Consider the following 123,792-nt stretch of genomic DNA (forward strand, 5'->3'; position numbering starts at 1 on the left):
GGCCCGATTCTAACGCATTGGGTATTCTAGAATATGGCCATCGCCATCAGGGGCTTATCTACAGCATTCTGTAATGCTGTAGATAAGCCCCCGATGAAAACTGAAAGATAAGAAAAACATGTTATATTATACTTACCGGGGAGCGGGGGTGCTGAGTGTCACGTCCGGTCCGGCGCCCCCTATCTTCATACGATGACATCCTCCTCCTTACTTCTCCTTTGGCTCCTGCGCAGGCGTACTTTATCTGCCCTGTTGAGGGCAGAGCAGAGTACTGCAGTGTCCAGGCGCCGGGAAAGGTCAGAGAGGTCCGGCACCTGCGCACTGCAGTACTTTACTGTGCTCTCAATAGGGCAGAGCAGTGCGCCTGCGCAGGAGCCGAGGGAGAAGAAAGGAGGAGGACATCATCGTATGAAGATGGGAAGTGCCGGACCGGACGGAGACACCCACCGGACCGCCCCCCAGATTAGTATAATCCAACTTGTTTTTCTTCTCTTTCAGGTTTCATCGGGGCTTATCTACAGCATTACAGAATGCTGTAGATAAGACCCTGATGGCGGTGACTGCGATGACCCGCAGCAACCGTTGGGAGATCAGCAGCTAGTGCCACAGATCTCCCGACGGTAGCGGTGGCATGCGTCATTCGAATTCCTCGCCAATTCGCGGCCAGACTGTGCCGGTCACTGATTGGTCGCGCCCGGCCGACCGCAACCAATCGGCGACACGGGATTTCCGTTACAGACAGAATTAGACGATTATATAGTAGATGTGTGCAATGGTCCCCGATTCCTAACCTGCTATTACTATGAAAATAAAAGGTCTTTGTCAAAGGTAATAATTCAGTTCAGATATCCTTATTTTACTGATTCTTTTTGGTTCAGTCGAAGGAGTGTGGAGGCAGGAGACTATAACTTGGGGGTTGGAAGCAGCTCCGGTGATAAGGACGTGGCAGCAGGGTTCTGTAGGCATCGGGTGACGCGGTTGTGGTCACATGGTGGCTGGGCCCTCCTGATCGCCACCGTCAGTGCCATCTTGGGCTCCTGTGAACTGTGGGTTCCCATATACTGTATATTTGTGAAACAACAGTGATCTCGTCCAGCACTCAATCTCCAAATTTCCTTAATGCCGTCACTAAGAACCGTACATATTTCTAGGTTCGAAATGGGTAGGATTTTATACCGAGGACGCTTATAAACCTGCGATTTTTGTATCTTTTTAATGGATCAATAAAGCTCTTACTGTACTAGGAAAACTGGAGATGGAGAGCTGGACAAGACTTCTGGTTTTTTCTTCTTCACGTGTTCTATTATCCCTCCAACTGGGATGAAGTTTCTGTGAAGTCAAAGCGTTTCTCATCAGATGATTATGTTTTGTGATTAGTGCGATATTGTATTTTACAGTATAAGACATTAAATAAATATATAGATGTCTCCTGCACATAAGGAATGATTAAAAAAAATTCCCTGGTCACTAAGAGGTTAATGAATCGTGACATTACCCCAGCACTGCCGGGCCACAGGCGTCTACTTCCGCCCCTGCCGCTGCACTACACTCCGGCCTCCGTACACACTGCCTCGCTAGAGCCGCCAATCACACAGCTCCTTCCTCTCTGCCTTCTCCATATACTACGTCAGACTTCCAACCACGCCCATTGGTGCCTTAGCAACGCGTCGCTGATTGGCCGCCTGTCAGGACAACGCGTCCTGTTGCCGCGCGCGCCGTCAGTACAATGTGTGAGCGCGGGAAATTCCACCCGGTCCGGACAGTGTGAAGATTATTACCGTACTGCTGTGTGTAGCAGCACAGGTACCGGACACCTGTTGTCAGAGTCGTGTAGGGAGCGCAGTGACCAGCCTTGTCTCCGGATCTCCCCGCAGAGGCCCAGATGCTATGCTGTGCTGGCTTGGGGCTACGACTGCTGTGTGGGGGGTGTACGTGGGGCTGCGGCCGCTGTCTGGGGGGGGGGGTGTACGTGGGGCTGCGGCCGCTGTGTGTGGGGGGGTGTACGTGGGGCTGCGGCCGCTGTGTGTGTGGGGGGGGTGTACGTGGGGCTGCGGCCGCTGTGTGTGTGGGGGGGTGTACGTGGGGCTGCGGCCGCTGTCTGGGGGGGGGGGTGTACGTGGGGCTGCGGCCGCTGTGTGTGGGGGGGTGTACGTGGGGCTGCGGCCGCTGTGTGTGTGGGGGGGTGTACGTGGGGCTGCGGCCGCTGTCTGGGGGGGGGGTGTACGTGGGGCTGCGGTCGCTGTGTGTGTGGGGGGGTGTACGTGGGGCTGCGGCCGCTGTCTGGGGGGTGTGTACGTGGGGCTGCGGCCGCTGTGTGTGGGGGGGTGTACGTGGGGCTGCGGCCGCTGTGTGTGTGGGGGGGTGTACGTGGGGCTGCGGCCGCTGTGTGTGTGGGGGGGTGTACGTGGGGCTGCGGCCGCTGTGTGTGTGGGGGGGTGTACGTGGGGCTGCGGCCGCTGTGTGTGTGGGGGGGTGTACGTGGGGCTGCGGCCGCTGTGTGTGTGGGGGGGTGTACGTGGGGCTGCGGCCGCTGTGTGTGTGGGGGGGTGTACGTGGGGCTGCGGCCGCTGTGTGTGTGGGGGGGTGTACGTGGGGCTGCGGCCGCTGTGTGTGTGGGGGGGTGTACGTGGGGCTGCGGCCGCTGTGTGTGTGGGGGGGTGTACGTGGGGCTGCGGCCGCTGTGTGTGTGGGGGGGTGTACGTGGGGCTGCGGCCGCTGTGTGTGTGGGGGGGTGTACGTGGGGCTGCGGCCGCTGTGTGTGTGGGGGGGTGTACGTGGGGCTGCGGCCGCTGTGTGTGTGGGGGGGTGTACGTGGGGCTGCGGCCGCTGTGTGTGTGGGGGGTGTACCTGGGGCTGCGGCCGCCGTGTGTGTGGGGGGTGTACCTGGGGCTGCGGCCGCCGTGTGTGTGGGGGGTGTACGTGGGGCTGCGGCCGCCGTGTGTGTGTGTGGGGGGTGTACGTGGGGCTGCGGCCGCCGTGTGTGTGGGGGGTGTACCTGGGGCTGCGGCCGCCGTGTGTGTGGGGGGGTGTACCTGGGGCTGCGGCCGCCGTGTGTGGGGGGGGTGTACCTGGGGCTGCGGCCGCCGTGTGTGGGGGGGTGTACCTGGGGCTGCGGCCGCTGTGTGTGTGTGTGTGTACCTGGGGCCGCGGCCGCCGTGTGTGTGTGGGGGGTGTACCTGGGGCTGCCGCCGTGTGTGTGTGGGGGGTGTACCTGGGGCTGCCGCCGTGTGTGTGTGTGGGGGGTGTACGTGGGGCTGCGGCCGCCGTGTGTGTGGGGGGTGTACCTGGGGCTGCGGCCGCCGTGTGTGTGGGGGGGTGTACCTGGGGCTGCGGCCGCCGTGTGTGGGGGGGGTGTACCTGGGGCTGCGGCCGCCGTGTGTGGGGGGGTGTACCTGGGGCTGCGGCCGCTGTGTGTGTGTGTGTGTACCTGGGGCCGCGGCCGCCGTGTGTGTGTGGGGGGTGTACCTGGGGCTGCCGCCGTGTGTGTGTGGGGGGTGTACCTGGGGCTGCCGCCGTGTGTGTGTGGGGGGTGTACCTGGGGCTGCGGCCGCCGTGTGTGTGTGGGGGGTGTACCTGGGGCTGCCGCCGTGTGTGTGTGGGGGGTGTACCTGGGGCCGCGGCCGCCGTGTGTGGGGGGGGGTGTACCTGGGGCTGCGGCCGCCGTGTGTGTGGGGGGTGTACCTGGGGCTGCGGCCGCCGTGTGTGTGTGTGGGGGTGTACCTGGGGCTGCGGCCGCCGTGTGTGTGTGTGTGTGTGTGTGTGTGTGTGTGTGTGTACCTGGGGCCGCGGCCGCCGTGTGTGGGGGGGGTGTACCTGGGGCCGCGGCCGCCGTGTGTGGGGGGGGTGTACCTGGGGCCGCGGCCGCCGTGTGTGTGTGGGGGGTGTACCTGGGGCTGCGGCCGCCGTGTGTGGGGGGGGTGTACCTGGGGCTGCGGCCGCCGTGTGTGGGGGGGGTGTACCTGGGGCTGCGGCCGCCGTGTGTGTGTGTGTGTGTACCTGGGGCCGCGGCCGCCGTGTGTGTGGGGGGTGTACCTGGGGCTGCGGCCGCCGTGTGTGTGTGTGTGTGGGGGGTGTACCTGGGGCTGCCGCCGTGTGTGTGTGTGGGGGGTGTACCTGGGGCTGCGGCCGCCGTGTGTGTGTGGGGGTGTACCTGGGGCTGCGGCCGCCGTGTGTGTGGGGGGGTGTACCTGGGGCTGCGGCCGCCGTGTGTGTGTGGGGGGTGTACCTGGGGCTGCTGCTGTGGGGAGAGTGTACGTGAGGCTGCGGCCACTGTGGGGTGTCCTTGGGGCTGTGTGGGGTGTACATGGGGCTGCAGCCGCTGTGTGTGTAGGGGTATATGGGGCTGTGGCCGCTGTGGTGAGGGGGAATAATCGTGTCCCTGTGTGTTTTCAGGCCTTTGGTTGCCCGCTGTGTCGGCGTCATGCCTGTGTCCTTGGAGAGACTCCGGGAAGAATTGTCCGTCTTCGATTTCAGTGTGAATCTTGAAGATGAAGATCTATCAGAGAAATGTAAGGATGATGGTGGTGGTGATACGTCCGAGCCACGGTGCAGCAGATCTTTGGATATATTTTTAATAGTTTCCTATAGGGGGTAATTTTAGTATCTGAATAGCCCCTGCCTTTGCCTGTGGGACCACCAGAGGGTGCCGTGCACGTCCAGGGGCGATAACTGGTTGGTACAGAGTCCCCGGCCGCTGGTAATGCTCCTGTCTCCTGACAAAACCAAAACTGTTCTTTACTTCCCCTCACCGGGACAAGTGTTGAGTGTCCACTGCTGCTCCCCGATGTCTGTTGTCTGCATTCACAATGGTATGGTGACATGATAGTTCTACCTTTTTAGGAAGCAATTATCTTGTCACCATACCATTATCTCTGTTTGCAAGTCCAAAAAGATCCACTTGTGATCTCCCTTCTTGATCTCCAGCATTCTGGACATTCCTAAGTTTTGCACAGTGAAGTTCCTTCTTGTCTGCTACCATTGTCTGTCCTATGAATCATGTATATGACATTTGTTTGTGTATAAAAATATTTAAAATCTATTCAATGTCTTCGGTACAGAATGTGTCCATTGATTAGGTATAAGCCGCATATATTTAAATATATATTTTTTTATTTATACTGTTTAGTTCTGATGAAGGCTGTATAATTGGCCGAAACGTCAAAAATCCTTTCTCTTTCGTCTCATTGGGGGACACATGAACTGTGGGTGCGTGCTGCTGCCACTAGGAGGTTGACACTATGCCATGAAAAAACTGTTAACTCTGCCTCCGCAGTATACACCCCTCCGACAGGCTGTAGGACAATCAGTTTTGCTTAGTGTCAGCAGGAGGTGGAGAGGGGTCTCTCGCAGACCCATGCCTATCCTAATGTGCGTCGTTCCTTTTCAGGTAACCATGGAGGGATACAGAGTAGATCTGCATCTGAACTCCCAGACTGGGATTATGAGTACGGTGTGTACTGCCACCCCGTATCCTCATAGATCCCATTAGCACGACCCTAAAAAGGACTCGTGTTCAGGTGACCGCTCCTGGTCCTGACCGTCGTCTCCCATCACTTGCCCTCCAGAGCCTGATGATCGAGAGAGACGCCCTGCAGAAAAGGTTTGGGACAGCAATCTTTTCATGCAGTCAACCGACCCCTGTTACTGGAGAAGCTGGAGGTGAGAGGCTGCAGCTTTTATATTTGGGTCATCAACAGCCTGCGCTAGAGAGCAGGTGTAAGGCCGGTTTCACATTTGCGTTTCAGGGCGCAGCGACGGCCTGCGCACGGCCGCCGCTAAGCCCCGCCCCTGCCGCGCTTCCGCCTGTAGCTCCGCCTATCGGCGCAAGACGCTGCATGCGTCCTGCGTCCCCTATCTTTATCACTGGGGACGCAGGCCGTGCGCAGTATGCGTTTGGTGTCGCATGTGTCCTTTTGACGGTGCGCCGACCAGCGCCAAACGCAATCTGTTGCAATTTGGTTGCGCTCGGTGCACTGTCAAAAGGACGCATGCGCCGCCAAACGCTGCGCACGGCCTGCGTCCCCAGTGATAAAGATAGGGGATGCATGCAGCGTCATGCGCCGATAGGCGGAGCTACTGGCGGAGGCGTGGCAAAGGGCGGGGCTTAGCGGCGGCCGTGCGCAGGCCGTCGCTGCGCCCTGAAACGCAAATGTGAAACTGGCCTAACCCCCTGTCTTTCCTGCCAGAGCTCCCTGGAGCAGGATGAGGCCGCTGTTGTAAATTTGCTTTTTAGCCTACCTCTGGTTACTAGTGAAGGTAGTGGAGCTGGTTATATTGACAGAGGGGTCACGAGTTCTCTTTCTGGGCTCCCTCTGGGGGTTACTGGAGGTAATAGAGCTGATCTAATTAATAAAGGCCTGCCACCTTATAATGAGGAGGACGATTGAAGATCTGGATTTAAGACAGCCGACTCCCTCTATCCCTGCTGGTGATTTTTTCCTGCCTCCTGAGGTCTTGGTTTCCAGCTCAGTCCCTGCATGCTCAGCTAAGTGTTCTTTTGCTATTGTTCACATTTGATCTGGTTTTGTCTATTTCAGTTTGTGGTCAGCCAGCTCCGTCTGGGGCTGTGCTGAATTTCCATCCTTATGTTACTGCTTGTGCCAGTTTGTTTTTGTCCCTTATTAGATTAGCCTCTTTTTGCTCTGCTTTCAGAAAAAAACAGAGTGCTGATATAGTGGGCGAAGTCGTGTGACTTCAGTATTTTTCTGTCAGACGTGTTGGACATTTTTTGCAGGGTTTTTTGCGTGATTGCAGACAGTGTCTTTCCTGTCCTGTCTAGTTAGTGTGGGCCCCATCGTTTGCTCAGTCTATTTTTTTTTCCTGCGTTTGTGTTTTCATCTTGTCTCACCGACAATATACAGTTGTGGCCAAAAGTATTCACACCCTTGCAATTTTGTCAGATAATACTCAGTTTCTTCCTGAAAATGATTGCAATCACAAATTCTTTGGTATTATTATCTTCATTTAATTTGTCTTAGCTGAAAAAAACACAAAAGAGAATGAAGCAAAACATTGATAATTTCACACAAAACTCCAAAAATGGGCCAGACAAAAGTATTGGCACCCTCAGCCTAATACTTGGTTGCACAACCTTTAGCCAAAATAACTGCGACCAACCGCTTCCGGTAACCATCAATGAGTTTCTTACAATGCTCTGCTGGAATTTTAGACCATTCTTCTTTGGCAAACTGCTCCAGGTCCCTGATATTTGAAGGGTGCCTTCTCCAAACTGCCATTTTTAGATCTCTCCACAGGTGTTCTATGGGATTCAGGTCTGGACTCATTGCTGGCCACCTAAGAAGTCTCCAGTGCATTCTCTCAAACCATTTTCTAGTGCTTTTTGAAGTGTGTTTTGGGTCATTGTCCTGCTGGAAGACCCATGACCTCTGAGGGAGACCCATCTTTCTCACACTGGGCTGTTGTGAACTCATTTTCTGGTTTACCTCTGGCTTCTGGTGAGGGTGGTGGAGCTGGATGTGTTGACAGGAGTCGTGAGTTCTCCATCCGGGCTCCCTCTAGTGGTAACAGTAGGTAATGAAGCTGATCTAAATGGCAGAGACCTGCCACCTGAGGAGGAGGACTCTGAGTGGACATCAGGAGTCTCACTGGATTTAAGACAGCCGACTCCCTAATTCAGGGCTGGTGATTTTCCTGCCCTGAGGTTCTGGTTTCCAGTTCTGTTCCTGCCTTCTCAAGCTAAGTGTGCTCTGCTATTTTTTCTCATGAGATTTGGTCTGGTTTTCTCAGTTTTTGTTGTCAGCCAGCCCCTGCTGGGGCTATGCTGAATTTCCATTCTTATGTCTCCGTTTATACCAGTTTGCTTTTTGTCCCTGATCAGATTGGTCTCTTTTTGCTCTGTCTTCAGAATATACCAGAGTGCTGGTATACTGTAGGGAATCGAAGTCGTGACTTCAGGGTTTTTGTTATCAGAAAGTGTTGGACTTTTTTTTGGCAGGGTTTTGTGCGTGATTGCAAACAGCATCTTTCCTTTCCTGTCCTTTCTAGTTAGTGTGGGCCCCGTCGTTTTCTCAGCCTATTTTTCTATCTGTGTTTGTGTTTCCATCTTGTCTCACCGACAATACATGTTTGCGGGCTGTCTATTGCTTTGAGGTCTGCTCTGGGGCAGTTTAGATTTCCCCTTTCTTGCTTTAGGCTTATTTAGTTCTCCGGCTTTGTCGAGGCATCTAGGATCATCGTAGGTACGCTCCACGGCTACTGCTAGTTGTGTGGATAGGATCAGGGGTCTGCAATCCGCTTAGTTACCAACCTCTCTTGTTTTCTGTGGCTTAGCTTTGTCTTGCTCTCCTCGGTGACCCAATCATAACAGAATCACCAGCCTACACCGCAGATTCTAGGGTACTCAAATGCAGGAAAGAATTGTAAAACAAAAAAAAAAGTGTCACAATTTTTATTTTTAATATTTTTTCCTCTTTTTCTCTGGAGCCTAGGAGGATTTTTTCTTTGATGGAGATTAAGCAATTGTTTGATCGTGTGGAGCAGCTCGCTGCTGAAGTGCTGGGAATTTCCGCCTATCTCGCTCAATCATCTGCTGTTGAACCAAAAATCCCTACTCCTGATGTGTTTTCTGGGGATCGGTCTAAATTTTTGAATTTTAAGAATTGTCAACTGTTTCTTGCCTTGAAGCCTAACTCATCGTGGAGCTCTGTGCAGCAGGTTAAAATTGTCATCTCCCTGCTGTGCGGCGATCCCCAGGATTGGGCTTTTTCTGACACCTGGAGATCCTATTCTGACTAATGTGGACTCATTTTTTCAAGCCTTGGGGTTGTTGTATGATGAACCTAATGCTATTGATCAAGCTGAGAAAACCCTATTGGCATTGAGCCAGGTTCAGGATTCTGCAGAGTTATACTGTCAAAAATTCCGAAAGTGGGCGGTCCTTACTACATGCAATGACGGTGCCTTAGCAGCGCTCTTTCGGAAGGGTTTGGCAGAAACTGTAAAAGATGTTATGGTGGGATTTCCTGTTCCCTCTGGTCTTGATGATTCTATGTCATTAGCCATTCAAGTTGATCGGCGTTTACGTGAACGTAAAATTACACGAGAGGCGTTGCCTCCTTTCGAACGAACTTCTGAACCCATGCAATGCGATAAGTTTTTGTCTAGGACGCAACGTCAGGAGTATAGAAGGCGTAATAAGCTGTGTTTTTTCTGTGGAGATGCCTCTCATACTATTTGTCTGCCCTAAACGAGAAAAACCTTTTGCTCACACATTTGCTGTGGGCAGTGTACAGCCTGAGTTCCTTTTGGTGATTACCCTGATCTGCTCCTTGTCTACATTTTCTGGTAAGGCTTTTGTGGATTAAGGAGAAGCTTTGAATCTGATGGATTTAGACTTTGCTAAACGTTGTGGTTTTCCCATGATACCCCTGCGGACTCCTATCCCTTTGAGGGGTATTGATGCTACTCCTTTGGTGGAGAATAAACCCCAGTTTTGGACCCAGGTGATAATGCGGGTCGCCCCAGACCACAAAGAAAATTGTACATTTTTGGTGTTGCACAATTTGCATGATACTATTTTTCTGGGTTTTCCCTGGTTGCAAACTCATAATCCTGTTTTGGATTGGAAATCTGTGTCTGGTGAGTTGGGGTTGTCAGTGTGTTCTTAATCACACAAATGTTTTCTCCACCTCTCCCCAGTCTCATGATATTCCTGATTATTTGGCTGATTTTTCTGAAGTATTTAGGGGAGTTATGACTGTGCAATTGAGTTAATACCCGGGTGTAAATTTCCCAAGGGTCGGCTTTTCAACTTATCAGTACCCGAACATGATGCTATGCGACCTTATATCAAGGAGTCGTTAGAGAAGGGTCATATTAGACCATCCTCTTCACCTTTAGGTGTTTTTTTTTTTTTCTGTGGCCAAGAAAGATGGTTCATTTAAGGCCTTGTATTGACTATTGTTCCCTTAACAAAATCACTGTTAAATTCCAGTACCCGTTACCCCTGATTTCTAATTTATTTTCCAGAGTTAAAAGTGCCTGCTGGTTTACCAAGCTTGACCTCAGGGGGGCGTATAATCTTAAATGCATCAAGCACGGGGATGAATGGAAGACGGCGTTTAATACTTCGGAGGGACATTTTGAGTACCTGGTGTGATGCCTTTTGGGCTCACTAATGCCCTTTCTGTCTTCCAGTCTTCTATGAGCGATATTTTCCAGAACTTTGTGGATAAGTTTTTGATCATTTATCTGGATGATATTTTGATTTTTTCCAGCGATTGGGATTCTCATGTGGAACATGTCCGGACTGTGTTCCGGATTTTGAGGGAAAATTCCCTGTATGTTAAGGGATCGAAGTGCCTCTTTGATGTACAGAGGATTTCATTTTTGGGATTTATTTTGTCCCCGTCAGCTATTGAAATGGACCCGGCCAAGATACAGGCCATTTATGATTGGGTTCAGCCCACTTCTTTGAAGGCACTCCAGAAGTTTTTGGGTTTTGCTAATTTCTATCGTAAATTTATAAGTAATTTTCCTCGTATTGTTAAACCACTGACTGATCTGAACAAGAAAGGAGCTGATGTGCTGAATTGGTCTCCAGAAGCTGTCTCGGCATTTCAGGAGCTTAAGTGGAGATTCACTTCTGCTCCGGTTCTACGGCAACCTGATGTCTCACTCCCATTTCAGGTGGAGGTAAATGCTTCTGAGATTGGTGCAGGAGCCGTTTTGTCCCAAAAAGATCCGGTGACTTCTAAAATGAATCCCTGTGCCTTCTTTTCTCGAAAATTCTCCCCATCTGAACGTAACTATGACGTGGGGAATCGGGAATTGTTGGCCATGAAATGGGCATTTGAAGAGTGGAGACATTGGTTGGAGGGAGCTAGACATCAAGTTGTGGTCCTTAGCGACCACAAGAATTTGATTTATCTTGAATCAGCCAAACGCTTGAATCCTAGACAGGCTAGGTGGGCCTTGTTTTTCACGCGTTTTAATTTTGTGGTCTCTTCTGGGCACTAAGAATGTTATGGCAGACGCCCTCTCTAGGAGTTTCTTTGCGGATTCTCTTATTGTGACCGAGCCTACTACCATTCTAAATGAGGGGGTAGTTCTTTCCGCCATCTCTCCCGGTTTGAGACGTACCCTGGAGGAATTTCAAGAGGACAAACCTGAATGTTGCCCTATGGGAAAATTATTTGTTCCTGACCAGTGGAGGAAGAGAGTAATGTCTGAAATTAATTGCTCCGTGTTGGCTGGTAATCCAGGTATTTTTGGTACCAGAGATTTGGTGAGTCGGTCTTTTTGGTGGCCTGCCTTATCTTGTGATGTTAGGAATTTTGTGCAGTCCTGTGGGACTTGTTCTTGGTCCAAGTCCTGTTCTCGTTCTAGTGGGTTGTTGATGCCAGGGCTGTGGAGTCGGTATAAAATGGACCGACTCCTAAAATATATAATAAATTGGGTACAGTAATTCAATGCATAATGTGCTGAATATTTTTTCATATATATTTGGGAAAGTTATGAAATGTCCTATAAATGACTGTTCTATTCCTGATCTAAGGCTACATTCACAGTGTTTTTCCTGCGTTTTTGGAGGATACGTTTTTCAGTTGCAAAAGCAGATCAGCTTTTTAAAAAACGGCATCACCTGAAAGGTTTTTGAGCTCGTAGCTAATGTTTTCAATAGCAAAAGCAGATTAGAAATCTGCTCTATCCATTTATCCATATCCGTCTATCCATATCATATCTGTACCAAAAAGAATGAAAGCCGGATAGCACACAGACTAACACTCCTTTTTTTTTTTTTTTTTTTTTTTTTTTAGCACCAGTCAGGTACACCTCATAGCTGCCCAAAAGGACGCCCAGGACAGGCATTGCTTGTCTTCAGTAACACATCAACATCAATTGATAGTTGGAATAAATAGACTGCATTCACCACCACATCTTCTTAAGGTGCGGGCTTTATTTTCAAGTGTAGGGGTGTGCAGTATGAGGTTCTGCAGCAGCTGAGGTGTGCAGCATGAAATTCTGCAGAACAGAATGAGGCTCTGCCTCCCCCCCCCAGGTTTGATCCTGGCTACGCCCATAGTGTGAATGTAGCCTGAGGATCTAGGCTTTATCTTAGCCGAGATAAGTCAGTGTGTGTACACACACGCACACACACACACACCAGACCAAAAGTTTCGACACACCTCAATCAAAGTGTTTTCTTTATTTTCGTGACTATGAAAATTGTAGATTCACTCTGAAAGCATCAAAACTATGAATTAACACATGTGGAATTATATAATTAACAAAGTGTGAAACAACTGAAAATACTGTATGTCTTATATTCTAGGTTCTTCAAAGTAGCCACCTTTTGCTTTGATTTCTGCTTTGATTTCTGGTTTGCACACTCTTGGTGTTCTCTTCATGAGCTTCAAGAGGTAATCACTGGAAATGGTTTTCACTTCACAGGTGTGCCCTGTCAGGTTTAAGTGGGATTCCTTGCCTTATAAATGAGGTTGGGACAATCAGTTGTGTTGTGCAGAAGTCTGATGGATACTGAATAGACTGTTAGAATTTGTATTATGGCAAGAAAAAAGCAGCTGAGTAAAGAAAAACGAGTGGCCATCATTACTTTAAGAAATGAAGGTCAGTGAGTCCAAAAAATTGGGAAAACTTTGAAAGTGTCCCCAAGTGCAGTGGCAAAAACCATCAAGCGCTACAAAGAAACTGGCTCACATGAGGACCGGCCCAGGAAAGGAAGACCAAGAGTCACCTCTGCTGCGGAGGATAAGTTCATCCGAGTCACCAGCCTCGGAAATCGCAGGTTAACAGCAGCTCAGATTAGAGACCAGGTCAATGCCACACAGAGTTCTAGCAGCAGACACATCTCTACAACAACTGTTAAGGGTGTGTGCACATGCTGCGGATTTTGCAGCGGTTTTGGCCGCTACGGAACCCGCAGCAGTTTTTGCTGCGGTGTACAGTACCATGATTCCCTATGGGAATCAAAAACCGCAGTGCAGATGGTGCGCAATTTTCCGCGCGGATTATCTGCGGTTTTCAATCCACAGAAAGAATTGACAAGAGGGAGAGTAATGGGGTGCTACGCCAGATAACCTGGCCTCCACAGACACCAGACCTGAACCCAATCGAGATGGTTTGGGGTGAGCTGGACCGCAGACTGAAGGCAAAAGGGCCAATAGGTGCTAAGCATCTCTGGGAACTCCTTCAAGACTGTTGGAAGACCATTTCCAGTGACTACCTCTTGAAGCTCATCAAGAGAATGCCAAGAGTGTGCAAAGCAGTAATAAAAGCAAAAGGTGGCTACTTTGAAGAACCTAGAATATAAGACATATTTTCAGTTGTTTCACACTTTTTTGTTAATTATATAATTCCACATGTGTTAATTCATTGTTTTGATGCCTTCAGAGTGAATCTACAATTTTCATAGTCATGAAAATAAAGAAAACTCTTTGAATGAGGTGTGTCCAAACTTGTCTGTACCGTATGTATGTAATCGATATTATACAGTGTATTACATATTTACAATTTATTAGTTTTTTTGTGTTCTAAAGTTGTATTCCAATAAATAGATATTATGTTCTATCTAAATATCTTGATTATTGGATCATAGAAATGATTAAATGTCTGATGTTCACATTGTACTACAATAAATTTTTCGCTTAAATATAAGCAATATATGTCGGAGTCGGTGTAAGGGAAATTGAGGAGTCGGAGTCGCAGGTTTGGCTTACCGACTCCACAGCCCTGGTTGATGCCCCTGCCGTTGCCCAAGAGGCCATGGACCCATATCTCAATGGATTTTATTTCTGATCTTCCTGTCTCTTAAGGGGGTTTTACACATAGCGATATCGCTATTTGTGATACTTACCTCCGACCAGTTCCCCCGCTGTCCATCGCTGATCGCGCAAGAATGTCCGGCTCCGTTTCTCGTCGTCCGCTTCCTGCTGGGCTTCCTGCTGGCGCCGACGAGCGACGCGTGGAGGCGGGCGGGAGGACGTCAGGATCGCTCTGTGTGAAAGGGGAGTATCGTGCGCTGCGTCGCTGCTGCATCGCTGTGAGATCTTCGGGTGTGAAAGCTCACTAGCGATCATTTAGCGATGCACCAGCGATCCTGACCGGGTCGGATCGCTGGTGCATCGCTAAATGTAAAGGGGCCTTTAGAGAATGACTGTTATCTGGGTGATTTGTGATAGATTTTCTAAGATGATCCATCTTCAGAGTTGGTGCCCTTGTTTTTACAACAGGTGGTTCGGTTGCATGGGATTCCTGAGAACATTGTGTCGGACAGAGGAGTCCAGTTTGTTCCCAGATTTTGGAGAGCTTTTTGTTCCAAACTGGGAATTCAGTTATCTTTCTCCTCTGCATTCCATCCTCAGACCAATGGGCAGACTGAGAGAACAAACCAGACTTTGGAGTCCTATTTGAGATGTTTTATATCTGCTGATCAGGATGACTGGGTCTCATTCTTGCCCTTGTCCGAATTCGCGCTAAACAATAGAGCTAGTTCTGTCACTTTGATTTTGCCCTTTTTCTGTAACTTTTGGTTTCATCCTCGATTTTCTTCAGGGCAAGTGGAATCTTCGACCTGCCCAAGTGTGGACAATGGTAGAGAGAATACAGCAAATTTGGGACCAAGTGGTGGACAAGTTGTCCCCCTCTCAGGAAAAAGCCCAACGGTTTTCCAACCGGCATAGGACCATTGGTGCCCGGTTTAAAGTGGATGATATGGTTTGGTTGTCGTCAAAGAATATTCCTATGAAGGTTGCGTCTCCAAAGTTCAAGCCAAGATTCATTGGACCTTATAAGATTTTGGAGATTCTTAATCCCGTTTCTTTTCGATTGGCTCTTCCATTTACGTTTAAGATCCATAACGTGTTTCATAAATCTCTGTTGAAGAGGTTTGTGGAGCCAGTAGTTCCTATGGCGGTGCCTCCTGACCATGTATTGGTTAAAGGCAATGTGGAATATGAGGTGGAGAAAATATTGGATTCTCGTTTGGCTAGAAGGAGACTCCAGTACTTGGTCAAAAGGAAGGGTTATGGCTAGGAGGATAATTCTTAGGCCTCTGCTTCTGACATTCATGCCGATAGATTGGTTTGTGCTTTTCACCAGGCCCATCCTGATCGGCCTGGTGGTGTGGATGAGGGTTCGGTGACCCCTCCTCAAAGGGGGGGTACTGTTGTGAATTTGCGTTCTGGCCTACCTCTGGTTACTACTGAAGGTAGTGGAGCTGGCTATATATTGAGAGGGATCGCGCGTTCTCTTTCCGGGCTCCCTCTGGTGGTTACTGGAGGTAATGGAGCTGATCTAATTAATAAAGGCCTGCCACCTGATAATGAGTAGGACGATTGGAGATCTGGAGTTTGACTGGATTTAAGACAGCCGACTCCTTCTATCCCTGCTGGTGATTTTTTTCCTGCCTCCTGAAGTCTTGGTTTCCAGCTCAGTCCCTGCATGCTCAGCTAAGTGTTCTTTTGCTATTGTTCACATTTGATCTGGTTTTGTCTATTTCAGTTTTGTGTGGTCAGCCAGCTCCGTCTGGGGCTGTGCTGAATTTCCATCCTTATGTTACTGCTTGTGCCAGTTTGTTTTTGTCCCTTATTAGATTAGCCTCTTTTTGCTCTGCTTTCAGAATATACCAGAGTGCTGATATAGTGGGCGAAGTCATGTGACTTCAGTATTTTTCCATCAGACGTGTTGGACATTTTTTGCAGGGTTTCTTTGCGTGATTGCAGACAGTGTCTTTCCTTTCCTGTCCTGTATAGTTAGTGTGGGCCCCCCATCGTTTGCTCAGTCTATTTTCCTACCTGCGTTTGTGTTTTTGTCTTGTCTCACCGACAATATGTTTGGGGGCTATCTATTCCTTTGGGGTCTGCTCTGGGGCAGTTTAGATTTCCCCTTTCTTGCTTATTTAGTTCTCTGGCTGTGTCGGGGCGTCTAGGATCATCGTAGGTATGCTCCACGGCTACTGCTAGTTGTGTGGATAGGATCAGGGGTCTGCAATCCGCTTGGTTACCAAGCTCTCTGGTTTTCTGTGGTTTAGCTTTGTCTTGCTCTCCTCCTCGTTGACCCAATCATAACAGGCCGCCCTGCCTGCCGCCCAGGGGCCATTCATTGCCACGGGAGACAGTGAGTGTCCAGGATGGGCCTCTTCCTTATCGAAGTCCATGGCTGACCTTACCAAGGTATCACAGACCTTGGTAACTGTGCTTGACAGATTGCCACTTCAGACTCCAGTGGTCACAGGTGCATCAAAGGAGCCCCTTTTTGGACCTTCTAGAGGCCATAAAAGGTTTAAACAGGACCACCAACCCAGGTCCACTTCTCACTCCATCTCACCGCCGGAATTCCTCTGGCCGTCGCCTCCTACCGGTCTTCCTCCCTGGAATCAGGCAAGGCATTATCAGAGACACACTTAGAGGAGGGTTCTGAGTACGGGCCAGAACAGTCCCAGGGCTGGAAGGATATGGTTCAGGGCCTCATTGCCGCAGTCAATGGGACCTTTAACATTGGGGGACACCACATCGAAACCTAATGATCAAGCATTTCGTTTAAACGTCATAAGTCCCCCTCCAGGGTCTTCGCCTCCCACAGGGATTTTGAGGAAGTGTTGGCCAGGGAAAGGGAAAACCTACCCAGGCGTTTTCAGAGGGGGAAGTCGTTTTGGGATTTTATATCCTTTCCCTCCAGATCTCACCGCCAACTGGACCTCCTTCCCTTCGGTGGATCCACCAGTGTCCAGACTCTCTACCAACACTGTCCTCTCACTCGCCAGTGGGGCAGCCCTAAAGGATCTCAATGATTCGGAGGGTAGAATCTCTGGCAAAATCCGCCTTTGAGGCAGCAGCCGCTACATTGTGTCCGGCATTCGCCTCAGCCTGGGTAACTAAGTCTGTTACGGAATGGGCCAAACAGCTTAGACAGGGCATACTGGCCAGGACCCCACCAGCAGAACTGGCGGAGATGGCAGAGCAAATCTCTCAGGCCAGGAAGTATATGGTATCAGCAGCCTTGGACACCACTACTTGCGCAGCTCAAGCATCCAGCAGCATGGTAGCCGTCCGGTGGACGGTCTGGCTAAACGCTTGACAGGCTGATTTGTCCTCAAAGAAATTCCTGACCAATCTGCCTTTTCAGGGTTCCCGACTCTTTGGGTCAATGTTAGATCAAATCATTAAGGATGCAACAGGGGGCACAAGCTCCCTTCTCCCTCAGGCCAAGCCTCGTCGATATGTTTTCAAAAGTAAGGCCCAATCCTTTCAGCCCTTTTGTTTTGCCCCAGCGACAGGCGCTTATGCTCAGGGCCCACAGAGGTCACAAGCACCCAGAGATAGGAGGAGGGTATCCTTTTGGGCCACCCCTTCATGGCACCCTCGCAGTTCCAACAGCAGAGTTTTCAGGTCAGGGCCAGGCAGAGTGTCTTCAGCCTGACGCCTGCAGGGAATCCAGCTCCCTTCCCAGTCCCTCTCCCAGACTAGAAGGCCGCCTTCTCTTCTTCAGAAATGTCTGGCGGAATTCAGTAGAGGATACCTGGGTAAAGGAGGTGTGCAAGATACACTTCAACACGCTTCCGCAAGATTGTTTTTTTTTTTTTCTATTTCTACCACCAAAGGACGCTGCCATGGCCTTAGGTTTTTTTTTTTCAGCAATCGACTCTCTCTTCAGCGCAGGAGTAATCATTCCAGTTCCCGAGCAGGAACATTTTACCAGCTTTTACTCAAACCTGTTTGTGATACCAAAAAAGGATGGCTCGGTTCGTCCCATACTAGACCTCAAGAGGTTAAACAAATGGGTCCGCCTACGCCACTTAAGAATGGAGTCGATTCAGTCGGTGATTACTTCTATGGAGGATCAGGAATAACTTTGTTCCATAGATATCCGGGACGCTTACCTGCACGTCCCCATTTTTCGGTGACATCAAAGGTTTTTGCATTTTGCTGTCCAACAGCAGCATTTCCAGTTTGTGGCCCTGCCATTTGGGCTGGTAACAGCCCCCAGAATTTTTACGAAAATTATGGCAGCGATGGTAGCTATATTAAAGGTCAGAGGCATAGTATTAGTCCCATATCTCGGCAATATTCTCGTCAAGGCACCCTCCTTCGCTCAGGCCCAGGAAAACCTAGCTGTGGTTCTAAACATTCTGTCCCAGTTTGGTTGGATCGTCAATAGGGAAAAATGCCGCCTTACGCCAACACAACGCCTAGAGTTCTTAGGTATGCTAATTGACACCCGTCACTCGAGGGTCTTTCTCCCCGAAAGTAGGTTACTTTCCACCAGTGAATTCACTCTGCTAAAATCCTGACTCCTATCTTTTCGCGCTTCCATGAGGGTCCTGGGGAGGATGGTGACAGCCTTAGAGGCAATACCCTTTGCCCTGTTCCGTTCCAAGATACTGCAGAGAAACATCCTTCTTCAGTGGGACAGGTCCATCTCTTCGCTGGATCGCCCCTTCCTCCCTTCCATTCAGACCAGGCAGTCCCTCAAGTGGTGGCTGACCTCCCCCCTCAATCATCTGGGACGGCCCTTTCCCCCTGTGCACTGGCAGGTGGTAACTACAGATGCCAGTCTCCTGGGCTGGGGTGCGGTATTCCTTCACCTGACGGTCCAGGGGCAATGGTTGAGGCGAGAATCCTCACTATCAATCAACATTCTAGAACTGAGGGTGGTCTTTCTAGTACTCATTTATTGGGAAAGATACCTCAAAGACCAGCCAGTCCGGATTCAAACGGACAACGCCACAGCGGTGGCATACATCAATCACCAAGGGGGAACCAGGAGTCCCCGGGCATTCGCAGAGGTATCCAGAATCTTCAACTGGACGGAAACCGCGATTCCTGCAATTTCGGCAGTTTACATCCCCGGCACAGACAACATGGCCGACGACTTCCTCAGTCGGGAGGGACTCGCAGCAAGAGAATGGTCCTTACATAAGGACGTGTTCCATCAGATCTGCCGGTTATGGGGGACTCCGGATTTGGACCTTCTGGCGTCAAGACAGAACAGAAGGGTCCAATAGTTTGTCTCAAAAGTGCTGCGATCCTCTAGCAATAGGGGTCGACGCGCTGGTCATTCCCTGGACACAGTTCAGACTCCCTTACCTGTTCCCTCCGCTTCCTCTCCTGCCCAGGTTGCTAAAGATCAATGCGGAAGGGGTGCTGGTCATATTGATTGCCCCGTACGGGCCCAGGAGGGCCTGGTTCGCAGAAATTATCAATCTTCTCGCAGGCACCCCCTGGAAACTCCCCGACAGACCAGGTCTCCTGGCTCAGGGGCTTTTTTACCACCCAAATTCTCGGTTGCTCAATTTGACGGCATGGCCGTTGAAACCACAGTACTGAGAGCAGTGTGATTATTGGACCGAGTCAATAATGCAATTATCCAGGCTAGGAAGCAATCTTCTTCCAGGGTCTATTATCGAGCCTGGAAGGCCTATTTTGGCTTGTGTGAAACTAATCACATCACACCTATGCCCTGTTCCCTGCCATCTTTGCTAGCCTTCCTCCAGGCAGGATTAGATGGCGGTCTCGCCCTAAGTTCCTTGAAAGGCCAAGTATCTGCTCTCTCTCTTCTTTTTCAAAGAAATTTGGGCTCCCACCTGCAGGTTAAAACCTTTCTTCAAGGGGTGACACATACAGTTCCTCCTTACAGATCCCCAGTGGCTCCATGGGATCTTTACCTGGTCTTGGAAGCCTTGACAGATTCACCCTTTGAACCCCTCCAGGAAGCTCCCATGTCCTTGTTGTCCTGGAAGGTGGTATTTCCCGTAGCCATCACCTCTATTAGGTGGATTTCAGAATTGACGGCCCTGTCCTGTCGCCCTCCATTTTTGATTATGCACCTAGACAAGGTTGTTTTGCGGCCTCCCCCTTCCTTTCTTCCTAAAGTGGTATCGGCCTTCCACCTGAACAAGGATATAATCCTTCCGTCATTTTGCCCCACCCCAGCTCATCCTCTGGAGCGTTCTTTGAATAAGTTAGACCTGGTCAGGGCGATAAGGATCTATCTGGCCAGGACCGCTCCCTTCAGGAAGGCAGACTCGCTATTTGTTATTCCTAATGGGGTGAGAAGGCATCAATCGCCCGCTGGATCAGAATGGCAATTCTGACACAGGAAGAGTTTTACCCTTTAAATAATATCTGCTCTCAATGTAATTTTTACTAGCTATATAAGATGTCATATTCTTTCTGTATTGATTCCTGAATGTTTAATAAAAAAGATCTGATTCAAAAAGAATGGCAATTCTGGAAGCCTACCGGGTGAAGAACAGGGTGTCCCCTGCTGGGGTCAAGGCTCACTCAACCCAGGCGGTGGGCACCTCCTGGACGGTACACAATAGAGCATCAGCCATGCAATTTGTGCAAGGCAGCTACCTGGCCGTCCGTGCATACCTTTTCAAGGTTCTATAAGGTTCATACCTAGGCTGGCGTCCGCTGAAGCATAGGCAGAAGAATTTTGCAGGCGGCAGTGATGAATTCTCCGACCTGAAGGAAGTTTGTCTTCTCCCACCCCAGGGACTGCTTTTGGACGTCCCACGGTTCCTGTGTCCCCCAATGGGACGAAAGAGAAAACAGGATTTTGGTTGCTTACTGTAAAATCTGTTTCTCAGTCTTCATTGGGGGACACAGCGCCCTCCCATGATTTTATTACTTGTAATGAATATATGATGACTTGCATGACAATGTCTCCTACTGCTTTTTCACTAACTGATTGTCCTACAGCCGGTCGGAGGGGTGTATACTGCGGAGGCGGAGCTAACATTTTTTTCATGGCATAGTGTCAACCTCCTAGTGACAGCAGCACACACCCATGGTTCCTGTGACCCCCAATGAAGACTCTGACAAACAGATTTTACGGTAAGCAACCAAAATCCTGTTTTTCACAGTGGACGCATCTGTTCAAATAAAATGCTCACTTTTTTTTTTTTTTTTTTTTGCATCTATTTTGGAGTGCCAAATTTGCATTTTCAGTTCTGCCACTGACTTTTGTTATTGTACTTGGCTGTTTGGCAAGGACAACACCTGCAAGGAGTTTGTATGTTCTCCCTGTGTTTGCGTGGGTTTCCTCCAAGTTCTCCGGTTTCCTCCCACATTCCAATGACATACTGTTAGGGAATGTAGAGTGTGAGCCTCAATGGGGGCAGTGATGATCATGTCTGTAAAGCGCTATGGAATTAATGGTGCTATAAAAGTGAGTAAAGTAAATAATATGCAGAAAATTAATGAGCTGCTGGCTCTCCTTTATACTCATGGATAGCTTTCTCATTGTATACATCAAGCAGTGTGCACCTAGACTGTGTCCACAGCACCCACAGATAAGCTGCCGTTGACTTCCAGGCGACCATGACTCTGCCACGTGCCCGCCAGATACATTCATTACAATGAGACTTGTGCCACGTGGTCTGTTGTTGCCTGATGGCCTTTTCTTCTTGCAAGTTGTGTCTTCCTTTGTCTGTTGCTATAACCATGTACTCTAAGGCTCCGTTCAGACGACTGTAGTCATTCTCGACCTGTTACATCCGTGGTTTCCTCTCATTGCACACTTGGCGGAAAGAAATCCAACTCTCTCCCATAAAAGTAACAGACGATTGTGTGGATGACTCTCCTTTTATTTTCTCTACAGTGGTGGAACTTTGCTCTGTTCATCGGCTAAGTGAGGAAGCGATGGTTGATGAATGGATGGCTTTCTCCACTACCAGGAATTTACCGCTCAATGTTGCCAATCTCTGTGCCTTGGAGCATGAAGTAAGTGGAGTCTTGCACTGGCTGTATTTTTTTTTTGTTTTTGTTTTTGTTTTTTTTGTTTGTTTTTTTTTTTGTTACATGTTGTATATGCATTATAGGTATTCTGCAAATGCCCAATATAGGACCAAGTAATTAATCAAATTACCTTGCATTTTACTTCAGACCACAATATTGATGTGATTTGCAAGTGACAGCAAAATGCAGAGGAGGCCAGGAAGCGGGATACTGTGCTGGTTTCAGCGAGAGGGAGATGACTGTTGAAACCAAGCACAAGTGCTCAGTGCACCCTCGGTGTGGCCAAACAGCTCAGTGCACCTTCCCACCTATATGGTTTCCCTCTATCTCCACCCCCTCCTTCTTTGATTGACAGCTCTGGCTTCATAAAGCCAGAGAAGGGTGTAGATAGATGAGAGGGTGCGCTTAAATGTTGGTCGAGACCATGATGCACCGAGAGTCTGTGCTTGTTTTGGACAGTCATTAAGTGCCCACAGACTCCCTTTAATTTTGCCAGTAGCAGGCTTGTCTGCCCAGAAGGATGTAGGTGTGAAGAGGTGCCAGGATGCCTTTCAGCGGTGCTGCTTTCAGCTAAAGAGTCCGGGAGGTGGCTCTCTCTATCATCATCACATGGCAGCTCAGGTGGCATCCAGGGCACGTACAGATGATGAAGCCATCACGCTTTGTTTCACTGCACACAAGGCAAAGCTAACATGGGATGACATATCCTGGCCAGAGGGGTCGGCCATTGTGACTATTTACGACAGAGGGACCACCTCCCTGACTCTCTAGCAGAAAGCTGCGTGCCTTGTGCACTACATGTAGACTTCTCCAAAAATAAAATGCAGGAACACAAAACTTTTATATAGGGAGATGTTTAGAAACTCTATCCCCTGTGCGGTGAACCAGTAATTGTGGACTGTAGGTGTCTCTCAAAAAGAAGTTAAAAGAAATCGATCAGTCGCTGCAGAAGTTCTCAGTGTAATCTTAGGGCCTTCATACGCTTTACATTTATGTTGACTAAACCTGCCAATTTCAGCAGGACCGTCTGATTATCTCATCTGTATGGGGGCTTCTTAATTCTGTCTGGGAAATGAATTTTGACTTGCGACCCTCTCATTTCCAAGGGAATAAGATGTTGCCATAAGAGACTGACGGACGACATTAGGGCTCGTGCAGGCTGCAGTGTTATCTGATTTTCCTCTTGTCTAATCTGTATCGGTTGGTGGCCTCTTATTGCTAAATTCATGTAGCTTTTTGACGAGCAATTTTTGTTTCCCTTGAAGCTGCAGGTCTACAGAGAGCAAAGCACACGTAGAACATGCTGGAACTTACGTTGCTTCTATACTTGTATCATTCTTTCATCCTATTTCCTTTTATTCCCCTAGAGATGAACGGATTGATTTCAGGGACTCTGGAACAGCGACCAGACAGGAGACCTATGAATTTCTTACCTTCCGGTACTAGGTTCGGCTTTTGATTAGGGGCGCAATGTCCTCTTAGACCCATTCCACAGTTGATGATGGCGTTGCGTCAACTCTGACAAACGCTGTGCCGGAAACGACAGAAGAGAAGAAATTGCGCAGGCCTCCTGTCTAGCCGCCGGGTGCTACTTACCTGGACGCTGGACAGGAGTCCCGTGAACCAAGCTCAGTTCTACATTCCCCCTTTGTGCTGATTTTATTGTGAGATGATGGAATCTGATTCATCCGTTCTGTCATTTTCAGTACCAAGAGTTCTTATGAACCTTTAACATACATGCAACCAAATGTACTTATTAATTTTGTCTTCTAGTGTTTATTCAGCCCTTATACCCACTTCACACACCACTTCCTTCATATCGTCCTCCTCATGTGTCGCCCCCTCATGTAAATCGTATAAAGGTTTTATTTGTGTTTCTATGTAACTATTACCATTTTGGAATGTTTTAGATTTTCAATTAACCAATCTATTCCTCGGTATGTTTTCTTTAGGTTACGGACGTTACTTTGCATGATGACTAGTTACTTTCTTACAAATGTGGCCTCAGATCATACGTCTGGGAGTTAAACCTTGTGATAAACCTTTTAAAACAAAATTATCCACATGATTTCCCCCCCAAAAAAAAAAAAAAAAAAAGTTTTGCTAGCGGGGTACAATCACACCCACTAAACAAGTCCATGGGTTTCCCACAGTAGACTTCTGTCGCCTTTTCTCTTTGGGGGGATCCAGAGGTGAGGGTCTTGGTGATCACAATATTTTTTTCCATTTGTGACATTCTGTATACTCCCTCCCCCCCCCTTGCATTTTTAAGACCCTATAGGAAGAAAATGCTATACGTAAGGCATGGTGCATACTTATACTTTTCAATTTTTGCTACAGATTTTAGAGTAACCTCATGCTGCATAACTTGTCACGTGGGCCATTTTTGTGGGCTGGGGGCAAATCCATCTGCAATGGCACATTGGTAAAATTATTTACTTTCGGGTACAAAATATTACAGTAAAAAATTATTTCTTTTTTTGTCTTTTAGGTTCTCAATAGAAAAAATTCAAAGCGTCCCAATATGAGAAAAGAAAAGCATTGTGGCAACAGGGACATTAACAGCATCCAAGAGCTGTATCCTTATTTCTTTTCTGGGTGGTCTTTATTAGAATCACAGTAGGCATCCCATTAGGGGCCTTTGTGGAACTACAACTCCCTGCATGCCCTCCCAGTTACAGGCCATCAGAGCATGATGGGAGTTTTGCTTTCACAGCAGCCGGTGTGCCCCATGTGGCAGACCCCTGAATTACATCGTGCTTAACCGTTTAATGGCTTTAACTTATCCAAGTATCGAGGTGGAGTCCGAAGAGGAAAACTTACTTGATTCCTATACCACTCCTGCAAAAGTGAGTATGAGTAGTCTGTGGCACACCATTTTATTATTTTTTTTTAAAAGTGTATTTGGATAAGCTTTATGGTTTGTACACGCGTCATCGTTTTCAGGTGGATTGTGCCTGGAACCTGTCTGAAAGAGTTTAAAAAAAAAAAAAAAAAAATGTGATAAAGACTGAAAATATGCACAGCAATGTAAAATTGACTCGCTGTGCACATAAGATTCTTTAGTCAAAAATGCGAGATCTCACGTTGGCCTTGGAGACCTCACAATCTGAGACTACAGACTGGATAGAGGGATGTCGGATGTAGATTTGCATGCTGAGGTTCCACAAATGGAAATTTTGGCCCGAATTTCTGCTGTTGGGCCGAGTCTTTTGGAGGCTGTATACTGACTTTCTTTTTTTTTTTTTTTTTTTTTTTTTTTTTAATATAACACACTTTTGAGCAAGAAAAATAAATTTGGTAATAGTTGAATGCATCGTATAGTCCACAGGCAGCTTCCTATGATCGAGGAAAGTGTTAATACAGCGTCCTTCCTGATCAATGAGAGAACTATATAGCAGCACAGATCTTTCCTCCAGCCTGACACTGATCCGTCTGATCAGTGCAGGGCAGGAGAGAAGGCTAATGTAAAGTCTGTACCAGTAACATTTGGTTACTGAGAGCTTTAATTTGACTGGATTCTGGGTCCGGGTTTTAGGGGCAACCAAAAAAAGTCTGGGTGGGAAAGGTCGTTCTCATAATCCAGTCCGGGCTTTACAGGCCTAATAACATCAGCTGGGTTAGCTCAGCAGCGTGGCGTTATGCCGGAACTGAATAGAGGTGTTTGGTGAACGGGTTTCTGCCTAGAATACTGAGATTGGTGAGGCTGCTACATTTACTTTGTTTCCTTGTGCCTGTAGAAAGGACTGTTTTGTTCACTTGTACTGCAGAAAGGCTGTTTTCGAACTGTAAAGTTTATGATGGACAATAAACCTTATACTGTTTTGATATACAATTCTTGTGGCGGTGTGTATCTAAGTGACTACCCGAGAGCTGAAACTCTACTATATTTATGTGTATAATACGCTGCAGAGAAACACTAACAGTAGATCGAATTCCTCCCGATTCTGTCTATGGTATAGCTTAGTGATACGGAAAATTAAGTATATATGCATTTTATTACATTTACCCTTATACCATAGTTCATCTTCTGTCGGTATGGTGGAGCCTTCTAAGCAGCTACAATTAGGTTTAACCACATACTATGTAATAATCAGTTTTCTTTGCATACATATTAGCATATTGCTTAATTTTAAGTGTATTGCTCACTGTTGTATGGATGGCTATGATGACACTGCAGCCTTAGTCCTTAATTTCCCATCATTGTTTCCTCCAGGGATCTCAGAAACGCATCTTATCAACCCCTGAGAATCCACAATCGAAGCGCGTTCCAACCCGGAGCCCCCATCTTCTCTTTTCTCCAGCTACATTCTCACCCAGGTAGATCCTTCTTTTATATTTTTTTGGGGAAATTCAGTCTTCGGGGATATAACAAATTATTCTAATGGTTATGCCTTCACCTTCTTCCATGCATTCGTAGAGGTGATCATGGACTGACAGATGTTATCACGGGGCTGGCTGCTGCTACTAGAAGCCATTCCCCCTTGTGTGCCGAAACGTCCCATAAGGGAAAGGCACTAAGGAGCAGCGCTAGCGTCACACTGAATTACATGTACTACGAGAATGGGAAACCACGCTATTCATGCTACCTAATAGCTTATGAAGGCATAACCATTTTAGAATATTTTTATTTTTTATCTCCCTGGAGTACCCCTTTAATATCAGGAAGTGCACTTCTCTCCTTCTTCTGTGGCCAAATACCAAACTGCCTTGAAGGGAAACTGCCGCCAGATTTTTGTCACCTAATCTGTAAGCAGATTAGGGGTGCTGTAATATGGTGGTGCGGAGGAAGGAGTCAGATGGACTCTGAAACGCGTTGGAAAATAAACGACTCTTCTTTTCCCCTGATATACTGGCTTGGATGTCATTGAAAAGCAGCAGTGCAGAGTAAATTCACCTTCCCTGGTAGTTCAGCACAATGCAGGGGCAGAGACCCTGATTCCAGAATGTGTCACTTACTGTGCTGTTTTCTATATTTTTGATGACATGTTTTATCAGTAGTGTGTTATCTGCAGAGGGCTAGTAATCCTGCTACAATGTAGTCCTCCATATTTATGATCTCTGTATAAACTCACCCCCACCATTGATTGGCAGCTTCCTGCCTATGCACACAGAAAGCAGCCAATCGGTGATGTGGATGAGGTTATACACAGCTCAGCATTCAGAGAACTGATACATCAGATAAAACAGAGATTTAGCCCAGTAAGTGGTCCTTCACTGGAATCAGGCTCTTACCCTATATGATGCTGCTCTCATATTACATAACAAAGCCTGCTGACATATTCACTGTTAAATCTAATAAAAATTCTCGGTTAAAAAAAAGTAGCAATGTCATTGTGACAAATATTGCAGGTTGTCATGATGCCTCCTTTATGGTGGTACATTGCTAATTGGTTTAACCATTTCTGGTTAAACTTTGATACATTTATCATAAGAGAACTTTCATTTTTTATTTCCTGATTGAAAAGCATCTGAATTCTGTCTAAATTTGATTTTTTTTTTTTTTTTTAAATATATATATTTTTCAAAACTTATGGCATGCTTCAATAGCCTCCATTGGAGACTAGAAGCTGCCATAACCTGATCTCCTCTGCTACATACAGACGATGCTCAGATCACCTGTATGTAGCAGAATTACTCAATTACTCACTTGCTATGAGCACCGACCACTGAGCGGCGCTCACAGCAAGCCGGCAGTGACGACCATAGAGGTGTCCAGGAGACCTCCGGTTGTCATGCCAACCCAACGGTGACCGGCGATCACATGATGGGGGTAACTGGTGTGCGGATTTCCTGCGTGATGGTCGGAAGTGCGCGTTTAAATCCACTGTCAGTTTGACAGCTGCATTTAATGGGTTAATAGCCGCGGGTGGATCACGATTCCACCCTCTGTTATTCCGGGTACATGTCAGCTGTTCAAAACATCTGACGTGTCCCGGGAAAGATGTGGGCTCACCGCCGGAGCCCACATCAAAGGGAGAGAAGCGACATGTGCAGTACTAGTACAGCGCATGTCGCAAAGGGGTTAATGGTTTGTCTTAGTGATAATTTATTAGGGATTGGTCTGTGGAACGTAACGTTTCATAATAACCTGCTAACGTGTATAAATGATAAGACCCAATTATTATTTTATGAACACTTTTCCATGTATTTCCAGGAGAGGAAAGAAAGGAAAGGCACAATGCGGAATTCTGATAGATATTCTAGAATTGGTATTTAATTGTTAAATGCAACAATTTATTAAATGGGAGGCTAAATGGCGTACAGCATGCAATAAAACTGGGATAGTGAAAGATGCATGAATTTAGAAGTTTGCATATTGCGACATATTTGTTAAATTTTGTGCAGCTTTCAAGACATCCTAAACTAAAAAGTAAAAAATGCAATTCTGGGTGTGACCGCCCTCTTTCTGAGCTGGGAAAACCATCCTGTCTGGCCTAAGCTTTTACTAGTGGTTCAGTCGCTCGATCCTTGTTCACATTCACGTCACTTGGCAAGTGAAAAGGTTTTAACTACTAGAGTAGGGACTGTCCCACAAGGGTTGCCGTGACGTGGCGGGATGGCTTGTACTTTATTTTGATCAAAATTATGTTTACTAAATACCCTTATTATTATTACCTTTATGCATTATTTGCAGTTTATTTTTTACTTGATAGTTTAGGATATTTGTGTTTTTTGTTTTCTCTTGTTAATGGTCATGTGTTAATATGCACTTACATTGTGCTTACACATTAATTTACTTTTTCAGTTCAGACTCCAGTTTTTTTTTAGCTTTCTAGACCTGTTGGACAGGTTCCTAATTACCCTTTTCTGCATTAGTGCCACCCCATCACAGAAGTATAGCTCTCGCTCCAACCGTGGTGAAGTGGTGACCTCTTTTGGAGACATACAAGGAACATCATGGAGTGGTGGAAACGGCAAGTGTACGAAAGTAGAGCCCATAACACTGCAAGAGGAGGAGGCGCTGACTAAATCCTACAAGTATATGTTTCAGAAGTTGACGGACATCCGAGAAGGTAAGTATTAATGTGTAAGATGTATTGATAATGAAGCCTTTATTATTGGTATAAGAGCAACAAAATGCTGTTATTTAGAGCAGGGATCCCCAATGCCGGTCTTCAAGTCCCACCAACAGGTCAGGTTTTCAGGATTTCCTTAGTATTGCCCAGGTGATAATTGCATCACCTGTACAATACAAGGGAAATCCTGAAAACATGACCTGTTGGTGGGACTTGAAGACCGGAATTGGGGAACGCTGATTTAGAGGGTTTTCTAGTTTCAGAATAACCCGTTGACCCATTTTCTGCAGTAAACTTTTTTACTCGCCCTCCCCAGGTCTAACTATGAGTTGCCCCCCTTTCTTCTGGTGTTATTATTTGCAGTGCTAACATAGTGTCGACAACACTACGGGCAGTAGGGGAGCTCAGTGGTTCATGCTGTCATATTGGGCTGAACTCTGTTCTTTTTCTGCACCACTGTTGACATGATGTAAGCACTGCAGACAATAGCAGACACTGGAAGCAGTGGTGTAGACTCTGCACTGGACCCGGGGAAGGGGAGTCTGATGCAAAGGTATGCCTGGATCTGTTCTTGGATTTCACAGGAAACTGATCTGGAAGTTTCGGAGGGCACAGACTCCACACTGCGTGAAGAATAATTCCAGAAATGTCATTATGAGGCAGCAGACAGGGTTTTGCGCCGCTCTGCGCTATGTAGCCGCAAGGGAATTGCACCGCTATGGAGCCGCAGGGGTTTTGTCTCACTCTTCAGCCTCCTGCATTTGGCTTTTCAGCTGTATCCTCCAAACAAGAACACCTCTGCCGCTCACTGTCTTCTACTTCTTCTCCCAAATAGCCGTGGGCAGTAAGATTGAAGAGCTCGGCGAGGCCCTGAAGAATCATTTTCATATTGAAGAATTTACATCCGTCTCTTTTCCAGCTCAGGTAAGTTTCTGCGGCTGCATTACCGACCGAATACAACCAAAAGCAAATTGCATTTTTACTGCGCCGAACAGTAACGTGTTACAATAAATAACGTCACTTGTTTGCACTGATAACATATCTTAGGTCAAGATCACATCTGGCTATTCTTCCATTCCCCCCACCACTTTATTGCTCTTGTACATGATTTTTTTTCCCTGTCTTTAGGAGACTGTGACTGTGCTTGGACAGATCGGTTGTGACAGCAATGGGAAGTTGAACTCCAAATCTGTTATTCTTGAGGGGGATCGGGAGCACTCGTCGGGAATGCAGGTTCCTGTGGACTTGTCAGAGTTAAAGGACTATTCACTGTTTCCTGGGCAGGTATTGATAATCATTTTTACAATAGAGCATTTCTTACAATATTACAATCCTTTTTTAGGCCGGCTGTGAAGATAAGTTCACATGTTGATTTTTGTGCATAAAATCCACAGCAAAACTGCGTACAAATATCATTTACATGTTGCTGTAATGTTTTGCAGTGTGGATTTTAACCCCTTCACCCCCAAGGGTGGTTTGCACGTTCATGACCGGGCCAATTTTTACAATTCTGACCACTGTACCTTTATGAGGTCATAACTCTGGAACGCTTCCATGGATCTCGGTGATTCTGACATTGTTTTCTCGTGACATATTGTACTTCATGTTAGTGGTAAAATTTCATTCAAATAACTTGCGTTTATTTGTGAGAAAAACGGAAATTTGGCAAAAATTTTGAAAATTTCGCAATTTTCCTACTTTGAATTTTTATGCCCTTAAATCACAGAGATACGGCACACAAAAAACTTGATAACTAACATTTCCCACATGTTTACTTTACATCAGCACAATTTTGGAACCAAAATTTTTTTTTGTTAGGAAGTTATAAGGGTTAAAAGTTGACCAGCGATTTCTCATTTTTACAACACCATTTTATTTTTAGGACCACATCACATTTGAAGCCACTTTGAGGGGTCTATATGAAAGAAAATACCCAAAAGTGACACCATTCTAAAAACTGCACCCCTTAAGGTGCTCAAAACCACATTCAAGAAGTTTATTAACCCTTTAGATGCGTCACAGGAATTTTTTTGAAAAAAATGAACATCTAACTTTTTTTTCACGAAAAAAATACTTCAGGTTCAATTTTTTTTATTTTACCAAGGGCAACAGGAGAAATTGGACTTCAAAAGTTATTGTGCAATTTGTCCTGAGTACGCTGATAACTGATATGTGGGGGGAACGACTGTTTCGGCGCATGGCAGAGCTCAGAATGGAAGGAGCGCCGTTTAACTTTTTCAACGCAAAATTGGCTGGAATTCAGATCGGACGCCATGTCACGTTTGGAGAGTCCCTGATGTACCTAAACAGTAGAAACCCCCTACAAGTGACCCCATTTTGGAAACTAGACCCTCCAAGGAACTTATCTAGATATGTGGTGAGAACTTTGAACCCACAAGGTCTTTACAGAAGTTTATAACGTACAGCGGTACAATTAAAAAATCATATTTTTTCCACAAAAATTATCTTTTCACCCCAATTTTTATTTTCCCAAGGGTAACAGGACCCTAAAAGTTATTGTGCAATTTGTCCTGAGTACGCTGATACCCCACATGTGGGGATAAACCACTATTTGGGCGCATGGCAGAGCTCGGAAGGGAAGCAGCGCCATTTGACGTTTTTGGCTGGAATTGAGATCGGACACCATGTCGCGATTGGAAAACCCCTGATGTACCAAAACAGTGGAAACCCCCCCACAAATGACCCCATTTTGAAAACTAGACCCCCTAAGGAACTTATCTAGATGTGAGGTGAGCACTTTGAACCCCCAAGGGCTTCACAGAAGTTTATAATGCCCGGGCATGAAAATAAAAAAATCGTATTTTTTCCACAAACATGATCAATTAGTCCCCAATTTTTTCATTTTCCCAAGGGTAACAGGAGAAATTGGACCCCAAAAGTTGTTGTCCAATTTGTCATGAGTACGCTGACATACCATATGTGGGAGAAAACTACTGTATGGACACACGTCGGGGCTCGGAAGGGAAGCAGTGACGTTTTGGAATGCAGACTTTGATGGAATGGTCTGCGGGTGTCATGTGCGTTTGGAGAGCCCCTGATGTACCTAAACTATTGAAACTCCCCACAAGTGACCCCATTTTGGACTCTAGACCCCCCACGGAACTTATCTAGATGTGTGGTGAGCACTTTGAACCCCCAAGTGCTTCACAGAAGTTTATAACGCTCGGACGTGAAAATAAAAAAATCATTTTTTTTTCCACAAAAATTATATTTTTGCCCCCAATTTTTTATTTTCCTAAGGGTAACAGGAGAAATTGGACCATTTGTCCTGAGTAGGCTGATACCCTACATGTGGGGGTAAAACACTGTTTGGGCGCATGGCAGAGCTTGGAAGGGAAGGAGCACCATTTGACTTTTTCAACTCAGAATTGGCTGGAATTGAGATCAGACGCCATGTTGCATTTGGAGACCCCCTGATGTGCCCAAACAGTGGAAACCCCCAATTCTAACTCCAACCCGAACCCCAACACACCCCTAACCCTAGCCCTAGCCCTAATGGAAAAATGGAAATAAATACATTTTTTTTTTTTTTTTTATTATTTTTCCCTAACTAAGGGGGTGATAACGGGGGGGTTTGATTTACTATTTATGGCGGTTTTTATATTTGGCAGCTGTCGCACGCTAAAAGATGCTTTTTATTGTAAAAATAGTTTTTGCATCACCACATATTGAGAGCTATAATTTTTCCGTATTTTGACCCACCGAGTCATGTGAGGTCTTATTTTTTGCGGGACGAGTTGACTTTTTTTATTGGTACCATTTTCGGGCACGTGACATTTTTTGATCGCTTTTTATTCCGATTTTTGGGACGCAGAATGAACAAAAACCAGCGTTTCATGAATTTCTTTTGGGGGGGTGCATTTACACCGTTCCGCGTACGATAAAATTGTAAAGCGGTTTTATTCTTCGGGTCAGTACGGTTACAGCGATACCTCATTTAGGTCGTTTTTTTATGTTTTGTCGGTTTTATGCAATGAAAACTATTTTATATAAAAAATAATTTTTGCATCGCTTTATTCTGCGAACTATAACTTTTTTTATTTTTTCGCTCATGATGCTGTGTGGCGGCTCGTTTTTTGTGGGACAAGATGACGTTTTCAGCGGTACCGTGGATATTTATATGCGTCATTTTGATCGCGCGTTATTACACTTTTTGTTTGGCGGTATGATAATAAATCATTATTTTTTGCTTCGTTTTTATTTTTTAAGGGGTTCGCTAAAGGGGTTAACTAATGGGACAGCTTTATAGGGCGGGTCGTTACGGACGCGGCGATACCTAATGTGTACTTTTATTGTTTTTTTTTGTTTTTTTATTTCCAAAAAATGGATTTATTTGGGGGAATATTTTTTTTATTTTTTTTTATTTTAACTCTTTTTTTTATTTTTTTTTAACTTTATTAAATAGTCCCAGGTGGGACATCACTGTCTTGTGACAGATCGCTTATCTGTCACATCGAAGATCACGATGACAGATCAGCGATCTGTCACAGGCAGTGCAGAAGGCTTCCTCATGCCTGCGCTTTGCCTGCGTACTATCCCGTCCATTAGCATAGGGGCCCGGGTCCCATGGACGGGATAGTACGTCGGATGTCAGTAAGGGGTTAAAATCTGCAGCATATTAATTTGAATGCACGCAGATTTCATCCTTTTGGAAAGGAAAGGGTGAAATCTGCAGTAAAAGCCCGTGACTGTTAACCTCTTAATTCTCTGACAGTGGGATTTACCATACGCCAGCGGGGTGCACGTCACTCCACGCTCCCATCGGCGCACCCATGACGTGATCGCAGGGCCCTGATAGGTTGTCATTACGATACTCCTGTGAATGCCGGCCATAGGAGATTGTAATTTCTACTGTACATAGCAATGCTGAAGCCCTGTTGTGTATAGCACATGCGATCAGATGATTGCAGCTTCAAGACTCTTAAAGGGACTATTAAATGAAGTGGAAAAAAAATCACCCCACTTTTACCCACTAGAAATAGAACAATTTAAAAAACAAACACTTTTGCTATCACTGCCTTCAGAAATGTCTGATCTATCAAAATATGAAATAAATTAATCCAGTCGGTAAATGTGTAAAGAGAAAAAAATCAAAACCCCAGAATTGTGTTTATTTATTTTTGGCCTCCGCAACATTGCAATAAAATGCATTAACAGGCGATCAAAACATCATATCTACCCCAAAATGGTATCAATAAAAATGTCCGCTCAAAAAATAAGTCCTCACCCGGTCCCAGATCCTGGAAAAAGAAACTTCTACAGGTCTCTGAAATTTGCAACAAAAGCAAGATTTTAGGTACTCACCGTAAAATCTTTTTCTCTGAGCCTTCACTAGGGGACACAAGAAACCTTGGGTGTATGCTGCTGCCGCTAGGAGGTTGACACTATGCATAAAAAAGGGTTAGCTCCTCCCCAGCAGTATATACCCACCAACTGGCACAAAGCTATTCAGTTAGTGAGAAAAGTAGTAGGAGAAGTAGAGAAAGTAACAGAAACAGTGTAACAGATAACAGAAACTGATAGGGCAGGTGCTGTGTCCCCCAGTGAAGGCTCCGAGAAAAAGATTTACGGTGAGTACCCAAAATCTTGCTTTTTCTTGCTTCATTGGGGTACACAGGAAACCGTGGGTCGTCCCAAAGCAGTCCCAAGGTTTGGAAGAAGAATAATACCCTCGAGTCAGAGCTCGGGCCACTGCTTCTTGCAGGACCTTTCTACCAAGGTTTGCGTATTATGAAGCATGAGTGTGAACCCTGTACAACTTAGTAAAAGTATGAATGGAAGCCCATGTAGCAGCCTTGCAGAGCTGCGAGGCCGATGCCTGATGGTGAACTGCCCAGGAGGCCCCCACAGAACGTGTGGAGTGCGTCGTGATCCTCAGTGGGCGTGCTCTACATCTTAGACTGTAAACTTCCAGAACAGTGGAACGGATCCATCGAGCAATGGTAGACCTGGACGCAGGGAGACCCTTTCTTGGACCATCTGGGATGATGAACAGAGAATCTGAGCACCAGAAAGGCTCAGTCCTGGACAGATAAACACGTAGAGCTCTCACTAGATCCAGTTTGTACAACGACCGCTCTCAGGGGTGAGAAGGAAACGGACTAAAAGATGGAAGCACAATGTCCTCATTCAGATGCAAACCGGAAACCACCTTGGGAAGAAAGGAAGGAACCGGAGGTAGTACCACCTTGTCCAGGTGAAAGATCAGGTAAGGAGACTGACGAGTGCTGCTAGCTCAGAGACCCGTCTGATTGAAATGATGGCGACCAGGAAAGGAATGTGGAAGAGATCTCACGCAGTGGTTCAAATGGAGACTCCTGTAAGACGTCGAGTACCAAATTAAGGTCCCAGGGATCCACTGGGGACTGGTAGGGAGAACAGAGTGAGCAACTCCCTGGATGAATGTGTTGAGCTGTTGGTGAACTGCCAAATTCCTTTGGAACAGGATTGACAGAGCCGAAACTTGTCCCTTAATAGAACTAAGGGACAGTCCGGAGTCCAGACCCGACTGCAGAAAAGACGACAGGATGGATGGGAGGTGAAAACCCATTGGAGCGATTTGGTGAGCTTCACACCAGCGGAAATATGCTTTCCATGTTCGTTGGTAAATTCGGGAAGACTAAGGCTTCATTGCTTTAATCATAGTCTGGATGACCTGATCGGAGAACCCAGCCGATTTCAAAACCATGGCTTCAACAGCCATGCCATTAAATTGAGCGACTGAGAACTCTGGTGGAAGAAGGGCCCCTGGAACAAAAGGTCCAGGCGATCCGGAAGTCTCCACGGCGTGTCTGCTAGGAGGTTGACCAACTCTGCGTACCAGGGTCTTCGTGGCCAATCCAGGGCGATGAGGATTACGGGAATTCCCTCCACTTTTCTTTTTGACTACCCTGGGGGTTAACGATAGAGGTGGAAATGGGTACGGAAGGGAGAACTTGTCCCAGGATATCGCTAGCACATCGGATCCGATTGCTAGCGGGTCGCGAGATCTGGACACAAACTGAGGAATTTTGTGTCTGGACGCCATTAGGTCGATGTCGGAAGTCCCCTATCTGAGGCAGATCCTGTGAAAGACTGACGGATTCAGAGACCATTTGCCTGCAGCGAGCCCCTCTCGGCTGAGAGAGGCTGCCGCCCAGTTTTCGACTCCTGGTATGTGCACCATGGAAATTGCTGGAACCTTCTGCTCGGCCCAAGACCAGAACCGAGCAACCTCTGACATCACGGCCCGACTTCAAGTTCCCCCCTGGTGGTTTACGTATGCCACCGCCGTGGTGTTGTTGGACTGGACTTGAATCGGACATCCATGAAGGAGCTCCTGCCAATGTAGCAGGGAAAGAAATATTGCTTGAAGTTCTCGAATGTTGATCAGGAGGGAAGATTCCTGAGCTGACCACCAACCCTGGACCGTCAAATTTTGGAACGCTGCTCCCCAGCCGAGAAGGCTGGCATCCATCATTACTATCTTTCAACGAATGGGAAGGAAGGACCTCCTGAGATGGATCGACTGGGAATGTTCCCACCATATCAGGGACTGTTTTAGCCGCAGTGAAATAGACGCCCCCCCCACTCCAGGGAACGGATCGACTTGTCCCATCTTGCCAGAAGGAAGAGTTGGAGAGGATGCTTGTGAAACTAAGCAAACGAAACTGCTTCCATTGAAGCAACAATCTTGCCTAGTACGCTCATGCAGAAGCAGGGAGAGTAACCTCTAAGAGACCGTACTCGAGGATGCCCCTGCTGCGTAGAATGGCCATCGCTGATGCCATTACTTTGTTAAAAACTCGGGGGGCGGTGGCTAAGCCAAATGGCAGTGCTATGAATTGGAAGTGAAGCCCCTGCATGGCGAAACGAAGGAATCTCTGGTGCGGGGGAAAGATGGGAATGTGCAGGTAGGCATCTTGAATGTCCACTGAGCAGAGGAATTCCTCTGGCTCCATGGAGGCTATCACGGATCGAAGGGACTCTTATCTTATCTTGAAGTGATGCAGACGTACATATCTGTTCAGGAGTTTGAGGTCCAGAATGAGACTAACTGAGCCGTCTTTCTTTAGAACCACAAACAGGTTGGAAAAAAAACCTGAGAAGCCCTCTCGTGTGGGGACGGAGACTATGACGCCGGTCTTGAGGAGAGAGTCTATATCCTTGAAAGCCTGGAACGAGAGAGGTATTTTTCGGTGGACGGGACTCGAAAAAATGAGATCAAGGGAGCGTAGAAGACTCTATCTTGTAACCGTACAAGACGACATCTCAGACCCAGGCATAGTTGACTACAGATTTCCACTTGTCCTGAAACTGAAGGAGACGACCGCCCACCCTGAGAGACTTCCCAGGTGGGGGCGACCCGTCATGCTGATGAAAATCTGTTGGTGCCTGACCTGGAAGACCGGCATTGGGTAGGTCTTGAGCGCGAGGTTGGGGCTGGCTTAAAGGAGGGTCCTTTCCTTTGTTGACGCAATGGGGACTTGTCCTGTTGGGGCTTACTCTGTGGTTGAAACCTCCGAAAGGAGCGAAAAAGAACTGTGCGACAGGGTGTACTCTTTACGCTTCTACCACAACAGAGGGTTCTTTTACCTCCCATGGCATTGGAAATTATCTTGTCCAGCTCTTCTTCAAATAGGCGAGAACCGTGGAAGGGAAGACCTGTGAGGGACTTCTTTGATACGGAGTCTGCATTCCAGGCTTTAAGCCACAAGATCCTGCGGATAGTGTTGATGTTGCCGGCTGCTGTGGCTGAGCAGGCAGCTGCATAAACAAGAGACGCGGACAAAAGGTGTTTTCTCGCGTGGCCGATCTGGTCTGCCAGCTCATCGGCCGGGGCCCTGGTGATGATACCTTGGCGAAGATGTTTTGCCCAGGCGGAGACTGCCTTGGAGACCCAGGTAGCGGCAAAGGACGGACAGAGGGAAGAGCCCACAGCCTCGAAGGAGGACTTGGCCAGAGACTCGATGGGTCTGAGGGTTCCTTTTAGAGAGGAATTGTCAGACAGAGGAAGTAAGGTCTTTGTGGCCAGCCGGGAGACCGGAGGGTCCACCGAAAGAGACGCTACCCACTTGTTAAGCAGGTCAGGCTGAAAAGGATACAGATGCTCGTGCGTGGTGTTCTCTGGAAATACTTGTCTGGGTGCTGCCTTTCCACCGCGATGGTCCTGTTGAACTCGTCGTGGTTGGCAAAGACCTGGGAAGGGCGCTTCGTTTTCCTGAAAGACAGTCTGTTTAGAAGGAGAGAACTCAGTCTTTAATATCAAGAGTCTAATTAACAGCGACAATCAAACTATCCACCATGTCACACAGTTTGGAGACCTGTGCTGAGTCCAGATCTGATTCAGAACGTGGGTCTGACTCTAGCACCTCTGGAGCATCAAATGGAGACAGGGAGGGAGCTCGCGTCCTGGAAGGCGGTGATGGAGATGAGTTAGACGGTGAGCTAATGCGGGCGGGCTTTTTGAAGTTCTGGACTTCCTGCGAGGGGAAGCCCTTTGGGTATGCGAGGGATTAATAGCCAACGCATCTGAGGGGGGGTAACTGTGTCCCGCTAGCAGGTGCAGCATTAGGAAGCCGCTCCAAAACCGAGACCAAAGTGTGAGACACCTCCGTTAGGTCAGCTACTCTCATTGCGAGCAGTGGGGGGACTCCTGGGAAGACATATTAGACAATCTGCATTTATGGCAGAGAGATGAGGTCTGACCAGAAGGTAACGTCGTGTTACAGGAGAGCATGCGAAGTTTACTACAATGGGAGGAGGGTGGGAGTGAGGCTCCCTATGTGTCGGGGGAGATCTGCCGGGGGTGAGAGCCGACCCAACCCCCCCCCCCAAGTGACAGTGTAGAGACCTGGATCCTGGTTAGAGCAGACCAATAGGCAAAGGTAGCAGGATAGAGTCCGAGAGCTGCTGTGTGACTGGCTGTAGAGCAGCATGGAGATGGTGCGGGATTGTGGGTGGAGCCTGCAGAGAATGCAGATTTCCCGCTCTATTATGGCAGGGAGGGATGGGGGGGGGGTCTTGGGAGGCACGTAGTGTAGCCAGGTGTGCAGGAAAAAGGCGCGCAGAGTTGGTGGGCCAGGGGAGAGAGGGTCGTGCTGATAGGCCAGAGGGGGTGGGCGTGCCTAAGCGGAGCATCGGCGCGATCGGCTGGCTGGCGGGAGGCATGACCTAGCCTTGTAGTAGGCCTAGAAAGGAGCTGGGAGCTAAATTTGTGCTGGGGAGCCGCAGGGAGAAGGGGGAGGGTGTGATAGACGCTGCGAATGGCCGTGGGAGCCAGAGATTTGTCCGTATGGCGGCTCTATTTGGTGCGGATGCTTATACCCCCTGGTCAGGACCCCTTGAGAATATGTACAGATATACATAAATATATATACTGTTATTAATTTTTTTTTTTTTTTTTTAATAAATTGAGCCTCCTGCTGCCTTATTGTGACTAACAGCTTGCCGCTGTTCGCCAATACGTGACGAACGGGGGTCCCGCTGCCACCAAAACGTGACGGACAGCGGACCCTGTGTCACCACTAAGTCATAATCAAACCACTGACACTGGTGTATCAGCGGACGGAGGGACGCGACACACTGCCGGCACACGGTTATCACAGGCACAGTGGGGGCTTATCTTAGTTATCCCACCACTGGCATCATGTGACAAAAATATCCAGCAAGCTAATCTCGCTCTAACAATTTGCCGCAGGGGGGTATTTTGGGTGCCCCACCACTGCTAACATTCTTCTACGAACTGCGGGGATTTATGTATATCCCACTTTCTCCGTTCCACTTTGGAACTCGCAAGCTCTCCGGCGCCCCCCCCTTACCCTCAGGTCAGTCAGGGAACTGCACCTAGGATAATTAGTCGCTGGACGGGCTACTTGTTGTGGACCGGCGGTTAGGCTACTGCAGTGAGGGAATTATCAATGCTGTGGCCGCAGCCCCTCATTCGGCAATACAAGACCCTTCTGGACTGCCAACAAGCCGCAACAACCGTACACAACGCGCTGCCACCAGCTCCTGGTTTCTCCGGTTAAGTTATAGACTCAAGGGAGGGGTTCGAAGCCAACCGGACCGGAAGCGGAATTATCTAACAAAGGTGCTTAGTTCGTTTCTTAGAGCATGGAGACAGACTAAATATTACATCATTTATTCCCCGAAAAAGTCGGGCAGTGGTTATACAGATAAAAGTTGCTATAAAGTTGAGACATTACATATGTACAGTTACAAATATGAAACCAAAGAATGGATGAAAACGGAAGTACACTCACGGTTGTTCATGACTCTTTAGGCAAAACCATGTGGCTGGGAGGAGGAGGCGGAGCCACACGTCTCCACTCATCTGCACGTCTCTCTAGCACGAGGACTTGATCTGTTCTGCCCTCCCTGTACGGGAGGGGTACCTTATAGCCCCGGGTTTGTGACATCACCGAAAGAGGCATTCTGGAGAGGGTCCACCTCTTCCTCTTCAAGTTATGATCTGGCTACAAACTTTAGAATAAGGCAAATTGGTATATCATGAACTATAAAACATAACCTTTAATGATTCCTTAAAAACCATACATCAAATCTAGACAAACATGTGCCAAAGTGCAATTGTGTAGTGCTCTATTTAAAAACAAACCGTTATGTACTTTATGAGGTACCATATGGCCCTAGACATTATCGTATTTCTTGTCCAAATATTTATAAACCTGGACTCTCCGACCATATGGGCCTTATACATATATATTCATATGCCAAAGGGCCTTTATGTCATCAGAATTATTACTTGTTAGACATATACTCAGCCCGTATACAAATAGCATAGCGTGTGTACAGCACCGGTCAAATGCATAAACATAAAATCACCTCATCAGCAATTTATATCTATTTATGATACCACTGTAGAAACTGAAACCGCTGTACTTATCTTTGGACGCTTCTATAAATAACGGATGATCAGGTAAGGTCCATCTGAAAACCCCAGAATCATGACCCGATCTCCAGAATTGTCACCCAACGCGTTTCATCAATGTCTGACTCATCAGGGGTATTGTGACATCTTTTTCTGGCGCATAGCTCGCCCATTGTGAGATAGCTGCCTTTTATAAATCGCGGCATACCGCGGCTTATTGCCGTTTCCGGTTGCCCCGTTCAGTACTTCCGGTTTGCGCATGACGCCGGCATCTGCTCAGGCAACTTGCCCCACTTCCTGGGTTTTCCTAAACAGGCGCCGCGCGTCATGTTGGGACAGGAACCGACCCTACCCTGCCCCACTTCCTGGGCGTAACCGGGCCTGTCGGTCTGCATATCAAAATATTGCGTGATTGGTCTAAGCAGTCACCTGACCATCACGTACCATTAGGAGCCGCTCACTTTGTTTTACTACATCAATCTAATAGTGCGGCTTCATTTACTCAATCATAAAATGTTGATTTCGTCCCCCTATCATTATTTATACGGGATCTGAATTATTAGGTCATTTTATGATTGCATAGGCGTTATGAATCAGTACAAAACGCCAACACCCATATTATGGACATTGTCAAGGATTATCTTGTGAATAAAAACAAATTCTTTACACCCCATCGTAGGGAAAGAAACAGAAAAAAGAAAAAGAAAAATAATCAGGGTACCATCTGCAAATTATGTATAATGTGGAATTTTGTTCAATTATTTTGTTGCATGCATAATAGGGGATACCACCAACCTCCATGTATCTGTAGGAATTATAGAAAGGGTGCCCACTAAATCTGGCCCTAAGTGTCCCTAACTGACTGTTCCCTACCTCACGCGGAGGTTGGCACCCTAAATTCCTGCGCAATGGCGCCCCCACTCCTCGTCGGCTCTCACCTCTATTCACCAAAGTAAAGAATTTCAGAGCAATGTCACAGGAAAGATCTATCGTATTGGTCAATTCATTAATTGCAGATCAATAGGAGTGGTATATAAAATCACCTGTAGCTGTGGCCTTGAATACATCGGCAAGACCAAGAGGGAGTTGAGGGTGAGGGTAGGTGAACACCATAGAGATATAATTCTTAAACGTGATACACCGGTAGCCACTCATGTCAATCAAAGACATAAGGGTGATGTGAAGGCGGTCAGTTTCATGGGCATAGAAAAGGTCCCCCAAAATCCAAGAGGAGGTGATTGGGATAAACGTATACTCCAAAGAGAAGCATATTGGATTTTCTCATTACAATCTGTATATCCCAAAGGACTTAATGAGACACTATCCTTTTCTTCCTTCTTGTAGGGAGTTTCAATAGGGCTTTTTAGCTCAGGGAGAGCCGACGAGGAGTGGGGGCGCCATTGCGCAGGAATTTAGGGTGCCAACCTCCGCGTGAGGTAGGGAACAGTCAGTTAGGGACACTTAGGGCCAGATTTAGTGGGCACCCTTTCTATAATTCCTACAGATACATGGAGGTTGGTGGTATCCCCTATTATGCATGCAACAAAATAATTGAACAAAATTCCACATTATACATAATTTGCAGATGGTACCCTGATTATTTTTCTTTTTCTTTTTTCTGTTTCTTTCCCTACGATGGGGTGTAAAGAATTTGTTTTTATTCACAAGATAATCCTTGACAATGTCCATAATATGGGTGTTGGCGTTTTGTACTGATTCATAACGCCTATGCAATCATAAAATGACCTAATAATTCAGATCCCGTATAAATAATGATAGGGGGACGAAATCAACATTTTATGATTGAGTAAATGAAGCCGCACTATTAGATTGATGTAGTAAAACAAAGTGAGCGGCTCCTAATGGTACGTGATGGTCAGGTGACTGCTTAGACCAATCACGCAATATTTTGATATGCAGACCGACAGGCCCGGTTACGCCCAGGAAGTGGGGCAGGGTAGGGTCGGTTCCTGTCCCAACATGACGCGCGGCGCCTGTTTAGGAAAACCCAGGAAGTGGGGCAAGTTGCCTGAGCAGATGCCGGCGTCATGCGCAAACCGGAAGTACTGAACGGGGCAACCGGAAACGGCAATAAGCCGCGGTATGCCGCGATTTATAAAAGGCAGCTATCTCACAATGGGCGAGCTATGCGCCAGAAAAAGATGTCACAATACCCCTGATGAGTCAGACATTGATGAAACGCGTTGGGTGACAATTCTGGAGATCGGGTCATGATTCTGGGGTTTTCAGATGGACCTTACCTGATCATCCGTTATTTATAGAAGCGTCCAAAGATAAGTACAGCGGTTTCAGTTTCTACAGTGGTATCATAAATAGATATAAATTGCTGATGAGGTGATTTTATGTTTATGCATTTGACCGGTGCTGTACACACGCTATGCTATTTGTATACGGGCTGAGTATATGTCTAACAAGTAATTATTCTGATGACATAAAGGCCCTTTGGCATATGAATATATATGTATAAGGCCCATATGGTCGGAGAGTCCAGGTTTATAAATATTTGGACAAGAAATACGATAATGTCTAGGGCCATATGGTACCTCATAAAGTACATAACGGTTTGTTTTTAAATAGAGCACTACACAATTGCACTTTGGCACATGTTTGTCTAGATTTGATGTATGGTTTTTAAGGAATCATTAAAGGTTATGTTTTATAGTTCATGATATACCAATTTGCTACCTCTAAATATCTGACATTGGTTTGAGATACCCCTGCTATAACTTTAGAATAACCATAACTTAGCGAGAGGAGCTTGCACAAACACATATTTGGTATCATTGGTTGTAACTGAGCGAATAGAATCCAAAAACACCAAACATGCCATAACTGAGACATTCTATTTGGGTGCAATCCATATCTCAGTCTCTAGACGTCCGAGGACTACGCAAAAGGTACTGTAGCGAAGCTGGGACCGCTCAGATCACAAAAATGATTGTTCTGTCTCTGCTATGTATGGTTTTTGCAATGCGGTCTCTTAAAGTTCTACTCCTTCACATGTCTTAAACAAAGGGACATCTTTTCCCCTTAGCTAATTAACATTCCTAGCTCACAGGAAATGCTGGTTTCAAGTTTCACTGGGCTCTGCACATGAAGACACTGGTGTGTGTGTGAAGACAAGGGGGGGTTGTGGGTGGAAGCTGCAAACGTTGACAGTTTCCATTGTCATAGGATGGAGGATTTCTAGAAACATCTTTTACACAAAAAACCTCATACTTCTCAGACATTGAATATCACACTTATGGAATACCTGATCCGCATACCTTTTCGCAGAACTGGCGCTGGAAGACGGACTTGCATGCAGACCTCTGGGCTACTGAAACTACTTCGGTGGCCGTCGGGTAACAATTCCAGTCTTCCTACACCTGAACGACCGGCTCTGGAGGGCGGCGGTGCAGGGGGGTAGTGGTGAGGATTGGTCCGCATCTTCGGTCTTGCGGATGTCCCAAACATGCTTGAAGTGTTAGGGAAGCATGGGGTCCTGCCTGGTAGACACGAGAGGGTACAGTAGTGACGCATTCCCACACTGTGCTCCCGGTCAGCTAACCCTTTTTTTGTATAGTGTCAACCTTCTAGTGGCAGCAGCATATACCTATGGTTTCCTGTGTCCCCCAATGAAGCGAGAGAGAAAGCAGACATTTTTTTCATAGAAATTTTGGAATTTGTTTTCACCACTTAAAGTATGCATATTTGGTACCTGCATTCTTGTACTGACCTGAAGAATCCTATTGCCAGATAATATATATTAAACAAATGTTTGTGTGTCTTAATAGTCTGATTTTTGCAGTAGCTTACTAGGGGGGTGCGGCTGATGGAGGAGGCTGGGTCGCTGCTGCAGGGCTGGGAGGAGGGGATGTTCGGAGGTGCAAGGCTGCTGTGGGCACCGGTCTTTCACAAAATGTCGGCAGAGTCGCCGCACTTTTCTTTGGTTTCACTGCGGTGGACTTTGGAAAAATAGCCACCCCACGCATATGCGGCTTGAGCTTGTCTGCCAATGTTGTCATTAAAAAGTACAACTCTACTCTCAAAAACCAGCTATTTTCCAGCAAAACTGGAAAAATAAAAATTATTTTATTGGAAGAAGGGGAGGAAAAAAAAAGATGGAAAAGTGCCATGGCTTGAAGGGGTTAAAAAAACAAACAAACCCAGCCTTCCTACCATAGTACGAATGCACTGCAAAATGCCAGCTATATGTGTACAATGTATACTATATTTTTAGACACCATTATTCCATGGTGCTGTACATGTCACTGTTACTTGTATTCCATTGCCACAGAAATGGGATTGTTGGCAGATGCTAACACGCGTAGCTATACTCGCTCTTTGATAAATATCTCATGTCTGCGGCAGTCACAAGTCTGTCTCTTCTTTCAGGTTGTAGTAATGGAAGGGACTAACAGCAGCGGAAGAAAGTTTGTTGCATCAAAGCTGTATGAGGTCTGTGCATCCGATTTTTATTTTTTTCGATCTTGTATTGAAATGATTATGGGGGGGGAGATAAAACCTTCACATTGACATCTGTCACATAGGTCACTGTATCTTAAGACAGATTTCCCCCGATGTTCCGTTAGCCTCCCTGGCATGTTATCTTAATGGCAGGAGGATGATGGGGCATCTCTGAGGGGAGTGTAAAAAGAACGTTGGCATATTCTTTGCATGATTATGGGTGATTAATAGCAGGCACTGCATCAGAAAATAACCCTATATTGTGTCAAGACACGAGGGGGTCAGCGGGTGCTGGACATTGCATGGACCAGGTCTCATCCCCTTTCCTTTTACGGTGGGCATAATATTACTCAGACAACACAGGGTGAGAGTAAAACAGTGTGGCAATATTTTACTGAACCACAAAACAGGCAAATAACACATGGAACAGACCCAGCAAAATACCCAAGATCATGCAAAATTACAGTCTCATCCTTCCACTGACTTGCCGAGATTAACCCCCAAGGGTGGTTTGCACGTTAATGACCGGGCCAATTTTTACAATTCTGACCACTGTCCCTTTATGAGGTAATAACTGTGGAACGCTTCAATGGATCCCGGTGATTCTGACACACTTTTCTCGTGACATATTGTACTTCATGTTAGTGGTTAAATTTCATTTATATAACTTGCGTTTATTTGTGAAAAAAAAAAGGAAATTTGGCAAAAATTTTGAAACATTTAGCAATTTTCCAACTTTGAATTTTTATGCCCTTAAATCTCAGAGATACGGCACACAAAAACTTAATAAGTAACATTTCCCACATGTTTACTTTACATCAGCACAATTTGGGAACCAAAATTTCTCCTACACCTCATTGGGGGACACAGTGGGTGTTATGCTGCTTGCCACTAGGAGGACACTAAGTAAACCAGAAAAAAGTTAACTCCTCCCCTGCAGTATACACCCTCTCGCTGGATGAGATTTCTCCAGTTCTTGCTTAGTGTCTGTAAGAGGCACTTGGGTCTGGTTTCAGACCCCACCGTTTTTATTTTTTGAATTTTCTGTAAATTTTTATTTTTTAATTAACGGAGTGAAGGGGGCGACGGTTCCTTTCTATGGCCCGCTCTCCCCCAACCAACAACAGGCAAGCACGCGGCGTATTCCTCCCCGTACACTTTCCTGCGACGAACGGGGCTGATTCCTCTGACAATGATTCCTCACGGTGGACGGATATGAGGGCAAGCGCAACTGAAGAAGCATGGAGACCAGCGGAGGACCAGCTCATTTAGCTACAGCGCTCCCGAATGCCCTGAATCAGCCCCATAGCTCTCCATCCCCCTACCTATAGGGTGGATCGATTGAGCATACCCCTTTAAGAACTCCACCAGCTCTGCTACATCAGCCCAGGAGGATGAGAATACCTGCGTGGATGGCCCCGGACAGCGCGGCCAGCCTGAGCTCTGGAGTAGAGGTAAGGGGTCGGGTCCTGGTCCCCGGGAGAGGCGCTGATTTTGTCCAGCAGCGGTGCTCCGGCACCCCATCGTGCCCCCCCGCTCTCGGCGCTTACCGCGGGTAGGCCAAAAATTTAGTCCACGGCTTTTTCGGCCTGTTAGGCCACAATTTGAATAGCACCGCCTATGCTAGCTCCGCCGCCACCCCCCCTCCTTAGCGCCTCTCGTCTCTTACGAGAGGCGCAATCCTAGTCTCGGGAGCCATGAAATTTACCTCAGCCTGCTCTGGAAACAGGCTGTGTAGCGTGCACTCTGCCGGGTACCGGGTGACACCACAGGGCCACCGCTATTCCTCCCGGGGACACAGCACAGGACCGGGGTAAACAGCATCTGCCCTCAGAACAAAGCTTAACCCCTTCCCGGCACATTCCATGCAGCTGCAGACCAGACTCTGCCTTTAACCCTTTCAGGAGCGCTACGTCTCAATCTAAGGAGACTAAACGTCCTGCTAAATAGCACACTGCGTTTTTTACCGTGTGTACCACTTGCAAGACTGCCTTGCCCAGTGCCCAGACTAATCCATAATGCACGGACTGCGAACCGGCCTGCGCTCAAACGCCCCTCGCCACCGCTGCAGCGGGGCTTCCTGCGTTTAGTCCCCCTGAGTGGGATGCGTCCCTGTCACGGTCGGTGGAGTCACTGACCCAGGCCATAGACTCCCTTCCGAGAAGCCTCTTTAAGTCAGAAAGTGTCTTTACCGCCCGAATAGGGCTCTGGCGACAGCGGGGAACCGTCCACCAGCAGGAGCCGTACTCAAGGGATGGTCACGCTAGAAAGCGGATCCATGACGCGTGCCCTAGTCACACTTGCGCTTCAGCATCGGCAAGTTCTGTCTCTCGCTCTCCCTCTCCTTTTGTTCGCAGCGAGCACGACTCTGAATTCGAATCTGACACGTCAGCCCCTCAGAATCCTCCAACTGACCAAGAGTCGCTTGATTCTCTCATAGGATCAGTCAACAGGATTCTGGAGTTGGATGAGGGAAAATATTCCCGCTCCAGCATACGTTCTCATGTAAGAGGACCAAATGTGTACGCAGGTTATTTGCCAGCCATCCAGAGTTTAAGGACTGTCCAGAAACACAGGGCTCTGCCACATAAGCGGTTCATAGGGCAAAAGTCTACTGAGACTAAATACCCTTTTGCTCCAGACCTAATGAAGGATTGGTTACAGTCCCCTTCGGTGGACCCTCCTGTATCGCGTCTTGCTTCTATCCGTTTCTGAGGGCTCCTCAGTCAGAAACCCTCCGATCGTCAAATTGACTACCTTGCCCGCTCAGTTTTTGAAGCTTCTGGAGCGGCGCTTTTTCCATCTTTTGCGACGACTTGGGTCACTAAGGCTGTGTGCACACGCTGCGGAAAAGGTGCGGATTCATCCGTGCGGATTCATCCGCGCGGATTTTGTAAAATCCGCAGGTGAAACCGCAGGTCAAAATACCTGCGGTTTTACCTGCGGATTGCTCTGCGGTTTTGCCCTGCGGTTTTTCATCTCCTCAATGCAGGAGATGGCAAACCGCAGGGGAATCCGCAGAAAGAATTGACATGTCAATTCTTTCTGCGGATTGAAAACCGCAGATAATCCGCGCGGAAAATTCCGCACCGTCTGCACTGCGGTTTTTGATTCCCATAGGGAATCATGCTACTGTACACCGCAGCAAAAACTGCTGCGGGTCCGCAGCGGCCAAAACCGCTGCGGAACCGCAGCAAAATCCGCAGCGTGTGCACACAGCATAAGGCAATGGCCGCTTGGGCAGAAGTCTTAATTGCTGCCTTCCTGGGTACCAATCTTCCTCCGGAGACAACCAGGGTCGCAGCGGACTTTGTAGTGGACGCTTCTTTAGATGCTGCCAATTGCGCTGCTTAAACTGCCGCTAATGCGATCTCCATTAGAAGAGCCCTATGACTCCGCGACTGTTGGGCAGATACCACATCTAAAATATCGTTGACTTCCCTGGTACTACCGGGCAAAAGAGTAAATTCCTTCCTCAACAAAAGGCTGTTTGGCCGTTTCGGAGCCAACAGTCGACGCGTTTTCGACCTTTTCGCAACAATTCCAGTTGGTCCTCCACTACCTTCTCTTCAGGATCAAGTTGGTCCCCGCACAGAGACAGAGGCTCCCAGGTCTCATTCAGACCTAATCGCTCTTGGAAGCCCAGGCCAAGGGCATCTGGATTTAGGGGAGCCAGATCCCATAGATCTTCTACACAATGACTTGTTGCGGTATCCGGCGGACACTGACAAAGTAGGCGGTCGTCTACTTTCCTTCAGTCACACCTGGCTTGCGGTCGTCCATGACAAGTGGGTCAGGGAGCTGGTGTCCTCCGGATACAAGATAGAATTTTCCTTTCCCCCCCCCCCCCCCGACACGTTTTTTCTGGTCCTCACCCCCCAAGAAGAAAAGAGCCTTCCTTCGGGCTGTTAAGGCTCTGCAAAGGGACGGAGTCATCATTCCTGTTCCTCATTACGAAAGATTCAGGGGTTTTTAGTCAAACCTTTTCGTTGTTCCAAAGAAGGATGGGATGATGCGGCCCATACTGGATCTCAAACTGTCAAATCAGTTTGTCAAGGTACGGCGATTCCGAATGGAATCTCTCCGATCAGTTGTCACTTCCATGGAAAAAGGAGAGTTCCTAGCATCCATCGACATCAAGGACGCTTACCTTCACATTCCGATCTGCCTGTCCCACCAGCAGTTCCTGCGTTTTGCAATTCACGAGGAACACTTCCAGTTCGTTTCCTTGCCCTTCGGACTCGCCACCGCCCCCAGGGTCTTTACCAAGGTCATGGCGGCTGTTATGGCCATTCTTCACTCTCGGGGAGTGGTGGTGTTACCGTATCTGGACGACCTGCTCATCAAGGGTCCGTCCCTTCCAGCCTGCGAGGAATCCGTGGATATAACAGTAAATACACTTTCTCGCCTGGGGTGGAAGATAAACTTCGAAAAGTCTTTCCCAAAACCGGCCCAGCAGATTTCCTTTTTAGGAATGATCTTGGACACTTCCCGTGGGTTGGTCATTCTCCCTCCAGAAAAGACCTAAGCCTTACAACAGGCAGCGCGGACTATTTCCCGACTGGTTTCTCACTCCATTTGTTTCAGCATGAGAGTTCTCGGAAAGATGGTGGCAGCGATGGAAACAGTTCCATTCGCACAGTTCCACCTCCGTCCCTTACAACAAGCGTTGCTGTTAGCTTGGGACAAGAACCCGTTCTCCCTGGACCGTCGGTTCCTTCTGTCCCTGCGGGTCAGACAAGCCCTCAAGTGGTGGACACTGAGGTCCTCCCTGAATCATGGGAGGTCTTTTCTCCCAGTAAGATGGTTGGTTGTAACCACCGAATCAAAGAACAAGAAAAAGATCACGCCCATAATCAAGGAGCACCTCAAACATGTATAAAAAAACATGACACCTTTATTAAACAGCTATAATACAACAGCAAAAAAATCAACATGATATTAAAAACATTTAAAAAAACAGAGAAATCCTGTTCAAAATCATGCCCTATAATAAAGGCAATGATAACCCCACACCTGAAAATCTCCCCTGAAAAGCACAAAAGAGAGATATATGAACCGCTACAGGTGGTCCAACATTCACCACTGGGATACTAATTGGACAATTCTAGGAGAGATCAAAAAACAGCTGCTATGTCGCATCAATGTTGCATGAATTTATAGCTAATACAGTTACAAATAATTGCTGTCATACAGACCCAGATATGAAAAGTAGATTAAATATATAAAAGTCCCAGCAAGGGACTTGGAATGGATACCAAAAAATACCCCAGAAGAACTAGATAGTATACACAATTTTAAAGTGCATGTAGCTGAAGCCTATAACTAGTGCCATATGGGTCCAATAAAGCAAGCATCCAAATATCAAGGAGAAAAGGTATGCCAGAGAGAAGGCAATAATAGCCACACTCAATCCAGACTTTTTAAACAATCGCCAGGAAATAATAAGACTGGCAAACTGCAATGCAAGAGATAGATAAACTTATTCCCAAGGCAAAAAAAGTTCACACATCAGTTACATGTGGAGCCAAAGATGCGAGCCAGGGTCCTGGCAAGGGGGAGAGAGGTGGGGGATAAATTCCCACGCGTATCGCCACAGATTGTGGCTTCCCCAGGGAAGTAATAGCATGTGCTGCTTTGCATTTGCAAGCTATATATACCCATATAATCAGAATGTTATTCACCTGTGCAATTTGAAAACCACGTGGAGATGTATGGATGCGGCCATCTTGTGATGCTCACGCAAGAACGGGGACAAATAAAGTTAGATCAATTGGGGGGAAAAAAAAAAATGTGTACTGTGCATATGCAAGAACGTCAGAGACACAGCGAGCACAAATCCACATAACATGCAGTCACATTCAACTGCACAGGCGCCAGATTTTATGTGACAGTCGGCGTTTTTTTTGAGAGACATCCACCTGATATACAGTATGTCCAAAAAATGTGATGGCAAAACTAATGGAATTTACATAATCGAGCAAGCCGACATATTGCGCATGCGCTGTACATCGGACAAATACTGAATGTTATTTGCAATCACAATCCGATGTGCAGGCGCCTAACACAATCTAACAGTTATGACACCTTAGATAAAGGGTCCACCTCTCGCGTGCCCAAGACATAGTGGGCGTTGGCAACAACAACATAACGTCACAATCAAATGCGCAAGCGCAATGTATAGTTCAGTGATAACGACGCTTTTTAGACGAGATATCTCCCTGCTGCATGCTAAATGCCTATCCATATATGCAAAATTCAAATGCGCATCAGATGTGATATCTGAGCACACTAAGTGCGCTCATATACTGGGCGTTGTTTTAGAATGACAATCGGTTGCGCAAGCGTTAGCAGTTACAACCCTTTAGATAGTGTCCACCTCTCACATGCCCAAAACATAATAGGCATTGACAACAGCATGACATCACACTCAAAAGCGAAAGCGCAGAGTATAATTCAATGATAACGGCGCTTTTGAAAGAAATGCCTACCTATTGCATGCCAGATACCCATCCATGCATACACAATTCAAATAAGGTGCACCAAATACAGCAATATCTGAGCACACTATGAATGGAATTTAATCAAATGAAAAGATGTACATATATAAAGCATATACAATACACGCAAAATAGCAGAGATATGGGTCCACTAACGAGCTAATAGTTCGATTAAATATCCATAAAGCGAAATGTGCATATCCTTGATGCCCAAAGCACACTTATTCGGTAGTATGGATATACCTAAAAGAAAGATATGTGCTCCAATCCGGTGGCATGGATATACCTAGAAGATATACTCTAAGAAAGAGAGATATGTGCTCCAATCACACGCAAACTAGAAGTCAAAATCAATCCCAAACTTTTTTCTTTCTCATTTTCTTCATTATTATCCCTCTACACACAAGAGCACAACAATTGTTGTGCATGCGGCAGACAAGCTGCCAAAGAGATGCTAAACAATGTATGATAGCAAATATGCACATTCATACATGAAAAACCAAATTCAAAACATCAGAAGGGGTGCATAACATAAGATTGTTGAAGTGAAACACAAAGATCGAATATAGTGTACATGTTAAACCCAATAGGTCACTGGCCACATTGTATAGAGGGAACCACATTCAAAGGATCATATTTCACATGTAGGGCAGAAAGTGAATAAATAGCCCATACTATACAGTACTTATATGAAGAAAACATTTTTCATAAAAAGAATTTAAATAGAACCAAAACCACAATGGCATGAGAATTCAATTTATTGAAGAAAGAATGCTTTATTTTTGTTCTGGTCCAAGGACCGAGATATTCAACCTCACACAAAAACTTGCTTATGAAAGCACCATGGCACTTACCCATATAATACTTTTGGGCCACCATGTAAGATAGATGGAAGATACATTCTAAATAGTGACACAGTATAGATTAAGGCCCAAGAACTAGACTGTTATGGTGAGGACATAGACTTTCAAAGGATGATAGTAATAAAATCTCACAGGGAGACAGATAAGATGGAACCCATATGGCACTATAAGCTAGATATTTGGACTGTTTTAATGAGAACATAGACTCAAAAAAGATGGTAGTAATAAGGTCTCACAAGGAGAATATAAGAACCCATTTGGCACCATAAACTAGTCGTTTAGACTGGATGGGTTAATATCTAACATATATTATTTATATGTCACAACCAAAGTGAGATATACTCGAAAGACAGCCTAAACACCAGAGAAACTGTAGTATGATGGATATACTGACAGTATCTTATTCATGAGCCAATGATTACAAACCAAAGAACCATGTTGTAATTACACTATAAAACATGTGTAAAAGGGCTAGTCTCAATTCAGCACAATACACATTATCCTTACAGGTTAATCATTATATAGGGACACAATCAAAAAAGTGAAAGAACAGTGGAAGAATGTATACGAAGATCTCCTAAACCACAAATTCACAAGAGTCCAGAAGCAATTGTCATAAGCAATTCCATGTGCCCAAAAAGGAATCCACGAGGACCTTTGGGAAGTTTTCAAATCTGAGGATGTGTTAATAATCAAATCCGCCAGCCGGGAGGAAGTCTTCAAAGCTCCCATAGTTCTAGAAAAAGAGGAAATTCAGAAATGAGGATCATAGACAAACAATTAACCATAAAAGCCCGAAAACAAAAGCTCCTCATTCAAGCCATTGGGGGACATACTTTTTAGATTATATATCCAACGGGACTCCCGGCGAAGGAGTTCCTTAGTCAAGCTTCCACCCCGTATACTCTCATTGACCTGATCCAACACCATAACACGCAGTCTATGATGTCTGCCATGGTTGGTAGTAACCACCGACGCAAGTCTTTTGGGCTGGGGTGCGGTCTTTCGTCACCACACAGCACAGGGTCGTTGGTCAACTCGAGAGTCATGTTTCCCCATCAACATCTTGGAGATACGTGCGATCAGATTAGCTCTATGGAGTTTCCACCATCTCCTCGCAGGTCCACCCCATCAGGATCCAATGCAACAATGCTGCGGCTGTAGCATATATCAACCACCAGGGAGGTACTCGGAGCAGGATTGCCATGCACGAAGTGAGTCACATCCTCCATTGGGCCGAGACCAACCATTCGCCCATCTCGGCAATCCACATCCCGAGCGTAGAGAATTGGGCGGCAGATTTTCTCAGTTGCCAGGACCTTGCCTCAGGAGAGTGGTCTCTTCATCCGGAAGTCTTTTAGCAAATTTGTCATCTTTGGGGGACTCTGGATGTGATTCTCATGGCCTCAAGACTAAACAACGAGGCTCCTCGATTCATTGCCCGATTGCGCAATCCATGCGCCATCAGAGCGGACGCCCTAGTTCTGTTGTGGCACCAGTTCCCGTACATCTCCCCCTCTTCCCTTGCTTCTGAAGGTCAAGAAGATCAGAACACAGGGAGTACCAGTGATCCTAGTCACGTCAGATTGGCCACGCCAGGCATGGTACGCAGAACTGATACAACTGGTCGCCGACGTCCCCTGGCGACTTCAAGATCGCATGGATCTACTCTTAGGGCCCGATTTACCACCAGAACTCTGGGGCCCTGTCCTTGACGGCGTGGCTGTTGAATCCTGGATTTTAGCACAGGCTGGGTTCTCTCACGATGTAATTTCCACCATGATTAGTGCTAGGAAGCCTGTGTCCATATGCATCGATCACCGCACCTGGAAAACCTTCTTTTCATGGTGCAAGGATCATGGTCGATCCCCTCTGGTGTTTTCCATTCTGGCCATATTGGAATTCCTTCAATCCGGAGTAACGTCAGGCCTCGCGCTCAAGGGCCAGATTTCGGCCTTGTTGGTGCTATTCCAACGCAAAATTGCCACCAAACTTCAGGTCAAGACGTTCATTCAGGGAGTCTCTCATGTGGCGCCTCCTTATAGAAGGCCATTGGAGTCATGGGACCTTAACCTGGTTCTCGGGGCCTTACAGGAGGCTCCTTTCGAACTGCTGCAGGACGTGCCACTGACAGTCCTCTCTTGGAAGGTGGTCTTTCTAGTGGCAATTACGTCAGTCAGACGAGTTTCGGAATTGGCGGCCCTGTCCTGCCGCCCTCCGTTCCTGAACTTTCATCAGGACGTCCCCGTCCTTCCTGCCCAAAGTCGTATCCTCTTTCCATCTCAATGAGGAAATTGTTTTGCCTTCCTTTTGTCTGGCACCAGTCCATCGCATTGAGAAGGCCCTCCACACCCTGGATGTGGTTAGGGTTTTGAGACTGTACATCTCGCGGACGGCTCCCTTCCGCAAGTCAGATGCCCTGTTCATACTTCCAGAGGGGCATAGGAAGGGTTTAGCTGCTTCAAAAGCAACGCTAGCAAGGTGGATTCGCTTGGCGATTCAGGAATCCTACCGTGTCAGGAACGCGCCTGTCCCAGCAGGGATTAAGGCGCACTCTACCGGCTCAGTGGGCGCCTCTTGGGCCATTCAGCACCAGGCCTCGGCAGAACAGGTCTGCAAGGCTGCGACTTGGTCCAGTCTGCATACTTTTACAGAATATTACCAAATTCATTCTCAGGCCTCTGCGGATGCAGCTCTTGGAAGACGCATCCTGCAATCAGCAGTACCTCAGTGTTGACTCAGTGGTACATGGGGTATTAGCAGATGTATGCTCCCCACCCAGGAACTGTTTTGGGACGTCCCACTGTCTGTGTCCCCCAATGAGGCGTAGGAGAAATAGGGATTTTTGTGTACTCGCCGTAAAATCCTTTTCTCCGAGCCAGTCATTGGGGGGACACAGCACCCACCCTGTTTAGCCTATTGGCTCACAGTAGCATTCTTAGGTTTTGACATAGTTATGGTTATTGACTGTTTATGCTCCTATTGCTTTTTTTTCACCGAACTGGAGAAATCTCATCCAGCGAGAGGGTGTATACTAAGTGCAGGGGAGGAGTTGACTTTTTTTTCTGGTTTACTTATTTTACTTAGTGTCCTCCTAGTGGCAAGCAGCATAGCACCCCACTGTCTGTGTCCCCCAATGATTGGCTTGGAGAAAAGGACTTTACGGTGAGTATACAAAAATCCCTATTTTTTTTTTTTTGTGGTTAGGAAGTCATAAGGTTTAAAAGTTGACCAGCTATTTCTCATTTTTACAACACCATTTTATTTTTAGGGACCACATCACATTTGAAGTCACCTTGAGGGGTCTATATGATAGATAATACCCAAAAGTGAAACCATTCTAAAAACTGCACCCCTCAAGGTGCTCAAAACCATATTCAAGAAGTTTATTAACCCTTCAGGTGCTTCACAGGAATTTTTTGAATGTTTAAAAAAAAATGAACACTTAACTTTTTTCACAAAAAAATTATTTCAGGTCCAATTTTTTTATTTTACCAAGGGTAACAGGAGAAATTGGATTGCAAAAGTTATTGTGCAATTTGTCCTGAGTACCCTGATACCTGATACGTGGGGGGGAACCACTGTTTCTGCGCATGGCAGAGCTCAGAAGGGAAGCGGTGCCATTTGACTTTTTTGGTTGGAATTGAGATCAGACACCATGTCGCGTTTAGAAAGCCCCTGATGTGCCAAAACAGTGGAAACCCCCCACAAATGACACTATTTTGGAAACTAGACCCCCCAGGGAAGTTATCTAGATGTGTGGTGAAAACTTGGAACCCCCAAGTGCTTCACGGAAGTTTATAACGCCGTGAAAATAAAAAAAATCATATTTTTTCCACAGACATGAACTTTTACTCCCCAGTTTTATTTTCCCAAGGGTAACAGGAGAAATTGGACCCCAAAATTTGTTGTGCAATTTGTCCTGAGTAGGCTGATACCCCATATGTGGGGATAAACCTCTGTTTGGGCGCACCGCAGAGCTTGCAAGGGAAGGAGCACCGTTTGACTTTTTGAACGCAGAATTGGCTGGAATTGAGATCAGACGCCATGTTGCGTTTGGAGAGCCCCTGATGTGCCCAAACAGTGGAAATCCCCCAATTCTAACTTCAATCCTAACCCCAACACACCCCTAACCCTAGTCTCAGGCCTAACCCTAGCCCTAACTAAGGGTGTGTGCACGCGTTGCGCGGATTCTGCAGCGGATTTGGCCCTGCAGATCCGCAGCAGTTTCTGCTGCGTTGTACAGTATCTTTATATTCAATGGCAAATGAAAAACGCTGTGCACATGCTGCAGATTTTTCCTGCTCGGATTTGCTGCGGTTTTAAATTTGCAGCATGTCACTTCTTTGCTTCATTACCAGGTGTCAAAACGCAGGAAAAAAACCACAGGCTAATTTGCACTAAATCCGCAGGTAAAATCCGCAGCAGAATCTGCATCGTGTGCACACAGCCTTGCTCTAGCCCTAGCTTTTTATTGTAAAAATAGTTTTTGCATCACCACATTTTGAGAGCTATAATTTTTCCATATTTTGACCCACCGAGTCATGTGAGGTCTTATTTTTTGCGGGACAAGATGACGTTTTTATTGGTACCATTTTCGGTCACGTAACTTTTTTGATCGCTTTGTATTCCGATTTTTGTGACGCAGAATGAACAAAAAACAGTATTTCATGAATTTCTTTTGGGGGTGCGTTTACACCGTTCCGAGTAAAATTGATAAAGCAGTTTTATTCTTCGGGTCAGTACAATTACAGCGATACCTCATTTATGTCTTTTTTTATGTTTTGGCGCTTTTATGCAATGAAAACAATTTTATATAAAAAATTATTTTTGCATCGCTTTGTTCTGCGAGCTATAACTTTTTATTTTTTCACTGATGACGCTGTGTGGCGGTTCGTTTTTTGTGGGACAAGATGGCGTTTTCAGCGGTACCATGTTTATTTATATCCGTCTTTTTGATCTCGCGTTATTGCACTTTTTGTTCGGCGATATGATGAAGCATTGTTTTTTGCTTTATTTTTTATTTATTTTTTAAGGGGTTAACTAGTGGGACAGTTTTATAGGGCGGGTCGTTACGGACGCGACGATACTAAATATATGCATTTTTGTTTGTTTTTTTATTAAAAAAAAAAAAGATTTTATTGGGGGGTTTTTTTTTTTTTATTTGGGGATTTTTTTATAAATTATTTTTATATTGTCCCAGGTGGGGACATCACTATAAGGGCAGAGACACACTGGCGTATCTCTCCTGCGATAATCGCATCGCACTGAACAGACTGGCCGGCACCTTTCCTAACCTGAGTATGACAGCATGATGGATTACTATGCAGCTGTCAAGCTCAGGTCAGGAGAGCAGACAGCCAGTGTGAGTTTTACAATGCAATTCTCGGACGAAAAATACGGCAGTGTGTCTCTGCCCTAACGTGTCAGATCGCTGATCTGAAAGTTGGGATAGCAGTTGCTGATCTGACAGGCGCTGCTGCAGGCTTCCTCGTGCCTGCTCTCAGCAGGCACTGTGGAAGCCGCCTCTCTGCAGGCCCTCGAAGGCTCCGGCCATATTGGATCCGGGGGCCTGCAGAGAGGAGACCCTCGGAGCGACGCAGCACATCGTGTCGCTCCGAGGGTCGCAGGGAAGCATGGCGGGAGCCCCCTCCCTGCCCGCTTCTCTCCTATGCCCCCGGTACACTGCGATCATGTTTGATCGCAGTGTGCCAGGGGTTACTGTACCGGGGCGGTCCGTGATGTCGGATGTCAGCTGTGATAATCAGCTGACACCCGGCCGTGATCAGCGGTGCTCCCCCCGGGGGGCACTGCTGATCGCTATGATGTACTATCGCGTCCATGGGAATTAAGTCCAGGGCACATGGACGGGATAGTACGTCATGGCAGAAAGGGGTTAAAGCAGCTGCGACTTCGAGCCGACTACCCCCACTTGTGGCACGCATAGAGAGGAGGTAAAGACAAGTCGGCGAGCCACTGGACCCACACAATAGTCAATCAACATATTATCAAACATCCATTGTTCAATGACCCTGCATCTCTGCTTTGCAAAGATAGCAGACAATAAGTTACAACAAACATCAACATTAAAGGTTCACAGGAACAATCTTTGTTTCTTGACCAACCAAAGAACAAATGCCCACATTCAAAAGGCAACATAAAGATAAGTCTATGCCTGCAGGCATTAAGTTTACAGTTGAGATGTCTCAATTCACACACAGGATCATTGTTTTGTTATCTCTTAACTGCATGCTGTTTAGTTAGAAAATAATACAATATTTTTTATATTTGTAGAAATTTCTAAAGCTATTTTTCCATTTTATTTTTTATAGGGAGTCCCACTTCCCTACTACCAACCAACTATTCATTCTGAAGGTCAGTCCTAAGAATTGTTCTGTATACACTGGTTCTAATAATGAAAAAACTTAGCCAGAAGAGACTATATGTTTACATAGGTTGACTATGGGTTAAGATGTTCCATTTTTAGTCTTGAGGTGCAAAAAAATCTTCCTGATCCCACGCATCAGCTGAATGGATTGAAGTGCAACGGCGCAGTCACACGGCCGTATAACATGGACGCGATGATTGCATTGCAGTGCACGGACTGGCCGGCTGCTCTTCTCATCCGAGCGTGACTGCTTCGTGTATTTCCGTGCAGCTGTCACACTCAAGTCAGCCGATGGCCAGTCTGAGCATTGCGACGCAATTGTGTGTGGGATTGATGTTATGTTGACAGCTTCCTTCCAGGACTTGTGCATAGATGGTAGGATCAAATATATATGATATGTGAGATAGCACTCACTGAATGTGTTGGGGGACACTCACTTGGCAGTGGGATTCAGACACACAGGAACAATTTTTCACTTAAACAGTCCATCCGGTTTATTTAGACACAGCATAAAACGTATAAAGTACAGTCTGTTTCATTACAGCAACGAAACGTGACGTCCACCAGTCTGTTCCAATAGCAGATACACCTGTCTGCCTTTCATACAACCCCCTTGTCTGAGGTTACCTTACAGGAGCTACATTCCACACTCTGACTTCATGTCAGTCATCACTTCCAGGGAAGCTGCCTTACTGGGATCACTAACCCGTACGATGACTTGCTCGACAAGCTCAACCCGTCAGTTCCAAATCCCCAGAAGGACGGCAGCTTCCCTAAAGGGGGTTTTACACTAAGCGATATCGCTAGCAATATCGCTAAAACGTCACTGGTTTTGTGACGTTATAGCGATATTGCTAGCGATATCGCTATGTGTGATACTTACCAGCGACCGGCTCCCCCGCTGTCCATCGCTGATCGCGCGAGAATGTCCGGCTCCATTTCTCGTCGGGCGCTTCCTGCTGAGACTTCCTGCTGTGACGACGAGCGACGCTGGACGCGGGCGGGAGGACGCAGGATCGCTGTGTGTGAATGGTAAGTATCGTGCGCTGCGTCGCTGCTGCATCGCTGTGAGATCTTTCTGTATGAAAGCTCACTAGCGATCATTTAGCGATGCACCAGCGATCCTGACCGGGTCGGATCACTGGTTGGATCGCTGGTGCATCGCTAAATGTAAAAGGGCCTTAACACAGTAGCCGTCACAGACTCTGCAGGTGCATGATCGCCACCATGTGCTTTTCAGGAAACCTGTCCTCTTTCAGGACCTTCCAACACAGAGACCATGTGACCAAAAACAGTCTCATTATAACCCATAAGACAAACCCTTTGATGGGAGGTAATGGTTAGCCTGACCCGTCAAGCTCTCAGGCCAACCTGCAATCCCAGCCCCTTATAAGCTAAACAAGGCTCGTGGGACTACAGGTCCCAAAGCAAAATTCTAGGCTTACAGCGCAGAGGTCCTCCGCCTCTGCGACACATTCCGGCCAATCACCATAACACCAGTCACTGTCTCATCACACATATATAAAGAGGAAAGAAATATGCACAGATACAGGGATGACCATAAAATATTCAATGCTTTATTAGTGTACACAAAAGCCATGTTAAAAAAATGCAAAAAAAGGCTCATGCCTATCTAAGAGGAATGACAAAACCATACCTGCTGACACCTAGAAATGTAATACTATGTAAAAAAAATACAGCAATGATTGAGCCTACTGACCAAATTGTCCAAATGGGTAAATGGTTAACACCCAGTATAGAGCCCTTATAGCATGTGAAAGAATTTGTACAAATGTCTGAAGAGACCCCAAAAATAATCATTAAGGAATGGAATGAAAATGTCATACACTCGCGGACTATAACAGATCAGATTGATATAGAACCAGTAATATGAACAAAAATTCTTGTAATTATGCCAGATTGTAAAGGAAATGGCCTGATAAGAGGTGGAGGGGGTCAAAGCAAGGCCACAACAAGCAGGAAATAAAGGCAAGATAAGAAGGAATAAATGCCATGAGGCACTATCTTACCCGCAGCAATGCTGCAAGTGACATGAAAATGGCTGGATGCTCAAGGAATAGATCAGAGGCTCATGAGGTGCAGGGGTCTGATCAGACTTGTGTAAGCCCAATGCGTTTTGCCACTCTGGCTTCTTCAGGGGCATGTAGTAAGGCTCTGTTGTACCAGTATAGGTTTATATACAAACATGATTGCGGCAATCAAAATCAGCAGTGAAGCTTACCGGTGAGGAGTCATATGAAGTGCCGGCGGCAGTGACTATTTGACCTGAAGTATGTTGTTCTTAACAAGCGCATGCACTTCATCACCACCGATATGGTGGAAGCCTGTCGAGTACTGTGCATGCGCTAAGAACAATCGCTAAGCTCAGAGACGTATAGTGAGAAGCTGTAAGGTATTACGCATGCGCTGGAAGCAGTCACAGCATGCTGAGGAGTGCACAGGTCTAGAGACGCCACCATGGGGCAGGGTAAGGTTACTTTCAGACTTGTGTTAAAAGGCGCAGGGCCGCCGCTAAGCTCTGCCTCAGGCTGCGCCTCCTCCGGTCAGCTCCTCCTCTGGGCGCATGACGCTGCATGCGATCGGCATACCTTATATTTAGCGTTGGGTACGCTGGCCGTGCGCTGGTATGTTTTTGCTGGTGCCTGCGCCCTTTTTGCTCTGCGCCGACGTGCGCAAAACTCACTACGTTGCATTTTTGTGCGCTCGGCACAGCGCAAAAAGCGCGCATGTGCCGGCAAAAACATGCCAGCGCACCCAACGCTAAATATAGGGTACGCCGGTCGCATGCAGTGTCATGCGACCAGGGGCGGAGCTTATCGGCGGAGCTGCGCCTCCTAACGCAAGTCTGAAAGTAGCCTAAAAGGAGGTGCCGCGATCTGCGGCTGTTTTTTATGCTGACAGATTGTTAATGGTGGATATATATGGTTCTTCACTTAGTGTAATCAGACCATACAGGTTGTAATAAATACCGCAATAACAACTCTGTGAAATGGGACGACATGATATATTATTGAAGAGGACCTGTGCAATAGTCTACAAGATAGCCTATTCATCAGAAACAATTCTACGAGTCTGAAAGGGGGAAAAAGAAAGATAACATCATGAGTAAAAAAATTTAAAGCTGTTTGTAAAACTCCGTGAACAGAAGTTCCTCACTCAGACCATTTGGGAAAAAGCTTCGTAGATCGTGGATCCATTTGGATTCACACAGTAAGTGGTTGTTGGTGATATTACCTCCCCTAATTCTCATGTGGATACCGCCCAGGCATTTCCTTAACCCCCCAAGGGTGGTTTGCACTTTCATGACCGGGCCAATTTTTGCAATTCTGACCACTGTCCCTTTATGAGGTAATAACTCTGAAATGCTTCCATGGATCCCGGTGATTCTGACATTGTTTTTTTCGTGACATAATGTACTTCATGTTAGTGGTAAAATTTCATTCATATAACTTGCGTTTATTTGTGAAAAAAACGGAAGTTTGGCAAAAATTTCGCAATTTTCCAACTTTGAATTTTTATGCCCTTAGATCACAGAGATATGGCACTCAAAAAACTTAATAAATAACATTTCACATATGTTTTCTTTACATCAGCACAATTTTGGAACCCAAATTTTTTTTTGTTAGGAAGTTATAAGGGTTAAAAGTTGACCAGCGATTTCTCATTTTTGCAACACCATTTTATTTTTATGGACCACATCACATTTGAAGTCACTTTCAGGAGTCTATATGATAGAAAATACCCAAAAGTGACACCATTCTAAAAACTGCACCCCTTAAGGTGCTCAAAACCATACTGAAGAAGTTTATTAACCCTTCAGGTGCTTCACAGGAATTTTTTGAATGTTTAAAAAAAAAAAAAAAATGAACATTTTTAACTTTTTTCCACAATTACTTCAGGTCCAATTTTTTTATTTTACCAAGAGTAACAGGAGAAATTGGGCTGCAAAAGATATTGTGCAATTTGTCCTGAGTATGCTGATACCTGATACGTGGGGGGGGGGGGGGGGGGGAAACGACTGTTTCAGTGCATGGCAGAGCTCGGAAGGGAAGGAGCGCCGTTTGACTTTTTCAATGCAAAATTGTCTGGAATTCAGATCTAACGCCATGTCACAATTGGAGAGCCCCTGATGTACCAAAACAGTGGTGGCCCCATTTTGGAAACGACCCCCCCCCCCCCCCCCAAGGAACTTTGAACCCACAAGTGCTTCACAGAATTTTATAACGTACAGCCGTACAATTAAAAAATCATATTTTTTCCACACAAATGATCTTTTCACCCCCAATTTTTATTTTCCCAAAGGTAACTGGACCCTAAAAGTTATTTTGCAATTTGTCCTGAGTACGCTGATACCCCATATGTGGGGGTAAACCACTATATGGGCGCGTGGCAGAGCTCGGAAGGGAAGCAGCGCCATTTGACTTATTTTGGCTGGAATTGGGATTTGACGCCAGGCCGTGTTTTGGAAAGCCCCTGATGTGGCTAAACAGTGGAAACCCCCCACAAATGACACCATTTTGGAAACTAAACCCCCCCAAGGAACTTGTCTAGATGTGTGGTGAGTACTTTGAATCCCCAAGGGCTTCACGGAAGTTTATAATGCCCAGGCGTGAAAATAAAAAAAATCATATTTTTTCCACAAACATGATCTTTTAGTCCCTAACTTTTTATTTTCCCAAGGATAACAGGAGAAATTGGACCCCAAAAGTTGTTGTCCAATTTGTTCTGAGTACGCTGATATCCCATATGTGGGAGAAAACTACTGTATGAGCACACGTCAGGGCTTGGAAGGGAAGTAGTGACGTTTTGGAATGCAGACTTTGATGGAATGGTCTGCAGGTGTCATGTGCGTTTGGAGAGCCCCTGATGTGCCTAAACTGTTGCAACTCCCCACAAGTGACCCCATTTTGGAAACTAGAACCCCCACGGAACTTATCTAGATGTGTGGTGAGTAGTGTTGAGCATTCCGATACCGCAAGTATCGGGTATCGGCCGATACTTGCTGTATCGGAATTCCGATACCGACTTCCGATATTTTTTCAATATCGGAAGTCGGCATCGGAAGTTCAAAGTTGATTGACAGCCTGATGTCATCATGATGCGCGGTGTGTGCGCGCATCATGATGCGCCGTCATTTCGGGCCTTCCGGGGGTCTCTGCCGGCCTGCCGGGGGGCTGTGCCGGCCTGCCGGGGGGCTGTGTGGACTGCCCAGGGTCTGTACCGGCCTGCCGGGGGGCTGTGCCGGCCTGCCGGTGGTCTGTGCACCCTGTGGGGGTCTGTACCGGCCTGCCGGGGGGCTGTGCCGGCCTGCCGGTGGTCTGTGCACCCTGTGGGGGTCTGTACCGGCCTGCCGGGGGGCTGTGCCGGCCTGCCGGGGGGCTGTGCTTATGTCCGGGGGTCTGTGCAAGCATCGTCCGATGGGACTACAAGTCCCATCTGGCGATGCCTGCTACCATGACAGTGATTGACACATTAGCCAATGATGGGACAGTAGTAGTCCCATCATCCGGCTAATGTGTTAAATGTTAAAAAAAAAAAAAATACTACATACATACTACATGCATGCTACATGCATGCTACATACATACTACATACATACTACATACATACTACATACATACTACATACATACTACATACATACTACATACATACCACATATATACTACATACATACCACATATATACTACATACATACTACATATATACTACATACATACTACATACATGCTACATACATACTACATGCTACATACATACTACATACATACTACATACATACTACATACATACTACATACATACTACATACATACTACATACATACTACATACATACTACATACATAACACATATACTACATACATACTACATACATACTACATACATACTACATGCATGCTACATACATACTACATGCTACATACATACTACATACATACTACATACATACTACATACATAACACATACATACTACATACATACTACATACATACTACATACATACTACATGCATGCTACATACATACTACATGCTACATACATACTACATACATACTACATACATACTACATACATACTACATACATACTACATATATACTACATACATACTACATACATACTACATACATAACACATATATACTACATACATACTACATACATACTACATACATACTACATGCATGCTACATACATACTACATGCTACATACATACTACATATATACTACATACATACTACATGCATGCTACATACATGCTACATACATACTACATGCTACATACATACTACATATACTACATGCATGCTACATACATACTACATGCTACATACATACTACATATATACTACATACATACTACATACTACATGCATGCTACATACATGCTACATACATACTACATATATACTACATGCATGCTACATACATGCTACATACATACTACATATATACTACATACATACTACATGCATGCTACATACATACTACATGGTACATACATACTACATATATACTACATACATACTACATACATACTACATGCATGCTACATACATACTACATGCTACATACATACTACATATATACTACATGCATGCTACATACATACTACATGCTACACACATACTACATATATACTACATACATACTACATGCATGCTACATGCATGCTACATACATACTACATGCTACATACATACCACATACATACTACATGCATGCTACATACATACTACATGCTACATACATACTACATATATACTGCATGCTACATACATACTACATGCTACACACATACTACATATATACTACATATATACTACATACATACTACATACATACTACATGCATGCTACATACATACTACATGCTACATACATACCACATATATACTACATACATACTACATACAATACATTCATACAATACATACATAGACATACAGTACATATAACATAGAGTAACATACTTACCAATACTTGTCACATTGTTCCCCGAAGCCATTGTCTTTTACGGAATAAATATTAACATAACAAACCACAAAAATACCCACGATCCGAAGCAGTCCACGAGTGTGTCCCACGACGATTTTGGGTAGAGAACTGCAGCATCAGCTGTTGCTGCCGTTCTCTACGGGCTGCAGGAATCCAATGACGGAAGGTAGGTATCCTTCCGTACTGTATTCCTCCGCCACTTAAAAAAAAAAAAAAAAGTCCCTAGTCTCACTTTATGCCATTGCTGCGTGGGAATTTCCCACACAGCAATGGCATAAAGTGAGACTAGGGACTTTTTTTTTTTTTTTAAGTGGCGGAGGAATACAGTGCGGAAGGATACCTACCTTCCGTCATTGGATTCCTGCAGCCCGTAGAGAACGGCAGCAACAGCTGATGCTGCAGTTCTCTACCCAAGATCGTCGTGGGACACACTCGTGGACTGCTTCGGATCGTGGGTGAGTATTTTTGTGGTTTGTTATGTTAATATTTATTCCGTAAAAGACAATGGCTTCGGGGAACAATGTGACAAGTATTGGTAAGTATGTTACTCTATGTTATATGTACTGTATGTCTATGTAGTATGTATGTAGTATGTATGTAGTATGTATGTAGTATGTATGTAGTATGTATGTAGTATATATGTGGTATGTATGTAGCATGTAGTATATATGTGGTATGTATGTAGCATGTAGTATGTATGTGGCATGCATGTAGCATGCATGTAGCATGCATGTAGCATGCATGTAGCATGCATGTAGTATGTATGTAGCATGCATGTAGTATGTATGTAGCATGCATGTAGTATGTATGTAGCATGCATGTAGTATGTATGTAGCATGCATGTAGTATGTATGTAGCATGCATGTAGTATGTATGTAGCATGCATGTAGTATGTATGTAGCATGCATGTAGCATGCATGTAGCATGCATGTAGTATGCATGTAGCATGCATGTAGTATGTATGTAGCATGCATGTAGTATGTATGTAGCATGCATGTAGTATGTATGTAGCATGCATGTAGTATGTATGTAGCATGCATGTAGTATGTATGTAGCATGCATGTAGTATGTATGTAGCATGCATGTAGTATGTATGTAGCATGCATGTAGTATGTATGTAGCATGCATGTAGTATGTATGTAGCATGCATGTAGTATGTATGTAGCATGCATGTAGTATGTATGTAGCATGCATGTAGTATGTATGTAGCATGCATGTAGTATGTATGTAGCATGCATGTAGTATGTATGTAGCATGCATGTAGTATGTATGTAGCATGCATGTAGTATGTATGTAGCATGCATGTAGTATGTATGTAGCATGCATGTAGTATGTATGTAGCATGCATGTAGTATGTATGTAGCATGCATGTAGTATGTATGTAGCATGCATGTAGTATGTATGTAGCATGCATGTAGTATGTATGTAGCATGCATGTAGTATGTATGTAGCATGCATGTAGTATGTATGTAGCATGCATGTAGTATGTATGTAGCATGCATGTAGTATGTATGTAGCATGCATGTAGTATGTATGTAGCATGCATGTAGTATGTATGTAGCATGCATGTAGTATGTATGTAGCATGCATGTAGTATGTATGTAGCATGCATGTAGTATGTATGTAGCATGCATGTAGTATGTATGTAGCATGCATGTAGTATGTATGTAGCATGCATGTAGTATGTATGTAGCATGCATGTAGTATGTATGTAGCATGCATGTAGTATGTATGTAGCATGCATGTAGTATGTATGTAGCATGCATGTAGTATGTATGTAGCATGCATGTAGTATGTATGTATGTAGCATGCATGTAGTATGTATGTATGTAGCATGCATGTAGTATGTATGTATGTAGCATGCATGTAGCATGTATGTAGCATGCATGTAGCATGTATGTAGCATGCATGTAGCATGTATGTAGCATGCATGTAGCATGTATGTAGCATGTATGTAGCATGTATGTAGCATGCATGTAGCATGTATGTAGCATGCATGTAGCATGCATGTAGCATGCATGTAGCATGCATGTAGCATGCATGTAGCATGCATGTAGCATGCATGTAGCATGCATGTAGCATGTAATTTTATTATTTTTTTTTTTTTTACATTCAACACATTAGCCGGATGATGGGACTACTACTGTCCCATCATTGGCTAATGTGTCAATCACTGTCATGGTAGCAGGCATCGCCCGATGGGACTTGTAGTCCCATCGGACGATGCCTGCACAGCCCCCCGGCAGGCCTGCACAGCCCCCCTGGCAGGCCGGCACAGCCCCCCGGCAGGCCGGCACAGACCACCGGAGCCTGCACAGACCCCCTGGCAGGCCGGCACAGCCCCCCGAAAGGCCCGTACAGACCCCAGAGAGGCTGTACAAGGGAAAAACAGGATTTTTCTTATTCCGATACCGGAAGTCCCATAGACTTGAATGGGACTTCCGGTATCGGAATCGGCGATACCGATACTTTTTTTTAAGATCGGCCGATCCATTCCGATCCGATACTTTGAAGTATCGGACGGTATCGCTCAACTCTAGTGGTGAGCACTTTGAAACCCCAAGTGCTTCACAGAAGTTGATAACGCCCCGGCGTGAAAATAAAAAAAATATTTTTTTTTTCCACAAAAATGATATTTTTGCCCCCAATTTTTTATTTTCCCAAGGGTAACAGGAGAAATTGGACCCCAAAAGTTTTGCAATTTGTCCTGAGTAGGCTTATACCCTATATGTGGGGGTAAAACACTTTTTGGGCGCATGGCAGAGCTTGGAAGGGAAGGAGCACCATTTGACTTTTTCAACGCAGAATTGGCTGGAATTGAGATCAGACGCCATGTTGCGTTTGGAGAGCTCCTGATGTGCCCAAACAGTGGAAACCCCCCCAATTCTAACTCCAACCTGAACCCCAACACACCCCTAACCCTAGCCCTAACCCTAATGGGAAAATGGAAATAAATACTTTTTTTTAATTTTATTTTTTCCCTAACTAAGGAGGTGATAACGGGGGGGTTTGATTTTCTATTTATGGCGGGTTTTATGTTTGGCAGCTGTCACACACTAAAAGACGCTTTTTATTGTAAAAATAGTTTTTGCATCACCACATTTTGAGAGCCGTAATTTTTCCGTATTTTGACCCACCGAGTCATGTGAGGTCTTATTCTTTGCGGGACGAGTTGACGTTTTTATTGGTACCATTTTCGGGCACGTGACATTTTTTGATCGCTTTTTATTGCGATTTTTTGGGACGCAGAATGAACAAAAAGCATCATTTCATGAATTTCTTTTACACCGTTTCCCGCCTGTGGTAAAATTGATAAAGCGCTTTTATTCTTCGGGTCAGTATGATTACAGCGATACCTCATTTAAGTAGTTTTTTGTGTTTTGGCGCTTTTATGCAATGAAAACCATTTTATATAAAAAATATTTTTTTTTTTGCATTGCTTAATTCTGCGACCTATAACTTTTTTTTTTTATTTTTTCACTGATGATGCTGTATGGCGGCTCGTTTTTTGCGTGACAAGATGACGTTTTCAGTTGTACCATGGTTATTTATATCCGTCTTTTTGATCGCGCGTTATTGCACTTTTTGTTCGGTGGTATGATGATAAAACATTATTTTTTGCTTTTTTTTATTTTTTAAGGGGTTCGCTAAAGGGTTATCTAATGGGACCGTTTTATAGGGCAGGTCGTTACGGACGCAGCGATACCAAATATGTGTACTTTTATTGTTGTTTTTTTTTTTTTTTTTTTTATTTAGCGATTTTATTTTATTTATTTTTTTTTTAATTATTTTTACACTTTTTTTTTTTTTTTTTTTTTTTTTGTTACTTTATTATACTGTCCCACGGGGGGCATCACTGTCCTGTGACAGATCGCTGATCTGTCACATCACAGATCGCTGTGACAGATCAGCGATCTGACACAGGCATTGAAGCCGGCTCCCTGCAGGCCCCCGAAGGTCCCCGCCGCTATATTGGATTCGGGGACCTCCCAGGGAAGGAGGCTTCCGGAGCAGCGCAGCACATCGCTCTGCTCCGGAGGGCTCAGGGAGGCATGGAGGGAGCCCCCTCCCTGCTGATGCCTCCTTAAACCCCCTGGTACACTGCGATCATGTTTGATCGCAGTGTGCTAGGGGTTCACGTGTCAGGGGTGGTCCGTGAGCACCGCTGATCGCTATGACGTACTATCCTGTCCTTGGAAATTAAGTCCCAGGGCACATGGACGGGATAGTGCGTCATATGGCAGAAAGTGGTTAAAGCCCGTTGTGCTGCTCCTATGTGTGTCCAGAAAGTGTGAAGCCACTGATTATATAGCTCCAACCAGGAATTAATCCGCACAGCAAGAATATGCATTCATTGTGCACATGCCTGTGTGAACTGCCGCCTAAGAGTGCGTGAAGTATAAGAAGTTCTCCATAGACCGGGGTGCCACTCCAAAGCAATAGGCACAACAACTTCACCAAAAAAGAAATACAGATGGCACTCACCGGTTAAAATCTTCTTTGATTCTATTTCTTTAAAACATCGGCATAGGGAGGATGGGAGCAGGAGTGGAGATGACAGCTGTTTCGCGCTGCAGTGGCGCTTCTACTGGTCTCAGAGGGGAGTGAGCCCAGTCTCACCTCTTAACAGAGGGAGACAATCAAACCCCACCACCACTGCTTTAAGACATATGCAGCAATTATCAATGACGGTTAAAATATTTTAGAAAAAAAAATAAAAAACACATATACAATCATGAAAGCTTATTGTAGGAAAACAGACATATCCAATCTCTCATTTAGACCAGCAGATTCTTGTGCCCGAGTGCGCATGATCCATATGGCCTCTCTTTTCAATAGAAGTTTATGTAAATCTCCCCCTTGCACTGGAAGAGACACCCTTTCCAAGCCAGCAAAAGAAAGTACCTCTGGATTTCCTCCATGAGCTTCCCTGACATGCTTAATTAGGACACCTTTACCTGATCCATCCGAATTATAATGCTCCCTTAATCTCACATATAGGGGGCGAATGGTCTTACCGATGTAAAAAGCTTTACAACAACATAAAACAGCGTAAACCATGTGAGTTGTTTTACTGGTGATAAAATCCTTAACATGAGACACTCCTCCGATGCACAGTGTTCTATCTACAATATGGTAACTACATAATGGACAATGTCCACACTTAAAATTGCAATGTGGAACACTCTTGCTTAACCAATTACTTTGTTGCTTCAGCAACCGTTTTTTTATTACTATGTCACCCAAGGTAGTACCCCGTCTATTGGAAATAATGGGACCCCTTGCTGCCACCTCTACGATATCCTTATCACGCTCCAAAATATGCCAGTTCCTGCGAATGGCAGATCGTATAACCCCATCCATAGGACCAAATTTGAAACAAAAACGAATCTCTTTTCAGATCCACGGGCAGGACTGCGATTGCGACCTCCTGCCTGATCAGCCCTAGCCTTAGCCTCATTAAGAAGACCATTAGGCTGTGTGCACACGCTGCGGATTTTGCTGCGGTTCCGCAGCGGTTTTGGCCGCTGCGGACCCGCAGCAGTTTTTGCTGCGGTGTACAGTACCATGATTCCCTATGGGAATCAAAAACCGCAGTGCAGACGGTGCGGAATTTTCCGTGCGGATTATCTGCGGTTTTCAATCCGCAGAAAGAATTGACATGTCAATTCTTTCTGTGGATTCTGCTGCGGTTTGCCATCTCCTCCATTGAGGAGATGAAAAACCGCAGGGCAAAACCGCAGAGCAATCTGCAGGTAAAACCGCAGGTCTTTTGACCTGCGGTTTTACCTGCGGATTTTACAAAATCCGCGCGGATGAATCCGCACCGAATCCGCAGCGTGTGCACACAGCCTTAGGAAAACCCCTACAACGGAATCTAGCACATAATTCCTCTGCTTGCTGATTATAACCTTCCTGGGTATTATTAATTCTTTTCAATCTCAATAATTGGCTATAAGGGAGAGACCGTTTTACATGATTTGGATGGAAGCTATCAAACCGCAGAACGGCATTTGTGGCGGAGGGTTTACGAAATACCTTGGTCTGCAACTCACCATCTACAACACTGATCTGTACATCCAAAAAATCGAGGTTAAGACCTCCATACCTAGACGTGAACGACATTCATGCCATTGGACTTATTTAGGTACTGGACAAATTCATCAAATGATTCACGGGGTCCGTCCCATATCATAATATATCGTCCACATAGTGCACAAAAAAGTCTAATGTGTCTCAGAAAATTGTTCCCCACATTGTGTACACAGTCCTCCTCCAACACAGCTAGAAAGAGGTTCGTGAAAGTACAAGCAACCGGAGTTCCCATCGCGGTCCCAGTGCATTGTAAAAACCATGCGTCTTCAAACTTAAATGCATTGTGTTTTAAAACAAATTCAACCCCTTCGCATACAAAATTGACAACTGTCACTTCTCTTTAAAGACCCCAAAATCCTCCTCAAAACCACAATACCTAGATCCTGGGGGATCCTCGTGTATAGGCTTTCTGCATCAATCGACACCAAAGAGAAGCCTGTTTGCCATACAATGCCTCTAAGCACCCCCAAAAAATTCATCGGTGTCTTTGATGTAGGAAGGGATATCTTGCAATACGGGGCGCAACAACCAATCCATGTATTGTGACAATGGTTCTGTGAGGGATCCAATCCCTGACACAATGGGGCGTCCTGGTGGAGCAATAGGGGATTTATGCACCTTTGGAATATAATACCAATGGGAGCGGCATGGGAACTCCGGTAATAACCTTTCAGCCTTTTTCTTAGACAGCACGCCTAATTCCACGTTTTTCCGTAAAAAACTCTGCAATTCATTTTTATACTTAATCGTCGGGTCCTGTGCAAATTTTAAATAAGTAGACGTGTCAGATAACTGTCTCATAGCCTCCATCATACAGTATACTTCTCTCTTTGTAATAGGACTATATTACCGCCCTTATCAGCGTTCCTCACGACCACATCAGACCACTCTCTGATCTCAAAGAGGACACGTCTTTCCGAGGCCGACAGATTGGGCGGAGCGGTCGGATATACAATGGACTCAACATCCTTCAACACCAGCGTTTCAAATAAATCGATAACATTCCCAGGGACCACCTGGGACATGAAAGTGGACGGTACACCTCCTGAAAAACGTGGAATTAGGCGTGCTGTCTAAGAAAAGGCTGAAAGGTTGTTACCGGAGTTCCCACGCCGCCCCCATTGGTATTATATTCCAAAGGTGCATAAATCCCCTATTGCTCCACCAGGATGCCCCATTGTGTCAGGGATTGGATCCCTCACAGAACCATTATCACAATACATGGATTGGTTGTTGCGCCCTGTATTGCAAGATATCCCTTCCTACATCAAAGACACTGATTTTTTGGGGGTGCTTAGAGGCATTGTATGGCAAACAGGCTTCTCTTTGGTGTCGATTGATGTAGAAAGCCTATACACGAGGATCCCCCAGGATCTAGGTATTGTGGTTTTGAGGAGGATTTTGGGTCTTTAAAGAGAAGTGACAGTTTTGTCAATTTTGTATGCGAAGGGGTTGAATTTGTTTTAAAACACAATGCATTTAAGTTTGAATATGCATGGTATTTACAATGCACTGGGACCGCGATGAGAACTCCGGTTGCTTGTACTTTCGCGAACCTCTTTCTAGGTGTGTTGGAGGAGGACTATGTGTACAATGTGGGGAACAATTTTCTGAGACACACTAGACTTTTTGTGCGCTATGTGGACGATATATTCATGATATGGGATGGACCCCGTGAATCATTTGATGAATTTGTCCAGTACCTAAATAAGTCCAATGGCATGAATGTCGTTCACGTCTAGGTATGGAGGTCTTAACCTCGATTTTTTTTTTTTTTTTTTTTTTTTTTTTTTGATGTACAGATCAGTGTTGTAGATGGTGAGTTGCAGAACAAGGTATTTCGTAAACCCTCCGCCACAAATGCCGTTCTGCGGTTTGATAGCCTCCATCCAAATCATGTAAAACGGTCTCTCCCTTATAGCCAATTATTGAGATTGAAAAGAATTAATTATACCCAGGAAGGTTATAATCAGCAAGCAGAGGAATTATGTGATAGATTCCGTTGTAGGGGTTTTCCTAATGGTCTTCTTAACGAGGCTAAGGTTAGGGCTGATCAGGCAGGAGGGCGCAATCGTAGTCCTGCCCGTGGATCTGAAAAGAAATTTGTTTTTTGTTTCAAATTTGGCCCTATGGATGGGGTTATACGATCTGCCATTCGCAGGAACTGGCATATTTTGGAGCGTGAAAAGGATATCGTAGAGGCAAGGAGTCCCATTATTTCCAATAGACTGGGTACTACCTTGGGTGACATAGTAGTAAAAAAAACGGATGGTGAAGCAACAAAGTAATTGGTTAAGCAAGAGTGTTCCACATGGTAATTTTAAGTGTGGACATTGTCCATTCTGTAGTTACCATATTGTAGATAGAACACTGTACATCGGGGGAGTGTCTCATGTTGTTAAGGATTTTATCACCTGTAAAACAACTCACGTGGGTTATGTTTTATGTTGTTGTAAAGCTTTTTACATCGGTAAGGCCATTCGCCCCCTACAGTATATGTGAGATTAAGGGAGCATTATAATTCGGATGGATCAGGTAAAGGTGTCCCACGCCTAATTAAGCATGTCAGGGAAGCTCATGGAGGAAATCCAGAGGTACTTTCTTTTGCTGGCTTAGAAAGGGTGTCTCTTCCAGTGCAAGGGGGAGATTTACATAAACTTCTATTGAAAAGAGAGGCCATATGGATCATGCGCACTTGGGCACAAGAATCTGCTGGTCTAAATGAGAGATTGGATATGTCTGTTTTCCTATAATCAGCTTTCATGATTGTATGTGTTTTTTTTGTTTTGTTTTGTTTTTTTTTGTTTTTCTAGAATATTTTAACTGTCACTGATAATTGCTGCATATGTGTTGAAGCAGTGGGGATGGGGTTTGATTGTCTCCCTCTGTTAAGAGGTGAGACCTGGGCTCACTCCCTCTGAGACCAGTAGAAGCGCCACTGCAGCGCGAAACAGCTGTCGTCATCTCCACTCCTGCTCCCATCCTCCCTATGCCGATGTTTTAAAGAAATAGAATAAAGAAGATTTTAACCGGTGAGTGCCATCTGTATTTCTTTTTTTGCCACAGATGATATAGGTTTGTCCTCATATTCTTGTTTGGCCGTGGAGATATTTTAGAGGTGCTGTTGAGTTCTTCGCGTCAATTCCTGTGTGGTCTGTCCAACATATAATTTGGGGCAATCACATATGATGGCGTAAACGAGGTTGCGAAATCTGCAATTAAAAAAGGCCTTGGGGCATATCTGAGGAGGCAGGGTGGGGGATGGAGATGTGGTCCTGTGCTATCGTGATTTGACAGGTGTTGCAACTTCGACAAGGGTACGTGCCAAAAGTCCTTGTGCCCTGATTGAGGTTATTTGTGGGATGCCTGTAGTGACTATGGCAAAGCTAGTCCCTGAGGTTCTTGGCTCGTATGGCAACCTTATTAGGTATTTGTGAGATGTGGGGTATAAGCTTGGGTTCGCTTAATAAAATTCCCCAATTTTTTGTCAGAATCTCATAGGCATCATTCCATTGGTTGTTAAACGTAGTGATGAGGGACAGAGGTCTGGTGGATTTGCGTACCAGTTTTGTGTGGAGGTTATGATGGTCGAAATTACTGGCATGTTCAAATGCTTGCAAGATGACTTTCCGCGGATACCCTCTGTTTTTGAAACTATCAGTCAGAGCTTTTGCCTGTTCCTGGAAATCTGTCTTGGTTCTATAATTCCTCCTGAGCCAGAGGAACTGGCCCTTAGGGATCCCGGTCTTCTGATGTTTTGGGTGGTGGATATCTGTGATCCCACAACAGACAACTTGATATCAAGAAAATCCATTGATGTATCCGAGAAGAGAGGCGAGTTTGATGTTAAGTGTATTTCTGTTGAGATCTTCAATGAACGTCTTGCTGTGTGTGTGTGTGTGTGTGCGCATGCACAGGTTCTGGCAGGCACCTGTTAATGAGATGTCATCAGCTCCACTCAACTACTGATGCAAATGTTCGTGGTGACCATACAGACTACCTGCCCGCCCATCTAATGTGTTTACAAATGTCCTGAACCCTTGATTGCAGAGGGTGCAGGAAAGCGGATTGGCCATATTTGATTTTTACATGTCCATTCCTTACTGCTTAGGAGAGCTGTCTGGCAGCAGATTTCCTTCCTCAAGCTAGGGCCAAGCATGCCTGTGCATGGGGAGGTTGGGGAGAAAGCATTTAGTTAATGGCAAACTAAGGGCTCATACTTGCATGCAAGAAACTCGGACGCTTCTCGCACGTCAATACCCGGCACTGCCGTCATCACTCGGTTCGGAACATTCAGCAGCATGTCGGGTATTGACATGCGAGAAGCGTCCGAGTTTCTCGCATGTGAGTATGAGCCCTAAGGCCGAGATTATACAACCCCTGGCAAAAATTATGGAATCAGTGGCCTTGGAGGATGTTCATTCAGTTGTTTAATTTTGTGAAAAAAAAGTCACATCACATACATGGCACAATGTCATGGCCTGCAAATAGTCCAGATCTCAATCCAATTGAAAATCTTTGGTGGAAGTTGAAGAAAATGGTCCATGACAAGGCTCCAACCTGCACAGCTGACCTGGCAACAGCAATCAGAGAAAGTTGGGGCCAGATTGATGAAGAGTTCTGTTTGACACTCATTAAGTCCATGCCTCAGAGACTGCAAGTTGTTAGAAAAGCCAGAGACTAGTGATGTGTTGGAGTGTTTTTTTTTTGTTGTTTTTCATGATTCCATAATTTTTTCCTCAGAATTGAGTGATTCCATAATTTTTCCCCTATGCTTGGTTTAAAAGAAGTAACCATTACTGACTACCATATTTTTTATCTTGATTTTTTTTTTTAGTGTTTCTTAAAGTCAGAAAGTCGCCATTTGAATTGACTTTAGTTTTGCTCCATGTCTGTGATCTGCTTTTTTTCTACAAAATTAAACTGAATGAACATCCTTCAAGGCCGGTGATTCTATAATTTTTTTCCAGGGGTTGTAGGAGCTAATCTTCGACTGCATGTTTGATGATCTTCTGTCATCTGTGTATAACAGACTGCGCTTACAATGCACACTAAATGATCAGTATTAGATTGTCTGTCTGTGCTTGTATTCTGTCATTGTTCATGTCACGGCGGTGAATGCTTCTAACCAAGCAAAGTGGTGAAACCCACTGCACAGTTTTATAAAAATCACCATCTCTACATGTCTGACTTCCATTCCAGTGTCAGTTGAATTCCAACCAGAGTACACCTTATTCTACTTAATGTGCTTCTGATTAGGTGATCACCTGAACCAAATCTTTAACGAAGGAAAGTATAAAAAAAAACCCTGCTGTGGTGTTGACAATCCTCTTGTAATAGGACAAGCTGGATGGCAAAACAAGTGCTAGTAATATCCCAAAAGTAATAGGAATGAAAAACTAACTTACTCTGTCGCCTTATTGGGGGACACAGAACCGTGGGTGTTATGCTGCTGTCCACTAGGAGGCGACACTATGCATAATCTGAAAAAGATTAACTTTGGCTCCTCCTCTGCAGTATACACCCCTGGACGGCGTCAGCCTTCTCCAGTTTTTGCTTAGTGCCGCAGGAGGCACACCTAAGTTTTTTTTTTTTTTTTTTTTTTTTTTTTTTTTTACACTCCGTCTTTTTCCTGGATTTTTTTCCAAAGGACTACAGATGAAGAAAAGAGGGTCTCCAGCGAGACTCCCGGCATGGCTCCCTCCTCGGTCCCCTATTAGGGGGACCCGGTTGAGGTCGAGGTGGCTATTCCCCATGTCGCTCGCTCACCAGTCCCTCGGGTACTGGTTCGAGGTCGAGACCCCCCTCCTTCCTCAGTTCCGTCCGGCTCTGGGTCGAGGTCGAGGCGACGATGAAGCCCCCTGACGGTGACAGCAGCACCCTCCCTAATCCCCCTCTGGGGGTATTAGGTTGAGACACCGCAGGTAGGGCCTGTACCAGGCACCCCAGTCCACCTGTGGGCTCCTTTTGGGACCGGGGGAGGTGCAGAGAGGCACTGCACTTATCAGAGACCGGGCTCCCTGCGCCCCGGTCTCTGCAGCACTGGCGCCACAAGGGACCCTCCACAGGGCCCCAGTCACATATATGGCCCCACCGCCAGCCCTCCTTTCATTCTGGGGGGGTCTGGTTTAAATCCGACCCCCCCCCCCGCCCCCGGCGGACGACCGCGCCGTCCTGGAGCCCTGCTGGGCAGGAGACCTCAAATTTAGGCCGCGGCTTCGGCCTAGCCGAAGTCGCCGCCCCATTCCCGCCCCCCGGATGACGAAAATGACACTGCAGTGTCATAGGAGGGGCGCGCTTTTACATGGCCCAGCGCGCCCTTTTCCAGCTCTCCGCCCCCTTCCCTCTCCACCTCAGAATCCGGTGGCCATCTTGCTGCACCTGGAAGAACGCAGCACAGCAGTCTCCGGGGGCCACAGGACGTGAGATTTATCAGCGCTGGACCTAAGGGGGAGCACCGGTGGGGTAAGATCACAGCTGGGTCCTTGGTACTCAGCTGTGAATTGCTATACCATATAGCGCTCTCCTCCTTTCCTCTGCGCAGATACCCCTGTAGGGCCTCCACTAATCAGCCTAGGTACTATGTCGGGCTCAAGGAAAAGAACCAGGCATGACTGCTTTTATGCAGTCTGCACAGCCTGCAAGGCCACTCTCCCCAGCGGCAGCACGTACCCGCACTGCCGGGACTGTACCCAAAAAAACAGGATCAGAACCCCAAGAAGGCCCTACCAACGCTTCTGCGACCGCTACTGCGCCGGAATGGGCGACTCAGATGTCGCAGTCTATGACACAGTCTCTAGATAACCTGACTTCCACATTACTGCAGGCTCTGCAGGGTCATGTCTCGGCTATGAACGTTACCCAGCAAAGGGACGTCCGGTCTCATGATCAGGGCGCTTCCGACAGTTCGAGGCGTAAGCGGACCCACAGGTCGCGTTCAGCTGCGTCCTCACATAGCAATAGGTCTTCCCCCTCCAGGGAAAGACACAGTGGCCTCAGGTCACCGAGGCCGTCCCCTGATTGAGAAGGACAATGTGGATCTCCACAACGATCCCAGACCACGGGAAACCTCCGCTCTAGTTCGCCCGCTAGGGAGCTCCTTAGCGATACGCAGGACTCAGAGGGCATATGTGACTCCAATTCAGATAACGAAACAGAGAACGCTTTGCTCCCTTGTCCCCCTAGCAATACTGCGATAGTTAAGGATATCGTCTCTTCCATCCTTCGGGTGCTGGACATTTCAGATCCAACCCCGGAAGCACCAGAACACAAGATTTCCTTTGAAAGTGTTCAGAAACCATCGAAGGTCTTCCCTAATCACCCGGAATTTCAAAAAATCCTTTCTAAGCATTTTTCGCAGCCTGAGAAAAAATTCGCCAATCGCAAGTATTTGGAAGCAAAATACCCCTTTCCACAGAAAGACCAAGGATTGGACAGATCCGCCTGAAGTGGACCCTCCAGTCTCTAGGCTGGCAGCACAAACGCTTCTCTCGCTGCCGGACAGTTCAACCCTCAAGGACACGGCAGACAGACAAGTCGAACGCATGGCTCGTTCAATCTTTGAAGCGGCAGGTGCCTCTTTGGCTCCCGCATTTGCTTCAGTTTGGGCAGCCAAGGCCATCATGGCTTGGGCTGCTCTATTGCAAAAGGGCCTTCAAGCTTCAAATCCTCAGCTGGCGGACCAGGCGGTGCAAATTGCAGTGGTGGCAGATTACATGGTCCTTGCAGCGTTGGTCTCTGCAAGAGGAATAGCGGGAATAGCATCAAACGCCATTACAATCTGGCGTATTCTCTGGCTAAGAGAATGGAAAGCGGATGCGGCCTCAAAAAAGTCCCTAACAAATCTCCCGTACTTCAGTGGCCGTCTTTTCGGTGAAAAGCTGGATACAATGATATCCAATGCTACCGGGGGCAAAAGTACTTCCCTCCCTCAACTAAGACCAAAACGCACGTTTAAAAGGCGTAATCAATCTCGTTTCCGATCCTTTCGGAATTCTTCGGGCTGGTCCGTCTCACGCCCAGCACAAAACCGTAATCGTTCCCCCCGCAGGGACAACACACGTGCGGCACAGAGGCCGGACAGGAACTGGCAATCAAAGGCAAGCCAGGCAAAACCTAAAGGAGGAAAACCTCAGACTTTTCCCTCGTCCTGACTCATGCCCTCTGGAAGACACTCCACTTGTAGGCGGACGACTGCTACTCTTTCAGCAGGTCTGGCTGCCTATTACAGAAGACAAGTGGGTCAAGGAAATGGTGTCTTCAGGATACAAAATCGAGTTTACTACCAGCCCACCGCACAGGTTTTTTCCCTCTGTCCCTCCAAAATCCCCGCTCAAAGCTCAGGCCTTCCGTCAAGCGGTTTCTTCCCTCCTGCGAGCAGGAGTCATAGTGCCAGTCCTAGCAGTAGAGCGCTTCCGAGGGTTCTACTCCAACCTGTTCGTGGTGCCCAAGAAGAGAGGCAGCGTCCGACCCATACTAGACCTCAAGCAACTCAACAAGTACGTTCGAGTTCGTCACTTCCGCATGGAATCCCTCCGGTCAATCGTTGCGTCTATGGAAAAAGGAGAATATCTTGCCTCCATAGACATACAGGACGCATACCTGCATATACCGATTGCTCCCGCCCATCAGAGGTTTCTCAGATTCGCAATCAACCAAGACCATTACCAGTTTGTGGCCCTCCCGTTCGGTCTGGCCACGGCCCCCAGAACATTTACAAAGGTCATGGCAGCTACCATGGATGTTCTGCACTCCAGAGGCATAGTAGTCGTTCCATACCTGGACGACCTTCTCATCAAGGCCCCCACCCTCAAGGACTGCGAGGTCAACGTCTCGATCACGATCGACACTCTGACGTGCCTGGGATGGTTAGTCAATTTACGGAAGTCCTCGACTACCCCGAGTCAGTCTCTGACCTTCCTGGGGATGCTATTCGACACCTCCAAGGGTCTGGTGATCCTCCACAGGGACAAGGCACTGGCTCTCCGTCTGGGAGTTCACACACACTCCTCCACAAGTCCCCCAGATCTCTCCGATATGCCATGAGAGTACTTGGCAGGATGGCAGCAGCAATGGAGGCGGTACCATTTGCCCAGTTTCACCTCAGACCCCTTCAACTGGCCATCCTCAAGTCCTGGGACAGGAATCCGTTCTCCCTCGACAGGGAGTTCCGGTTATCAGCAAACACCAGGAGGTCCCTGCACTGGTGGCTCAAGCCAACCTCGCTTGCAAGGGGAAAATCCTTTCTCTCCGGTCAGTGGAAGGTTTTGACCACCGACGCAAGCCTTATGGGTTGGGGCGCGGTGCACCTACATCACAGAGCCAAGGCAGGTGGTCACCAAGGGAATCGACCATGCCCATCAACATCCTGGAAATTCGGGCCATCTTCCTGGCGTTAAAAGCCTTCCATCACTTGCTGGCAGACTCTCATATCAGAGTACAGTCGGACAATGCCACGGCAGTGGCATATGTGAACCATCAAGGCGGCACCCGCAGCATCCAGGCGATGACTGAAGTAACGCGTATCCTACAATGGGCGGAGGATGCAAGGTCGGTACTCTCCGCGGTCCACATTCCGGGTGTGGACAACTGGGAAGCCGACTATCTCAGCCGACAAGGAATGGACTCGGGGGAATGGTCTCTCCATCCCGAAGTCTTCGGTCAGATCTGTCATCGTTGGGGGACCCCGGACGTGGATCTGATGGCATCCCATCTCAATGCCAAGGTTCCCAATTTCATGGCCAGGACGCGCGATTCGCGATCGCTCGGAGCAGATGCCCTGGTTCAGGACTGGACCCAGTTCCAGCTTCTGTACATTTTTCCACCCCTCCCCCTGACCTCCAGAGTCCTGAGGAAGATCAAACAAGAGGGTGTTCCCACCATTCTGATCGCTCCAGACTGGCCCAGGCGTACATGGTACGCCGACGTCGTGCAACTCACAGCAGACGCTCCCTGGCGTCTCCCCACATGTCCCGACCTCCTGTCACAAGGCCCGTTCTTCCACCAGAACTCAGGGGCTCTCAATTTGACGGCATGGCCATTGAGACCTGGGTTTTGACCCAAGCAGGTTTTTCACCGGACGTTGTTAAAACCATGATCAGGGCTCGAAAGCCAACTTCAGCCAGGATTTACTATCGTACCTGGAAGGTTTTCTTCATATGGTGCGACTCTCGTGGGCAGATTCCACTTCCCTATTCTCTTCCAAAGGTCCTCGGGTTCCTTCAGTCAGGCCTGGACGCCGGGCTATCCCAGGGCTCGCTGAAGAGCCAGGTGTCAGCGCTTTCAGTGCTCTTTCAGAGGCGTATTGCTAACAAGCCGCAAGTGAAGACTTTTCTCCAAGGGGTTTCCCGATTGGTTCCCCCCTACAAACGTCCGTTGGAGACGTGGGACCTCAACCTGGTCTTGACAGCACTACAGTCACCTCCTTTTTGAACCCCTTAGGGTGGTCTCACTCCGCTTTCTATCACAGAAAGTGGTTTTCCTGGTGGCAATCACCTCGCTACGCAGGGTGTCTGAACTTTCAGCTCTTTCCTGCAGACAACCCTTCCTGGTTTTTCATCAGGACAAGGTGGTTCTCCGTACAGTACCATCCTTCCTTCCGAAGGTCGTGTCCAGCTTCCACCTCAATGAGGAAATATCACTACCGTCTCTTTGCCCGGCTCCCGTTCATAGGGTAGAGAAGGCTCTGCATACGCTTGACCTTGTCAGGGCATTGCGTATTTACGTGTCTAGGACTGCTCCCTTCCGGAAGTCTGATTCACTTTTCCTTCTTCCAGAAGGCGTTCGCAAGGGCCTACCGGCTTCCAAAGCCACCCTTGCTAGGTGGATCAAGTCCACCATTCAAGAGGCTTACCGCCTCAACAATTCTCCCCTTCCAGCCGGTATCATGGCACACTCTACGCAGGCGGTAGGGGCCTCTTGGGCCATTCGGCATCAAGCCTCAGCACATCAAGTGTGTAAGGCAGCCACTTGGACTAGCCTGCACACATTTACAAAACACTACAGAGTGCATACCCAGTACTCAGCGGATGCGAGCCTGGGTAGACGGGTCCTGCAGGCGGCAGTACCCCAAGTCTAGGGGACTGTCAGCACAATATTCGTCCACTGCTTCCCACCCAGGGACTGCTTTAGGACGTCCCACGGTTCTGTGTCCCCCAATAAGGCGACAGAGTAAAGGAGATTTTTGTGTACTCACCGTAAAATCTCTTTCTCTTAGCCTTTAATTGGGGGACACAGCTCCCACCCTGTAGCCCTTGCGGGCCGTTGTTACGGTTGGGTTCTCATATTGTTGTTTGAGCCTGTTTATAGTAGCCTTTTTTTACAGGCATGGTTATGTTTCTGGTATATTCCTCCTAATGCTTTTGCACAAAACTGGAGAAGGCTGACGCCGTCCAGGGGTGTATACTGCAGAGGAGGAGCCAAAGTTAATCTTTTTCAGATTATGCATAGTGTCGCCTCCTAGTGGACAGCAGCATAACACCCACGGTTCTGTGTCCCCCAATTAAAGGCTAAGAGAAAGAGATTTTACAGTGAGTACACAAAAATCTCCTTTTTAACCATGCCAAAGGAGTTGAAAAGTTTTGAGTGAGGAAAAGGGCTCAATTCTGGCTTTACTAGTAGAAGGATACAGTGAGCATCATGTTAGCTCCATCCTTAAAATTTCTAACAGGGCAGTCCATTACAACAAGGTCAAGCAGCAGACATCCGGGACAACAAAGCTACAGACCGGCAGAGGGCGAAAACAACTCTCCACTGACCGGGATGACCATCATCTTATTCGAATGTCATTCAGCAACCACAGGATGACATCAAGTGACCTACAAAAGGAATGGCAAATAGCTGCTGGGGTGAAGTGCACTGCAAGAACAGTTCGTAACAGTCTCCTAGAGGCAGGGCTCAAGTCATGTAAAGCTAGAAAAAAGCGTTTCATCAATGAGAAGCAAATGAGAGCTAGGCTGAAGTTTCCCTAAGACCATAAGGATTGGACCATTGAGGACTGGCGTTAGGTGGTAATCTGAGTCTAATTTTCAGCTTTGCCCAACACCTGGTCGTCTAATGGTTAGATGGAGACCTGGAGAGGCGTACAAGCCACAGTGTCTTGCACCCACTGTGAAATTTGGTGGAGCATCGGTGATGATCTGGGGATTCTTCAGCAAGGCTGTAATTGGGCAGGTTAATCTTTGCGAAGGACGTATGAATCAAGCCGCATACAAGGACTCATTTGGCCAACAGCTATCTAAGGCCTGGATTTACACTACCCGATCCCCAATGTTAAATGACCGACTACGTGTTTGCTGATTTGTCTGTCATTTAGACCGTTCTTATATTACTCAATGCACAATCCATAATAAATCAATGAGTGCACATAGATTGCTATGGTTCTGTTTACATAGGACCATGTGCTGCCGAGGACAATGATCTTTTAAAGGGAATCTGTCACCCTTCTTTGGCATATCAAGTAAAAATATGATTGGATTCAATGTCAACTATGCATTATACCGGTACGTTTCATACCCCTTGACTCCCCACCTTTGATCAATAAATACCTTTTATATTCCTCCTGCGGTGTATGTAAATCTCCTCGGTCCGGTCCGATGAGCGGGGCTTATTGTTCCTCCCCCCCTCTCCTGGTTTGCTCTACGCATTTATTTGGTGTAATTCCTGCGTTCATGTAGATTTGGCGCATGTTCGCATTCCAATTTCCTCCTGTGCATGCGCAGTATGCTTTGCCCAACTGTGGGCAAAGCATAAAATCATTATTGCGCTTGCATACGCCATTACGTTCTATGGCTCGGAAGTATTGCAATACTATTTATTTATATAGCGCCATTAATTCCATGGTGCTGTACATGGGAAGGGGGGTTACATACAAAGTTATAGATATCGTTACATACAAAGTTATAGATATCGTTAACAGTAAACAAATTTACAATGACAGACTGGTACAGAGGGGAGAGGACCCTGTCCTTGCGGACTTTCATTCTATGGGATAGTGGGGAAGAGACAGAAGGTCGGGGGTGCAGTGGCTCTGGTGGTGATGAGGCGGCGGCTCAGGCGGTGGTGAGGCGGCAGGATGGTCATTGCAGGCTGTAAGCTTTCCTGAAAAGATGGGTTTTCAGGTTCCGTTTGAAGGATCCGAGGGTGGTGGATAATCGAACGTGTTGAGGCATGGAATTCCAGAGGATAGGGGATATTCGGGAGAAATCTTGGAGGCGGTTGTGTGAGGAACGAATAAGTGTGGAGGAGAGTAGGAGGTTTTGGGAGGATCGAAGATTACGTGAGGGAAGATATTGGGAGATTAGTTCAGAGTTATAGGGAGGGGAAAGGTTGTGGATGGCTTTGTAGGTCAGTGTTAGTAGTTTGAACTGGATTCTTTGGGGAATTGGGAGCCAATGGAGGGATTTGCAGAGGGGAGAAACAGGGAAGTAGCAAGGAGAGAGGTGGATTAGTCTGGCAGCAGAATTGAGGACAGACTGGAGTGGTGCAAGAGAGTTGGTAGGGAGGCCACAGAAGAGAGTGTTGCAGTAGTCAAGGCAGGAGATGATGAGGGCATGTACAAGAGTTTTAGTAGATTGAGGACTGAGGATGGGATGGATTCTGGAAATATTTTTGAGTTGGAGGCAACAGGAGATGGCAAGAGTTTGGACGTGTGGTTTGAAGGACAGGGCAGAGTCGAGAGTTACTCCGAGGCAGCGGATTTCAGGTGCGGGAGAGAGCGTGATGCCGTTTACCATAATAGATAGATCGAGTAGGGAAGATACGTGAGATGGAAGAAAGATGAGTTCAGTTTTGTCTACGTTGAGTTTTAGGAAGCGAGAGGTGAAAAAGGAGAATATGGCTGATAGACATTCCGGGATTCTGGACAGCAGAGAGGTGACATCTGGGCCAGAGAGGTAGATCTGAGTGTCATCTGCATACAGGTGGTACTGGAAGCCATGGGACTTTGAGTTGTCCTAGGCCAAGAGTATAGATGGAAAAAAGTAGGGGCCCCAGGACAGAGCCTTGGGGGACTCCCAACAGAGAGGGGGCGGAATGAGGAGGTAGTGTGGGAGTGGGAGACGCTGAATGTGCGGTCAGAAACGTATGAGACAATCCAGGACAGGGCAAGGTCTTTTATGCCAAGGGAAGAAAGAATCTAGCAGTAGGCAGTGGTCGATTGTGTCAAAGGCAGAGGACAGGTCAAGAAGGAGGAGGATGGAGAACTGTCTGTTAGCTTTGGCTGTGAGTAAGTCACTAGTAATTTTGGTCAGGGCAGTTTCAGTGGAGTGGTGGGGGTGGAAGCCAGATTGCAGGATGTCAAGGAGGTGGGAGGAAAGTTGAGCATGGACATGCTGTTCAAGGAGTTTGGAAGCAAACGGGAGCAGTGATATAGAGCCATAGCTGGGCATAGCAGTTGGGTCAAGGTTTGATTTTTTTGAGGATGGGTGTTATGGTGGCATGCTTGAAGGCAGAGGGGAAGATACCAGAAGTTAGGGATAGGTTGAAGAGATGGGTTAGGGCTGGAATGATCATGTTAGTGAGGTTGGGGAGCAGGTGGGAAGGGATGAGGTCAAGTGCACAGGTGGTGAGGCGTGATTTGGAAAGGAGATGAGTAAACTCTCCTTCAGTGATGTTGGAGAGGGAGGTTATTAGGGAAGGGCAGAAGTCTGGTATGTGGAGCGGTTGGGGTGGTAGAACTGTAAAGGTTTGCCTTGTTTGGTTGATCTTGTTTTTCAAGTAGGTGGCAAAGTCCTCAGCAGAGATGAGGGGAGGTGGCAGTGGTGGGTGGTACTACAATACTTCCGGGCCATTGAATGTAATGGCGTATGCCGGCGCGTGCTAAATCTACGTGAACACAAGAATTACACCAAATGTGTAGACCAAACCAAGAAGGGGGAGAGAGGAACAATAAGCCCCGCTGACCGGACCGAGGAGATTTGCATACACTGCAGGAGGAATATAAAAGGTATTTATTGATCATAGGTGGGGAGTCAAGGGGTATGAAAAGCACTGGTATAATGCATAGTTGACACTGAATCCAATCATATTTTTACTTGATATGCGAAAAAGTGGTGTCAGATTCCCTTTAAGTAATCCAAAATTCATTTCACCAGACAAACAAGCGTTTTGCTCATTTGCCTGGCAATTAGCGGCCTGTTTACTCTGCAGGGTTATACCTGGTAACGAGCGTTTTAATCGTGAAATGTAAATTCACTTTTAAGGGTTCGACAATATTTACGGTCACCATACATGGAAAAGTTTGGCAGTGATACAAGGTTTTTTTGGGTTTTTTTTTATTACGATCTATATGGCACAATATGTTTATTTTTAGAATTTACCAAATGCAATTTACAGTGTGAATTTTAGTATGAATTTATAAACTATTTCCTTTTGCATTTATAATATTATTTTCTACCTCCATGTACATGGATGGTAATCACTCACACCTGGATCTGACCCAGTGGGGGACTTGCAGTGTGATTCACTAATTTTGGACATTTACAGGGGTGTTACATAAGAAGCCAATTACTTTGCTGACAGTCACTGTTGGAAAAAGTGATTTATAAATAAACTATGGATGTAAAGTTTGCTAAATCTGATAACTGCGCCCAGTCATAGCACAGGGGTGCTGCAGTCGACGCCGTATTTTATGATCAGTGCTGCTATTATGTGACATTTCCCATAGCTGTCATTAAAGAAGAAAGCAGCGACTGCCTTCTCCATTCCCATTACCCCCTGATCTCGGCAATTTGATGCCGGAGAGTATCATGTAGCATTGTCCTGTGATTGAATTGTATCAGTGGCCGGACATTAAGGGACATTAGTTCCCATAAAGTCGTACATAATGCCATCTTTCCCTTAAGCTTCTTTTGTTTATAGGAATCTAGGAGACCAACAAACCCTGTCTGACCTGAAAATTGGCTATAGGGCTCATTCAGACGTCCGATTTGTGCATACGAGCGCTGTCCGTATTTTTTTTTTTTCAACATACAAGAAAAACTGACCAATCTCAAAAATCACTGGTAAAATTGTGGTCCATTTTTAATTTATGTAAAAAAAAAAAAAAAAAAAGTGTGAATGAGGCCTTAAGGGCCTTTTACACATGGCGAGATTGCTAGCGATATCGCTAAAGTGTCACCGATTTTGTGACGCAACAGCGATCTCGCTACATGTGACACTTACCTGTGACCGCCCCCCCCCCCCCCCTCCACTGGATATCGCTGATTGCGCTTGAACGTCCTGGGCCATTTCTTTCTCGTTGGTGTCCCGCTGGTGCTGACTAGCGATGCATGGACGCAGGCGGAAGACGTCATCATCGCTGCCGTCTGACAGGGAGGAGCGACCGCCGAGCATTGCCGGATCGCTGCTGCGTCGCTGGTGAGATCTGCCTGTTGGGCAGCTCACTAGCGACCATTTATTATTATTATTATTATTATTATTATTATTATTATTATTATTATTATTATTTATTATTATTATTTATATAGCGCCATTAATTCCATGGTGACGTACATGAGAAGGGGGGTTACAGACAAAGTTCTAGATATCGTTAACAGTAAACAAATTTCCACAACAAATTTACAATGACGGACTGGTACAGAGGGAGAGGACCCTGTCCTTGCGGACTTACGTTCTACGGGATAGTGGGAAAGAGAAGGTCGGGGGTGCAGCAGCTCTGGTGGTGATGAGGCGGCAGCTCAGTCGGTGGTGAGGCGGCAGAATGGTCATTGCAGGCTGTAAGCTTTACTGAAAAGATGGTTTTTCAGGTTCCGTTTGAAGGATCCGAGGGTGGTGGATAATCGGACGTGTTGAGGCATGGCATTCCAGAGGATAGGGGATATTCGGGAGAAATCTTGGAGGCGGTTGTGTGAGGAACGAATAAGTGTGGAGGAGAGTAGGAGGTCTTGGGAGGATCGAAGAGTACGTGAGAGAAGATATTGGGAGATTAGTTCAGAGATATAGGGAGGGGAAAGGTTGTGGATGGCTTTGTAGGTCAGTGTTAGTAGTTTGAACTGGATTCTTTGGGGAATTGGGAGCCAATGGAGCGATTTGCAGAGGGGAGAGACAGGGGAGCAGCGAGGAGAGAGGTGGATTAGTCGGGCAGCAGAATTGAGGACAGACTGGAGTGGTGCAAGAGAGTTGGTAGGGAGGCCACAGAGGAGAGTGTAGCAGTAGTCAAGACGGGAGATGAGGAGAGCATGTACAAGAGTTTTAGTAGATTGAGGGCTGAGGAAGGGACGGCTTCTGGAAATATTTTTGAGTTGGAGGCGACAGGAGGTGGCAAGAGTTTGGACGTGTGGTTTGAAGGACATGGCAGAGTCGAGAGTTACTCCGTGGCAGCGGATTTCAGGTGTGGGAGAGAGCGTAATGCCATTTACCATAATAGATAGATTGGATAGGGAAGATATGTGAGATGGAGGAAAGATAATGAGTTCAGTTTTGTCTACGTTGAGTTTTAGGAAGCGAGAGGTGAAAAAGGAGCATATGACTGATAGACACTCTGGGATTCTGGACAGCAGAGAGGTGACATCTGGGCCAGAGAGGTAGATCTTAGTGTCATCTGCAATACAGGTGGTACTGGAAGCCATGGGACTTTGAGTTGTCCTAGGCCAAGAGTATAGATGGAAAAAAGTAGGGGCCCCAGGACAGAGCCTTGGGGGACTCCCAACAGAGAGGGGGCGGGATGAGGAGGTAGTGTGGGAGTGGGAGACGCTGAATGTGCGGTCAGAAAGGTATGAGGCAATCCAGGACAGGGCAAGGTCTTTTATGCCAAGGGAAGAAAGAATCTAGCAGTAGGCAGTGGTCGACTGTGTCAAAGGCAGAGGACAGGTCAAGAAGGAGGATGATGGAGAACTGTCTGTTAGCTTTGGGTGAGTAAAGGCCCCGTCACACATAGCGATCTCGCTAGCGAGATCACTGCTGAGTCACAATTTTTATGACACAACAGCGATCTCGCCAGCGAGATCGCTGTGTGTGACAGCGATCAGCGACCGGCCCCCCTGCCGGTATCGCTGATCGCTGTAGGAAAGGCCAGGACTTTTTTTCTGGTCGCTGGTCTCCCGCTGGCCACCACACATCGCTGCGTGTGACAGGCGGGAGACCAGCGATCTGCTGTTAACTAATGTACACATCGGCTATCCAAGGGACGTGCGTCCCTTAGATACCCGATGTGTACGTTAGTTACCAGCTTCCTGCATCAGCGCTCTGGTTACTAACGCTGGGCGTCGCTGTGCTGATCGCTGGTGAAGCTGTCAGACTGCTCACCAGCGATCACATAGCGATTCACCAGCGATCCTGACACATTGATATTGTTGTCAGGATCGCTGGTGAGTCGCTATGTGTGACTCCAGCCTTAGTCGTTAGTAATTTTGGTCGGGGCAGTTTCAGTGGAGTGGTGGGGATGGAAGCCAGATTGGAGGATGTCAAGGAGGGAGTTGGATGAGAGGTGGGAGGAAAGTTGAGCATGGACATGCTGTTCAAGGAGTTTAGAAGCAAACGGGAGCAGTGATATGGGGCGATAGCTGGGCATAGCAGTTGGGTCAAGGTTTGATTTTTTGAGGATGGGTGTTATGGTGGCATGTTTGAAGGCAGAGGGGAAGGTACCCGAACTTAGGGATAGGTTGAAGAGATGGGTTAGGGCTGGAATGATCATGTTAATGAGGTTAGGGAGCAGATGGGAAGGGATGGGGTCAAGTGCACAGGTGGTGAGGCGTGATTTGGAAAGGAGATGAGTAAGCTCTCCTTCAGTGATGTTGGAGAGGGAGGTTATTAGGGAAGGGCAGAGGTCTGGTATGTGGAGTAGTTGGGGTGGTGGAATTGTGAAGGTTTGCCTTGTTTGGGCAATCTTGTTTTTGAAGTAGGTGGCAAAGTCCTCAGCAGAGATGAGGGGAGTTGGAGGTGGCAGTGGTTTAGCGATGCACCAGCGATCCTGATAGTTGTCAGGATCGCTGGTGCGTCGCTAAGTGAAACGGGGCCCTTAGGCTGTTACCTTTTTAAGGCTATGTGCACAAGGGGCGGATTCACCCGCGGATTTTTCCGCGCGGATTTTGCACAATCCTGCGGATTACCCTGCTGTTTATCACCTCCACAATGGAGGAGATGGCAAACCGCAGCGGAATCCGCAGAAAAGAATGACATGTCAATTCTTTCTGTGGATTTGAAACCGCAGGCAAAACCACGCGGAAAAATCTGCACCGTCTGCACAGCTGTTTCAATTTTCCATAGGCTAGAATGGTACTGTAAATCACCTGCTGTTCTGCTGCGGATTCGCAGCAGAATCCGCACAGTGTGCACCTAGCCTTAGTATTGTTTCCTTCAGTGTGTCGATTTTTTAAATTTATTTATTTTTTTACTTCAATCAAAAGTTGTAGGTCACTGCCTCCCCTCCAGTGTTCATTACAAGGGGTGGGAGACTTTATAGAGGAGGCCATTAAGATCAAGTCAGGTGAAATGTCCTTGGGCAAAAGCACCAAAGACAGGACAGAACATGAGTAAGAGGAGCTGACAATAGGAGCCAAACCTGATCAAAGCTCTGCAGGTGAGTGGCAGGAAATGGAGAGGAAGAGGCGCTGATTTCCCAAGGAAAAGCGGCCCATTGCATTGCCGGGCAGAGGACAGGGGTCTGAGGGTCCGGGTGGGACAGGAGCTGAACTGTCATATCAGGAGCTTTCACTGAAAAGGTGCGGAAAGACATTAATTTACACTCAAGGATCCAGACTGGTTTATCCACCTGTCTGAGGCTACAAATACAGTTTATATGTAAACTACAGAGGAACTATTACATAAGCTGCACATTACCATATAAAAGCACCGAGTAAGACAACATTCACACCTGCCCTTGGACATTTGTCTACTTGTTCCTTTGTGTTTCTAAAAAAAAAAAAAGATTTAATGTCTGAAGCCCATCCCCATCTGTTGCAATAATGTAAGCAGGGGGGACGTATTGACTATTATGGGGTCTGAGTTTCTTAATGCTAGTTTTTTAGAACAGAAAAAAGTTTCAGCATTGTGTGCTTTTTTTTCTTTCTGTTTTAACAACTGACACATAAGGCTAAGTCCAAATGATGAGTTGGTGATTTTGCAAATTTCCGTTCTGTATTATCCACGACCGTCTCCGCCGGACCAGAAGTGATGACGTCCCGGTCACCTGAGCCTGTGCACAATCTGTGTCTGCAGTAATCTTGGATTGGCCCATCAATGCTTCCGACCCGTCTGAGATGGGACATGACCGACCAAGTGAGTTCTTGCAGATCCTTCTAAGCATACGAGTTTGATCAGAGAAGCTCATGTGAGCCACATCAGGACTCTTTATCCAGTGCGCTAGGACACATGGCCAGTTTTCCACCTCAATTAATGGTCTGCTTGTAAAGAATGTCAGCATACACTCTTCTGGTTCGGTACAATACATTATGCAATCCTGACGAGCACATACATCCACATCCTTAAGACGCGACTGGCCCGTTTTTCAATATGGCTGTCTGAACCCAGCCTATAACCTATACCACAGGGGTATTCCACCATCCCCAGAAGCACTTGTTCTGGGGGAGAATCCACAGCATGTCGTCTTTTTTTTTTTTTTTTTTTTTTACCTTTCAATGCACAATATTGAAAAAAAAAAATTAAGAATTGGGAAACCCAAGGCCGGTGCTACACCGCTACTTTGGCCACGAACCAGTCACGAGGCCAAAGTCTGCGAGGTATCGTTGCCAAATTTTAGCACAATACAAGTCAATAGGATCATATTAGATAAAACTCGCCCAAAAATCTGGCGCGGTTGGCCTTGCTTGTCGCAGTTGCGGCTTCCATATAACCCCATCGGCTTGTATTGTGCTGTGATGCAGCTGAGAACTTTTGACCGAGTGACTTATAACTAATATATCTAGCTGGTTGGCCACACACAGGAAGTTTGGCTTTTTTTTAAGGATTGCTGCAGTGTGTGGATTCCTCCCTAGCACAATTGCTTCTATGGGGCGATACTTCTGATACAGACTGTACGGAGCAGAGTACTTCGGCACGGTAGAAGACCTACAGCTCAATGCTGAGGTTCTGCAAGGACTTGTCTGCTCCTCCTCCGTGTGCCTCATTTTATACGTCACTTTTAGGCTGTGTTTACACGTTGCAGATTTTTAGTTATTTTGCCGCGTTTTTTCGCTGCGTAAACGCAAAAAATCCACGACCCATCGTATTCAATGGCATTCCGCAATGCTGTGCTAATACTGCACATTTTCCCGCGGCAGAATCGCATCGCGGAAAAATACGCAGCATGCTCATTCTTTTTGCGGAATCGCGATGATTCCGCACGCATAGGAATGCATTGTTCCGCTTACTTTCCGCATGTGGATGATGGTAAATGTGCGGATGATACCCAGGGTCTGGAGGAGAGGAGACTCTCCTTCATGCCCTGGGTACCATATCCCTGTAAAAAAAAAAAAAAAGAATTAAAATAAAAAATCGTGATATTCTCACCTTCTGGGGTCCCCCGCAGTGTTCCCGCCTGTCAGCCATGCTCCCGGCATCTTCTGGTCCCAGCGATGCCTTGCGTCTATGACCTGTGATGAGATACCGGTCTCGCGTGATGCTACGTCATCTGGAGTCATTGTCGCAAAGCATCACTGGGAACGGGACTTGCCGGGAGCATCGTGAGGATCGAGAAGGCTGCAGGGGACGCCGGAAGGTGAGAATATCACGATTTTTTTATTTTTAACATTAGATCTTCTTACTACTGATGCCGCACAGGCAGCCTCAATAGTAAAAAGTTGGTCACACTCGTCAAACACTTTGACAGGTTGGTCACACTCGTCAAACAATCAGTTTTCCAAGCGATGCTCCAGATCACTTGGAAAACGCTAGCATTCTGCAAGCTAATTACTCTTGCAAAATGCTAGTTTTTTGCGGGAATTGCCACAGAAATTTCCGCTGCAATTCCGCACGTGTGCACATAGCCTTAAACTTTCCTCCATGCACATTTGATCGTTACTAAAGAGAAAAGACAGCGGAAACTGAGAAAATTGTTGTTCTTTATGAGAAAAAAAAAAAGTGACAGGAAGCGGAGGTTTTCAGTAAACAGACACTTGCATATATATGTAAGACATTGTGTTTCCAGAAGCCACAGTCTTGTAAATCAGCCAGACAGAATAAGATTAACACTCAAGACACAAGTGAGAGACTCGTTAAGTGGGAAAAAGCTTTTGTACAAATGTGTATTAGTACCAAAAATTCAGCCAGGAGGGGGTAAAGAGTCGGGAAAGGTGACCAAAAAATGTAAGGAATAATTAAAGAGGACTTTGCACCAAAATTTTTATGTTGAACTGGACACACGATGAAATTGTGACTGCAAAGGGGAATAAAAGGCGTTCGTTTTTTTTATTTTAATTTATTTTCTATTTTGCCTGTTGCGGACATATTGACAATAAAAGTATTTGGCATTTAATGAGTTAACTTAAAACCTATTTGGCTTGACTAACCTTATCAGATAGCAAATTCTTGGCAGCACATTGTCCTGGGTAAAAACAGGATGTGCTGCCGAGAAAAATCATATATCAATGTTTTATGTGCATGGAAGTGCTGTCAGGCAAACGGGCGGCCATCAGACTGGCAGCAACAGCTTTTGTTCCTCTGCCTTTTGAGAACACATGAACGCTCAGCAGAGCTAAGCATGCATGTGTAGGGGGTGTGCCTGTGCTGGGGGAATGATCATGTACTTTGGTGTCTATAGTGCATCAGTAGACTAAAGCCCCCGTTACACACGGCGAGATCGCTAGCGATATCGCTGAAGCGACAACGATTTTGTGACGCAACAGCGCTAGCGATCCCGCTAAGTGTGACACGCGGAAACGACCGGCTCCCTGCTGCGATGTCGCTGATCGTGCGCGAACGTTCAGGATCATTTTTTGATTGCTGGCGTCACGCTGACCAGCATGCATCGCTGTGTTTGGCGCCCCTTATCAACGACGAGCGACCTCGTTGGCGACTCCGAACTCATATAGATAGCGCTGAAGGACGCCTATTCAAAGTCTGAATCGCTATTATAGACAGTGTGTGACACAGTACCAACGATCGCCGTGGTCGTTAGTGACATCGCTGATGCGTCGTTATGAAGATCGGCCTGTATGACTGCTTACTAGCGATGCACAAACGTTCTTAGCCAGATCGTATCGTTGGTGCGTCGCTATGTGTAACGGTACCCTAAGACATGACGAGCACAGGTCTACCGGCTGCAGGCAGCCATCAGTTTCCTGATAATTGTATTGGTCTGTCCCGCCGGCCGTTGCTTGTGCCTGCGAGTCAAACACCTGCGCCATCGAATTTCTCTGGGATCCCTACAAGCTGCAACTTGCGAATGATGTCACCTTGCAGTTCTGGCAACAGGATTATATTGATGTCCTTTCATATGTGGTCCCGTACTTGGAGGAAGTTTTCAGACATTCTGCTTTTCAACCCTTTATGACAAATTATATGAAAAACTGCATTTATTCCACCCGTCCTGTGGGGAAAAAGTGTTTTTTTTTCATTACTGAAACAATTATTTCTAAATACAAGTATTCATGAAGTTATGGAAAAAAAAAGTTAGTGATTCATTTTAAAGCGTATATCAGCAGCGTCCTTGCGTGCCACCACCTCTGCCAGGAAGAGGGAGGTATCACCCGGGACTCATTGCTATATCCTATATGAGTATAACAGAAATGGGAAAGGTTAGCTACAATATAAGTATAAGCAAAAATTGGAAATAAGGACCCATATTAATATCAATATCCTCTAATTATTAGGGGTACCAAAGACTTTATATTGAGGCGATTACCACCGAATAGAATAATGAATCAGAACAAAATATAACAAATTTATCTCAAGCTTTATTGCAAAAATTTATCTACACACAAAAGCTGTAAAAAAACACACAAAACCTATTAAAAAGAGCAAATAGGGCAGTGTGGATACAAAATTAATAAAGCATATTCCATAAATCCAGAATGTGAAGGCATGCACAAATATGCAATATCCATCACCATATGGAAGCTCAATACATCAAGATGAATATAATTAAAAAAAAAAAAAATCTAACAAGCTCCCAGAAATATAAAGTTTTGTTTTTTCTTTTTCAAATTTGTTTATTAACCAAGAAAGAGAAACCACATGTACATTTATGCATACACCAAAATAATACACCTGCATTTTGCCAAAATAATTGTAAGTGAATAGCAATTCACACATTAAATTTAGTTTCACAGGTGTATGAGTTATTGCTTAGATAATGGTGAACAGAAGCATTGTCAAGCTCTATATCTTTAAAAGTACATATCACAAAAGCACTGCCAATCTAATTAAACTACGACCTAACACGCTGCCTAGTACATTATATAATATGAAAAAAAATTATGTGATGCCATAAATACATCTCGATAGATTTCAACTATAACAGTCACGGTGGTACCGAGCCTCCACTCCCCGGTATAGATGAGAGGAATTCCATCTATCCCAGATTTTATCAAATTTCCCCATACAGACCCTGTTTTGATAGTGTTCTCTCATATGGGATGACAGAGTTTACCAGGTCAATCCAGGCTCTGAGAGAGGGGTTTGACCCTCCCATCCAACATAACGCCAGCGCCTTTCTAGCCAAGAAAAGTGTTTTGCATAGAAAGATCCTAACATAGTGTCCCCAATTCTCCTCATCTAGCACCCCGAATAAACAAACTTATGGACTAAGAGGAACAGGAATTTGCACTAAGCATGTTAGCAGTGATGTTACTTCAGACCAGTATGAAAGGACAATGGGGCATCCCCACACCATATGTACAAAGTTTGCTTCCATTATATGACGCCTCAAACATTCCGAGGATTGGAGACGACCCATCCTGAAAAGTTGCGATGGAGTTAGATATGACTGGTGTAAGATATATAATTGAGTCATTCTATTATTGATAGATGGAGATACTTTAGTTGGCGATTCAAGAATCTCCTCCCAATCCACAGCCTGAGCATCAGGAAAAATATAAAGTTCTTTAGTCAAATAAATACAGTTAATGAGCCAACCGTGCAAAATGAATGCATATAGCCCCCTCACATAAGCACCTCAGCAAAAGTAGAGAATCCATCCCAACCATATGCAATTATGTATCAAACCCCACTGCCCAGTGCTCCGACGCACGTTTCAAGTGTAGCTTCGTCAGGGGGTCATCTGTACACAAAAATTGGTCTGACTTTCATCCAGAAACGTTGGATGATGTAATTTTATTTTTCCCCACTTGTCATCCATGAACAATACATTGGTTCTTTTTTTTACAACAGCTATTAATCATTTACAGGACTGTAATGTATTTACAATAATCGAATACTGCGCTGTGGCTCCATATGGTATCCAATATTTTTTTTTTTTTTTTTTTTTTTTTTATATAGATAGTATGTTTTTTTTTTTTTTTTTTGGTTTTATGCAAGAAACTAGTGCACACTAGTGTGTGTGTGTGTGTGTGTGTGTATATATATAATATATACTTATTAGATATTTTTTATTTTTTCACACTCCGCTTTGGTCCGTGAGAAAAAAAAAATCTGCATTGCCTCATTGTGTTCCATTTTGTGTGAACACCAAACTAAAATATGGCTACAGAGTGCTGCCTACTATACCATACATGGTTTTGCCCACCTGTAATCTAGCCCTATTTGTCACTTGTGCAAGCCAAAATAATAGATCACATTCTAATTAATGGATGGCGGCATTAATACGTGAATGTCTTATTACATCACAGTTATTTTCATTTAAATACTGTTTCTGGTAAGTTTAGTTGTCACAATGTAACCGGCAATACTCTCTTTTATAAGCGTCACTCTGAGATATTGGTGGACCCCCACCATCCTGTTAACGATATCCTTCTATATAATCTTTCTATTTCCTTCTGTGCAGACTGTGCCCAGCAGATGATAATTGCAGCCTGTGGACCGTTCACCACATCGGACACCATCACTTATGATGCCCTAAAGGATCTGGTGGATGTTATTAATAGAGACCGTCCAGATGTCTGCATTCTGGTGAGCTCCGAGGACGGGCCACAAAGCCGGAAATTAAATATACCCCCCCATGTGACTCTGACATCTTGCATGTTTCTGTCTTTACAGCTCGGACCCTTTTTGGATTCAAAACATCAACAGGTTGAGGTAAAATCTTCACTGTCATACATATACTTAATGGAATCCATCACAGGCCGCTCTAGTGGTCTGCATCAGAATTGAAAACTGTGCTGTCCATGATGTCACAAAATCACTGATATGTGATTGCCTGCAGCAGCTAGGTGAGAAGTGTGTTCTCTTTACCGCTGCAGCCATTCACAGGCTTTAGCTATTCTGTGATATCCGGACAGGGCTGTCATGGCTTCCGAAGCCGACGACGGGAGCAGCCTGCGATGGATCCAGAGAGGTGACTAGAGGCCATTCACTATCGGACGGCCCATGCCTATAAAGAACATGTCAAATTCTGTGGCGCTAAACAGATTTTTAAATCAATTACATACAGTAAAATTTAGTTTTTAGACTGTTTAGCTGGATGCAAGTCACTGCTGAAAATAACTCTGCCCAGATAAGCCTTCATCACCCTGGAGAACCCATCATGGAGCAGCTTTGAACGCTAATATCTGGAGCAGCTGGCACTTGCGGGGACTTGTCGTCATCTTGGGTTTCTGCAGAGACTGGAAGCGTGACAGTAGACTATACGCACTGAACCGTTCTTCCTTATATTTCCCCTTTTCAGAACTTGCAGCTGACGGTGACGTTCGAAGAAGTGTTTAAATCTTGCTTGAAAATGATCATCGAAGGCACGAGGCAGTAAGTGAGGCTGCAAGTCGGATGCTCTGTATATGAAGACGTTAAAGGGAACCTGTCACGTTGTTCATGGTCCCCAAACCACTGGCATCGATGATCAGATCCTGGCTGCACCATTGTATATTATTCTGAAACACTCCGGTATTTCAGAGTAAATATACATTAAAGATCTGGGGGCCAGAGCCTAAGCTAGTCTAGCGCCGCTGCAGGTGAGTTAACAGGTGTCTCACAAAGTGAAGACACCTGTCAATCATCTTTAGCAGCGCTGGGAAAAGCCGGCCGGGGCGGTGCCAGATCTGTGCATTACACTTTCTGTATTTTCACCATAGACCACACAGTCTGTAAGAATCATCCGTAACTGTTCTCATTTGTGGCCATATATTAATCGTTTTCTGTTAAATTCTGCTTCACACATTTCTTCAGATCTGGTTCCCATTTGGTGTTTGTCCCCTCCATCAGAGATGTTCACCACGATCCTGTCTATCCCCAGCCTCCGTTTAGCTGCTATGAAGCTGCCAAGGAAGATAAACAGGTAATCCCTATCCGATTGTATTAACAAGTTTCAATAAAGTAAAATTGAATTGTGCCAAACATACCTTTTTTTATTTTTAGAGAAAAAGAAAATTGTAATTTTATGCTGTTAGTAAGTGGAAGGGGTTAAGGTCCTTAGTCCCACTAAATGTAACAGTTGGGGCACATTCTGTCGGCCGTATAAATTGGGCTGAGATCGGAACGCAGTGCGCGGACTGGCCGGCAGCTCTACCTACCAGCGTGTGACAGCTGCATTAGTAATATATCATGCTGTCACACTTGGGAGAGCCGCCTGCCAGTCCGTACACTGCGTTCCGATCTCAGTTCGATTTATGCGACTGGAATGTGCCCTAACTGTGACATTTAGTTTGGCACCGTTTGGTAGAAACAACTTAAAGAATAACATTTCTCCCACATAAATCAAGGCCTCCTATAGCTCCACTTGTGAAAAAAGATTAATAAAAAAAGTCCCAGCTTCTGTAATGTGGGTTTTGGACCACAATTCCTTTATTTTTTGAAGCCATTAAGTGTAATATTGAAGCCTAGACTCCTAATATTATTTGATGTGTCTTGGCGCTACTTTTGACTAACGTTGAACACGTTCTCACGCTTGCTGCTATCGTGGTCTCTGCTGCCGATTCTTACGGAAATGTATGATTTTTAGACGAGAGCAGACAAACCACGAAGCAAGAAGCACATGTCATGTCGTCGGAAAAGGATGTCGTATCTGTGTCATATCTCCTGTATAATACTAACCTCAGGCGGCAAGGAGTGATGCAGCGGGGCTTCCTCTGGTTACACTTGTGTTCGTTAGATTTTAACACTAATTGCGAACGTCAAAGATTTTTTTAATCTGGTTTCTTTCATTTTTGTTTTTCTCCCCAGAGAGTACACTTTGTGGCAGACCCTTGTACCTTATCTGTCAATGGTGTAGCCGTGGGATTTACATCCACAGACTTACTCTTTCACATGGGTGCGGAGGAGATCAGCAGGTACTAGCTCAGCAGATCACTTCACCCAACTATCTCCCTAGATTCCTTCTTTCCAATACTTGTTGTCTACAGAAGTACAGACATTAATTACAGACATGATAGTACCTCCTACGGCGCAGTTTATTTCTGGTAAATTAGGGTTCTGCTTGGACGTCTGGTCGATAATTTAGGGGTTGGAATTCATCATAGGCTTTGGACTTTAAAAGGCTTTGCACAGTTGCGCAGAAAAAAAAAAAAAAGTACAACCCTTTTCTAGTTTCCCTTGAAGATGTCCTTTTTTTTTTTTTTTTATTTTTTTTTTTTTGGAGAAAGTAGGGCTGCAGCTTGGAGAGGGGTTGTGGTTGATCATGGCAGAGGGAGTTAATATATTTACACCATGAATTATAGTGGTGATATCCGCCAGTTCGGGAAAAAAGGCATCTGTGTACTTCAGAAGTCTTGTTACCAAACACAAAAATTGAGCTTGGTTTGAGTTGGTATACATGCAGCACATAAACGCATGTTCACATTGGCCATAAAGCATACAAAACCTACAAAAGACAAAAACCCTGCTGTAACTGAATAAATAAAAAAAGCAAAAGTGAATTTAAATAACACAGAGTTCTTGGTAATACAGAGTTCTTGTTTTTGTGTCTTGTGATCAAGCCTGACGCATGAAATGCTTTAGCGCGCATGTTCAGCTATAGATGGTGACGTGATATGTATTTAGGATATAATGTAAAAGATGACTTCCATTAATGGGTAAGCTAAAGGATTGAGAAGACCAAAATTGCCTTATAGAGGTGCCAATGGTGGCAGGCCACGCAGCTGCTATGTGGCCCGTGAGCCAGGGGGCCCAGTATCAGCACTGGGCTCCTTGCATGTCCATTGCACAACCAACTATATCAGCTGTTGAAAGCAATGATGAGCGATGGGAGAGTCAGCTGACATTCACTCTCGGCATCTGATGTCGGCACGGTGCGCGTGATGGCATCACTATGACTATGTATGACTAGGGGAGTCCATTATACTTTATGGAGAACTTTGGGGAGTGCATCATACTGTATGGAGGACTATGGGGAGTGGATTATACTGTATGGAGGACTATGGGGAGTGCATTATACTGTATGGAGGACTATGGGGAGTGGATTATACTGTATGGAGGACTATGGGGAGTGCATTATATTGTATGGAGGACTATGGGGAGTGAATCATACTGTATGGAGGACTATGGGGAGTGTATTATACTGTATGGAGGACTATGGGGAGTGGATTATACTGTATGGAGGACTATGGGGAGTGGATTATACTGTATGGAGGACTATGGGGAGTGGATTATACTGTATGGAGGACTATGGGGAGTGCATCATACTGTATGGAGGACTATGGGGAGTGGATTATAATGTATGGAGGACTATGGGGAGTGGATTATACTGTATGGAGGACTATGGGGAGTGCATTATACTGTATGGAGGACTATGGGGAGTGCATTATACTGTATGGAGGACTATGGGGAGTGTAGTATACTGTATGGAGGACTATGGGGAGTGTAGTATACTGTATGGAGGACTATGGGGAGAGTAGTATACTGTATGGAGGACTATGGGGAGAGTAGTATACTGTATGGAGGACTATGGGGAGTGCAGTATACTGTATGGAGGACTATGGGAGTGCATTATACTGTATGGAGGACTATGGGAGTGCATTATACTGTATGGAGGACTATGGGAGTGCATTATACTGTGTGGAGGACTATGGGAGTGCATTATACTGTATGGAGGACTATGGAGAGTGCATTTAGAATGTATGGAGGACTATGGGGAGTGCAGTATACCATGTGGAGGACTATGGGGAGTGCAGTATACCATAAGCAAGCAATTATACAGTGTGAAGGTTTATGTTGAGTCCATCACAATGTGTGGGCCATTATACAGTGTGGTTAGGTGTGCGGCCATAATACTGTATACCGACCCATTATACTGCATGGAGCTGTGTGAGGGTCACAGTTGGGAGATCATGCTGTGTTGGGGTCACCATACTTTTCCGGAGGGGTACAGTAGGGCCATCATACTGTGCATGTAGAGTGTACTGTGGAAGAATTTACTGTGTGGCGATCATACTTTGGGGGGCACTTTTGTTGGCATACTTCATGGGTGCAATAAAAGGGGAATCTGGGGCTTCAGTAGGAGGAAAATTACTTTGTAAGGACTACAAAGTTGTGAGAAATGCTAATTTATTTTTTTGTTGGGGGAATTAAAACTTTTGCTATAGGGCCCCATGATTTCTGTGTACGCCCCTGGCTAGTGGTGCTCTTTATCCTGCTGTATGGTGATGGTGCCTCTGTATGTAGGGTTATCATTCCTAAAAACCAAAGAACATGTCTGGTGTTTATTGTACAAATCATTCTGCAGATAAAGGACATCTTATGGCTTAGCTTCATGATTAATTTTAAGGATCATTCATTAGGAATATTTTAATTTTTCTCTTATAATTGCAGTGGTTCTGGAGCGCCAGACAGATTTAGCCGAATTCTCAAGCATATCCTGACTCAGCGGAGGTGAGTGGATAGTTGGAAAAGCAATTTGATCAGCTTTAGTAGACAGAACAGAAATTAGGTAGATGTGAGCCTTTGGGGCGCTCTACCACATCTGCTGCCTTTTTTTTAATAAATTTGCATTTAACCCCTTTCCGACGTTACACCCACGTCAGACTTCCCGTTTGGTGCGGAATCCGGCACTGAGCCCTCTCCTTTACGGGCACATGACAGCTGATCTATTCAGCTGACATGTGCCCACAACAGCTGCGGGTGGAATGGCGATCCAACCGCAGCTGTTAACTAGTTAAATGCCGCTGTCAGTTGCTGACAAGTGGCATTTAACTTGCGCTTACTGGAAGCGCGTCCTTTATCCCGACCCTCGGTGACCCCGTCACATGATCGCTGGTCCCCAACGAGTCCGCATGACAACCAGAGGTCTCCAGCAGACCTCTATGGTTGTCATAACCGGATTGTTGTCAGTGGTCGGCACTCATAGCAAGTAAGCAATTTTTCTACATACAGGCGATCTTATCGCCTGTATTTAGCAGAGCCGATCGGATTATGGCAGCTTCTAGTCTACCATGGAAACTATTGAAGCATGAAAAAAGTAAGAGAGAAATTATTTTTTTTTAAATATTAAAATAAAAAAAATAACAAGTTCAAATCACAAGTACAAATTTGCCCCATTCAAAATAAAAGAATAAAAAAAATAAAATCAAATATACACATTTGGTATCGCCGCGTTCAGAATCGCCCGATCTATCAATATAAAAAAAAAGGAACCTGATCTCTAAACGGCTTAACAAGAACAAAATTTCAAAACATCAGAATTATGTTTTTCGTCACCGCTACATAGCAATAACGGGTGATCGATCACATCTGCACCAAAATGGTATCATTAAAAACGTCAGCTCGGCACGCAAAAAATAAGCCCTCACCCAACCCGAGATCATGAAAATGGAGGCGCTGCGGGTCTCGGAAAATGGCACCATTTTTTTTTTAACAAACTGTGGATTTTTTTTTCCACCACTTAAATAGAAAAAGAACCTAGACGTGTTTGGTGTCTATGAACTCGTAATGACCTGGAGAATCTTAATGGCAGGTCAGTTTTACTATTTAGTGAAAATGGTAAAAAAAAAAAAAAAAAACTGTTGAATTGCACATTTTTTTTTTTTTTTTTTTTTTTTTGCAATTTCACCTCACTTGGAATTTTTTTCCCGTTTTCCAGTACATAATCTGGTAACACCAATGGGGTCGTTCAAAAGTACAACTCTACACGCAAAAAACAAGCCCTAACACGGCCCTATTTACCAAAAAAATAAACAAGGTATGGCTCTGGGAAGAAGGGGAGCAAAAAACGAAAACGCAAAAATTGAAATACCCCTGGTCGCTAAGGGGTTAATAAGTAATCAAAAAAGAGCCACCCTGCAGCTAGCGAAGCAGATACTGCATGGCTGCAGTGTGGATCGCAGGCTCCCTTATTGCTGACAATGTTTGTTTTTCAGCTACTATCCTTTGTACCCACCACATGAGGAGATTAATATTGACTATGAAGCGCACTATAACTATGGCATAATGCCCGTCACTCCGGACGTCTTTATTATACCGTCAGAGCTCCGATTTTTCATCAAGGTTAGTTGACACACATTAGGTTTACGTTCTTATATGTTTAAAGAAACAAGCTAAATCTCCACTGTATTTGTGCACTCGGAGCCAGACTGCGTCCATCTGTTAAGAGAAATAGTGCCGGAGCCACCTGCTATTCACAGGCAACGTGTCTGACTCATAAAGTGGTCCAAACACGTGCAGGATGCTGCAAATGTATTTATGTGCCGTGTGTACCTGACGTCTGATAAGAAAGTGGCTCATGGGCTAACGTTGGTCCATGTCTGAAAATACTTGCCTAAGGCCAAATTTGCACACTTTTTTCATTTGGATGCAAAGACTAAAGCCCCCGTTACACACTGCGATATCGCTAGCAATATCGCTGTAAAGTCACCAATTTTGTGACGTAGCAGCGATATTGCTAGCGATATCGCTGCATGTGATACTTACCGGCTCCCTCTCTGATTATCGCTGATCGCGCGAGAACGTCCTGGACCATTTCTCATTGGGCGCTTCCTGTGGTGCCGACGAGCGACGCGTGGACGTCAGGATCGCCGCGTCTGACAGGTAAGTAGCGACCCCCGACCCCAGCGATGTCGCTGGTGAGATCTGCCTGTGTGGCAGCTCACTAGCGACCACTTAGCGATGCACCAGCGATCCATATCGTTGTCGGGATCGCTGGTGCATCGTGGAGTGCAGCATATTGGTGGAAAGCAGTTGGGGTACCGTTACACATATGTAACGGTACCCTAACTGCTTTCCACCAATATGCTGCACTCCATTTTGCCTGTTTGTTCAGATGCCTTCTTGTAATGATTGAAATCAGACGCTGCATGGATGGTAGGCATCTGTTGCTTTCCTTTTTTTTGTGCAAGACCCATTTACTCGAATTATGGGGGTTTGATACGCAAATCAGACATGAAAATGCTTGTGTACCAAAAAGGGGGGGTGTGTGTTACATCCGTGAAAAGGGAAAAACAAAAAAGCTGAATTCACGTTTTATTTTTGTATATCTATTCTGACTCCCATTTAAAGGGTTAATCCAGGTTAGACCCCCCCACCTTTCATCTACTTAATTAGTGTAATGCTGTTCAGATCCCTGCTGTGTATTTCAGCCCTGATCAGGGTCTCTGGCTGTGGAGGACTCCTCCAGTCCTGCATTACACAGACAGCCCATTGTTAGGATTAGAGGCTGTGAAATGCTGATCAGCGGGGGTCCGAGCAGGGGAGACCTTTGTGATCCACTTGGCAGACGGGTCCCCTGTTGTTGGGGATTAACCAAAGGACAGACCCACTTTGGGTATAATGGGAAGTCACACTTCACCAATCATGTACATACATTTAGATCTGTAATCTTATTCCTGAAAGTCCCAGCAGTGTAATCTGAAGACAATTGTTTCCGACCCTTATAAAGCCCCCAATACATATAGATAGCCATCAACCGAATGATGGTTCAGCCAAACATTCAGCTGGCAACTATCTTTCCCATTCATAGGAGCGCTCCTGTGTTCTCTGAGATAGTCGCTCCAAGACTTGCAGCATATAAGCTCCGTAGTCAGAAATCAGACACTCGGGTGTCTTCACTCCCCCGACAATCCATTGTCTGGGGCTCCCATATTCATTAGACTATCTGCTGAACTGGTCGTTATTAGCGGGCTTGTCTGTCATTAATGTGTATTGGGGGGGGAGGGCTTAAGCTCCATTCACACACAAAGTGTTCTTTGCTGAACGCTACTTTGAGGATTCTGTCGTAATTCTCTCAACGGAACCCCAATGGCGCAATCCACTTGAATGGAGCCGACAGTCGCCGTGTGCACAGGGTGGCCTTTGTCCTGGCAGCTGCATGATTGAGGGTGTAAAAATCCTCAGGACAGAATAATGTCTGATCGCTGGGGGTCCCACTGATGACTTTTTGAGGACTTTTCGAGGTCCTACTTAGAAGCCTTTGGAATAAAAACATCAGAAAAAAAAATTCCCTACTTAGAACGTTGGGTGTTTCTAGATAAAACCCAGTCGATGCTGTATCTAGACTTTCTTATATTTTACAATATAACTTTCTTTTGATATTTTTCTGAATCCACCATAGGATATCTCTGGCTGCATCTGCATAAACCCTGGCCGTCTAACAAAAGGAATGGTAGGAGGAACCTACGCCCGCTTTTTGGTCAAAAGGGAGACCGATGCCACAGACGCACGGAAATCGCCTTGCACATCCGCTCAAGTTGTTAAAATTTAATGTCAGATACTTTTTTTTTTTTCCCATGATATTCAGACTTGATTACAATGGATGGAGCTGTCCGAATAATACCAGGAATAAAACGTGCGCCACCAAAAGAGTAGCGCGGGAGTGTGTGAGGTTGTGTCTGCCGCCTGTCACACCAGACCAGGTGACCATGTGTTCATAGGGGAAAGGTCCTGGTAAGACATGGGACAACCTGCATGTCATCTTCTCGTGCTGGATGGCACAGACAGGAGCTGACCACCATGGCTGATGCAAGGGAAAAGAAGAGCAACTAAGAATATGGCGGCTGCAATCTGATCGTTGCTTTGGCCTCCCTTTTTGCATTAGTTTTGATAAATCTCCTGTATTGTCAGGGTGTTGTATATTAAAACGTCTTGAAGAAAAGTGGTCATTATTGGTCATAACGCCGAGAAATCGTCCTTTGTTTTCTATAGGGCATCGGACATTTATGGCAAATCTTAAGCATGTGCCCTCATTGTCTTCTAGATGGAGGGTATGTCCCGGCTGCATCAACCTGCTAGATGAAAGTCCCATCACTGTAGATATGGCAGAGATGGATGATCGGCCCTAAAGGCTTTCTGATAAGGGCCATCCATGCTTGGAGATAGATAGAGAGAGATAGATAGAGAGAGAGAGATATATATATATATATATATATATATATATATATATATATATATATCTTCTCTTCCACTCTGGAGTTGAGGAATCGGGCTCTGATTGGTGTCTTCTCCATTCATTGTCTATGGGACTGGCAGAAATAGCAGAGCTCTGTCGTTGGCTTTCAGTCCCACAGAGAATGAATGGAGTTCACTTCTGCTTATGTCAGAGGAGGGTGGTGATGGCGCAGTGCCTAATTCCTGGGTTCCAGTGCGCTGCTATTCGTGATCAGAGGGAAGGGTCTCGGTGGCCTGACCTCCAGCAAAATCAGCAAGTTGTACCCCATCCTATGGATGGAGAATAACACCAGAGAGAAAGCATTTTACCCTTACGATAAACATCTAAATATTAGGATCGCACAGCCATTCCTAAATTTTTGTTTTCCCTTCCGAACAAGTAGGTACACCAGCTTCATCAGGTCTGCAACCCATTTAATATTGTAGGCAGAGAGCCTATTGCAATCTGTTCACTGACCTGCCTTACTATTGAGGCTTATGGACATACACTAGAGCAGTCTGCAGCAGCTGCTATACAGGCAGTCTGAACCCTGGCCTTATTCTCTACATCAAGACAATTAGTGCTGTTTACTTTGTGTCGTGTAAATAAAGTTTGCTTTATAAAAAAAAAAAAAAAGTGATTGGTTGACGACCTACCCGCCGTCTCCTCCTCCTGCACCGCCCACCTGGTGCTAGCACTGCGGTGACTGGCTGATTCCTCAGTTGGGCGTGTCTTAGCGCTTGGTGTCTGGGTCCGCGCCGTTGGAGCTGCACAGTGCAGGGTCTTCGGCGCGTCTGCTGTACATCTGATGCGGGCGGGAGCCGGAAGCCCGGGCCACTCCCAACCACGTCCGCATCTGCCAGACCTGGAGGAGGCAGCGGCGTCCAGCGGCACAGGTCAGTGTGGACGGGGCATGCTGAGAGCTGTGGTACCTCGCCAGGACTTAGCTGGCGGCTTCTGTTACTTCTGCCACACTTGTGTGTACGGGGGCCATGGGGATGATGCGGTATGGCAGACGCCCCCTTAAGGTCGCAATATGGGACCTTCATCCATGGATTGTTGCCCGTGGCTGGCGCTGCCTTCAGGGGGGCTACCAAGTCCCAGCGGCTCCATTCCCGGGGAACAGTTTTTCCTAACTTTTTTTTTTTATTTCGTTATTTTATGTAATTTTTTTTGTTTTTCGTTGAATGAGGGTTTTATTTTGTGGCACAAGCTGTAGTTTTTATTCGCATTTCCAGGTCCATAGGACTTCTTTATTTTTCTTTCCATATTACTGATCTTTTCTCTTTTTGGGAGGTAAAACGAATGAAATAGAAGCTATTCTGCCGCTTTGATAGTTTGTAATTAATTTTGGCACTCGCTGCTCGGGATAAATAGATCAGTTCTGACAATTCCTCGCATGTCACCAAATTTTTTATTTATTTTTTTCCAACTTTTATGTTAACGATTTTATTCACATTTTGCAATGAAGGATCTTCTATGATAGATATATAATGTTTTATTTAGTTTGGCTTTGGACCTGTGATCGCGTGTACAGTATGACAGATGGTTCATTTTATTGTACATTCTCCTTTACATCCGGTATACAGACACCGGGCCTTGGCGTACACTAGGCCCCGGATCGGCCGCCGCCATGACCATATCATTGGCGTCCTGCAGTCATGTCCGAACAGCTCTCATCCAGTCCAGTCTCTTAAATGCTGTTGTGCTGATTGAAGGGGTTAAACGGCTGTGATCGGAGCCAGCTCTGATTGCAGCGGGCAGGCTTGGGTGTAGGGAACGGGCGCAGCTTCCAAGCCCGCTACCTACATGCAGAGTAGGTATTGTGGGCCACAAGCTGTTTTGCGGGGTGCAGGCGCCACCCTCTGCGATGTTGTTGCTGTAGTTTTGGTGCCCGTACACATTAGATGAATGAAAAGTAGGGAACGTAATAATGGCTATTTCTCACCCTTTCATTCACACGCCTCTCCTGCACCAATGATGTCACATCCGTCTATCACTGGCCTCATGGATCATGTTTGTACACGAGGCACGTGATAGGTGAGATCAAAGATTGGCTGCAGCGGTCACATAATTGCTGGATGTGACGTCATCGCTGCATGATTAGTGGGGATTTAATGGGTGGGTAAGACTATGTGCACACAACGTGTTTTTGGAACAAAAATTGATTCTTTAAATCCTCTATAAAACTGGTACTCTGCAAAAGAATCCATGCGCACGTAGCCTAATGCTGGTTTTAGGGAAAATAAAATAAAAACTAAAGCTGATCAATGCGACCACCGCATGAATTGTTCCTGCCTCTAGTTGTGAAGTGTTTGCCCAACTATGTTCAAGCCATCGCCCAGATCATTTTAATGATCTTTTTACACATAGGCCTGCACCTGGGGACAAGGGGGCATCCTCTGCATCTGGAGGAAAGACACAGGTTCTTTCCTGTAAAAGCAGTGATACTATGGAGCTCTCCGCCACATGTTGTAATGGTTGATTCAGTACTAAAATTCAAGGAGGCCTGGATGCCTTTCTTGATAAATATAATATGACAGGTGTTAGATTAATCCAGGGAGATGGTCTGATTGCCGTATGTGGAGTCGGGAAGGACTTTTTCCCCTAATGTGGAGCTATTCGTTCCTGCCTCATGGGGTTCTTGCCTCCCTCTGGATCAACATGTTAGGCTATAGGTTGAACTCGATGGACTTAAAGGGGTTGTCCACTACTAGGACCACCCCTTCTTGATCCAAATGTTTGGCCTCCATAAAATAATAAAACTTATACTCACCTCCCGTGCTGGCGCCGTTCCCGCGGTGTCTATACTCGCTCTTCCCGGGGCTCCTGTGCGGTTGTTGTGGTACATGACGCCGGCGCCCGATCAGCACTGGCGTCACTGTTCTCCGCCTTCGGACAAGTTGAACATGAAGAGAAAGTCATGGCAGCAGCTGATCTGAGGCTTCCTCTTCTTGCTCAATTCGACAAGAGGCGTAGACTGACGCCAGCGCTGATTGGGTACCGACTTCGTGTGTCGCAACAACAGTACAGGAGACTCTGGGAGAGCGAGCGCTGACACCACGGGAATGGCACGGGAGGGGTGTCTAAACTTTATTATTTTATGGGGGCCAAACGTGGAGTATGAGAAGGGGTTGTCCTTGTAGTGGACAACTTCCTTTAAGTCTATCTTCAACCACAAAACTGTGGATGGTTGGGCTGGTTTGCCACTGTTATAGTAATTTTGGAGAAAGGTGGTACTCCCGAGAGCCACAGACCTAAGCAAAGTCCGAGTCAGTGGGCAGACAGGGACTCTTGGGATCTATGACAGGTTTATTAATGTAAAGGGCGGCATTAATGTGAGGAAGTGAATGGCGCCACCAACGCCAATTGTAACTCCTTGAACACCCCGGTCTTCCATCCAGAAGCTCTCTTGAGTCACCATGGTTAGGGTAATCTTGGGCGGTTGACTTCTACAAGATTTTGATGTAGGTTGTCTAATTTCTTAAATGTTCCAGTAAATGCTTTGAACTCTTCTGTCTGTAATAACCGATACTGATGAAATAGCTGTGATACATCGGATAATGACACAGTATAGCAAAAGTATCAATTGCCTTCATTAGAAGATGGTCAGTCATGGGAGAACTAGAAAAAGGGAGGATGTTGAGCCCCAAATCATGGACCAAACTCCACCCGAGCAGCATGGCCATTGCGCCGCTTATCTCCAATTAAACTACAAAAGCACAAAGTCCTCAACCTGATGAAGATTTCCCTTTGTGTTGGCCTTTTCTAGTAAGGGCGTGAGGCTTCATGAAATGCAACTCAACAGGATAATCCTTGTTCTGTCATTCTTCTCATTCCAGGCCCTATAAACAGTCTCTCTCTTCAACCCTTTGTACACAATGAATAATTCTAAAAAATCGCCCATTAAATTATCAAGCGCCTCCTACAAAGCCTTTCTCCACGCTGCATTCAAAGCAAGGTTATCAGATACCGTTATAAGAGCAGGTAACGGAAACTAAGCCAGTGCTTTGTCCTGAAATCTCTGCTTGTACGTACCAAAATCTCCTTAATTCAGGGTGAAAAGTTGTCGTCCTCTATTCAGATCTTTCAGGGTAAGTTGTCACGGGATGCTTTTTCTGACGAAATCCTTAGAAGAAAAAAATCTGCAGTGCGGTTTGCCGTAGCGTTGATCTTCTCTTCACATTTGGTTTAGTTATACTTTCAGTGATTTCTAGATGTCATTAATATTAACTAGATCCCATGGTTGGATGTACCATTGGTACAAACGTCCCGGGGCCCAAGAAGTAAGGGGTCACTAAAGCCGTAAGAAGCTACTGTCACTGACACAGAGGACCCATATACTGCTCCTGCACAGGGGTCCTCTTCTGTCTGTGCCCACCACTGACTAGACCAGCAGCCAGCCTTAGGGCCCCGTTACACACAACGATATTGTGAACGATATCATTGCAACGTCACCCGTTTGGTGACATTGCAGCGATGTCGAAACGACATCGTTGTGTGTGACACGTAGCAACAATCAGATGGCTGATAGTCTGGGCCAATTTTTGGTCGATGTTCTCCCGCTGGGCAGCACGCATCGCTGTGTGTGACAGCGAGAGACCAACGATCAGCGACGCTGGGAGCTGGTAAACAGCGAGTAACTAAGAGCTGCGCGGCTCTTAGTTACCCGCTGTTTACCCTGGATACCAGCTTGCTCGCTGGTCCTGATCGCTGGGGAGTCTGTCTAACTATGTCCCAGTGATCCCATCCCACGTCGGATCGCTGGGACATTGAAGCGTGTAACGGGGCCCTTATACTCGGCTAGAAGCTGACTGTTACATGATCTACTGGATCATTGAAGGCACCATTAAAGGGGTTATCTCATGATGCCAGCCCCTTTCCATCTGCTCTTTTATGGGAATGGAGCTGCTGAGCCCACACATGCATTACTTGGTCACCGTTTGAATTGCTGGGATGTACTATTTATTATGGCTACAAAATCATAACAGCTTGGGTCTGTGGTGACTACCAAGGCAGAAATATTATTTTTATTATTATTACCCGTTGGATCCCCACCATTCTGGTTTTTGTTGGTCCAGCCTGACTGTTACAACAAATTAGTGGCCACAGGGTCACAGGCCTGACATGTAAATCGTTGATGTAAGGCTGGGTTCACATTGCGTTTGTAGGCAGCGTTAACGCACCCATACACTGCAATAGACGAGCGCATCGCCAACACATGTCATAATTGGCATGCGTTTGCGATGTGCCGTCATCCTGTGACGGACCCTCGGACGCGGTCTGCAGCGTTCGGGGGTCCGTCACCGCTAGTGCAGATAGGGAAGCTGCGCTAGCCTGATCGCTGAATGCGATCACAATATGACAGTAGCGTTAACTCAGTACGTCAACGCTATGTGTTGAAAGGACTGCATAAACGGAATGTGAACCTAGCCTTAGCGATTGGCTGCAGCGGTCAAGTGACTAATCGGATGTGATCACTGCAAACCAATGGTGAACCCTTAGGGTTTTCTGGCCTTGAGGTACAAATCGCCAGTCACTATGTGACTGCAGACTTGTGAATCCTAACAACGTGCACAGTGCGCGCTGTCAGGATTTTCCAGTGCCTGGAGCTGGTGGGCGCGTGATTGCAAGTATACGATTTGTATACATGCAGTCAGGTGCCGAAGAGACGTCTAGTTGGAATATGGCCAGAAGTAAGCAAATCACATACTTGCGGTTTACATGACCGCCCACTCCCAGCATTGGAGAATCCTGACTGCGCACTGTGCATGCTGTTAGGACTCACAAGTCTGCAGTCACATACAGTGACTGTAAACTTGAGCCCCAAGTCCAGGCAACCCCTTTAAATAGCTGTAAATCCTCTTCTAAGTGATGGTTATTTTTTATTTTAAGGAGTTAAAACTTAATCATTTTATTAAATGTCCACCGGATTGGTGAGGGTCTGACCCCTGGGACCCCAACACTGTAATATTTATAACGAATGCTATGGAGTCAGCGTTTTTCCAAACTTTCCGTGCCTATACATGTTCTCGCCTACTATAAGTGCAGTTTTCCTCTGTAATATATTACCGCACAAGCTGCTGCCAAGCTGAAAATCCAGCTGGAGGGAATAAAGCGCGCTCGGGCCGCGGCTCTAGAAGGGGCCGTTCCCAGAATTCCATATATTTGGCTGACTATCATTGACCCCCACCAACACGTCTCTCCCCTGATTCAGCAGAACGCCTGTGAAACCGAAAAACAGTGATGTCGCAATGCTGTGACACTGCCTCCATTGTATACATACTCGGGAATAGCACGGCGTAAGGTGAAATTTAGCCACGGGGTATAATGCAATGCACGGCGTGCGAACTGTGACTAATACAGAGACCTAATTATATTGGCATATACAATTACAGTGTAACCTAAGGCCACAGCTTTAAGGTGGTGTCCCATAAACCACATTTATCACCTATTCACAGGGTAGGTGGTAAATAGCTGAGACCTCCCTGATCACGAGGGTCCCAAAGAGGGATGCATAACCACCCCTCCATTCACATCAGAGGCCTTTGGGATCACCGTACTCCGCAGTCAGACCGCCACTGATCATACTTCACAATACTCCATATATCCATATATAATACGTTTTAAGTCGGCTTTAAAAAGCACCCATCACCATTTCTATTTAAGAAAACAATGGGCACCTGCAGATAGATGATCATACTAAATAATTCCTATTAACCCCTTAACCCCCAAGGGTGGTTTGCACGTTAATGCCGGGCCAATTTTTACAATTCTGACCACTGTCCCTTTATGAGGTAATAACTCTGAAACGCTTCCATGGATCCCGGTGATTCTGACATTGTTTTTCTCATGACATATTGTACTTCATGTTAGTGGTAAAATGTAATTCATATAACTTGCGTTTATTTGTGAAAAAAAGGAAATTTGGCGAAAATTTTGAAAATTTTGCAATTTTCCAACTTTGAATTTTTATGCCCTTAAATCACAGAGATACGACACACAAGAAACTTAATAAATAACATTTCCCACATGTTTACTTTACATCATCACAATTTTGGAACCAAAATTTTATTTTGTTAGGAAGTTATAAGGGTTAAAAGTTGACCAGCGATTTCTCATTTTTGCAACACCATTTTATTTTTACGGACCACATAGAATCATAGAATCGTAGAGTTGGAAGGGACCTCCTGGGCCATCTGGTCCAACCCCCTGCTCAAAGCAGGATTCGCTAAATCATCCCAGTCAGATGTCTGTCCAGCCTCTGTTTGAAGACATCCATTGAAGGACAACTCACCACTTCTCGTGGCAGCCTGTTCCACTCATTGATCACTCTAACTGTCAAAAAGTTTTTTCTAATATCTAATCTGTGTCTCCTCCCATTCAGTTTCATCCCATTGCTTCTAGTCTTTCCTTGTGCAAATGAGAATAAAGATGATCCTTCTACAATGTGACAGCCCTTGAGATATTTGTAGACAGCTATTAAGTCTCCTCTCAGTCTTCTCTTTTGCAAACTAAACATTCCCAAATCCTGCAACCTTTCCTTATAAGACAGGGTTTGCAGACCGGTCACCATTCTGGTTGCTCTTTTCTGAACTTGCTCCAGTTTGTTGATGTCTTTTTTAAAATGTGGTGCCCAAAACTGGACACAATATTCCAGATGAGGTCTTCACACTTGAAGTCACTTTGAGGGGTTTATATGATAGAAAATACCCAAAAGTGACACCATTCTAAAAACTGCACCCCTTAAGGTGCTCAAAACCACATTCAAGAAGTTTATTAACCCTTCAGGTGATTCACAGGAATTCTTTGAATATTTAAAAAAAAAATTAACATTTTAACTTTTCACAAAAAAAATACTTCAGGTTCAATCTTGTTTTTTTATTTTACCAAGCGTAACAGGAGAATTTGGACTGGAAAAGTTATTGTGCAGTTTGTCCTGAGTACGCCGATACCTGATATGTGGGGGGGGAACCACTGTTTTGGCGCATGGCAGAGCTCAGAAGGGAAGGAGCGCCGTTTGACTTTTTCAATGTAAAATTGGCTGGAATTCAGATCGGACGCCATGTCACGTTTGGAAAGCCCCTGATGTACCTAAACAGTGGAAACCCCCCACAAGTTACCCCATTTTGGAAACTTGACCCCCCAAGAAACTTATCTAGATATGTGTTGAGAACTTTGAACCCACAAGGGCTTCACAGAAGTTTATAACGTACAGCGGTACAACTAAAAAATCATTTTTTCCGCAAAAATGATCTTTTCACCCCTAATTTTTATTTTCCCAAGGGTAACAGGACCCTAAAAGTTATTGTGCAATTTGTCCCGAGTACGCTGATACCCCATATGTGGGAGAAAACTACTGTATGGGCACACGTCGGGGCTCGGAAGGGAAGTAGTGACGTTTTGGAATGCAGACTTTGATGGAATAGTCTGCGGGTGTCATGTCGCATTTGGAAAGCCTCTGATGTGCCTAAACTATTGAAACTCCCCACAAATGACCCCATTTTGGATACTAGACCCCCACGGAACTTATCTAGATGTGTGGTGAGCACTTTGAACCCCCAAGTGATTCACAGAAGTTTATAACGCCCAGGCATGAAAATAAAAAAATCATATTTTTTTCCACAAAAACGATATTTTTGCCCCCAATTTTTTATTTTCCTAAGGGTAACAGGAGAAACTGGACCCCAAAAGTTGTTTTGCAATTTGTCCTGAGTATGCTGACACCCCATATGTGGGGGTAAAACACTGTTTGGGCGCATGGCAGAGCTTGGAAGGGAAGGAGCACCATTTGACTTTTTCAACGCAGAATTGGCTGGAATTGAGATCAGACGCCATGTTGCATTTGGAGAGCACCTGATGTGCCCAAACAGTGGAAACCCCCAATTCTAACTCCAACCCTAACCCCAACACACCCCTAACCCTAATCTCAGCCCTAACCCTAATGGGAAAATGGAAATAAATACATTTTTTTCACTTTCCCTAACTAAGGGGGTGATAACGGGGGGTTTGATTTACTATTTATGGCGGTTTTTATGTTTGGCAGCTGTCGCACGCTAAAAGACGCTTTTTATTGTAAAAATAGTTTTTGCATCCCCACATATTGAGAGCTATAGTTTTTCCGTATTTTGACCCACCGAGTCATGTGAGGTCTTATTTTTTGCGGGACGAGGTGACGTTTTTATTGGTATCATGTTCGGGCACGTGACATTTTTTGATCGCTTTTTATTCCGATTTTTCCGACGCAGAATGAACAAAAACCAGCGTTTCATGAATATCTTTTGGGGGGTGCGTTTACACCGTTCCGCCTGCGGTAAAATTGATAAAACGGTTTTATTCTTCGGGTCAGTACGATTACAGCAATACCTCATTTACGTTTTTTTTATGTTTTGGCGGTTTTATGCAATAAAAAAACAATTTTATATAAAAAATTATTTTTGCATCGCTTCATTCTGCGAGCTATAACTTTTTTATTTTTTCGCTGATGATGCTGTATGGCAGCGCGTTTTTTGCGGGACAAGATGACGTTTTCAGCGGTGCCATGCATATTTATATACGTCTTTTTGATCGCGCGTTATTGCACTTTTTGTTTGGCGGTATGATAATAAAGCATTATTTTTTGCTTCGTTTTTTATAAGGGGTTAACTAATGGGATAGTTTTATAGGGCAGGTCGTTACGGACGCGGCGATACCAAATGTGTACTTTTATTATTTTTTTTTTTTTTTTTTATTTCCAAAAAATGAATTTATTAGGGAATAATTTTTTTTTTTTATTTTTTTTAATAATTTTTACTTTTTTTTTTCTTTAACTTTATTACATTGTCCTAGGGGGGTCATCACTGTCCTGTGACAGATCGCTGATCTGTCACATCACAGATCACTGTAACAGATCAGCAATCTGTCACAGGCAGTTCTGCAGACTTCCTCATGCCTGTGCTCTGCAGGCAGTGAGGAAGCCGGCTCCCTGAAGGTCCCCGTCGCCATCTTGGATCCGGGGACCTGCAGGGAAGGAGACCCCCGCAGCAGCGCGCTGTATATTGCGCTGCTGTGGAGGGCTCAGGGAAGCACGGAGGGAGCCCCCTCCCTCCCGATGCTTCCCTTTAACCCCCGGTACACCACGATCGTGTTGTACCGGGGGTTAAAGGGAAGCATCGGGAGGGGTTAATGTGTCGGGGGCGGTCCGTGACCGCCCCTGACACATTGTGCCGGGTGTCAGCTGTGGTAATCAGCTGACACCCGGCCGCGATCAGCTGCGCTCTCCCCATGAGCGCAGCTGATCGCGCTAGACGTACTATTCCGTCCATGGGATTTAGGTCCCAGGTCACATGGACGGAATAGTACGTCCATTGTAGGAAAGGGGTTAAAGGGAATCTGATTAGTTTCTTGCCATGTAGTCTGAGAGCAGCATAATATAAAGACAGAGACCCCGATTCCAGTGACGTATCATTTACTGGGCTACTTGCTGTCATTTTGATAAAATCACAGTATTATCTGCAGGAGATTAAAGGACTAGTAGACCTGGTGCCAGGTAGTCCAACCCTGCCCCCACCAGTGATTGGCAGCTTTACTCACACAGCTGCCAATCAGTGATGTGGGCGGGATTACCCCAAGCTCAACATTCAGAAAACTGCTAGATCTTCAGCAGTGAAAACTGATTTTATCAAAACTGCAGCAAGCAGCCCATTAAGTGATACATCACTGGAATCAAGATCTCAGCCTCTCCATTATGTTGCTCTCAGATGGGGTAGCAAAAACCTCCTGAAAGATTCTCTTTAAAAAAAAAAAAAAGCTTACAACTGTCACAAATGGCTTCTTAAAGGACTCTAATTTGTAGAAAAAGGTCTTATCCAAATTTCTGGCTACCAGGTTGTTGGATCCCACAACCCTCGATGGCTCTGGAAGTTTAGTTTAGACTGTGAAATCTCACACTTCCACAACAAGGAGGGTTGAGGAAGCCAAAACTCAGTTCCGACTTTTGCTGCAAAGTCCAGTTCTTTAGGGGGCCATTTTGAACACTTCTAGGAATTTTTTTATTTGTTTATTTACAGAAATCATCAGTCTGCCCTTTTAATTAAAAAAAAAAAAGGTAGAGGTGCTGGGATTTTTTTTTCACCTGATGAAAAAGCATTCAATAGGTTTTCTGAAGTGTCTACTGCTTAAAAATAACGCGGGAATGCACATGCCATATATAAGTATTTTCAAGCTATACTGATCTATAAAAGGATTGCAGTGAAGGGAGGAGGTGACCTGTGACATCACCTATTGTAAATGGAGGATTCTGTATTATCTGTCATTTTAATCCTGTCTGTGATGATATTGAGACTATTGAAAAGTCTGATGAATGTGGGCATCGCGAGATGGCCATCACTAGCCGTGTGGTTGGCCTGCAGCTGTTTATGGTGTATGGACTGGTTCTGTCTCACTCCTGGCAGCCATTTTTCCCAACGTGTGATGAGCCATCTTTTGTTTCATACTTGTGGGAAAGCGTTCCACCGATCACCTTGAATGTGACTTTCCTGGTATGAGGGACTATATTCCCTGTATATTTGTCTATGGCTTATGATGTGAGATGTTTTCCTGCTTTCTCGACTTTATCCTTTTTCTTTCAACTTTCTTCAGGTGTGGTCGACTGATGAAGACTAAGGGATTAACTGTGAAGGCCGAGCTAAGACTCCACTAATATTGGAACAAACGTTTGCTTACAGTAGGTTCTGTTCTTTGCATTATAACATTCTGTGCTTTTTATGACCAATTATGATATAAATCTCCTAAAGCCCTCCATACACAATAGATGTTTGTCGGACAAACGATTGTAAGATCCTTGGACTCCTCTGGCAAAGGCTTATCTCACCGAGAAGGGGGGTCGATCCAGGGATCTAGTCTGATTGCTGTATGCAGTCTGGAAGGAATTCCCCCGATATGGAGCTATTAGTGTCTGCCCAATGGGGGTTTTAACTTCCGCTGGATCAACACGGTAGGCTATAGGTTGAATTCGAAGGACTTAAGTCTACCTTCAACCTTAAAACTATGAAACATAAGGATTGGCTCCCCAAAATCGGACATTCCAGTTCCTTGTCATTCTTGATATGTATTGTCAAAAGCCCCTATAAACATTAGAATGATCCCAGTGGGTTCAACCGATGCTAATCTAAGATGTCCCGGGGTTTTTTATTCTAAGCCGTTTTGTAAATACTTACTGTATTATTTCTTCTTTTTGGATCAGAGACTAGATGTTTCATACGAAGCGGACTCCCATCAATTCAGTTCTTAACTTCCAAGGCTGAGACGCTGCGAAGATGTCAACGAAAGCTCCCATCTACCTGAAGAGAGGATCCCGCAAAGGAAAGCTGAGAGATGTCCTGTCTCCCGACATGATAAGCCCTCCACTCGGAGACTTCAGGCACACCATACACATCGGCAGCGGAGAAGGAGATGTTTTTGGAGACATTTCTTTTCTGCAGGGAAAATTCCACCTTCTCCCTAAACAAAACAGTTGCTCTTCTACTTCTTCATCGCCCGATGCCACTCCGCCTCTGTCGCATTCGCAGATGCCATCGCCGGTCTTAAAAAATGCCATCTCCCTTCCTACAATAAGCGAGCCGCAAGCTCTCTCGCTTCTTCAGGCCCCACCACCAAAACCACCTCGGCTTCACCTGGATGAGAAGAGCCCAGTGAAAGAAATGGTCAAACCCTTACAAGTGATGGATAATGGCTTTACAGCGGAAGTAAAGGATGAAAAGTTCCTTGCTCACGCCGGGTCTCTTCTCTCCCTTCATGTGGACTTGGGACCTTCGATCTTGGATGATGTCCTACAAATAATGAACAAAGAGTAGACATCTCAGGTTCTAAAGTGCCAAAGTTCTCAAACTGTTCATATGTATTTTAAACACTACCAAGGTTTTAGGAGTTTACTGTTTGGGCAGCGACCAGAAATGATTTCATGCTGCCTTACGATTACTTCATATAGTCTACACATGCTTTGTATCTCTGAGAACCGGCCAGATACTTTTTGGGGCTTGTACTGGAAATGGACAATCTGGATCGTATTTGTGCATACGCTATGCAATGATGCAACGCCTCCACAAAGCCAAAGCATCTCCAATTCTTGTAAAAGTGCTTTTCATTAACACTTCTAGTGCCTTCTTGCCAGGAAATGATGAATGACACTTTATTTTTATTTTTTTTTCTACTTGGACTGTTTCTATGTCCAAGTTTATAAGGTTCTTAAGATGTAATACAGAAAGTTATTTTCGAATGTTGTGTGCTGTTTATTTGCGTTACACTTAGTATATTAACTCCGTGACATTCATTTTCATCACACGTCATTGAGATCTGTATGAGGTACACTCAGGAGCTGAGCCTGCATCATACCCTTCAGATGCCTGTAACGGCAGCATATGGAGAGGAGCTCTAATCGCTGCTATTAGCAATTTAGTTGCTGCAGTCAATCACTGACCCAACAATTGATTGTTCTGCTTGTTGGCGAGATCCGATGGGTTGCCGTGCAAAGCTGGTGGCCTGCTGAAAGATCTCATGGCTGCCATCTTGGTCCTCTTGTCAAGCTCAGCCAAAGGCTGTTCTTCATAGGACAAACCTCAATCATGCTTATATGCTGCATTACTGTAGAATTGCAGTTATATATTATATGCAACCAAACAATTACAGGCTCGAGACCCTCTTGGGGGATTAAAAATAACAGTGAAAACAAAAATTGCCCCCTTTTTTGCAATTCAAAAATAAATGGGAAAAAAAAAGCATATTTGGTAAATAAAAAGGTCATGGGCCCACACATATAGTGTCGCCATTTTCTAAGTATATGTGTATATATATGTGTGTGTGTGTGTGTATATGTATATACTAGATTAGATATTTTTTTTTTACAAGGAATTTGCCCCATGTACTTACTTTGCCTGATAGGACGGGGGAGTAAACTAATCCCAAACACCCTTAACCATATGAGGTCAGTGGCCAAATCCTGCTAGCTTTGCTTTATTATGTATCCGTACCTCTTACCAACCAATGTCCTTAAAGTAGTAATCAGCCCTGTTCAAATCCCGATGCAGAAGTGATTGGATCCAGGTGATGTCATGTCACTTTACAGATATCTGGCGACGGGGATGTAATAAGTAGGGCAGATATGCCACACCTGCTTTTAAATGGGCCCTATTCGCTTCTCAATGTGGAAATGAGTGGAGCAAGATTGCCTCTAGATTAACTCTTTATGGGAAAATTTGTGGCTGCTACATAAGTGTAGTCTCCACGTGACAAATGCACTTTAAATCAAAACGGTTATGTTATACTTTGTTAAAGGGATAGCAAAACTGAAAGAACTGGGTATGGATTCAATAGAAAGCTTAGTCTACAAAATCTATGCATTCTAGTGCATCTGTAGTCCAGTCTGTGTGTGTGTGTGTGTGTGTGTGTGTGTGTGTGTGTGTGTGTGCGCGCTTCTGTCTGCTGATCTGCACACTTCTCGATGATCTATTGCATGATCAGTCCGGATCCCCCCCCACACACACCAATTTGCAGTCATCTCAAGTGCCTGTGAACTATGAAATATTGTAAAGAAAGCTTTCTGATATGGATAGAACCTGTCACGGGATTTCACACTATAAACTGAACAAATTGTTATAGAAGGAAAAAAAAATGTCCTACATGTCCCAGGTAAGGACTAGACTATAAAGTAGCCCTTTGCAAAATGTGGAATCTTATACTGAGCTAAGAAGTAGCTGGAACAATGCCCGAAGCAAGAGGAAAATGGAGAATCCTGTTCTGTAACTGAATGCATATAAATCACCTGCTGCAGGCCGTATGTGAGCGATGGCCAGTCCCAGCTTGTCCCAGAGAAGAAGTATGGAAAGCGTCTCATCGCACTGTTACATAAAGGTGCTGGGGGTCAGGTAAGGCTTTGTACTCCAGTCTGAAATTCCATTCTACTTCCACTTTAGGCAGGCAAGACTTACCCTGCGGTCAGCAGTGCGTTCATGGCTTCCATCTGAGGACTCCGTCTAATTCCTTGAAAATCGGAATTCAGATGTGTCCCTGATGAACCATTTAGTACAATGAGACAAACTGAGCTTGAAGAGACTTTGTGCTCTTTTTGTAGCAGTGTCTGTTTATTCAGATGGGTACAAGAATGTCATCTTTTCACCCAGGTCTCTCATCTATCCTTTGTGTTCCCATCCCAGGGTGGTGTCACTCGCTGACATTTGCTGTCAATTTGTGGCTGCATCAGTCCCATGCAAGGAGAGGAAACCTGCAGGAAGGACGAGGGATCCCAAGTATGTGTCTTTTTTATGATTATTCAAGCTCATTTGAGCCCATTAAAAAGTTTAGGACAATTCCATAAAAGCCCAACTCTGGCTTTTGTGGTTTTTTTTTTTTCTTTCACCCATGGAATAGAACAGGCTGCCTCGAGAGGTGGTGCGTTCTCCTTCAATGGAAGTCTTCAAACAGGACGGACAGACGTCTGTCTGAGATAGTTTAGTGAATCCTGCATTGAGTAGGGGGTTGGAGACGATGACCCTGGAGGTCCCTTCCAACTCTAACATTCTAGGATTCTAATGCATTCCCTGCCCCTAGTAATATACTTACCAGCTGCCATCTTCTGGTCTCTGCACCGCTCCAATCATTTTCTGCTGGTTGTGACTTGCTAGATTGCCCCAGAGTTTGCTGGACAACTCAATTCAAATCTATTGACAGCCAAAATGAGGATCTTCTAAGAACTTACATTGAGAGCTTGTGATTGTGACCTCTTCCCATCAGTCAGGAGCTGTGGTCACAAGATGGAGCAGCGGGACTGGAGAGGCGCCGGGAAGAAAAGGAAGACGGCGGTTGATAAGTATTTTACTGCAGGCATGCATCAGACATTAGTGACACCACTCAGGGGGTGACATAGTAAAAAAAAAAAGAAAAATTGTCGTTTTGGTGCTTTAATAAAGAACACGTAAAATGAGTAGGAATTAATAACGAAAGGGTTAAAAAATGATCCCGTCGCTCTTAGCAATAGTGAAGGACTTGCTGCTGAGGAGATTGCCAGCAGTCTCTTGAAAGAAGTCAGTCCATTGATGTATACCTCGGTCTACCTACAGTATTTTCACGTCTGTAGCCGAAATGTAGGGTTTTCTCATCGCCAAACCTGTTGTATCCTGAAAGAAACTAACTCTCAAGCTTTGTGCCTCCCTGTGAGTAAAGTTGTTGCACTGTAAGTAAGAGTGCACCCTACCGCCGACCCTTAGTGAGAAACCTCCTGTAAGCAAGGGCCATCTTAGTCACATATTAAGGCAACTTTTTTTTGTTGTTTTTAAGCCACCTTTTTACATATCCAATGTCAAAACTATTTTTCAGGAGTCATCTTATGATCTCAGGCAAGATGGCATTAGAAGGTAACGTATAAATGATACAGGATCCATCGTATACTATACTGGTAGTCGAGGCTCACCTCCTCTGCCTCTCTGCACAGTGACCTCTGCACAGATCACAGGAAACATTCCC

At 45.7% G+C, this 123,792-nt stretch overlaps 2 protein-coding genes and 1 long non-coding RNA gene across 5 annotated transcripts; 2 read left to right on the forward strand and 1 right to left on the reverse strand.

Moving 5' to 3' along the window:
- The first annotated feature begins 1,661 nt into the window (after positions 1-1,661).
- On the forward strand, positions 1,662-119,573 carry POLA2 (DNA polymerase alpha 2, accessory subunit). Of its 3 annotated transcripts, XM_073554518.1 has the most exons (20): positions 1,796-1,928; positions 4,393-4,508; positions 21,586-21,707; positions 24,214-24,299; positions 24,514-24,571; positions 25,939-26,042; positions 28,542-28,738; positions 29,577-29,665; positions 29,870-30,025; positions 45,030-45,092; positions 58,797-58,839; positions 97,846-97,970; positions 98,058-98,096; positions 98,686-98,759; positions 99,180-99,288; positions 100,173-100,279; positions 102,756-102,815; positions 104,300-104,426; positions 118,918-119,002; positions 119,522-119,573. In XM_073554518.1, exons 1-19 carry the CDS (start codon positions 1,888-1,890, stop codon positions 118,939-118,941), a joined length of 1,740 nt encoding a protein of 579 aa, XP_073410619.1. In that variant the 5' UTR covers positions 1,796-1,887; the 3' UTR covers positions 118,942-119,002; positions 119,522-119,573. The 3 variants fall into 3 exon arrangements, with proteins under 3 accessions (XP_073410618.1, XP_073410619.1, XP_073410617.1); XM_073554517.1 differs by lacking the exons at positions 118,918-119,002; positions 119,522-119,573 and adding an exon at positions 106,486-107,025 and having other exon boundaries at positions 1,662-1,803; XM_073554516.1 differs by lacking the exons at positions 118,918-119,002; positions 119,522-119,573 and adding an exon at positions 106,486-107,025.
- On the reverse strand, positions 117,002-118,921 carry LOC141058314 (uncharacterized). The gene is made up of 2 exons (XR_012222137.1): positions 117,415-118,921; positions 117,002-117,378 (listed from the first exon to the last, which is right to left on the reverse strand). It is a non-coding gene; the product is annotated as an uncharacterized lncRNA (long non-coding RNA).
- Positions 119,574-119,594: 21 nt separating the features above from the next.
- Positions 119,595-120,553, forward strand: CDC42EP2 (CDC42 effector protein 2). Its single transcript, XM_073554519.1, has one exon. It carries the CDS (start codon positions 119,595-119,597, stop codon positions 120,129-120,131), a length of 537 nt encoding a protein of 178 aa, XP_073410620.1. The 3' UTR covers positions 120,132-120,553.
- The last annotated feature ends 3,239 nt before the right edge of the window (positions 120,554-123,792 follow it).

The sequence above is a fragment of the Dendrobates tinctorius genome, unplaced genomic scaffold, assembly GCF_039654945.1.
Source record: "Dendrobates tinctorius isolate UK_male_01 unplaced genomic scaffold, ASM3965494v1 ptg000211l, whole genome shotgun sequence".
Lineage (NCBI taxonomy): Eukaryota > Metazoa > Chordata > Amphibia > Anura > Dendrobatidae > Dendrobates > Dendrobates tinctorius.

Bases quoted from the DNA above. Each gene is read 5' to 3' on its own strand.
- CDC42EP2 (XM_073554519.1), top strand. From the start codon at position 119,595: ATGTCAACGAAAGCTCCCATCTACCTGAAGAGAGGATCCCGCAAAGGA.
- POLA2 (XM_073554516.1), top strand. From the start codon at position 1,888: ATGCTGTGCTGGCTTGGGGCTACGACTGCTGTGTGGGGGGT. The intron at 99,289-100,172 runs GTAATCCCTATC...TTTTCTCCCCAG, and splicing joins CTGCCAAGGAAGATAAACAG to AGAGTACACTTTGTGGCAGA. The intron at 102,816-104,299 runs GTGAGTGGATAG...TTTGTTTTTCAG, and splicing joins CATATCCTGACTCAGCGGAG to CTACTATCCTTTGTACCCAC.